This window comes from Lepisosteus oculatus, chromosome 13, assembly GCF_040954835.1.
Source record: "Lepisosteus oculatus isolate fLepOcu1 chromosome 13, fLepOcu1.hap2, whole genome shotgun sequence".
In the NCBI taxonomy this organism is placed as follows: Eukaryota; Metazoa; Chordata; class Actinopteri; order Semionotiformes; family Lepisosteidae; genus Lepisosteus; species Lepisosteus oculatus.
The window spans coordinates 17,407,228-17,551,406 of record NC_090708.1 but is presented as its reverse complement, the minus strand read 5'-3'; the positions used below and the strand labels follow the sequence as shown (position 1 = coordinate 17,551,406).

At 41.5% G+C, this 144,179-nt stretch overlaps 1 protein-coding gene and 1 long non-coding RNA gene across 4 annotated transcripts; one reads left to right on the top strand and one right to left on the bottom strand.

Annotated features, from left to right (window-relative positions):
- Nucleotides 1-30,026: 30,026 nt before the first annotated feature.
- LOC102686486 (ephrin type-B receptor 3) lies at nucleotides 30,027-93,559 on the bottom strand. Of its 2 annotated transcripts, XM_015361403.2 has the most exons (16): nucleotides 92,826-93,557; nucleotides 54,831-54,895; nucleotides 49,700-50,372; nucleotides 47,109-47,264; nucleotides 45,378-45,713; nucleotides 43,276-43,400; nucleotides 42,756-42,918; nucleotides 41,911-42,019; nucleotides 40,226-40,278; nucleotides 39,543-39,665; nucleotides 38,954-39,201; nucleotides 36,253-36,468; nucleotides 35,819-35,968; nucleotides 35,356-35,549; nucleotides 33,255-33,410; nucleotides 30,027-31,533 (listed from the first exon to the last, which is right to left on the bottom strand). In XM_015361403.2, exons 1-16 carry the CDS (start codon nucleotides 92,881-92,883, stop codon nucleotides 31,425-31,427), a joined length of 2,934 nt encoding a protein of 977 aa, XP_015216889.2. In that variant the 5' UTR covers nucleotides 92,884-93,557; the 3' UTR covers nucleotides 30,027-31,424. The 2 variants fall into 2 exon arrangements, with proteins under 2 accessions (XP_015216889.2, XP_015216890.2); XM_015361404.2 differs by lacking the exon at nucleotides 33,255-33,410 and having other exon boundaries at nucleotides 92,826-93,559.
- A 5,900-nt stretch (nucleotides 93,560-99,459) lies between these two features.
- Nucleotides 99,460-100,936, top strand: LOC107079170 (uncharacterized). Of its 2 annotated transcripts, none has more exons than XR_001480142.2 (3): nucleotides 99,460-99,584; nucleotides 99,976-100,046; nucleotides 100,616-100,936. It is a non-coding gene; the product is annotated as an uncharacterized lncRNA (long non-coding RNA). The 2 variants fall into 2 exon arrangements; XR_001480143.2 differs by having other exon boundaries at nucleotides 99,976-100,057.
- Nucleotides 100,937-144,179: the final 43,243 nt, after the last annotated feature.

The window sequence follows — 144,179 nt, the reverse complement described above, 5'->3', positions numbered from 1 at the left end:
CCTTTTTTTGTTATATTTGTTGTTGTCAAATGTTTAAAGAAACATGTTTAGACACAATTTATTCTCAACCACCAGAACTGAATAATAACGGACCACTATAGTGTGTATACTGTTATTACACACTATTATTATTCATGTAATGCATTTATTTCAAAAGGTTTTTTCTTGCAACACATTTGATTTTTTTTTCAGATTTACTTTTCCATGTTTTTTTAAGGCTGTTGTAAAAGAGGCTGCTGCTCTGTAGATGGTAGAGGATATAATTAGTGGTCGATTGCATAGACTTTGTCAGCAGACAACAGCTGTCAGACACGATTAATGTTTTTGAGATGCTAGGAAGAGTCTATCCAGTCCAGTCACCTGGGAATGAGGCTCCCATACATGTGCCTCATTCTGGATATAAAGAGCATGTTAATGTAAGAGCAAGACACTTACTATTACAATACCATTTTTGCTCTCGAATATTTCATTTGGCATTTTAATCATCATGCAAACAGGCACAGATCCAGGTGGCGGTGAACTACAGAATCTAAAGTGCTGCAGTTCTTTGGACAGTTTACTTAATCACATCTGCAGATGCAGTCAGTGCTGTGATTCTCACAGAACTGATGATTACATTAGGATAGAAAAAAGTTTACAACCAAGAGGGCACAATTCCAGCTAATTGGATCCTTAGGAACTCATCCAGCCTATATATGCTAAAAGCCTGGGTGTCAGGCTCTACAATATGGTTGAGTAGCACTCCAGCACCTCTAAGAGTGAAAGAAACTGCCTCCTAAAAGCAGTTTAAAATGTTCTTCCATGTGGTTTCCCTTTCTCTCTATTTCATGTTTCGCTGTTGATTCTAAGGAAATATATGGGTTCGCTTTTCTTAAAACCTTCGATGATTATGAATGTCTGATTTAGGTTCAATCGTAGCTTTCTCTGTTCACAAGTAAAAACTTTAAGATATTTTAGCCTAAGAAATGTCAGTGTAGGACTTAAGGTTTTACTAGTGCATTTTACAGTAACATTCCTTGATTTAACTTCTACACTGTTTAGCTGTATTTCCTAACATTTTGTGTTCCTTTTTATTGCTAGAAGATGCCTAGAAGATGACAATGATGAGTCAACTGACAGTTACTAAATGAAGTTGATACTGTCCTTTAAAAAAGTGTTCACCCTTTTTCACATTTTGAGACTTTTTGCAACTGAATGTTATCAGTCATCCAATATCCAATGTCAATTTGTGAAAAAGCTTCTTTAGCTCATTTTATGTTTTTCCCTTCTCCAACTCTGGAAAACTCTGTTCTTGTCTACCTTAAAATTAATCTACCATTTGTTTGCTCAGGCCTGCATTTTATCTAAAGCCTTTTGAAATGCCTTTATAGATTGCATGGAGTTTGCCAATCCTCCAACTGTATTTGATATCATTGGAGAAAATGCTTCACCAGTTTTAAGGGAGAATACTAGAGAGGCCAGATTGTACTAGCCTAGAGTGGATTTAAGCCAGGATACCAGTGTTAACAGTTAACACTTTTAAGAACAGTGTCAAAAGCATCTTTAATGACCAAGTAGTGATGACCTCAGAATATAATCTATACTGATTATAAGGGTGGAAAAGAGTGAATGCTTAGATTGGGTGATCTACCTGACTACATAATGGTTGACTACAACATTTAAAGCAGCAACCTAGATTTTCTTAGAGGTCTACCCTTACAGTACTGACAGGATACAGCCTTACGTAGCTTCTAAGATCTATGCCATAGGATCTCTAACATGCACTATATGTACTGGGTAAACCCCAAAACTGAACAATAATCAACAAGACATTAATGAAAAGTAGATCTGTATAGTCTAAAATGGGAGCTGATACTGTATGGTGCACTGTGGATTGCATACAGAAGACAGAAAATTAGTATTTCCTATATCCCGAATAGGAAAGTAGGCGTTCTTGTCCTCCAGTGATTCACAATTGTTAGTCTGTTCATTTTATAAACTGACACATTTGATGTGTTCACAAACATATGGTGAATTTTAATTAAATTGTCTCAAGATTTAAGTCCTGAATTTGTAAATATGGATCTGAGAAATTCATTATACTATATGTAGAGGAAATTAATAAATGAACTAAATCAATCTCTCCATGTCTCTCATTACCCTGGGTTTTCATCAGTGCCTCCTTTGCTCCTGTCCTACTTTGTACGCTTTCTGAGAGATATTACGAAGCTGTTTCAAGGAAACATAAAATACTTTCCTAACCCATCCACTACCTCAGTGCATTTAATATTCTGTGATCTTGTGAACATTTTCACGCTTTTGGAAGATTATAAATATGGAAATGTGCATTTCTCCACAGGACAGCTGTGAAACAGCTTGAATGTGCACTCAAGCCTCCTGACTGTTGTATTTTCATATTTATAAATCATTCAAAAATGGGCTTCAAAGAGAGTGAAGGGATACAGAATCTTAAATCTACTTTGGCAGGTGATTAGCCAGTAATGTCATCTTATGATCCTTGAAAACATGTCTTTTTGGCCTTTAAGTAGAAATTCAAGTCTTCTTTGTGTTCCTAAATCTTCTCAGTTTCTTAAACCAATGCCAAAGACAAGGTCATTGAGAAAGTCTCTATGGTGGTGTGAGCAATATGGGCAGAATGTCTTGCCATCATCATTACATTTTATATTTATGTTCTCAAATATAAAGAATCTTTGTCACATGGTTACTAGTGTATATAATATGGATTATCATGGCATATTGTGGTGGTAGAGACACTAACACCCTTCCACTATTTAACTCAAGTTTCAAAGATGTTACAGAATCACTTACTTTACATAGCAGAATTACCTGTTCTCATCACTATTTTTTTATATTCTACTACCATCAATATTTTACAGTTTTTACTCAATCATTTACACACTAAAACTCATTCTATGAGCAAAACATCCCAAACCATTACATCAGCTATCAAAAGAAAGACTCATTTCTCAAAACCATAAACACTATTCACCTGTTTTCACACAAGTTGCAGATTTGTTTAACCTTTTGTGCAACACTCTACACACAAATCTCTTCATAAAGCACAGGTTTCCCTATGTACTCATTTTGATGAAAGCACTGACATTCAATAATCATCACAATATCATCACAACCTGAACTCAATTAAAATATAAGTATAAAAAGGGTTACAGGTGAGTTCATATGCTTTGGAACAATGGATCAAAAGTGCTCAAGAAAGTGCTCAAGTAAGTGAGGAAAAGCACAACTGAGAGGAGGTGGAAGAGGAAGAGGAAGGGCATGGGCAAGGAAACATTTGTATTTGATGAGATCTGTGCTACTGTATTTGACCTTGTCCTTGTCCATGGCATGACAATGAGGGAAGCTGGGCAAAGAGTATAGCCAAATTTGAGCCGCTTCACAGTAGCATCTATAATCTGGACCTTATAGAACAAAGCAGGTAATTTACTGCTATCTACTGTAACATTGCTGGTCTGCACTCTGCTTTCTTACCTGTTGTTTGCTCTACTGTACTGTAATACTGTGTGGAGCTGAGTAAGGAAATACATTATATTACTGTACTGTATCACAGGACCTTGGGAATTGTATTCACATCTGCTGGCTTTCCTCGATGGCCTTCAGGATAACTTATTTCAACAAGAGCAGAGGGAGCCAGGGCAGCCAGAGCAGCCATGCTATGTTATTATTTGGGAGAACGTCAGTTTCCACCACACTGCTGTGGTGCGCAGCTGGTTCACTGACAATCCTTGATTCTCTAACCTGTTTCTTCCACCCTATCCCCCATTCCTCAACCCTATAGAGGTGTTTTTCTCAGCATGGCGCTGGAAGGTATATGACAGAAATCCATATGAGCAGGAAAACCTTCTCCAGGCAATGGAGGAGGCTCGTGGGGACATTACCTTGGAGTCTTGCCAGGGGTGAGTAAGGCATACCAGGGGGTACATCCCCACTGCCTGGCCAGGGCTAACATTGCCTGTGATGTAAATGAGATTCACTCAGAGACAGGATGCTGAGGCAGAATAAGTGTGATTTTACTTTCTTTATACCAACTGTTTTCTTTTCCTTATTTTACATAGTTGAATACTTGAGACATATTTTTACTGTACTTTGCTTTTAAATTGTAAGTTTTTAAGTTTACTTTTTCATCAAACTTCAGTTTACTGTACTATACATTTGATTTTATTTGCGTACTTAATTTATGTAGATTATAGTAGCATTATGTTGGATCGTTCAAAATATATAGAGGTTATTCTGAAAAAGCATATGGCTCCTGATTCATTGCAGTAACAGGTTTTTATAGTAGTTTTTTGAATAGAGTGTCTCACCAGTGTGTAATGGTATTCAGTGGTGTTTGTGTATTTGATGGCTTTTGTGTGCCATCTGAAGGCAATGTTTGAGTTAGATTGAAGATGTTTTTGAATAGAGTTTTTGATTTTGTCAAGTCTGAGGTTTGTACAGATCAGAGTGAGTTTTTGGTTTGTGTTTAGAGTTTTGGGAAGATTGAGCCTCATTTGAAGAAATGTGTCTTAGCTGTTGGGAAAAAATGTAATTTCTGTTTCTCCTTTATTTTTTCCCCTCTAACCCTGATTATCTTCCCAGTTTTCCCCTACTATATCCAGCCCAATACTCCCATGATCACACCTCCCTCTGTTGCTGGTCTGTTCTGTTCCTGATGGATGGAGGATTAATACAGTATGGGGCTGAATAGTTTTCATTGGGAGTCTGGGATATGGTTTCACAGAATCCTAAAGGACTTGTTGTTTTTCTCCCTGGCAACAGTGGGAGCTCTGTTTGTCTTTCCCCAGCTCCAAAAGGCGGGTTTTAAGAACAGAGTGTGGCTCCAATCCTTTTAGGCCTGGATGCCCAGGATGAGTCTGGCTGGGCAGGGCTACGGTAATCTGCTGCACTTTTAGCTGGAAGAATATTCTTCCCACCCATGAACCGTGGGCTGTAATCCTGCAGTCCGAGCAGCTGCACCCTAAGGTCTGAGAGCAGCGCAACAAAGCAGTGTTTGTCCAGGAAGAGGGAGACAGGGGTTTGTCGTGTGGGAAGCGGAGGGCTCCTGAAAGGATTTCTACGCCTTTGGGGGAGATGCTTAACAAAGTGAGCCCCTCCAGGCCTGTGTGCTTTCAGCGCTGGGATAATCCCCCTGTGGGACAGGGTGAGACAGGGTGAGGGATGTCAACGCACAGCCTGGTGAGACGCAGAAAACAGGGGCAGGCCTGGGGAGAAAGGGCTCTTTTGTTGAGGAACCTATTGCTGATTTTACATGGAATAGTTGTACAGTAGGAAGAGCAAGAGACTGGGCTGCCTGTGTGTGTAGAATGTCACTAAAAGTACAACAGAGTAAGTGTAACAACTATTCTTATGTTAACAAGATAGGGGAAAATGGCTTGGGTTCTGCATGTTTGCAAGGAGAAGATTGTGGGTTGAAATACGAGGTACTGCACTTAAACCCTTGAAGAAATTATTTCGCTCAGATTATTTAGAGTTTCACCAAAATGGCCAGCTGTCCCAATGTACCCAGTTGCTTTGAATTAAGGCATCAACCTTATCATAATTTATGAAATGGTTCTACTCTATTAGTTCAAGTAGCTAGCTGCATCAGCATGCGTAGGCTGTAAAGGAACAAGTTAAAGATTTATTCCGTGCTGAAAAGAGAAACGTTGTGCTTCCTTTCTTCTCTCTTCAGCATGGAATATAAATCTTTAACTTGTTCCTTTGTGGTTCTACTGTATGTCTGTCAAGTATGCTACAAACATAAGTAGACTATGCGGAAAGTGGTTCATATTAATATATTTTAAACAAATTTTAAGCCTTCTTTCTGGAGAAGGAAATGAAAGAATGTGAGTAACCTAGTGCAGCAGAAGAAAAGCATTTAATTAAAACAGTAATTAACAAGGTAAAGTACAGTAACACAATAATGGGAGCACATACTTTTCCCAGCTGATCACCTTTAATCTCAATTCACCGAATCATTTAATGTGGCACTACATGAGTGGCACTTCCAAGATTAAGATCACTGCAGTAAGGGTTAAGATGAACCAAGAGGGCTGTGCGATGGCACACAGATGACACTTGAACAGCTCTGATTGCTCAGGTAAAGATAACGAAATTGGTCACAGACGCTGAGAATGATGATAAGAAATCAATCTAAATTAGAGCTTCATCAGAAGGGTTTTTTCATGCTGGGCTTTGTAGGCTGTACAATTTCTATCATTTTTAGGTAGGATTACTAAACATCCTCTGTAAAAATGAATATTGAATATGATAACACTAGTTTCAAGGTCGTTTTTAAATTTTGCAGATATGTAACACTTTTAGTTTCCCTCTCTATATTTATATTTATAAAATTCACCTTATCTCCTGATCCTTATTAAGGTTATTTTTTAATAAAGTTCCAATGGGACTTAAGAGCTGATCAGCAACAAGAAGACATTAATAACCCACAGCCACCCTGGTTTTCAGCGCAGAGTAAGTTACTGTATCTGTTTTTTTGCTATTGGGGCAAGGATGTTGACCTGTAGACCCCAGTTTCTGAGCTTAAACTGGGAGTTGAAACCACATTGAGTTTCCTTCTGTACCACAAGCGATGTCCTTTTCCAGGTTGAATTTGATGCCTCATTTTCTCTTCATTAGTGTATATAGAGCAGTTCTTTCTGCAGACTGAAGAATGCATCCTGAATCACAGCATGGTGTCTCTTTGCATGTCTAAGACAGAAGCCCCTGCTCCAGCTGAGCTCAGACATCAGACAAAAGGAGCCGACAAACTGAATAAAAAAAAATAGATCAGGTACATAGATGATTATTTTTGTCCACATCCCAGGTCTGGTAACAGACCATTAATAGCCTAGAGAATATCAAAGGGAACAGAACCTTCAATAAGAATCCCATATTTTAAGCAGTTTTTCTGGAAGGGGTCAAAGGATAGATTAGGGGCAAACTGTGCCCTTTATATTGAAAAACCCATTGCACAAGAGAGTAAACATGTGAATGAACATGTGAATAGAATAGAAACAAAAGCAAGCCATTTGGATCATCTGGCATATTGGTTTGCTAGTAACTATTGCATCTGAGGATATCAATTATATGCTAGCTAATACCAGGGTATCTGCTTTAACTGCATGACTGAGTATTCAGTTCCAGACTCTCACAACCCTTTGAGTAAAATCACCACTCCTGTTCTCAGTTATAAATGCACCCCCCCTTCGTTTCCAATTGTGTCTTAAGGTTCATGTCTCACTCCTGGTTCTGAAGAAATCCACCGGGTTGACTTTCTCAATATGTATGAAGATTTTCATAGTTTTCTACATTCAAGACTGAAAGCTTGGTTCCTTTAGCCTGTTAAAGTCGGACATTCCTTTGAGACCAAGAATGATTTTGTAATGTGGTGAGGCAAAGCTGTACCTTATTTTCTTATGTTGTGCAGTAATAATAATTATTATTATTATTATTATTATTATTATTATTATTATTATTATTATTATTAAATGTCTTAAATTTAAAGTTTTACTATAATTCAGTTGTAAGAACTTTTTTAGATTTTAAGGTACAATACGAAAAGGCATAATTTAAATTGTCTAAGAAACCTTTTATCTGAGAAAAAGGCTTGAGTTTTTATTTCTTGGTCTTCATATAGAAAAATGTACACCCTTTGGACTTCATCAGATTACATTCCTAGGAAATATGTAATTCTAAACAATGTTAGGCCCAGTGAAATTTTATAATCGTGGATTCTGTTACCCAATGAGAGTTAGATACTGTTTCTAGATATGAATAAAAATGGCATTAAGAGTTTTCATGACACGTGGGATTAACTTGTCTTTTAAATGATAGAAACTAAAAGCATAGAAATACTTTATCGTATATACAGAAAATAGTATTACTGATATTACTTGTAGATGAAATCCATGTGTCTTCATAAATTGTTGTTTATCTGCATCGTAAAAGTTCTCCTGACTTTTAAGTTTGTGAAAAAGCTTTCCTTTCAATTGATAGAAGTGCTAAAGCAGACAAATGCGATTAGCAAATGGGCAGTTTGAATTCAAGACATTGAGCTGTTGTGCTCATGGATGAACCGTCATGCTATTTTCATTCTACATGACTTCAGCTGTTTGACTAACAAGTGTTGATGAAGTTACTTATTCACAGTACAGTAACTACAGTATTAGAAGTGCTGATTTTGGCATGCTGAGCAGTATGTTAGAATGAGGAGTACGATGACAGCACTAGTCGGATTACTGCCCCATTGCAGTATAGACAACATGATGCACATATGGAAAAAAAATAAGAATAATCTGTGGAGGCAAACATTCTGCTGCATGTTAATATCACATTTGAGTTCTGCCTGGTCATGCACTGATCCCGACCTGCCTGCCATTACTTTATAATAATTTGCAGTGTGGATGCACTAGCAGTTTTATTACTAAATCAGGTCTTTTTTTAAGATCTGTTTGCACAGTTGCACAAACTTTGATTACCTTCAAAACCTTCAACTTCACAATTCACTCTCAATGAGTTGTATCCTTATATATTTTAAATAGCACTAATAATGCACAGGTTTCTGACCTGACCAAAGGCTGCTGACCTGTTTGTTTAACCGCAGCACCTGAGTCAGTGTTGTGTTATAAAGGTATGCAAAACCCACCTAAATTATTAACATGGGTGGCAATTGACCAACCTGCTGTAAATAATGACTGACAAAACTCTCACCATTATAAGAGGAGTATCTCCTGGATTTAAACTGGGGTTTTTTTATACCACTTTTTTGGTAGTTTTTTTTTTCTTATACTGTGAGCACTTTGTTAAGTTTCATTGCAACAAAACCTACTTCAGCCTCTCCCCAGGCTATGTGAAACTTGAATTAGATAAATTTGACTGATGTAACAGCCTGCCATGGGTCCCATGATAATATTTGCAAGTTACAGAAAGTTTACATTAGATACGTAAAGAGCATGTAGTGTGACAAGCTCCTTGCGTGGATGAGTAGCGAATGGACCACCGGGGGCCTGTTTTACACTTCTGTCTTGCTTTGCTTTCTGGCAGTAGTGGAGCCTCTGTATATCATCTCATGCTTTTTCACTGGAAATTGTGAGTATCCTGTTTTGCAATCATGTCTGGAAAGTCCTCAAGTGATATTATTACTGATATTTATTATAAATATCATTTTTGTTTAATTATTTAACAGTACAGTGTAGGGTAGTTAAATTAACAGTGCAGTATATATATAAATTCATTAAAATGTAATTCCCTAATATTTACCTTATTTACAGTATTTTGTGAGTGTTTGCTTTATTTGTTGTTAAATTATTCTAAATAGAGGGGTTTTGATTTATTCCCTTCATTGTTATTTCATTTCTTTGCCCTTAAATAAACAGGGAATGTTTCTTTTCTCTCTCTCAACCTCATAGATGTCTAACTCTTGCAACATTCTCTGTACCCTCCTCCATGATCAGCACACACACCTCTTAACAAGTAAAGGACAATAAACTGTGCTGAGCTTACAATTTTGCTGATCTTGTCCCTTCATCCTGACTTGAGGACACAGTTTGGTAAAATAAGAGAATATTAATGCTGCATTATTTAGGATCATTCTCTATGTGTTCATGCAAAGGATAAGAAAGGGTCACTTATGACTGATGTAAAATTCAAGCTACATAAAGACTTGTGAAATGGATCTCTTATGTACCCAGGGGAGTAGGAGTATTCCATTCTGATTACCTATGATTACCTAGTGTGCTGACAATAATAGTGTCAGTGATAACCAATAGCTGGATCTATTACTACACCCCTACAGTATTAAATCCTCTCTCTTCACCCTGTTTAACACTGTGATAGGCTGATGTTTTATCTGCCAATGCACAAAACAGAATGTATAATTGATTGATTTCTTAGATTCTAATTTATTTAATTTAGCACATAAATCTTAAATAGAAACTAAATTACTCACACCGTCTATAACTAAACCAAAAATCACCACCGGTCTAGTGCTATTTTTACCCACTACAAACACAAAACCAGCCCATCTGGGCAGGACGCTGAAATCTGCTGGGTCTTCCAGTGGTCCGTATTGTCAGGGGTGTTTGATGTGCAAGTGTATGCACCACATTTTTTGTTGGATCAAAACCCTATATTGCTTTGATTATGAAAATAAATTCCCAAAATGGGCTGCAAAATTAGCATTTGTTGTAGAATTATCTGATTAACTAAACAAGATTAACAGCAGCACTATGCAGAAACCAGACACTAATATTGTATAAAGGATCAGTGTGACAAAATTAAAGGATTTTCACAAGTGCGGTGAAGTACCGTGAATTTGTGAGCATGGGATTGCAACATTATCATGGGTAACTGAAATTGTAAAACTGAACATTTTCAAAGTATACTTCAAAGCATGTTGTATAATGGGCACAGCTCTCCTATGGGGCTCTCACCTCTGTTTTATCTTGATTGTTTAAAAAAAATGAAATGTGAAAGCCCAGTGAAATGAATTGCAGCAGTTAACTACAGAACAGGTGTCAGGTGTGAATTATGGAAGAAGAAACTACAAGCATGTTACTTAAATGGTTGTAGCACCTTGTGGCAATGTGTCACACTACATTGCTATTTTTCTTTGAACTGTGCATACATTGTAGTCTTCACTTGAATTCCTTGCATATTTTGTTGAAAATGTAACTCAAATGAAAACCTACCCATCCACACAAACCCATAAATGTATCTATCTTAAACTTGTAAGAAATGACACAGGTGGAGTTTTACTTGTAGTTTTGAGTTTTGCTGGCTTGGTTATGAGATTCCAGGACTGGTGTTTCCTTGGAGCAAAATTAATTTAAAAAAGTCAAATGTGACCCTGGTCCACACTGGTGTTGAAAGTGGTGGCTCTTCACAGCACTGCCATAACATAATTCTTGTTTTTATGTTTACATGAAGCACAGTTTCCCCTTCTCCCCCCATGACAACTTAATGTCCTGCCCATTACTCAGTGACATACAGAGAAACAGGCTGTCCTGCTTGTTACTGGAGAGGGCTCTGTGTTGAGGCCCTAGTATTAGAACATACAGTGCTGGTAACTAATGCCTTAAAGTAACGTATAGGAATTGGTCACAAATAGAGTTGGCTCTGCTTTGTATCAATAGCATAATTAAGGATAAGAAGTGGTTGAAAAACAATGCATCAAAATCTGTATGCAGTAGCCATAATGGAAAGAAGACAACCACCACTGATCTCCTGAGACTGAGAATAAAAATAATTTTAAAATATACTAATATATTAAAATTTAAAAACAGAAGCATATGTGTGTTTAGCTCTGTTTACTCATTTCAGTTAGAACACATGGCATTCATTCTTGTGCTTAAATTGGGACTTGAAACCACATTGTAAGCGTTTCCTTCTGTGCCACAAGCGATGTCCTTTTCCAGGTTAAATCCGGTGCCTCATTTTCTATGCATTAGTATATGTAGAGCAGTGCTTTCTGCAGACTGAAGAATGCATACAAAATCACAGCATGATGTCTCTTTGCATGTTTGAAACAGACACCCCTGATCCAACTGAGCCGAGCCATCCGACAAATGAAGATTTCAGTGTTAACAAACACAAATATCCACATGTATGATGTAAAAAGTAGATCTTGCTTATAACTTGTCTTTGCCCACAGATTGAATAGTATGTTACTTATGAACAGCAGTGTTGTCATGGTTAAGACCACACTCTAAGCAATTGTTCTCAAAAACGTCATATTTGTACGTAATGTTAACCACTAAAATAAGCCACTAAAATGTCAGCATTTTTTTGTCTTCTGCAGATGGTTTTATCTATGTAATAGCAGCAGTGATGCTGCTATTTGTCTGTGTTGCAGGATTTACGCACTTGCTAGCCAATCACTGCTTGACAGAGCACAGACTGTTGTGTCCTTGCAGATGACAGCCACCTCACTGGTGGGGTGGGTGTGAAATCATGAAGTCTTTCAAAATATCGATGAGCCAGAGGGATCATTAAATGGTGATAACTGTTGAACTTATCATCACAAAAATATAAATGAGACACATGCTCTTTATAATAATAATAATAATAATTGCTTACACTTATATAGCGCTTTTCTGGACACTCCACTCAAAGCGCTTTACAGGTAATGGGGTCTCCCCTCCACCACCACCAATGTGCAGCATCCACCTGGATGATGCGACGGCAGCCATAGTGCGCCAGAACGCTCACCACACATCAGCTATTAGTGGGGAGGAGAGCAGAGAGTAATGAAGCCAATTCATAGATGGGGATTATTAGGAGGCCATGATTGGTTAAGGCCAATGGGAAATTTGGCCAGGACGCCGGGGTTACACCCCTACTCTTTTCGAGAAATGCCCTGGGATTTTTAACGACCACAGAGAGTCAGGACCTCGGTTTTACGTCTCATCCGAAGGACGGCACCTTTTTACAGTATAGTGTCCCCATCACTATACTGGGGCATTAGGACCCACGTGGACCACAGGGTGAGCGCCCCCTGCTGGCCCCACTAACACCTCTTCCAGCAGCAACCTTAGTTTTTCCCAGGAGGTCTCTCATCCAGGTACTGACCAGGCTCACACCTGCTTAGCTTCAGTGGGTTGCCAGTTGTGAGTTGCAGGGTGATATGGCTGCTGGCATATCTTTAGACACAGCAGTACCAATGAGAACAAAAAAAAAAGATAAAAATAAGCAAATTAACATAAACACAAAAGGTTACTAGGACCTGGTTTGTCTATGACTGCCCTTTGCTTAGAGAGTTGAAGCAGTACTGAACTTAAGCACTGATGCTCAGCCTTTTGTATCTTAAGCCTGCACCCTGATTGGCTGATTGACTGTCCAATGAGAAATAGGCTTGAGTCTGCATTCTCATGCTGCTCTATCTCATCCATTACAATGCAGCTGAAAGCATTGACACAAAGGTGAATTGTGTTTCATAAGGTAAAAGTCAAGGCCCACCAGTTCTAGTTTTGAGGTGGCCTTCTCTTCTTCCTTCTGCAGCTGCCTGAGCTAGTAAAAACATTAAAGCTATGTTACAGAGGTGTGGTTAAAAGTAAACTAAGTATTAGTTAGTTGCTGGATGTCTGATGTAGGGAGAATGTCAATGATTTTCCAAATGTGTTGGAGTTGAAAGCCTCCGTTACAGCCTTAATCTGTTGTCTGTTGATTCTAATCAGCTTAGTCTAGGGCCAAGTTTTGAGAAAGAAACTGAATGGTGTTCCTAAGTCTATTGGGTTCAAGGGTTGTACATTTTGTACATTTCCTACCATGCTAAGTAAACACCAGTTGTCATCCTAATTAAAGTACAGAAAAAATTGGCCTGTTGAGCTCTGTAAAAGGATGCAAAGAGCAATTAAAAGTAAAGAGACTAAAGTTATAGCAGCAAGATGGTTACTGCTGTAACTGCTCTACTGTTTCTTTGGGCGTCTGTTTGGATTTTTTTGTTCTTCTTGTGTTCACATGGTCTGCCTCCCATGTTCCAGAGACATGCAGCTGAGCCTGATGTTCTGTTTTCCACGGTGCTGGAATGAACTGGTGTCCCTTCCAGGGAGTGTGTGTGGGGGAGCAGTCATGTACTTTCAGTGTTGCCCTGCACCCATTTCCTCTGTGATAGGCTCTGGCTTTTCCGGGCCCTCTTTGGGATAATCAGCTTACTGTAAATGGAAGGATGGTGAGTAATATTAGCATAGTGGAAAGCACACTGTAAATCAAATCTGTTGCTAATAAGGAAGGTTGATAGTCATACAGCCATATGAACAAACTGTACGCTAGAGATTCAATTCATGTACCTGTCAGGTTTCATTTTCTCTATAAAATGAATTATAAGCACCGTACCATGTGCTGGGCTGATCGGTCATGTCAGATTACGGACCCGAGAAATCCGTTATATCTATAACTAGCTAAATAGGAGCTTTATCTGCAGATATCACATGGCTCCAATTATGGAACATACACCTGCTGGAATTAAAAGCAGCTGTTAAAATGAGACTGCAAGTGGCGTAGGCTTCCACCTATGTAAGAAGAACCACAGGCAATCTGACAATGCTTGAATCATTGGCTACACCAAGGTGAATCCTAGAAAGTGGGCCATCTGAACTTGCACAGGAACCACATGAGAGCTGAAGACAGTGTCAAAATTGTTCCTGTGTAGGCAGCTGAAAGGGTTAGATTCAGCTGGTGACTTGAGTATCTTTATTGACCAAGCTCGTATCCATAGATTGTCATGACTGACCTGGCTGAAAATGACGCATTGGACATGGAATGACGGTGACCTCTTTTCCTCCAGTTTATGATGAAAGACTCATCAGCTCGGCAGCTTACTGCTGCCAATATATCTTTGGAGAAAAACACTCATTGATTCTGAATGAACAGACAGTCAGTGTATTCCCCACTGCAGCATGTGTCTTAAATTGGCATAAACTATCACCTTGTCTTGCCATCCACAACGTAAGGGAATCAACTTGAGTTATTACACTAATTACACCCCCACACTTCCTAACGACAGTGTTAATGTGGGGTTAGCATTAAATGATCACTCTGTGATTCTCTTCCCATTTTCCCAGGGTAATGGCCTTCTGGGAAGACTCTGTAGCTGTGCAGCTGATTGATGGGATAGTAATGGTGCCTCTGGTCTGGGCAATGTCTGGCAAGCCATCCTGTCCAGCCACAAAGGGAGAAAACATCCTGGCAAATGAGGCACTGGAATTTGGGTGATTTAAAATTTGTGGTGTCTTCCTGTGTCCAGTATCTGTTTTAAGACGGTTTCTTGGCAACTGAACATAATGTAAATTAAGTACACGTTGTAGGTTACCCTGAACAAAGGGTGTCTGCTTAGAAAATAAATATTCTTTGACACTGTTTTTTAATAATCTGTTGAGGGTTTTGTTGGACTATGTTGCTTTATGAGTTTTATAAAATTATGTAAGATGAGGCCTGAATCCAGTTTAATTCTGTTAAAGATATTAAAATTTAAGAAACTAGAGGTTTAATGTTTCATCTGTTTACTGAGCAAGAACTCATCACTGTGTCTGAAACCATTGTTCTGAAAGGAACATTAGAACAGAGCGAGGTAAGACGTGTGTGTGAAATGGTGCATCATGGTTCCAGAGAATGGTTTGCTCATTTTCAACTCCCCTACTGTGGGTCAACTTGATAGCATCTAGTGCCTAGGGATCACTGGTGGCGTCACTGGGGAACCCACTGAAAGAAGTCCCCATGAACAATAACACAAAATGAATCATTTGAAATCTAATAATCAAAACTATCAGTCAAGGAAAATGAAGTTTAAGAAGTACCCCTAAGACCCCTGATGGTCTTGTTAGTTGTCCTGTTATTCTGCAGTTCATCTGGCAAAGAGACCCATCCAGTGAGGTTTCACCTGTGCTAGGCTTGCTGCAGCTGGTACTCATCCCCGCGCTCTCTTTATCTTTTGCCTCCTTTACTGAGACATTAGTTTTGACATCAAATGAGGTTCCCTAGCAGGGAACATCAGCCTGCAACTGCTGTACTGTTACAGACTCTCTTTCCATATTGCTCTCAGAGCTCTGCTAATAAGGATGCAACAGATGGGCGCATTCCTGACACGTTGGGTAAATAGTGCCGAACTGCTAACATATTGCAGAGGATTGTTAACAAACAAAACTCCAGCCCTTTAAACACACTAATATTCATACACACCAACAACATACCTTTACAGATTTACAGTATACAGATTTTGGGCCAGAAATATGTAAAAATGATATTCAAATAAAGTCTTTTGTGTCCTTTCACCACTTAAAAGCACAATCTAAGTCAAATCATTTAATAAAGACATTGCAAAACTAATAACAGTAATCTTTTCAACTTGGTGCCATGACATCAATTAATGCCATGATGACAACAGAGTCAACAGAGTCTGGCTTTATGAAACCATGGCAACTGCTGTCTAATTGATACTCCAGGACTAAGATCTGGTCACATGGCTCTTAACTTCAAAAATAAAAATGTGGGTAATGTAAACCTTGTCTAAGGAGGTCTATGAGAATTTATATAGTCCTGGCCTTATATTTATGGAATTAAATTTCCAAAACTGGTGAAAATTCAGCAGAATTTGAAATGCAGGTCTGGATATGCCAAACAGGTTTTTTTTGTCTGGTTATTAGGATGTGCTGTGTGTTTTTCTTGTAGAATCTATCCATGTACACTTGTCTTCCTCCATCACTGTGGAGACAAATTCAACCTTTTCATAGTTCTGTCAACACAGAAGGAGCTACATACACTTCAAATTAGTTATCAGTCTGCTGAAGCCATTATTGTATTTTAGTTCCAAGTCAAAGAGCTAAGTTAAGACAAAGGTATCTTACAAGGAACACGTTTCAGAATTATTGGTGTTTTTTTTAAGAGCAGCCAGTCGTTATGAATTATGGGAATGTGAATATTAAGTAGCTCTGGCTGTTTCACAGTGCTAAATAGATGGTTCTGCTTGAAAGACTTCTAATTTCACATCACATAGAGAAAGTCAAATTTAGGAGATTCATTCTTTTAAAGGAGAATGTATGAATAAAAATATACAAGGTTTTTGTTTTGCATTTTGAATTGATTAACACTATCAGTTTAAATGCATATTTTTATGTATTAATGTCTATCTGTATAGAGGCATTTTTAAATGCTTTCTCTGTCTCAAAGTGCTGCAGGGGATGACAGGACCATATGGTCACTCTGTCAGTCATTGAGGTCTCAGTGTGCGGTGTGTGTAGTGAATCAGGTGTATATGAGGTGTGGGACTTTGAGTGTGCGATATACAGTATTAGATGCAAAAGTTTTGTATGTGAAGAGTGTCTGTCTGGGACATAAAATAATATCTCGCTTAGTGCAGAGGATGTATTCCAGAGATAGGAGTGTTGTAAGGAAACAACACTAAGAGAAGCAGTTTTGCCTGGGTTCAAGGGGGATGTTTTCACAAGTGTGCAATTTCTTACATCTAAGTAAAGTATGAAGGCATCATTAGGGTATTGGTATTATTGATATGACAAAGGTAATACTAATGTCTTTACCACAGTATCTAATTTAAAAACCCATTTTTATTCAGAAATGAGTTTTAATTTTAAATTGCTGTACAGATACTGAAACACAATTGGCTGTGCACCAATACATTCGGTCAGAGTTAACCTGTACTATCCATCTACCATACTTTCCCTCGTCCAGCTTGGAGACTGATGGGAGGAGCTGTGTCTGCCAGGATGGCCCAGGTTGTGACTCACAAAAATATCAAAACAGATGAGATCACAGCAGAGAAACACACAGGGAAGAGGAAGAAAGATTATAAATGACAATTGCCGTACTGTACATTATACTGTACATGTATATCATGCCATGCTCTCATTGGCTTATGCACTGGTTTTCATGGATATTAGCCTATGTTGAGCATCCTCTTGTTGCTTCAACCTGGTTTTGTATGTGTGTCACAGACATTCTGCTCATATGCGGGACAAAGAGTGCTAACAGAAACATTGCCAAGCAAGGTGTTACCATATTCTCTACAGTGAACAAACATTTGGGCCATCCTGAGTAACAGGAGAGTGCACTGAAAGACCATCTGCTTCATATACCTCTGCTTACATCCTAAGGTCTCAATTTGTATGTACAAATTATTATGAGTTATCCTTACGCTTGTACACACAAACATAGGCCTAGACCTTAAAATCTCTCAAACTGTGAATAATTTGAGCTTTTGTGCATTTAAAACATTTTATATAAGAGGAGGTATTTTTACAGTTTATGGGAGTGTGGACCAAACTACCCAGCCATGTCTTTCAAAACAACATCCTGATGAGATCTTCAGATCAATTAGAAAGAAATGGATCTAGCTGGCCCTGCTCTCCTTTGTAAACTTTTTTCTATTAATTAGACAACACTGGAAATGACACCCTTGGCAATAACATGTAATAGTTTTGTGTTAACAATTACAAAAAAACAAGTAATATTTGGGGCATTCGGGGCTTTGACCCTTTTAACTGTGATCTCTCACGGAAACAGCAACAATCACCAAACTGAGAACTAGAAAAACAACACTCCTGACCCCGGCTTGAAAATCTAACAATGAATCAATTTCAAAATTAAATAAAAACAGTCATTAACATTTCAGTGTTCTTTTTCATGATGGATGTGGGTGTTTGCCCATTAATCCTTCCAGCATGTAGGGGTAGCAACATCTCATTGCTGTTTCCGTAACATTAGTTTTTTTCAGGACAGAGTTGTTAGCCTTGTGCCCAACCTCCAACATGGAGGACATGGCACTGACAGGGGTGGAGAGATGGCTCTGTGGCTAAGGATCTGTGCCTGTGGCTGGAAAGAGGAATCCTACATACCTGGTTCAAATCCTGTGGCTGGCTGAGGAATCCTACTCCATCCTACTCCACTGGGCCCCTAAGCAAGGCCCCTAACCCCAGCCCTAACCCCATTGTACAGCACCCCTGGAGCAGCTGCCCCTAACCCCAGCTGCTCCAGGGGTGCTGTACAATGGCTGACCCTGTGCTCTGATCTCAAGCTTCTCTCCCTCTCTGTGTGTCTCATGGAGAGCAATCTTGGGTATGTGAAAAAGACAAATTCCTTATGCAAGAAATTGTATATGGCTAATAAAGTGATCTTATCTTATGGCACCTCCGGTGTAAACTCAGGACACAAACCCACTATCCTGAGATTATGAGTCTTGTGCTCTACCAACAGAGCTAGTCAGGTCCCGCTTTTTCATGAGCTATTTTATTAAACAGATGAGAATTTGAAGTTTAATTAGGTGCTCAATAACAAGTATCTTTCAGTGTCTCTCTTTCTCTGTATATATCTGCTACACTAATGTGTAGTTTTCCTTACTGGCTTTGTGTTTATTCCCATGCCTTTTCATTCTTCCCCTCTCATATCTCAATATTTCCCTTTTTTTGCTTTTCATCTCTTCTTCTTCTACCATACCAACTCTTTCCTCATTAGGAACTACTGCCAATTAGAGAGCTGCAGAACGAAAGGCAGTGATTAATTCTCCTTGTCCGTGAGCTACCCTCACTAAATGAACAAAGTTTGTAGCAATGCTGTCGGAGGCTGTGAACAGTGAGCAGAGGCAGTGCCAATTAACCACACTAAGAGCCAGTGAGTATACAGTGTTGGTGACTGCAAAGTGGAAGAGTGGGTAGGAAGAGACAGAAGCAAAAGATATGGAAAGAATCATGGAGGAATTGTAACAGGGTATTCAAGAGGATCCATCCTAAATTCAGTCTCCAGGTTATCGCATTGTAGGCTGACATTCCCAAAACATTTGGCTCACATCACATATTTCCCTGGTGCAGACATACAGAGATAATCAAGGGTCATTAGGAATAGGTGTTGTCCTCCTGGTCTCTGAGAGTCAGTAACAGAATACAGTTCGAAATATGGTTCAGGTGATCAAAGTCTCAACTGCACCACTACAAGACTTTGTTAGTATAAGCTGATGGTGTATCCAAAAAACCTTGAAGGCTTACTGAAGTGTGCCTCTCAAGATCAGAATCAGCAGACAAACTTGCTGTTAGAGATGGCCAAAGCTGTGTTGGGGACACACATGGCACACAAATGGATAGTGGACATCAAATGACAATGGACAAGAGTAGGCACTGCCAACCAAGTTGTTTTACAGGTTCAAATTTCTACAGTAATTGCAGCACAGTGACATGTTTTGTGTCATATCTGCGGCCTGTTGTTTAGCTGCCTCATCAGTTTTACCGAGTAACACTTGGTCCAATCCTGCCCACCACTGGCACTCTTGATTCCGCTGCTTTAATCCTCTACTTGTAGAATCAAGTAGCACATCTCTGTCTCTATAGCACATCTCTGCTAAAGCAACCGTCAGGAGTGACTATCCTACATACCTGAGCAGTTATTCTGCTATCAGCACACTATCCAGGGAAACTGTGTAATGCCATTCCTGACTTTTTGCAGAGCATACCTGCCAAAACTGCACAAACACTAGAAAGTTTGTGTTAATGCCAAAGAAAACTGTCGGATTAGAAATTCATTTTAATTGGAGAGGGAGAGAGCACGACAGGGGAGAAATAAATAAATCATGCCTTTCTTTTTTCCTCTTTCTTATTTTTAATAAACTAGAATATGATATGTATGCTGATACACTAGAGAGAATTACACATCTATATTTATGAAGAGAATGGAAACCATACCATTTGGGAGATTCACTACATTGGTGTTGCATTAACTAAATGTATGGGAATGAGTCTTTTATTAAAAAAAACACAATTCTGGTTCATTTCTAAATGCTATTTACACTCTGTGAGTTTCTGTTTCCATCCACCTTATAAACCAAAAGTTTTGGCAAGAAGTATCCTTGGTAACTAGGATTTATGAGAAATGGCGGAGGTTCATGGAGTTTATCAGTGGATAAATCAGGAATTTGCTGCCCACATGGAAGAGGTTTCTAGAAGGAAGGCTGGATCACAGTTGACAGGTAGCGACTGATATTGTAACTGGGCGTGTGGAGCTCATTGAGTTTGTTCCCGTCATGGCATTTTGCTGAGCATTTATAACATAAGAGTGTAAGAAGTACAAATCTGAAGAGAAGCCATTTGAAGTATTGTGCTAATTTTGTTTGCAGTAGCTTATTGATTCAAGGAACACATCCATCCATTTCCTGAGAGATCCTAGTAAAACAATTTCCACATCATGGTGAGTAGTTTTGTTTCTGGTCTCCTCAACCCTATGTGTCAAGACATGCTTCCTCTTTTCAGTCCTAAACACACTCCATCTTAGTTTGCATATGAGATCATAGAACCTGGGTTTATTGTCAGTCCAGTAGTAATCTTTTGGGTTAGCTTTGACATTACATTTAATAATTTTGTACATCAGGCAATTTGCTACCAGAAGAAATGCTATCATTTTAATGGTTAAACATGCACAATTGCTGTAATATAATTACACTTATGATGTTATTCATTTGACTGACTAATTTATCCAGAGTAATTTAGAGAGATTAGATTTACATGTATTGTTTTATTTTCACCTAGGTATCCTGGGGTCATTTGGGAGAAAGTAACTTACCATGATTTCACTGTCTGTTTACTCTGCATTTACCATAACATGCCACAGTAAGTTTTCGGGAAGGATAGCTGCTGATGTACCCTCTTGTGCAGATTGAGGACTCATTCAGATTCCATAAGAGGAGGACCATTAAATGTGTAGATCGATACCCCAACCCTTCCTTCCTATGCCTCCTCCTCCCCCTGATAGTAGGCCAGTTAAGTGCCTACAGCTATAAAAATGAAACACACCACTCTGTATTAAACTGTAAAACGTTTTATAGACTGCAGAAGGTCTTAAATTTCCTTAGGCAGGGGAAGAATAAACTACCTCCTCCACAGCACTGCATAAAACAGTAAGAAAGGGAGAGAAGGTAGTAAGGCTTTCATTACAACCTTGCACAAGGCTCCCACTCAGCACCGGTGCTCTGTGGGATGTGTTCCTATTAGTTCTTATAATAGATCAATCTTTATGAAACCCCTGTAATAACAGCAGGTACCCAACTTTGAGGCACACTGGTAGGGTGCTTGCAGTCAAAAAACAATAGAATCTAAACTGATTCCACCCATATTTCCTGCAGTATACTGGCCCAGTCAGCTTCCATGAGACACCATAGGGTGGAGTTACACGCTTAGAGAGTAATACACGGAACTAGCAACATATTTCTGTCCTCTGTCCTCTGCTCATTAGGGTGGTGTAAATAGACAGATATTTCTTCACTTGGTCTTTAAGCGATTGAAACATTAACAAGGACAATGTCTTTTATTGATGGTAAGCAGTATAGACTCTCTGACTCTCTGTAACGTAGAAAGCTCTGGAAACAAAGCTAGAAAGTTAGAAAACCTTAAAGGCTACCTTCTGTTCCCAGTGTAAAACAAATCTTGAACTACTCTGAAATTGCAAGCAATAATTTGGCAGTTTAGATTGCAGAAACACTTTATTATGGGGAGAAATGTTCAATTCTAAGCAATGTGAGGGGTGATTTAGAGTAGTCACTGAAACTGAACTCAAGCCACCAAAGCAGAAAACCCAGGAAAAACCCATAAAAATACAGAGACAGAACATGCCAAATCCATACAGTTACCTCAGGCCAGATTCCAGCCTAGTCAGTCAGTCCAGTCGGTCAGTCAATCCAGGACCGAGGCTGTGAGACAGCAGTGCTAACGACTTTGCCATCATGTTGCTCAAACTATGTGTTAGACCTTTGTGTCAATATTATTTATTAATTAAGTCATATTTTGCACCATATACAATGTGTTTTTTATTAGATGGAAGAAAAAAATGACTACAGCTTTTGCCATTCACTGCAGAGGCAATACAGACACAATACAAAAGTTAGAAAAGCACTGGGTCTTTGAGACTCTCCTTTCTTATGGAGTGAAACAACAGCCCAGAGGTAAATGATATCAATTTAACATCAGATGTCATAGTAAGATAGTGTATATTGTTTTACTATTCTGAAAAGACAGATGAAGTGAAACCAGGACCTTTAAGCAATGAATGTTATTCCTTAAAATTGAAAGAACAAAAACTAAACAGGCCAAGTGTGACTAAAGCATTTTTTTTATTTAACAGAAGAACAGTCTGCAGCAGCAAACAATTCCCTTTTCTTCACTATAGATAGATTTTTATATCTTATTTTAGAGGGAACAGAAAAAATATTAATCTTTCAAAAAAGAAGCTCTGCATGTTCTTCAGCCACTGAAACTAAGGTTTCACACTCTTAAAAGGTATGACCAGTGACTTTGAAATGAGCACCCACAGGCATAAAGGCTCTCAGTTCTTTGCTTTTATATTGTTGGTCGCTGAAGCTATTATCTGATTGACAGAACCCAATTCCAATTTTTCTTATGTCAACCCAGCGTTGAATAAGCGTCGCTCCAACATTGCCTGTGGTGCTAATCCTGCGTGGAAGGTACTGATCAAAAGTACCAGTTCTATTTATTTTATCATACTGCTACACATATTTGCTCTTTCCATGGTGTCTGGTATGAAGAGAGCTTGATTCTCAAGATTAAGCTTTTGATTCAGGCCGATTTGTTCATGCACACATCCTGACTTCACGTAGACATGTCTGCAAAAGATAAATGTGTTTGGCTTTGTGATGCCTTTAGGAGCTTTAGAGAAAAACATATTGAATTAATATTGTGCATTATTCAAGAAGAGTCTGGTTCCCCACTGGTGTTAAACTATAACACTGCTAGTCAAGACTAGTACCTAGTACTGTATATAGTGTGTATCGATGGTGTTCACCCACATTTTGTGTGTGTGATTGTGTTTTTACATTGTTGTAAATGTTAAGACTCAGCTGTCCACTACTGGATCCATTAGTACTTTATACACTCAGATTGTAATGGAACGCACAAGCCATCAACCGTTCCAATATGCTCACCAGTTTGAAAATCCACCACTAATCTGGAAGATTAAAAAAAAACGTTTCTTTAATATCTTTTGCCTTTACATTGAAAGGCTTGAGTATAACACCTAGAGGTGGCTTGTGAAGTGAGAGAGGATACTAAAGAAATTTTCCAGTACCACCCTTTTTCTCAAAACTTAACCATGCTTTAACTTGTCAGATATCATGAGAAAAGGGAAGGAAGTTGTTGTGTATCACTGGATTGAGAACCCCTTCCTTTTCTTTCAATCACAGTTTACGTTCTGTTGTCAGTACTAGTCATTCATAACCGGAAAAGTCTTCAGACAATTGTAATCATACTGGCACATTGAACTTAATGTATTTCTTTATCGTATAATCAATAGTGGACTCCATGATGGCTTGTGTTAAATAAATTGCCTCATGCACCCAATCAACAAAGAAATTACCCATAGAAGAGTGCTGTCAAGTTCTTGGCCCCGGATTGTCAGAGGAAACAACGAATAGATTGAAAATGAAACAAAGGGCAGGCAGGGAATGTCATCTTGCAATTAATAAGATTTTAAATGGTTCAGTTTAAAATGTTTTAATTGACATCTGACATGTTAAAATGTGTTTAATACGGACAATAATGGGAAATCTTCTTATAGCAGCAAGCCGCCCCAATTCTGAACATTTTATTTTTCTTTGTTCTTCCTTCTTTCTTTCATCCTCTGCCTTTCATCTGTCTCTGCTAGACCAAAAGCTGCTCGAAAGCTGATTTATTCCAGGCTGCAGTGAATCTGTCAACTTCTCTCCAGCCAGAGCTTGTGCTGCTTCTTAACTGCCTCTGCAATTGTTTAAAGAAGCCCCACCGTGTGCTGGGGTGGCCCTTGATTCAACAGCAGGAGGGACATATTATGTGGACAAGTAGAGGGTTACAGAACTGGTACAAGCTGTCTTGTTGGGCAAAGAGGTCTGTTTTTTTACAATGATGATGAAATAATGCCCTGGCTCCTGTTCGGTTTCCCTGCTCCCTCTGAGCAGCAGATTAATCACCTTCTCCATCATGCTGCCCTGCAGTGACACCCGGTTCCTCAATTATTTACCTGGCTGTGGCTCGTTAGCACGTATTAGCAAAGGAGCTGCTGGATGAAAATTGCTCTAATTGAGTGGGTGGAGAGACAGATGCCAAATGCATCTATGGTAGAAACCAGATAATATATAAGTGTGTCTTAAATTTGGCACAGTTGCATGGCAGTTCACACTGTTGCCTCATGGCTCCCAGGGTGCGAGTTTGATCAAGCGCCTTCTGAGTGGACTTTGCATGTTGTCTCCTGTGGCGGTGGGGGCTTTCAGCAGGTGCTTTGGTTTCCGAAGTGTTACAAAGACATGCTGGCTAGGATAATTCCTTACTTCAAATTGTCCATGTGTTTATACTGCATGTTTTTCTCGCGATAGATGATGTGTCTGTTCCAGGGTGTATCTTGCCTTGCACCCACTGTTTGTCAGGATAGGCTCTGGCTCACCATGTATTGGTCTAAGTGGTCATTAAAAATAGCTTTGTTTCAACCCAGAAAAAAACCCTTTTGGAAGTATGGCGTGGTCATCTAGTTTTCCTTCTGACTTTGAATTAACTTTACTGCTGTGCTACACTGTTTTCTTTCTGTGTGCTTTGAAAAACAATAATTTAAAGGAATCACTTTTGACCTGGCTAGAAGTGTTTAAATGTTTCCAGTTAAAAAGGCATTTGAGTGGGAAAGTGAGAGCATGGGATGTAACAAATGTCAGAGGTCCCTGAAAGAATTAAAGCTGTCTAGCTCTGAAAGTATGGGAGTCAAGAGAGATAATCTCCTGGCACAGTGACAACACACCAATGGCCCAAACAACCAAGTGCCGCAATATCCAAAGCTTTTATTTCATGACGCCTTTTCAAAAAGTTGACACAAGCCTATGGAAAAGCCTAAAGAAAACTTATGGGTTATGTGGGTGTTGGAAATTTTGATTTATTTCAGGCAAAGATCACAACAAGCCAACAGCTATGTCATCCTGCAACTTAAAACTGGTTACTCAGGAGGTGTGAGCCTGGTCAGTACCTGGATGGAAGACCTCCTGGGAAAGCTAAGGTTGCTACTGGAATAGGTGTTAGTGAGACCCCACTCCGTGGTCTGTGTGGGTAATAATGTCCTGGCCTAATCCTAATAATCCCCATCTTTGAATTGGCTTCATTACTCTGTTCTCCTCCCTACTGATAGCTGATGCATGGTAAGCATACTGGCGCATACTGACTACTGTCTGATCGTCAGGTGGTGATGGTCGAGGCGCTTTGAGTGGAGTGTCCAGAAAAACGGTATATAAGTGTAAGAAATTATTATTAACTTTCTCCACAGTTAAGGCATCCAGTATGACTTATTAGTCCCAAAAGGACCCTGTGTAAATGTAACTTTGTATAACTTGGAATGTTCTGAAATTGGACATGCGTTTTAAATTTGTCCACAAACTGAAAGAAATCATTCAAGCAAACGGGTACGTTCATGAGCTTAAAGGAATGTCCTGAACTGACAGGCAAGAAGAATTTAGCCAGTTAGTCTTGAACAGAGAGGAGTAAGAAGGAGCCTGATTCAAGTATTTAAAATCCTCAAGACACTGACAGTTACCCCAGTGGACAGCTTCAGAATCCACAGTGTAATACAAACCAGAAAACACAAGAGGAAACTAAGGAAAGTGCATTTAAAACTCGGTACAGGAGGCACAAGCTACTCAGCCCTGATTTTGAAACAGATAACCTTGCTTTAAGAAGTGGTTGATTGACATCCTTGGAACAAATGGCTTTTAGCAACCGAATGAGTCATATTGATCAAGTGTGTTCCTTTGTTTGTAACATTTCCTATATTCTTACACAAATTGAGAGGAGTAACCTTTACAAAATTAACATTCCTGCCCAGTTACCACCCAGCAGCACTGCAGTAAAGCAGTGTTGTTTTCTATCTTTTGATAAACGTCTCGCTCTGAATATCCCAAATTACTTTGTAAAGCCCTATGACATGGTCTGTTGTGCATCAAGAAGATAACTGGTTAACTTCTGTCAATTTTGAGGCAATTTTTCAAATATCATTCAGTTGAAGAATTTGTTTCAGCTTCAGAATAGAAAAGTGTGCTCTTCCGACCCTTTATTTCCTGAAAAGCAGAAACCAAACAAGCAAAGAAACTTTCATCCAGTACCTACAGACCTTGTGGTACCAGCAGCAATCTGACTTCCGTGGGGATCACTCTTGTGCAAGATTGCAGAGAGGATAACAAGACACAGACACGCCAGCAAAGTATCATAAACTTCTTAAATAATTTAATTGCAAAAGGGTTTTGTTTTTTTAAAAATATTTCTACAAGAATGCATCGTTTTTTTCTTCTTTTCACCATTAAATACATCTCAATGTTTTCAAAAAGAAAAAAAAGCCTGCAGTTTTTTTTATCATACAGGTACAGTACATTTTTTTTCTTTTTTTGTATCCTTTTTAAGTAATTTCAAAAAGTGACTAGAAGACAGGCGTTTCTGAGTGAGTTTGTTAAAATAACTTTTCAAAATGTTAAAGGAGAGCCAGTGAAGAGGAGAGAGGAGAGGAGCTCTGTCCTTGGCAGGAGCAGACAGGAAGAAGAAACTGGGAAGGGAAGGGGGAGAAACGTGGAAGTACAAAATTCTACAGCACTAAGGGACAGAAATTGGCACAGAAGGGTGAGTACAAACTCTGATCCCTTCAGAGAATTGGCTTAGGATCGAGTCCTGTTAATAGCACCTTAGGACATCTCAACCTGCACTCAGGCAGCTGCATATGGGCAGAGTCTCTATAAAGGCAGTTGAAAATCGGTGTGTGTTTATATTTATTTTAAACACAGACGTGCAGAAGGCGCTGCGCAGGTGGAAATGGTTCTGTGTAGCTTGTCATTTGTACATCTGTCACAACAGGACTGAGGCCCAGGTTCAAACAAAATTTCCCATCCACCACCACCTCTACTACCTGCAAATTAACTATAAATTTCACAAACAAGTATTTAACGGCAGCTTTCTGTCTCCAAGTACACTACTGCCTCTACACTAATCTGGACCAATTAGGCCAATTATCCGTCTTAATTAAATGACCCAGTGCTCAGAGAAAATCTCTTCCGGATCCCACTTAGATGCCACTGGGGTCGATGCCAGGGGCCTGCTGGAAATGGACAGCTGCCATCCAGTGATGCCTCTGAAATCTGCCATTGGTTAGCAGGTCGAAACTTTGATTTGAGCCAGGGCCTGAAGCTCACTGCCAGGGCTACATCATCATCACTTATTCATCCGGTGCTGTGCACTGTCCATACAAGGACAGCCCACCTCAGCACACAGGCCAAGTGAGACACAAAGACATAGACTAAAGCAAGGAAACCAGCAGAAAATCTGCACAATAAGATTGAATTCTGTTCTGTCCAGGGATTCCCAAATTAAAACTTTCTAAACCTAATAATGAATGGCCCCTAGACTGTAATTAAGAAAGAAATGGCATTCTCTCTGCAGGTGTTTCTCCTGTGCACCTCTGCTGTTTCATTATTTGCTATCCCATTATTACTATTTCTACTCTTTCTATTTACAATTATTATTCTGGGTTAAAGAAGCCCTTATCTATCTGATATTTTTTTGAGGTTGGGGGAGTTTTGTCAAAATTATTAAAAAGGGAAAGAGAAAGTAAGAAAATAGAACTTCGCAACTTTCCTTCATGGCTGTGAGTTAAGGTGAGGGCTGGGGTCTAGTAGCATTGCTTAACAGCTGCTAGTGTGCATAATAAAAAAAGTATTATTGACTCCAGAAATTAAAATAAATGCCAGGGCACATTTACTAACTATGTCTTATGGTTAAATCATACAGTCATGGAAGCTAGATGGGACAAAATGGCCTCTACTTTGTCTTCATTCATTGTTTAAGTTCTGCTATTCATAATTTCCCTGAACTTTCTCCACCCTGTAGTTCACAGGGTTACTAGGCTATACAGCCTTATAGTTTTTCTTGGACTCCCATGCTAAAAGTTTGGGGACAGCTGTCATTTTTTAATGTGTCTACTGGGTTGCTAACAAGTGCCCCGATTAGAGTGAGAGACTGGATGCAGTTGGTGATAAGAGGAAAGAGAGATGATCACTGGGAGCTATCTGTCCCTGGCAGTAAACGTATTCATGAGAAACAGCAGATTGTAACTGGCCTTAATCACTCTGACAGGCTCAGGACCAGAGGGCCGTGTCTTCCATTTGTCCAACAAAAGTGTGTAGTTAGACAAATAGATTGGCTTTTAAATACATACACATAGAAGGATAGATCTCAGCCCCGGGTTTCCGTGAGGGCATGCTGCATTTCAGCTCTCTGAAAGAGCTCTGTGGCAAGACTCAGTGGTAGAGGTGCACTGGGGACTCCACTGAAATCTGTGATTTGGGACTGTGATGTAACTGTGCATCTGGACTAAGGTACAGAGCCAGCCAGCTTCAGCTGCACTGTACGGACATGACAAGATTGAAAGGACTTTTACAGTACGGCCGACTCAGACCTCTTCCTTGAAACTCCTTCAGTTCACCCTGACCTGTGCACCTCACAGCCAGCCTCCCACTGCTGGCAGATTGAGATCTGCATATGATTTGTGTGTGATGTAATTTATACATTCACAACATATACATATTTACATAGCAGAGTGCTGAAGTGCAAGAGCTCCGGTGTGTCCTCTATGTTCACACATGGCCCAGTGACCACGAGTCTGAGGTCTGTAGAGCATGGCTGCGGTCCTGCAGTGGGCAGCTCTAAAATGTGAGTTTTCTCAAAAAAATTGGGAGTCTTAATGCATTTAGACAGTATCAGTTTTAGTGTACAATATTGATGAAATCTTGTTCAGAAAAGATTTATAGTATGTATTTTTAAGGTAAATGAGGTCCAATTATTTATACTTAATGAATTTGTGTTATTAAAATGTGATTCAATAGAGTCTATCACATGCTTATAACAATAAGCTATAGAGAAGTCTTTTAACACAGGTATGAATAATGCAGCATGGGCCTCTGCCATCACATCCCATGTCATTTCTAGCTATGAAAAAGCACAGAGGGGGCTTAAGTGTGGTCTGGGGGGCTACAGCCTGTCTCCCTTTCTGAACTGGCACAGGTTTCAGAGACAGATACATGTGAAGAGAGGAGCTGCAAGGCTCTGTTGATATGAACTGTGCAATAATAGATCCACATGAGAATAAAAAACCTTTTTTTGCCAAGGCTCGTTTCTTTAGACCTCAGCGACAATCAACAGAAGATAAATTCATGGAGAATAAAAGAAAATGGTAGCCATAGAGCTAGGCTGGCAATTGGCTGTGCTTGGAGAGATATTGATTGCAGGAGACAACTTCCACCTCCTACAGATCACCGTGTCATTGTCCCATAATATCATAGCTCAGAACAAAACAGGTGTAATGCTCTATACCATGGCCGGGGGCAACCCTGAGGAGATGGGATTGAAGCCCCCCTCCCTAGCCTGCCTTTAGTCCTCTCACTCTAGGACAGGAGTTGTCCCACCCTCTCCCCTCCCAGTCTTCGGGTCTTGCCAGGCTGTTGGAGTACGCACCATGAAGGCACCTCAGAACAACCCTTCTACACATTTTTGTTGCATCATTTTAGTTGGGTTTATGGGGGAGGGGGCAGTTAGGAAATATACAGGCTGTTTAGAACAACAACAAGAGAAAACAAAAACAAATCAGTATTCAACAGTCTCGCACTGAGTCTGTAATGATTATCGCTCCGTGTACGCATCTCGTGCCCACAGCGATTGATTTATTTATTCCACAGTTCAGATGGCCTCTAGTCTGGGGATTGGAAGAAATAAATAGATCCATGAAAAAGAAAATAAAGGAAAACAACGTTCTCTTCAAAGTTGTGTAGAAAAGAAAAGGCAGAAATCCACTTTTGCACTTTTCTTTCTTTTCAGATGATGCATATTTTTTGTTTGGATCCCATAAAAAATACATAACAGTTTTCCATAGCCTAAAACTGTTCCTTATATTGATATATTGCACACCTGCTTTTCCTCTGTGTTGCACGAGAGACAGCTGTCTGTGAAATCCCGCTCTCTCAGATACGCGCGCAGATCCTAGGCCATGTCCTGTCTTGACCAGACCTGCCACCTAGCAACAGTTTCAGAGGCCCAGACAGTCCTGCTGATGTCCTTCAGCCACGAGAAGATGGCAGCCTCTGAACATACAATATGAAGAGAAAATCGTCTGAGAAAAATAGAACCAGAGTTGAGACGTGGCAAAGGAGCTTTTGGTCCTTTCCAAATTTGCCTGTCCTCTTTTTCCTTGTTTTTCAAAAATAACGTTCTCGTCTGGACAACTGAAAAATCCAAGCCTTTGCTGTTTGTCCCAATGTCCGGTGAGGAAGTCGGTCTTTAGGGATCAACGGGATTAACATCGCCATCTCTGCACGGGCGGTCGCCAACCACTCTGCACGGAGCCCTCCCTCCTCTTTCTGTAAATTAACCATCTTCAATATGAAGATGGGGAAAGATCACGCAAAAAAAACCCATCAAAGGACAGGAGATCAACATTTTCTAGCCTCTTCCTGGCTTGTAGTTGTTTTTTTCCTTTCCCTTGATTAGCTCCAGTTCATTTCAGACTCCTTCTGAAGTTCAGCTGGTCTCCCTGTCCGTATTCAATCCATCCCCGTGGTCCGTGCTTTTGCTGTGCTGGACAGAGGCGGGTGCTCAGGAGAGGAAGCCCCAGCTTGTTAATTCAGTTCATAAAAATGTGCAAAGTCCCAGTCTGCCGCCACACAAACACACGCACGCATGCATGCAAAACACACGTGGGCAAACGCGCTTTTATCAGAAAAAGAAAAAAACCTTAAAAAAGTAATAGTAATAATCATATTAATAAAGTGGAAACACAGTAATAACATGGAAAGGGGAGGGTGTCTGAGGCACTGCAAGCCAGTTTCTGATTGGCAGAGAATGTCAGGCAGCTGGGGTTTGATTGGCTCTGTCTGGCACAGTCCCTCCTTCTCAGACCTGGACAGGCAGCGTTTGGTTCATCTGTAGACGCATATCCTGAATGCTCCCCAAAATCTTCTTCTGGTGTCCTGCTAGCGTCACCCCTATCCGTAGCAGGTCCCTGCAGACATAGGAAAGAAGAAGAAGGAGGTCAAATACATGGAAGGCCAGCTAGCTGTCTGGGCTAAGACATTTTGGAGTAGATGCACATCACTCTTCAGCAGCTAGGGCTGACAGACACACATAATGTCTATACACAGTACTGGGGAGTAACAAGTTCATATTAAAGTGCGATTATAATCTCAATTAATCATTGTGATTAGCAACATAAAATAGCTACAATATTCTTTGAGCAAACTGTAAATATAATGGATTTTAATGTAATCTTACCAAGCATTTCTAATAATGGTTATTAAAAAAACATGTAAGAAACACTCAATTGGAATGACATGCTATGCTACCCAGGTAGACAGCGACAGTTTAGAGACCATACAGGAGGCTCATCAGACAACAGGCCTATTTTCTGCATCCATCTGCATTCATATGATGGCAGGTCTCACTGGGACTAGCAGATGCCAGTTATTACAAAAAATGGCTGACAGCAGACAGAGTCCCTGGTGCTGTGCAGAGATCACTTCCACCCCTTCTGTGACTGGAGGACAGGCTATTGACATGGGATGTGTACACACACAGTCTTTAAAGCATACAGTTTATAGCTCTCCTCTGTTCCCAGGGAAAGGTCAAGTGCACAAACTGCTCTGTTCCTACTTATTGTTACAGCAAAAGATGAAACAACTTTTCCAAATGCCACAGACTTGCTTGGATGAAAGTGCCAGAGATGTACAGACAAGTGTGGAGAGGAGAAATCACCAGCGATTAACCCCTAGTCTTCAATTACCAGGTGTAAATCTAGGCTGGTGCCATGGTTCAACCACTGAACACCAGGAAGCAAACGGCAACTGTTCAGACTGTAACGTGATTATTCCCCAAGCCAGTGTGCCAGCAATCAGTGCCTCATTTCCCCATGTTCCTCCCTCATCAGAGCCACTCTGCACAAATTAATTGTATTTTTTCCCTATCACTGAGCTCACGATAATGGTGGCAATGGAGGATAAAATGAGAATAAATGAAAACCATTAAGTGAATTACTGTGCATTAAGAACAAAAAAAAATCACTGTTTTGTGCAACTGCCAAGGAGCCAAACTGAAATAGATTACCCCTTCCCTGCCCCCTGCCTCCAAAAACCTCCAATCCCCAGCCTCCCTCCCCCTTCCCTGGCTAGCCTGGTCAATTTCATTCTCATTATTATCCTTATTAATTTATTTTATCATAATTGCACAATTCATCTTCTCAGGTATTGTTTCCTGTTATAAACACAGGGGAAGTGTATACAGGAAGGCTGGCTTCCTCTGGCTGTTCTAATTTGTGAAGACTCACTGAACCATGAGTCCATTAACAATCTGTTGGCCTCTGATCCCTGGTATTAGGGTTAACCCAACACACCCGGCTTGCCCATGCAGCCTTCCACAGACACTCCCTGCCTCCTTCTCCCTCTCCTTATCTGCGTTCCACTACCTCTCTCTGCCTCTTATTCTCTTTCTCAGCTCGTTTTCATTGTCTCGCCTTCATTTTGCTGCTACATCTCTTTCCTTATTCCCCCTTATCTCTCTCCCTGCACCTCTTCTCACCTCTTTCCCACCTCTCTCCATCCCCATGTCCCATACCCTTTATCTCTCCCTCTCCTTTCTCTCCATCTTCCCCTCTACCTCTCCCTGTCTCTCTATTTTTTTCTTAATTTTCTCTCCCTCTCTTCTTCTTCCCCTCCTCCTTCTCTCACTCACTCTGCAGTCATCTGTGCAACCAGGTCAAAGGAAGAGAAGCCTGCGTTGACGAAGTTATCTCTGTAGCGGTTCATCTTGATGGCATCCAGCCAGTCCCCCACAGTGGTGAAAGTGGTGTAGTCAGGGACGCAGCGGTCCAGGAGGGGCTGGGATGCCCTGCAGGACAGAGAGAGAGACACCTGCATCAGTCTGCGCCTCACCTCCCCTGACACACTCACCCTCCCGCCCTGCAGGGGTCCCCACACTGCCCAGCCAGCAGCACATCCCTGATCCCTCCTAGGCTACTGTCACCCAAACAACACCACACCTACTCACTGCAGGAACATGCAGAGTGAATAGACAAAGAGGGGGACATGGCCTGGCAACCCCTGCCTCCCCAAACCTAATTGGTATGTATCTGTGTACTTGGTACCAAACAGAGATCTCTGGGATCCCTTTCTGCTAGCTCCCTTTTCTATACAATGCCACATGTGTTTCAATTATTTTAATTTTCTGATAAACCATGGTAATTTATCCTGTATTTTCACAGCCAAATATAAAATGTCATTAAAATGATCATCTTAAAAAAAATGTGCAAAGCTGTGACATAAATTCAGCAGAGTAAATTATGGAAAGAAGAACAGAAATGCAATGCAAAGGTACTAAGTTTGATGCTTCTGATCATCTACATCAGTCCCTGCATACTACACCAGGCTTAACCGTCACTGTCAAAGGATGTGCTTGACATTGCTCCTCACAGACTCCAAGTCTTGGGTTCTTCTTTGATTTGCAACCAATTAAGCAACAGCAGAGAAACATGAAGCCATTCTGCAGTCAATATGGTGTGTGAAAGAGACAGTTTCAAAACTACACAGAAGAGCAGCCCTCTTTGGAGTCACAAAGCACAAAGTGTGCTAAACGACATGGCATGAAAGACATGGAAACAGTGAGAGGGAAGGAAAGAGAAAGGGCACTACTGTCTACTGCTCTTGGGAGACATATCATCTTTTGATGGCTTTAAATTAATTAACAATTTAAAAAAAGAGAAGCTAATAATGCTGTATAGAGGCTCTATTGAGGAGCAGGGTGCAGACAGCTGGGAGGGCAGCAATGTTAATAAGCTTGTGCTGGGACTGAGGAGAGTTGCCTCTCTCCACTCCTTAATGGCCCTTTGTTGCAGTTTAATTTAAAGGAGTCAATTACTTTGCCAGTGACCGTTGTTGTGCCAACAGGCTCCCCAGACCCAACATCCGGAGTTGCCCCCCACCCTTTGACTTCAGTGGGAAAGGTCAGAAATATTATCATTTTCTGTCACTCATCAGCTGACTCTGAAGAGGTGAAAGGGTGCATAGACCAGTTCCAGGTGCCAACAAAGACATCCTCAGATGCTCTGCATCACGCATACATGCACACACACGCCAGGACTCCTGACCACAAATGCTCAGGATCTCTCTTACACGTATTGTCAGATGCATGCAGGGAGCCAGCCTTGGTTTGTTTGCGTTAGAGGTGGACAGACAGATGGGCAGTCTTTGCCACTGTATTCACACTCATGTTTCAGTTACAGTGCCTCTCTCATCATAAGGAGTCATTTAGCAAGATACTGAGGCAAGATCGTCATTGGGAACATTTTGAATATCAGTGCTCTTATTCGCCAGTGTTCCTGTCAGTCTTCAATTTCTCCTGACAATCCACTGCTCTCTCTAGTCCTGCAATACGTGCAGGGGTCCACCAGCACTCTGCTCTCATTAAGGCCCTGAGGGGACCGCCTCTCCACTGGTCTGTTTAAAATCTCATTAGTAAACTAATTAAAACCATTCCCTTTACTAGCCCCTTAATCTCTCTAATTACTCCCATTCAATCTTTCCAACAATCACTTTAGCAGCAGCTCTGCCTGCCCTCTGTGTCCTCACCCTATCCCTTATCTTTTAATCTCTCCATTCTGTCACTCTAACTCCCTTTCTCTCTGTATTTCTCTCTTTATCCTTTCTTTCCCACTATGCTCTATGCTGGTATTCCCCCTGCTCTGTCTCTTTACCCTCTCTCTGACTTGTCTGTCTCTTCCAGCAAGCACACCAACACCCACACACCATCTCCGTCTCTCAGTCTGTGGGCTGCTTACCCTGAGTGCGTGCTAGACACAACTTTCAGGCTGGCAGCGTTGCGGATGAGTTTGTCGAGTGTATTGACAATCTGGGCAAACTTGGGCCGCAGGTTGCGTTCCTTCACCCAACAGTCCAACATCAGTTGGTGCAGAGCAGTGGGGCAGTCCATGGGCGGAGGGAGTCTGTAATCCTGTTCCACTGCATTGATCACCTGCACAGAGACAAAATGTTTTATTGTTTATGATTTTGATTCATCCTGTTCTGTGAGCCTTAATTCTTCATTTATTTCTGCCAATGATACCTATTGCATAATTTCTGTAATAGCTCTTAATTGCTTGTCATACTAGCAAGTGTGTGTTTCTTGTTAATTGTCATGTGTTACTGTAAGTGTTTAGAATGAGAGAAAAATACAATGAGAGAAACACAAACAGCAAGTGCAATTGAGAAAGAGTAACATGAGTTCTCACGCTCCACACTCACATCCTGGTTGCTCATGTCCCAGTATGGCCGCTCTCCGTATGACATCACCTCCCACATCACAATCCCATAGCTCCACACATCACTGGCAGAAGTGAACTTCCTGTATGCAATGGCCTCTGGAGCTGTCCAGCGGATAGGGATCTTTCCTCCCTGTGGAGAGACACAAGGACAAACTATCAGGTACACATACTCTATCGGACATACTGCTGGGCACAGACACCACTCTTCTGTTCACTACACTACAACTATTCATTAGTGATTCTATATCACTAGTACGTTAGGATATGCTGTCAGGCATATAGACTGACAGTCATATGGACATCGGATCAAGGACAGTTACACAGCACATACAGTAGACACATAAATGTTATGCCATACACTATAAAACAATAACAGAGCCACTTGTAGTAAGACAGTAATATACAAAGACTTACCAGTGAACTGGTATAGGTGGGGTCTGTGGGATCATCCTCCAGGAAGCGGGACAGCCCAAAGTCTGACACTTTGCAGACCAGGTTGCTGTTGACCAGGATGTTGCGGGCAGCGAGGTCACGATGAACATAGTTCATGTCTGAGAGGTACTTCATCCCCGCTGCAATTCCTCGGAGCATCCCAACCAGCTGGATCACTGTGAACTGACCATCATTGAGCTGTAGCATTGAGAAAGGGAGAAAGACAGAGCAGGTCAGTACTAAGGAAACAATGTGGGAGAGCAGAGGTTTTCCTGGGCCTGAGACATACATTTGGTGAGCCCCACATGATAACTACTTTTTATAGCAATTCTGCCCTTTTGTTGCATAATCTTACGCATCCTTGGCAAGATCCTCTTGTTCAACTTGTTATGCCAACGAAGTATTTGAACTTGGAATCAAAGGAAAAAAAGAAGGAAGGAGAGAGCGAGGCCGAAGTTGTACTTCTCCCTCTCTTTGGCTTTCTCCAGCTCTCCTGCTCCGTCTCAGCACAGCAGTAGCGCAAAGGGAACAGGGCTGCAGCTGCACTTTGAAATGTATGAGGCATCTTTGCCGAACTGCCAAGGAGTGGGGGAGGGGTAAGGGGGGCGAGGGGTTGCTGAGCATGAGGGAAGCAAGTGGAAACGTGGAGAGGGGTGAGGGAGAGAGATCTGTCTGATCTTTATCTTTCCCGTCATCAAAGCAGCAGCATTCTCCATTACAAGCAGATTACAGACTGCAGCGCCGGGCCGAATTAGGGTTAATGAAGATCATTATGGTGTTTTTCAGATTTCAACAGCACTGTCAAAACTCAAGGGGTAGTGTAGTGATGCTGCTGCAAACGGAGAGCGGGCTAGAACTGCAGCTGCGGTGGTCAGTTCGTTACACCATCTCATAACATGCTTTTTCCCCGGGGCAGTGGAACATCACCAGGATCATACTCCATTCATGTCAAATATCAAATCCCAGACACCACGCATCTGCCTTAAGGACACCTGGTTAGTTTGGTTCTTTGGAGCTTGGTACTGGTAACCACTTTGGTTTGGGTGTCCCTTCTTTACCAAAGAAAATTGAGTCCTTAATCTCTTGAATCTCTTAAAGTTTTCACTGCCATGGATGTTGCTGTGGCATGAAGTTTCACTTTGCATTGATTGGGCTAGAAAAATGTTAAGCTCTCATGGGCTTGGTACAGGTTCTGCCTAAGTCTCCTTCTGCAACTCTCAGACTGTGCTTTCTCCTTGAGCAGAATGTTATAAGTTTCTCATGGATTACAATTGTGTCTTGCTGTGAATTACAGATCTGCAATGAATGTTAAGCTTTTATGTTTGACAAACTCTCCTTTGATGATCAAGGATGTCTCAGGCATCAGGAAGTCTTGAGCACCAATTAATATGTATTGGATGACTGTCTATAATCTTTTGGATTGGATTGACTCCCTGCTCATGTTTTGGCATTTATCTTTGTTCTCAAGTGACTCCCATCTGTCCCCTGCCAGTGTTTAACTAGGAAAAAATAAATAGCATTACATTTCTTTTTTCCTTAAATGAGGTTGTATCTTATTGTTTGCAATGGAATCAGATTAGAAGGACCACTATGCAATATTTTTTTCATTTGGTAACATTTGGAGCTTATTTTTCCTTCAAAGAAGTGCACTGAACTTTGCACAGCTGCCATGCTTTAAGAAAATCATCACAGGAACAGCAAGACCTGCCTTCTACTTCCTTTATTTTAGACAACCATAGGATTAACAACAAAATAAGGACATAGTAATACAGAAGGGTATTAAGAAAAGAAGGCATCTTTTTGTAATGGTAGGTGTCTGTCAAGCCCATCATCCTTGTTTTTCAAAATGGAATTTACCGATTGTTTGAAGTAATAGATGGATTTGCACTGTTTGACTACAAGTAATCAAGTATGCAAGATGTGTCGAGTGGCCCCATCTCATTTATAACCTTTCTTATATTCTTACATTCTACATCTTCTGACGAATGAAAGGCAAGGTTCATAAAGATTAATTTTGCATGCTATTGCTTTTTTCCTTCCTCATTCTCACTCCCCCTTGTCCCTGTCTCGCCCTGTCCCTTTCTCCCTCTGTGTCTCTAGGTGTTTAATATTCCTTCACTGTAGTGATTCATTGCTGGCTGCGTTCTGTCCAAATGTCAGCAAAAAGGGGGGCCACAGAGGGGTGTCGGTACATTATTTGTCACAGAATCTACAGCAATGAGGTTAAGACCTTTCTTTATGAAAAAGAAAGGAAGCCAAAAAGATTATAACAGACAGATTAGGTGTGTTATGATAGGGAGCTGCCAGTGTTGCAATGCATGTCTGGACTGAGCCCAGGATCTGCAACAGAATTAAGGTTTACCCCAGTATTTTTGTGACTTTCGTGTATGTTTCTTTTGCTTTGTCTTTAAATTTTCAGCAATTTATCTCATTCACTTAATTTTTAATGGGGAATGCCATTGTAAACCTTTATAATGTAAGAGGCAATTCTGTTTTTTGTCATAAGGCTGGTTCTGAATATGAATAAGCTAGACTGACTGTCACACTTAAATTGAGCAAATGGTTTAATTAAATCTTTCTGAGCTTATTTCAGTACTTAAAAGCATTGGGCAAAGAGGTATTTGCTCTGTGTGCAGAGCTGCCAGAGTCTGCATGACAGTGTAAAGTTGTACTGCTCTCTTACCCTCAGGAAGGAGTCCAGTGCTCCATTCTCCATGAACTCTGTGACGATCATAACTGGTCGGCTCTTAGTTACTACACCCTCCAAGCGGATAATGTTGGGGTGGTCAAACTGGCCCATGATGCTTGCTTCACTCAGGAAATCCCGCCTCTGCCTTTCTGTGTACCCCGCCTTCAAAGTCTTGATGGCCACGATGATCTCCCGCCTGCCAGGCAGTTTTAGGCGCCCACGACACACCTCCCCAAACTCGCCTGAGAGAAAAAAAAGGTAGGGGGTGAAGGAGAGGGAAAGAGGGAGAGGGACAGTTAATGGTGAGAACTGAGGATCCAGGAGAGAAGGCAATGCAGGGAAGAAGTCAACTGAGGTAGAGGGAATGAGGGAGGGAGAGAGGGCTAATGCTTGGAGAGAACGGAGGGTGGGAGAGGGGAAAGAGAGAACGATGGAGGAAGAGTAGAGGGTTTGCGTCGTGGGCCTGATAAAGAGGGGAGGACAGTGGGGGATTTGTCAGTAGAGGTGAGGTTGGGAAGCAATGGGACCTAACAAATGTAATAAATTTTCTTTAAAAAATTTAAATCGACTGCCTCTGCTATACCTGCCCCGATGACCTCCTCAATCTTCACACAGGAGATGTCAATTTCTTTGGCAAATTCACGGACAGCCTCATTGGGGTCCTCATAGGTGAAAGGGTCAATATAGACCTTCATCCCTGGGGTGACTGTGGAGTACAGTCAGAAATTAGAGAAAGTAAGGCGCAATCAGATAACACTTCCTCAAACAGGATCGTGGCACAGCAGCTCTGTAAGTGATTAGTTGATAATATGTTTATATAAATGTTCTGTCCTAAAAGAGATTCAGAATAAGCAGAGATCTCAGTCGAGTTCATACACTTGAACTGAAAAGACTTTTTTTCCTTAAAAATCAAGGGTGATCCACATAATTACATACCAGAGAAAACAATTGCACAAGCATCCAAAAACATTATGTTGAATACACGTGTGAAGAAAATATTTTTCTATTGAATTCTGAAGGTCTTTTTTGAATCTGTGCAACTATGGGCTGTATTCATCCCCCTATGCTGAGATTACTGCACCATTGGAAAAAAAGAAACTGCCAGTGCCACACTATGGAATAGCAGCTGCCTACGGAGACTCCTACACCAGCTTTCTGAAAGAGGTTGTGACATTTAACAACTTCTGCTGTTTGCAGAATTTAATTGTGATGGTCTAAAGGATGTGGTCCCTCTCTCTGTCTTGCAGCCTAGGACATAGTACTCACTGTACTGCTGCAGCTTCTCTGTGTATTCTGATTCTGATCCATTCCGCTGTTTCCTGTGAATTAAACACAAGGCAGTGTCACCCCTCATGGACACAGCTGACAATTTCATCTAACGTGGATTGGGGAAAAAAAGTTTATTCTAATTTTGTTTTATTTTATTTTACAGCACCACCTCAAACTAGCAACTCCGGAACTTGTGTTGTGAAGATTAATTGCACCCTAGCAATTTTGTATTGGTATGGGAGGTGGCGTCACTATTGCATAGCCAGATAACTTGGCACGAATCACTGCTTAGAACTCAGGGTGCTATTAGCACTGATTTATACATCCCCAAAAATAATTACAACAGTAATCAAGCATTGATTATAGTCCCCAGACACATAAGCAGAAACAAACAAAAGATAACTGAAAAGGAAACAATAAAAAGCTTTTGATGCTCCGCAACCCTTTGTGTTTCTTTTAATTAAAGCTTTCAAAACACAAGCTCTGACCTTACTGACCTGGCAGCTTTTTGAATTACTTTAGTAGCTTTGTTTAAACATTTTGCTAGAAATAAGTGTAAGTGTTAAGACAGTGCAGAAAACTGCTCGGTTGTGAATGTTGTCTTCTTCACATTCAATCCTTTCCTTTCATGTAACATTTTTTAGCGTCAGTTTCAGTCCATTATTGTGGGAGAATGGGGGGGAGGACTTCAAAATTAGATGTTAATTTGTTTCTTTGTTGCCTAACCAGTAACCAGGGCAATGATACCCTCTGGTGATTTACATCTCATTTCCAATTCGAATGAGGGATGCAGAGATCTGTTGCAGAGACCCTGCGTGAGACACTCAAGATAAGGGGACACTGCACAGCAATGAACAGTGCCATAAAAGGGGAGGAAAATAATTTTCAATATTCTGTCACGCAGGAAAAGGAAAGTAGATTTCACTTCAATGTGGCACACACTGGGACACCAGGACAATGTAATTTTCAAAGCCTGAGTACTCACAAACTACCTATCTACAGGTGGACCACAATTAACCAAGGTACCCAATGAATTACTTGGACAATTAGCAGACACATGTGTACAAGCCCTGTGATTCACAATCATTACCATGGGAAGAGTGTTGCAATGGGACAAAGGGACAAGCTCAGCTCACCTTTCCAATTAACAAACAATATCTGCTATGATGGGAGTACCGGGTCTCCTGTACACCAGCCCCTCCCTTCAACATCACATATCAGGCTAACAGTCTTTGCAAAGCAAGATATCTAACAGGATGGAGAATGAAAGCAGAAAAATTTGCAAACATTGTATTTTAGTGTTCTTATTTGGCCTAAACATCATTTAGGCCAAATCATTTTAAGCTATGTTGAAGCATGAAGCAAGGACAGAAAAGCAACCTTAAAATCCATTTTTTTTCTGCACAGAGGATTATTAATCTGAAGATCAGTCTAACCTGGGATCTAATAGAAGTGTGCACAGAAGAGTTGTGAAAAGGAAAACTGGCATTTTGTGTTCAAGATGGCATTGGTGGATAAGGGTACTTGAGTAAGTGTCAAAGTGTATCAGGATATCTGCAGGATAGTGTATCAGTATAACAGAGTATTGGGTTGTTAGTGTATCAGAGTCTTTTGGTATCACATTGTCAATGAAATACTGTGTCAGTGTGTCAGTTACTGATGGGGTAAAGGGAAAGACTCACCTCAGGCAGACTATAGCAATGACCACTACAGCGATGATGAAGACGAGGCCGGCTGTGGCTGAGCCCACAATCAAAGGCAGCTGCTCCTGCAGGGACTTCTCAGGGTCGTCTGTTGTGGGGCGGAGGGGGGGGGGGGACAGGGACAGTGTCACAAATGTAACCAGGGCGTGCCCTCAGAGGCTGCTTCATTCCCAAACACACTGTTCCTTCTTTTATAAATGAATTAGTAAAGCAGTTAACACAAGACTCGTGAACACAATAAATGCAGACTGCAGTTATGCAAGTTATATAAAGCATGCAGATTCACACTCTGCCCATAAGGCAGGCTGCCAATCTGTCCACTTAAAAAGCGTCTCTAGGGGTATTCATTTCTTTATTGATTTAATTTCTTGGCTTGTCTTTTCCTGCCCTAAGGGTAACGGCAGACCTCTCAGTGGATTACTGTGACTTGGGTGTTAGGGTGAGTGACAGAGTAAATTGTGGCAGACTCTCCAGCAAACAGGTTAAGTAGCAGAATGAAGAGAGTGCACCTATAAGTCCTGACCACAGTTCATTCTGAAAGAGTAAACTGGAGTGTAAAGTAAAATGAAGGCTAGTTGTAGTGGTTAAGATACAGGTCCTGTGAGAAGAAACTTCCAGGTCAAGTCCAGGCTCTGCCCCTGATTCACTGTGTCACTGCATTGCACTGAGGTCCCTGTTGAGCCATCCAGTCTCTGCAAGTCACTTCAGATAAAACCATCTGCTAAATTAGTTACCATATAACGAGTAAGTCTCCTAGTGCATTAGATGGAGACATGCAGGCAGCAAGCTAACTGGGAAAGTCTGAGCAGGTGGCATGGACGTACTCTGCAGGTTGGTGCTGAAATCCGCCGGGCTGCTGTAGCGGCCGTACCCCGCCACGGTCCGTGCTCGCACCTGCACCACATAGGGGGTCCCCGGCTTCAGCCCCTCGACCCGCGCGCTGCTGCGCTGAGCCGTCATTGTGTGAGCGATCGCCCCGCCCTGGCCCTGAGAGTGTTGAGGGGGAGATGATAAAGAAAAGGGCAAAAAAGAGTAATATGTTCACTTGTATGTTTTTCATATTTTTGGTTATGAATTCATATATAACAACAAAAAACAATGTATGCCAGTATAAACCCATATATAACTAGTAAGATGTAAAAAAAATTGCGAGGGTGGCAGGGGATTTCTGAGCTTCAGAGTTTTGGCATCTGAATGCAGCAAGACTTTTTATAGCATCCCCAAAATGTGACAACACACGCTGACATCTTCACTGTTGAAATTTACTTTTATGTGGCAAGGATGCTTTCTTCTGTGTGTTTGGATCTGCTGGGGTACACAGGCTCACTGGCAAACACCCCTCACCTTCTCATGGTATTTGATCTCGTAGTCCAGGATGATGCCGTTGGGTCTCTCAGGGGGCAGCCAGGACAGGCTCATGGTGCTCGCCGTCGCCCCCATCAGGTGAACCGTAGGCACAGCAGATGGGGCTGTAGTGGGGGAAGCAGGAAATTTGTGATATATTGTGAAAACCATGAAGTAGTCCCCCAGCTCGCTTGTTTTTATACTGTCTCAACCATCCATCCCAGTTCTGTTTTTGGACTCAACTTATATAGTTATAGTTTGATTTCTTGGTACCCTGTTAAACTCAGACTAGTCTCTTCCAGGTTAATTCATAAGCTTACATTTTTTAGTATTTCAATTAGTAGTATAGAGTATATGTAGTGTACTTTAAAAGTATATTTTATGTTGTCGTAGTAAGTCTCTATAAATATGGACACCTGCTTCAAAAATACCCGTGGAATGTGTTTTTATGGAGCTGCAGAAATACTATACACATCTACAAGCTGAGAGTTCAATATGTTCCTTCGCTAGAAATCTTAATTAGCACTTCCTTGGACAAATTGCTGAACCATGAAGAAATCTCACAGCACAAGATGAGTGTAATTTTCAAACAACATGTATTACACTTAATAAGAATAAGACAACACTATGCAAAGTATAAATATCATTTAGAGTTGTGTAGTTTTCCAGTTTGGTTGCCTGTTATGTAAGACTTATTTCTTTTATACTGTTATACTGTTGAATCATACATTTGAAATTGAAATATATTTTATTCAATGTTTAAGCTATGATATAAAATTAAAAGTTTGAGTAGGGAAAGGTACCTGACTATACTTATGTCACACTGCGGCCTGTCCAGCTGTCTCAGCAGCTGTGTGCCATGATGCCTCCTCAGACAATAGGTCCTAATTGTGCTGTGACAGGAGTTTCAGCTGTCTGATCACACACTGCACCCTGCACCATACGCACTGCCTCAGGCTCTTCTGCTCTCTCTCCTTCTCCTTCACTCTGGAGCAGTTTCACAGGCTGCCTCCCATTGGTAGCCATCTCTACCATCTCTTCACCTGTCTGTTGCTCCATTTCTTCATTTCCCATCTTGTCTTTGTCACCCCCTCTCTCCCATTCTGTCACTCTCTCCATCTCCCTGTCACCTATTAGTACAAGTTTGTCTATCTCTCTCCCACTCATGGTTGCCCCTTTTCTGTTCTCATCTCATATCAGCTTCCATCATCCTTCCACGTCTGTGACTATTTAGTCTTCCAAACTGCTCTTCTCCTCTAGCTTTCCTCTTTTCATTTCATTTTCTTACTTTTCAATCTGTTTGTCATCTCCCCTTCTCTGTCCTCCCCCTCTCCTTTTCCTGCTCCTCCTGCATTCTCCCTCCCCTGTTTTGTTAAGGGATTTTCAAGCCATAAGTCCGGTTCTTTGATCCTTCTTCTTGTCTTTCTTGATCTCCATCTTCTCCCCATCCCCCGTTTTTTACTCCCGAGGCCTCCCCACCTCTGGTTTTATAATAGCCACCCCCTACCTCAAGGACAATGCTCCCTGGGCAGATTCCCCAGTAACTTGAGCCCCAGGATTAGGGGGCCTCCCCATGCTGAGACACTGGGTAACCATGACTACCTGAGGCTTATACCCTTATTTATTTTTTTTCTTAAAAGGTAAATGAATATGCAGGACACCCTGGGAGAAAGAGCCAGATAATCTGATGATGGAACAGCCGTGGTCCCCATGTCTTAGCATGTGTATGTGGGGGGCTTTCTCACCCCCGCAGTGACCCAAACACAAGGATCGCAGATACTGGGTCCATTGCCCCAAGAGCAAACAGGGGCTCGAAATCCCTTTGTGTTGAAACAGAAAGCCTAGGAAACAGAGAGATGGAGTGGGATAATCTCCCTACTGTCAGTACCATTGGATGGGAGAGGGTCCTCCACGCACACATAAACACACACGCATACTCGCACAGAAACACACTCAGATATACAAAAAAGCCCTTTGCCACTTGGGGAACCTGGGAGGACAGTATTTTCTACAATGCGTGAAGGAATAAAATGATGCCACATTTAACGACAGAAGCAGTTTCAGTCTGAACCTCAAGAAAAAAGATGAGGGTGCTGCCTTACCAGCCTGGTTGGTGGTGATGTTGACGATGGCATACTGCGGGGAGTAGGGACTTTTGCTGGAGACGCCATTGACAGCCTGGATCTCGAAGCTGTACTGTGTGTGGGCCTGCAGGTTGCGCACGGCGACCCGGCGCTCCATCAGCCCTAGGTGGCGCGGCGAGATGTCCACGTTGTCGTCGCAGCGGGAGCACATGCCCCGGTCCGCCTGGCACTTCTTGCAGATGACGTTGTAGAAGAGGTCGTCGCGGCCACCAGAGTCCCGCGGCTCGCTCCACTCCAGGACTAGAGAAGTCTCATTCACGTTGGAGATCACATTGCGAGGGGCAGAAGGCACGGCTGGGGTGGGTGAGGAGGAGAGGGAGAGGGTTAATCATTATCATTTGCCAAAGCACATCTTGAGAATCAGATCCATGCTCTTGCCAAACGATATCTTTGAGAGAGACGGTGGAGAAACAGAGACTGCAAGAGAAAGGGAGGGAAAGTTAATACACATGCCAAACAACAGCCCTGAGAGAGGGAGTGAGGCCGGGAAATGGAGATGGAGTTAAGACACTTGCCAAAACTCATCCCAGAAAAACAGATCATCTGTTCTCCAAACTGTACGGCCGGGGGACAGAGAGATGGGGTTAATACCCCGGATTTACCTCTCCCACTGTGGAACACATTCACCAAGTGCAGATGGGCTTTAGAATAAGACGTCCAAGATTTATTTAAAATGGGCACTGGGTTTGCAATATAAATTATGCATATTTCATGATTACATAGTTGTTATAGACGGGACAGGATTTATTAGTTTCTCAAGCAGGGAGGACAGCAGGATTAAGAGTCTAAGTTGCGTTGTTTCCTGCAGGACTGCGAAGAGATTACTTTGGGCAGTGCAAGCAGCAGCCCAGTGGCTGTCTTTATCCAATTACTAAAGCCTTATCTCTCTGTGCTGTGGGAGAGTCAAACAAACCCAGACAAACCATCACCAGCAGGCTGGAATTCAGGTTTCTCTGTTTCGTCCATCCAGTAGATAAACGTCTTGGCTTCAACAGCGAGGTTCTGCCTTGTGGTATTTTCTTCAGCTGCATCTCATACAGAGAAGCCGACTGATAAAGTTTAACTGTGGTGCTAATTGTGGAGCTAAGTGAGAACTGATGGTGCCAAACACACAAGCGCAGTGTGCCTTTCCAGACAGGGAGATGGAAAACTCTGAAAAGAGCCAGGAAGCTGATGTGTCGTCGTCGTCCTTGAGGTTGAGTTTTTTTCAATCTGCTTTCAGACAACTCCCCCCACCTCTCTCCCCCACCCACACTCTGTTAAAAAGAGGCCTGTGCTGCCAGGGGTCTGTACAGCCAACACTCGTGTCTACAGCACAGGGAATTTGTGAGACAGGGAGTGTCTGTATGAGAGATGGAGGGGCGTATTTTGGAGAGTGTGTGTCCGAGGGTGGGAACGTTCCCATTGAATTTCATGTGTGTATAGATCTTAATGCATGTGTGAGTTAGTGCATATATCTGTGTATATGTTAGTGTTTAATTATCTGTATATGTCAATGTGTTGGCTGTGGCTGTGTACTCCTCGGTTTGTCAAGCAATCTTTGTGTGCTTTTACTTGTCGGTACATTGGCCTGTGTCTGTGCTTGTCTGTTAATCAGTCTATGTCTTTGTGCGCGTCAGTGTTCCCGTCCCTGTGGGTGTCTGTGTGTTGGTTGCCAGCATGGTCCCGGCCTCAGTGGTCGGTACTCACTGCTGCAGGCTGCATCAGGCGTGTCGCTGTCTGCACGGTAGTAGCCATTGCGGCAGGAGCACACGGTGGAGGCGCCGGAGCTGGTACGGCTGTTGGGGGGACAGGGAGAACAGAGTCCCTCTCCCTGGCGGGACTTAAAGGTTCCAGGACCACAGGCTGGGGAGAAAGACAGAACTGGTTAGAGCTGGGTGATCTGAAGAATATACTGCATGTCTAAAGATCCTCGATCAAGAACACAGCTACTGGGGAGTTTGATATGCAGGTCTTTCAGCAGGCAGTCAGGCTGTATCTGCACCTAAGGAGATGTCCACCACAGTCCTGTGTCCCCCTTTACTGTGCAGAGTTTGCATTGTGTTGTCTGTAGTTTGGTGACTGTAACTGTAACACAGGAGTGATCTATATCCAGAAGAACAGGTCAGATAAAGCCGGGAAGAGAGCACAGGTGCAATGCAGCCCTGTTGTGGGTAGAGCAAGGACATCGTGGTCTTTCACACCGGCTAGCCACAAGGAAGAGGAAGAGGAAGGCATGGGGGGGGGGTATTCCCATTTAGAAAGAGAGAGCACTTCTGAAGGAGGGAAAGTGCTGATCACTGGTTTCCAGGCATTTATAGTCAGCCTTTTTGAATCTATTCCCCTTTCAACTGATTGAGAGGGAGGTAAAATAAAAAGGGAAAAATGCAAATCCTGCAGGCGTTTGACAAGCGCAGTCCAGCTCTCTCTCTCTCTCTCTTTACTCCATCCTCTCATGCAGCGAAGGCAACAGCAGCTTAAAAAACTGATTAAAATTTTAGCTGGAACTGAAAGTTTGAAAAAATGGGAATGGAAGGGGGGGGTGGGCCCTGTACTGATTAATATTCATGCGGGTGTCCTCTTTGCTCTGACTGGGTATTAATGAGCGAAACGGCCTTCGGATTAGCGCAGTTTGAGGCGCAGGAGAGCCACGGTAGGAAGATTTATCCCTCGCCGCTTCCGGCCCCTTGATTAGAGGGCTGTTTTTTATCAGGCACAGTCACCAGGGTTTTAACCTTGAGCTGTTGAGAGCAAACAAATGAGTTTTTAAACGCAAAGGGATGGGATTTACAACCCAATGCGACACCGCCCCTCTCCTTTGCACATCACACTCGTGTCTCCATGAAAGAAGGGCGAGGGGAAGGATTCTGATCCTCATCAGTTGCATACACGATGGGCAGGGACAAGTTCAGGATCACAGAGAGGAGAGGGGGTTTCAGGCAGGAAGAGTTTGGAAACAAGAGCCTTAGAAAAAGAGTGAGACCATGAAAGAGCCCCTCAGATTATTTCTGATCACCTACAGTTACTGAGCCTGCCTTCACCTGATCCTACACTTTACTGAGCTTTGACCTCACCAAGCTCTGACAGGACTTCCACCATGGAAAAACAAAACAAAAAAGAAAGACTAATGTATGCCAGATTTTCCAACAAGCCCCACATCCAGCACAATGACAGAATAATGTCAGAATAAGAATACCGGTCATTAAGTTTTCCTTTAATAAAGACTTTCCAAGAGATGCTAATATATTACATTTGGGTGATTTTGACAGATTAATACTCTGAATTAGTAATACATGCAGTTTCTCTTATTAAAAATGCTGAGCTAAATCTTGCGCTTTTGATTTTTTATGTTTCTTTTTCCTTCGCTATGCAAAACACAATTCCATTGCAATTGTCCACTGAAATTTGAACCATTTTATTTAAAGATGACAATAAATCTTTAAATAAATCTCTCTACCTTTTCTGTGGTCCAAAAGTGACCCTTTCGCTTTCTGGATGTAGGGAGTGGAACAAATAATGTTAATGACAAGGAATAGCTGACAATGAGTCAATTGGATGTGATTGGTAGATTGGTAAATGTGATGGATTAACTACTATAATACTTCATACTGGCTTCTCCTGGTATACTTCACCTTGAGCTGTTGTGTGCAAGAACTGAACGGTGTGAATTAGACGTTGCTGAACAATTAAATCGATATCCTCTCACTCAGAGTTTTTATAAAACCAGAAAATACTCGTTGAGGCTTTGAATGAATTGCTCATGCTTATAAAATATATATCATAACTCCTGTTAAGCTTTGCATATGTTACACCATCAAGCAGACACAACCTGTATAGATGTATATACAGGTGAGAGGGGAAGAGAATTCTAAATGACACTTCTTTGCTTTCCTTGATAATTAATAAAAAATGTATATTTCTTGCTGCCATATATGTGAATGCAATAGCAAACATATTGGGAATAATAATACTTTCTTGTCAAATGCCCTTTTCCTCCACAACCAGGCTCCTCCAAGTCCAAATATTGAGGAAATAACCTTAGAGACATGCACCCAGAAGCTCCCATGTTTTTCATCACTTCAGTTAAGATATTTGCAAGAAAATAATTGCCAGGACCAAATATCCATAGTCTTAGATTTAACCTTCAAAGTTGGGTTTTGGAAAAACAGTTCAGGTTTGACCATGGTGAACCACAAATGCTAGCTAAATGGTGGCCTAGCTTGCCGGATGCTAGCTAGACACCGACCCTGCCACCTCAGTAAGGCAACCCCTGTCAAGAGTAGCATCTAGCAGGCACTCACCCTGGCACTGTGTGTCCTTCATGGCAGGCTCAAAACCAGCTGCACAGGTGCAGGATCCCACTGGAACCATCCATTCCCCATCACCATTGCAGTACAACTTCAGGGGGACGGACACCTCCAGCGCATTGGGCACGCAGGTCCCTGGAGCAATGACCAGTGAGGTGGCCTCAGCGCCCGTGGCCGTTTCAGGAAACACGGCGAAGTTGGCAATAGTCATGGAGCACTTCTTGTAGAAGACGCGCACAGAGATTAGTGACATGCAGGCGCCCAGGTCTTGGAAGGCTAGGTAAAATCCATTCCGGGACAGGGGCCCGAAACTGCGCACCTTGGTGTTGACACGCCCCGACTCCAGCTTGGAAAAACTCTCGTCCGGTGCGATGGTGTCCACTTTGATGTAGGGATTCTCCATCCAAAAGGGACTGTTGGCAGTGGCAGAGTCCGTGTCAGACTCGTAGTAGAAGAGGTTGAAGGTCTCCTTGCAGGAGCCCGGAATGTTGGGGATGCTGTTACAGTCACGGACGGTGAACTTCATCTCTACGTAGACGCGCAGCACGTCCTTGCGCAGAATGTAGTCACTGCGCAGCCAGTTGTTCTGGTTCAGCTCGCGCACGTTGCACACCTGGTAGGTCCGTATTGGGTTCATGGCCTCATCATAGCCGCTCACCTCTTCCCACTGTGCACAGACACAATCAGGCAAAAGAGACAGACAAAAATGAGTCCTTTGTAATTCTGTCTGAGCAGGTCATACACTGAAATCAAGTGGGTTATGTTGCAGTCTGACGTGATAGGGCCTTTTTACTCTTTTTTACAGGACCTGTGGCACCTGTGACCAATTTAGGAACCAAATGGAATCAAATATGAAGTGATCTCTTAACATAATACACTTTTACACCTGACCTAAATTACACTGATCAACAGCAATCCATTTGGAAGGACTTCAAGGTACATTTATTAGACAGACTTTTTGTGATTGCCACAAGTGCCAGTGCCATTTGAGAAAGTGAGACTTTTTACATGTGCAACTTTGTTTCCCAGTACAGCAGTCTAGGGCTGGTACAGATGAAACCAGTGATCTCTTGCCCTTGGTTTTGGAAGGTGTTCTAGATTTCACTTCACCTGGAATGAATTATTGACTTAAATAAACTCAATTAGCAGTCCTTGGCCCTTCAGAGGATTTTCAATTTAAAGGCTCTTTAAAGCCTATAGCTGTCACGAGACAGGTGTCAATAGCACTGGACCAAAGACTATTTTGACCTTTTGCTATGCCTTTCATGCTTCACCTGCTCTACCTGTGCCCAGGGTTGAAACAGAGAGAGGAAGTGGTCTGACTGTATTCTGTACTGAACAGGAAACCAAAACACATGTGTAGGTTCACATTCACACAGACTTACATGCAAAAGCACATAAACAGAGACATGAAAGCACATGCACACATAGACAGACTCACATGCACTCACACTATAAACAGAGTGATGCAATAGGCAGAGAGAAAGAACAGAAATACACTAAAGCTAAAAATAAATTAATAAATTAGACCCCATTTACTCCTGTATAATCAATAACGCTCCATTCAGTGTCATTAAGTCAAGTGTTATTCCATGTAATCCAGCCTATCATTTCTGTTTAAAATGATGATGAATCAAACTAAAATAGCCAATTTATCACAATTATCATAAAGTGTCAGCAGTATCAGTCACTGTGAATTATGAGTGGATGTTTACCCCATTCTGCTTCAACAAGAGATGCATCGCTTCACAAGCAATTACATTTCAATTACTGACATTATTACACTGTGACTGTATCGTTCTCTCCAGCAAGCAGAACAATAATCTCGATGCATGTTTAGCCTGTTATTGGCGACAATTAATACAATGCATTAAACTGCTTAAAAAATTATTACTGAAGCAAAATAAAATAAAAATGTGCACAGCATTGGTACTTTGTCAAGAAGCACATTCCATTATGATTATTCTTTGTCTTCCACCATTTTCCTACAGTAAGAAGATTGCCTGTCAGACAGTGCCATGAGAATAGTGATCATTCCTTTGTCTAGGACTGCTTGTCTCTCTTTGTAGATATCAATCTCTCTCCTGATCTCAGCTGAGCATTATTTGTCATTTTACATCACTACTGGAAACCCCAAGTACTTTGCAGACATAAGAAAACCTCTTTTAGCATTTTGTCTCTTCCTGGGTTCTCTGCTGCTTCATCCTGGCTGTCCATCGATTTGTGCATCCAGTTCAAGAATTCCTGCTTAACCAGCCTTTCTCCATAACTACAGCCCCCACATCTCCCTATATCCCATCTCATCCTCTCCCCTCTTGTTGCCATGCTCTAATTTCAACTCACAATGGACATCATCACTGGACCCCACAGACCAGCATCCTTCTTCTCCTCTCACCTGTCGAGATTGCACCGCCTGCTATATCAGACCATAGCATGTTTTCCTGAGCTTGTTCCCATACTGCAGGCTCACCGTTCAATAATTCTCTCCACTAACCCTGCATCTTGTTGACATGCTACTCACCTTATAACTTGCACAGCTATTTCTCTTTGCTGTACTAGATTTATCACCCAATTTTTTTCTGCCTCTTTACTTAACACTACATTATACAACTGTGCTATAGCTATTTATGAGCTTGTAATAACCCAATATATATATATAAATGACAAGTTTTATTAACTGAACCCTGCCTTGGCTAAAGACATCAACCAAAATAACTGAAGAAATGTCACCCAGGTTCAGGTGACTGGTAGCTTATTGATCCCAGTAACTCAGCAGGCTGTTCCTACTAGATCACTTTCCATAATGTGGATCGTCAGTTTGATTGTTCTAAAGACTCCAGCTGATCTAACAGCTGTAAGTTGCTGTTTCAGGTTCGATACACTATGTAACTACCAGGGCTTGTTAAAGTAGGCCATTGGTTTCAATTGCCAGGGGTTTCAATTAACAAAGAAATGCAGGCACGAATGAGCCAGGCTTATTTATGCCACCATCCCTCTGTGGAGAGCACATGCCAATTCTTAATTTGAGCCTTTGCTATGAAGCCATTTTAATATTGGAACCAATAAGGGATAGGGAATGCAGATCAATAGTCTCAGAGCAGGTAGGTAAGCATGAGGGAAGCAGCAGCTAAGAGCTGTCAATAACCAGCTATGCTTAGTCTTTGCATCCACTTCAAATGCTCAGTTATCTGTCTTAAAGCCTTCAGGACAGCTAATTTTGCACTCTGAGTTTCCACTCAGACTTGATATTCATAACTGGTGAAAGGTGAAAGGGTTCCAGAGTGCCCAGAGGCAGGGCTGAGGTCAACCCTATTTTTCATCTTGAAATCAGACCTTGATTTTCATTTTAATTTCCTGCTTTAAATATCTTTTTCTTCAGTGATTCCATACTTGGGTTATATTCCACACTCGCCCCCTCTTAACACACGAGCTGACCCAAGCTACATCAGCTGTGGATGTGTTTGTGACTGCTCTGTTTGGTGTTTGGTGTTGTATCGCAGCTGTATTTTCTTTATGTCAAAGCAGCTTATGTTAACAGCAGCAGTGCCCTGTGAATCCCATCCAGCAGAACAAAAGGAATGGTGGTTTCTGAGGCTCAATAATCTCAGAACATTTTATCACAAAAAAGAGATGAATGAGGGAAAGGGCAAGAATATCTGGGAACGACAGATTCCGGGACAAGTTCCCATTTTTAATTATTATTATTTCAAGCGTGTTGATCCTTTTTACTTCCCTCACAAATTGTCATTCTCTCAAAATACTGCCTAAACCAGTGAGCTGGAGTGTACAGCAGCCAAAAAACCCAGAAAAACAGAAACAGGAGGAGGCGTGCCAATTAGGACAACGAGACAGGGAGAGGCGGGGGGGGGGCTGCTGATATTTTCAACAGAACAGCAAACAAAGCAAAAATCAAAACCAAAAAATTTGAAGAGATTCCCAGATTCCACTTCAAGCCAATAAATAACCTTAGCTGCACGGTGTTTTCTCCCCCCCATTCATAAATCCAGCCCTGCATGCTTCTGTTGAAAAGGACAAAGCCCCCTGCATCTACAGTAATGAAGGATTAACACAGAGGGACAGGGACCTGAATGAGAGCATCTGCTGAGGAATCAGGGTTTTTTAATGTCATGGCCTGAACTGGTGGCTCGCTTGGTGTTTAACGATGGGAGGAACAACAGAGGGAGGGAGAATAAGGAGAGAGAGGGAGAAGTGTGGCTGCACAAATGCCCTGGTGGGCTGGGACTGGGGTCAGACCTGTCAACTTCAGGACTGGCGCTAAATTGCTCAGAAGTAAAGAGGGCTTGTGAACAGCTGGGGGAGGCTATGGAGGATGGGTGGGGAAGTGGGGGGGCAGGGGGGGTAGGGTTTGAGGATAATCTTGCTGTGGGGGACAGCACCCACAGTCAGGCTGAGGAGGAGGCACGTCCCAAGGGTGAGACACAAGCCCAGGACTGGAGGGGGTACTTGGATGTGGGGCTTCTGAGGAGGACACACTATGTGTGTGTGTGGGGGGTGAAGTGTGATTGATGCAGAGAACTGCTCTTTATCTGACACCCTGAATGTCTTTGAATAGAGTTGACTTATCAAGGGAGAATGTCGTAGGCCGAGTGCTCTCGTGATTTCTGAACAGAGGGCAGTAGGAGAATGTGTGTACACGTGGCTGTTCATGCACATAGTTGTTTTGTCTTTATGTTCAGAATTTAGATTTATGTTCAGAAAATGTTTAAAATGTGGGAATGTGGTGTCAGTTTTTGGATTGATATCGAGCAAACTTGTACATTGTTGCACAAAGAAGGGCTGGGCTCTCAACCATTTGTTTTTTTTGCCTAGCATTTGTAAAAATCGCATAAAGACTACAAATGCAACCCTGTTTACAAATTGCTCATTTCATCGGAAGAGCTAGACACGAGCTGAATGACAATTTTTTTTTCATTTCAGTTTATTATTCTTTAATGTATTTGTCCTTCACCAGCTATAACAGAATAAGGAAGAGGAGAGTCATGCTGGTCTCTTGGGCCATTTCTCTTCTCACTCTCACACTCTCAATCAACCCAATCTCACTCTACCTCATTCATTCTAGTCTCCAGCTCACATTCACCTCAGTCTCCCTTTCACACTCACTTACTCCAGTCTCTGGATGTGCAGTCCAGGCCAGCTCTGATGTCGCCCACTTGGTGTCCATTAGTGTTTCTGAAAAAGAACCAGAGAGACACAACACTCAGTGGAAGGAGCACAGAAAGAGGATGAGATGTAGATGAGAGTACATAGTGGCACAAACAGAATTTCCGAGCAATGCACAGCGTCCACACCCCTCAGTTTTACTCAGCATCGAGTGATTCGATCTCAGCGTCAAGCTAAAATGTGCAAAAACCCCAGCATATCAGCTCCCACACCATAGCTGTGCAATTTATTCCATGCATTTGTAACACTCAGTGTTAAAAATAAAATAAAAATGGTTTCCAATATCTGTGCTGAAGCTGCTCTTAGCAAGTCAAAATTGATGCCCTTGAGTTCTGAGCTTATTCTGAGAGGAGACCATTCAGCCCGTCACACTCATCAGGGCTGTCAATCGCTTAATGAAACCAGAGTCACATTAAGATTCTGCTTCAACAACTCTCCCACCCCACCCCACCCCCATGTTTCCCAGTATGGCCATTCAGCACATAAACAGGGTTTCCTCTATTTGACTCACTGGAAAAGCCATAATCACTGCAGAATGCTGGATTATTAAATTGTGCTGAGTCTAAGGGCATTTCAACACTCAGAGGATACAAGCAAGCGAGTTGCCTTTTCTGGGAAGCATCGGGAAAACACCAAAAACCTCTGAGAACAGAACAGGACGTTAGGTGATTCAAATGAGAGGTGGCCATTTGGCCTATTTCACAAGTATGGTTTCCAGTTATTTAATGATCTAAGAATTTATTAACTCCTTTCTTTAAAGGCTTACTTGGCATCTACTTCAGGCACATGACATGAGAGCTCATTCCAGACTTTCAAAACCTTTTATATGAGACATGTCTCCTATTGTCCATCTGCTGTTTTGTTTCTCACCAGAATTTCCATTTGGGTCCCCAGGTCCTTGTATTGCTGCAGAATGTGTCCTGAGCTGTCTAGGACAATGCCTCTCAGTAAGTTCTATACCTGAATTAGTTCGCACATCTTTTTTTCTCTGTTCTAGGCTAACAAGATTCATTTCCTTCTATCTTTTTCCTTCTAATTTCCATTTCTAGTCTATCTTGAGTGAGACACTCCCTACAGACCAGAAACTAGAGCTGCCTCCAGAGCTGCAGCATTTCCTATAGCTGTATACTACACATAATATTCTAAATGAGATTTAACTGGAGAATTGACTTCCCTTTATTTAAATTATGCATGCTTGCCGATATATCCAAGCATTTTGTTGTTGTTTTTTATTGCTTCCGCGCACTGTGTAGTTGCAGAAAGTGATGAGTCAACGTAAATCTCCTAGGTCTTTCTCGTATATTGCTTCTTCTATTTCAATACCACTCTTTTCGATATTTGAACATTTAAAAATTCTTGCTTTCCACATGTAATACCTTATACTTATCCATGTCAAATTGCATTTGCTTGGTGTCTACCTTGTCTTGTCCTGAGTTCTTGTATTATCTACAGAGTAGTTGCTTCCTCCTTATGTTATTCTTCAGTAACCTTTTAAACCACTTTTTCTAGACTGCGATTTGCTAACCTTTAATATAAATTTGGCCTTAGGCTCCAGTGCCATGTTTTGGGAGTGGAGCCATGCCATCCTTACTGCCTGGGCTAATTTGTCCCACTCCTTTGACATAATGCAAAGCGCAGTGTCAAGGCATGGAATTGAGAAGCTTCTTTGAAAGGAAGCAGCACCCTGAGGAGCAATCTGGGGTGTATCACATGATGTGTTGTGCACTTAAAAACACCCATGGGCCACTATAGGCTGGGTGATGGTGAAATGGTTATGGCAACTGTTAGGGTTAAATTTGTGTTCAGATTTTACTGTGAATAATGAAGAAAATCATGCTCATTCTGTATGTTTCCTAGAATCACAGGAACTAGTAGCATAGTAATGAGATTATTTAGAACTTTTTTAAATTATTATTGTTCTCGGGAGGCCAGCTTGCACAGTTGTGGTTACAGTTTGGATAATAACAGCTTTTTGAAATGTTGCGAAAGAGCTTCAGTTGTAAAGCTTTTCTTTAAGGCAAAGGTGGAAATGAACTCCTACATTAAAGCTAAATGTAAAGCATAAATCTGTATTAACATCAATGATAATGCTTTTCTCAAGACTGTAATGATACAGTAAAAGCAATCCATCGTGTGCTACAGGAAAGCTCCCCAGCTCTCACTGCCACCATCTTGCCAAGTTCAGTTTGATAACTTATTTTCCATCTACAAGAACAACATTCGTGTCCTGTAGTATAAACATCAGCCTTCTGAGTGACAGTCTGCATCAGGCCCTACATAAAGCACAAGCCCATGCTATTACGAATACCGCTGTGTCCAAGAGTGCTCTGTTTTGTGCAAACTGCCTTTGTTTTCTCTTTTGTCCCTTTGGCTCCCTATGAAAATAAAAACTACTTGAGCAGGTGCTCATTTTCTAGGGTCGGTGCAGATTACAGGCCTCACTCTGCCCCTGGTCATGCTGCTGACTGGAAACTGAAGAGGACAGATAAGGAAAAGGTCTGAAAAGAAAAGGGCAGACAGACGCTGTGGGTGATCTCTGAGGGGACAACCCTCATGCTCTAAAAGACTTATTAAATTGCCCGTTAAGAGATTTAATTAGAAGCGTTATTACTGTCTGGGGCACGGCTGCAAGTGTGTGTGCCACTGAGCATACCTCCACACCCCAACCACCCAAATAGGATCGCGGTGACAATAGAGCAGCTAAGCCAGTGGTGCAGACCTGTATAGATTCAATCTGTGTGCTCTTCTTTTCTGCCCCTTGTCTCCATCCCTCTCTTTCTTTTCCCTTCCCACTCTCTCAATTTGTATTAATACTAGTGTGAGGTTGTGCTGGGTACAGTTCAGTTCAGACAGTAATACAGTGCTGTGTCAGCAATACAGTCAGCTATATCAGCAATACATAGTGAACTGTTAGTAATGCAGTAGGCAGTGTAATGCAGTGTTAATAATGGAGCGGCCAATGTCAGTAATACAGTGAGCCGCTAAACACTGCAAGCAATGCAACACAGCGAGCAGTGGCAGCAACACAGTGAGTGAGGAGAATCTCTAATGGTCAGGATGCTCTCTCCCTGTCTGGCTGCTCCTGTGCTCAGCTGCTCTGTTAATTAAACTCCACTTCAAAGCTCTGCTGAAACTGCCTCTCCGCTCCACTTCCCTCACTGTGATTCAGGTCTTTGTTCTGAGATTTTTTTTTACTTTTTTTTTTAAGTGGTTCAGGTGAAATGACTACAGATAGGAATGTGGAAATAAAAGGAATCCTGTTCTTGCAGGAATCAGCCAGAACAAGGGACTTACAACTGCTGGACTCTCCACAGCTGAGGACCAATACTTCACACACCCACCTGCTAAATCAAGCACACACAAACATACACTTGTTGACCAAACACAGCTCAGACAGAAAGCTCTGACTCAGTGGATCGGGGAGAAGGTTCAGGAGTGAAAACCAGCCTGTGGTGGCTGTGCATTATCTGCAGTGGCATTAAAAAGCCCAAAGCCACTCTTTGTATACACTGCCCATGTTTTAGATGAGAAAGCAGTCCTGCCTGAATGAGAGAGGGGCAGAGAAGGGTAACACTGTCCCCTCCCCATACCCAGGACCCCTCAATCTCCCCGCCCATAATAGGCCCAGTGAAGAGGTGGTGGCAGAAATGAAAGGTTAGTTAGTACAATAGCTTGCAAAGTGGGAGCTGTATTCTCTTTTTCTGGTGCATTTGAGAGCTAAATTAAAGCATTTGGGAGCAAAACAAAAATAACAGCATTGTTTCTCAATGTGGCGAAACCTGAATGACGGGTATGAAATAGTGATAAGAAAAGAAAACAGTTCTTTCTAGCAGCACTCCTACAGAGGCTGGGAGCTCAAACACAATACCCGACTTACCCTCTGCACACTTTTAGCACCGCAATTACAACAGTTTACATTCAGAGGCTGTCACAAATAAGCTTTTTGCTTGTGGCTACAGCTTTGGCTAATCATCCTATGATTTTCCCTCCCTCACTCTCCCTCTTAATTTCTGCCTCTCTCTCTCTATATCCCTCCCTCTAATTTCCCTTGTCTCAGTGCACCTCGTTCTCTTTCAGCATCTCCCTTTTCTGTTTCTTTCTGACCCTTTCTCACTCTCCCTTCCCTTCCTTCTCTCTCTCAGTGTCACACACACATGGTGGCACACACAGGCAGAGACACACCCAGACACGCACACACTCACTGCCACAGTCCGTCCCATCATGCCTGTGCTCCTAATCCCATAATGACAGAGTTGGGGTAATAACAGAGCGGGCATGGAGACGAACAACCCCAGCCTGTCCGAAACACGCTTCGATTACACAACGCAGCCCGCAGCCTGGGGGGGGGCTGCTCAGCCCCCACCCCCACATAATCCATTTACAAGCTTAAAATACATTTTTCTGTCCAAGCGAAGCTTAATCGTGAAGAGACATGCATGTCAAAGGGAAGAAAGGAGCTTCACTGGACAGTATGGCTGTCCAGGAATGTCTGTGTTTAAAATCCTGCAAGAGAGGACTGGGAAGGGGGAAGACTGTCAATTACATTATGACTGTCTTGATTTTGGAAATGACTCAGAGGCTGCTCTTCTCTTTGAGCCTCCATTCCACACGTTCAGCAAGATGAATGCAAGAGACTCCAGAGAAAATAGACCCTTCTCGTTGGAACAGCAGAAAACAAGCTGCTACATCACTACAGCACTGAGAGTCCCTCAGCAGACGGGAGCATGGCAAGCTCCGACGGGCTGAATGGTCCATTCTTCTGGGGGAGCTCCGAGACCCTCAGGTCCTCGACTCAAACACAAGCACGCTCTTAGCAAAAGAGGCTTCTGTGCCTTCCCACACAGCACCGCTGCTTTGTTTCGGAAAAGACAAAAAAAAAAAGACGTGTCTGTGGCAGAGCAACACTGTCTTTCCAAGAGTCTTATTAGGGCTATTAGGGCAATTGCTGGGCTTTTGTTGTTCAGTCTATTAGCCCTGGGAGAAAAGGACAGAAAGGGAGAGAGAAAGTGAAAAAAAATCCCATTTAAATTCAAATTGTGCAGGCAGCCTCCTTTTGTGCAGCCTATAAGCCCAGTAATTAGAATCTGGTGGCTGTGGAGCAGGAGTGAGCAATAGGAAATCAGGACTAGCTGTGGTGTCCTCCTTCTGTGAGCAGTCTCGATTCACTGTCTCTGTTCAGCGCGCTGCATGCATTAACATCCCAATGACCAGGGCCGGGCAGCACTCAGCTCTCCTTGCTGTTGTATTGTTGCAGAAGGTCACTCTACAAAGTCTACTGTAAAACCAAGCTCTCCAGTTCAGTTCCATGAGGCCTATCACTGAAACACTGAAACAGATGATGGACCACAAAGGAAATCAGGACTTTTAATCATCAACAGTAAGAGAACATGAGGTTTTATGTACAGAACTCCACCCATCAGTCCAGCGATTAGAAAAAATCACTTAGTCCCAATAAGAGTCATGGCACTAAGAACACCCTAATGATCAGGATCAAGATCAGGTGAGAAATTATTTCACCGGTTAAATAAAGATTGAAATGTTCATTGCATATCCAGGGGATGTATCTCGGACTACACCTTAAATACAAAACAATTCCTTTTTTTGACAGGGAGTGGAAATAATTTGATGGCTGTCTGGGCATTTTCTATCCTTTGCTTTTTCAAAAAAAATTAACTAAGGATAAAGAGTGCAGGAGACAAAGTAGTTGTAGAAAAGGTAAATCAAAAGAATCCATATGCCCTCTCTTGCTTTGGAAAATTAGCTAGAATTGATGTAATATAACAAGCATTTTGCCCTGAAGGAGAGAACAAAAAAAGAGAACAGTTTCTGGAAATATTAGAGAGGTTACAAATGAGAAAGGCCATTCAACTCATCTTGTAAATTGCACAGGTGCCTAAAGGTGTTGTGACTTACTGCACTGCATGGCAGGGGGTCTAGTGTTGTGCAACAGGAAACTTCCTGACTGGGAATGATCATATCAAGGTGCAGAAACTTGAACTCCGCCTGCTACAGACAGAACTGCGGTTGTACAAGGACTTGGTTTCCTCTCTCAGATTGAAATATAGATTTAATAAGAGAGTGCAGTCGATTTGCCTACAGTCCCCAGCCTGGGAGTGTACTGTGCCGAGCCCTGGCAGCCTGAGGAATGCCTGTGAACTCCAGTTCTCATGGCTGTTTTGTCGGTGTGGAGCCTGTAATTACACAGGCCGGCACATCAGACAGGCAAGTGTGCCTTGGGGGGTGAGCTCTGCACAGCCAGGTGGGGAAGAGAGGGGGGACAGGTAATGCAATAAATGACCCCCCCCTCCCCATTTCTTTTGATATTTGCACTTGCAGCCTACAGTGTTGACATAGGGTAGTTCCACATGGACAAAATCAGGGGTATCACAAAATTCTACTGTCCGGAGTTTTGTAGAGCTCTATTAGAGTGATCCAAGAACAGGAACCCCAATAAAAATATCAGCAAGTGAAAACATTTTGGTGCTCTTTCAAGCCTAATTTAACATTTTTCAAATGGGGGCTGGCTGGGAGGCTATTTAATACATCTATTGATACCCCTCAATGCACTTATGATACATTTGTGTAGCACTGTATTGGACTATGTCATACAACTCTGCACCGTAACATGATTGTAATACAGTGCTGTTTTACACATTATTTAATTTTACCGAGCTAGTTGTTTTCCACTTAAGAAAACACACTGATACTCTTCTAAGTGTAGTATTGTAATGGTAAAATGCTGACTTTCCCTAAAGCAAACCAATAAAGTAAAATACAGAGGTAATTTTTTCTTCTTTTTTTACATTGTAGAGATGGAGACTCTCTAGGGAACAGGCTTTTACTTTAAAACTTTACCAATTAAGAAGGAAAGGGCATTATTTTCGGGCAGAGCAGTGGGAGAATAACACTTGTTTCCCTTAGGAAAGTGAATACAGCCAACCAGCAACAAGAGTTCGACTGACAGACTCACAGCACAGCAGGGACTGGCAGACACTGCACTAAAGAGCCAGCAATCCACCACCTGGTCCACACACTGCAACACAACACACAACATTAACAGAACCACACTGCTCAGCATCACAATATAACAACAGACTCCCCTGCCTGCTCCACACACTGCAACACAACACATTACAAACAAAAACACCAACAATAAGGCACTGCTCAGAAACATAATACAACAAGACACAACTGCACTCTCACTGTACACAACCCCAAAACAACAACACACTGTTCATCAACACAACGCAAGACACATTCACCCTCTTTGTACACAACAACATGACATACAAAACCAACATAATCTTCTTCTCTTCCATCCTCCATCTTTCAAGTAAGGTTTCAACTAATGTCTTAAGTGTATTGTTTTGTGACAAACCCATGCTAAATAACTGTATGCTTGTATCATAAATCAGACATTTACAGATGTATTTAAAGTGTTTGTTCTTTATGGTCTTCTGTGGAGAGACGTCAGTGTGCTGTGTGTGGGATGTGGATTTAAGTACCTTGCTGATGCATCTGCAGTTCTGATACAGGACTGCAGTCAGCAAAGCTTCTCCTCTCTCAGAGGACACTATAGTGACCCTGGGGTGTCAATGAGGCCGAGTGTCAGCCCTGCTGTGCTCTGCAGTCTGCCTTTGCAGCTCTTCCAACACACACAACTGCCATATTAAAGCAAGCACCATGAACACAATGAAAGCACAACTGCAGCACACCATCAAGCACAAAACAAAACAGGTAAAATCACATCCCTGTCACTGCTACACATTGGATCTTATATTATTAGACTGCTGTTAAATCCATTCTCCTGAGTACAAAGCTCCTGTGTGGGATCAGCTTTGAGACAAGAGAGTGCACTGGGATCTTTGAATTTAAAGCAACTTGAATAATTTCACTAATTCCCCTTCTAGATCTGACTGTTTAGAGTTGAGTAATGTTGGCGGTGTAATTGATAATGTCATTACGTTATCTACTACTGTAAGATTAGGTTATTGGCATTGCTAAATAAATGCTGTGGTAAACACCAGTCATGTCCTGAAGCTTTACACCAGTACTGTTGTAAACTTTTATACCCACAGAGCCTTGCCAGTAAACACGCCTCTTCCATCTGTGCGGCTGCAGTCTCTTTACGACCTCAGCTGTGGTAAGCAAAAGGAAGAGCCTTTGAAATATTGTGCTTTGTTCAGTTTAATCCTGGAAACCACAGTTTCAATGCAATGTGCCAGCCACATGACTCCACACTGGAACAACAAACTGGTGTCAAACAAGCCCACTGTTGTCCATACTGACTGCTCCACCTGGGGTGTTCACTGCACTTCACCCTGGTACAGCAGTGTAGTATCTCTCTGATGACCTGGCATTGACTGTGAAAGAGTATGGACAACTGTAATGAGTACAAACACTCTCCCATTCAGTCCACATCAGGTGTGACCAGCTATTGTCTCTCATACACATTGCACTGAAGAGACCAAAAAGCAGCGTATTTAATATAACATTAAGTTCACCATTCTGGGTCTGAACATGTGTTCACAATGAGGCAACAGGCTTGAAAGGCCTGCCACTTGGAGCTGGTGGCTTATAATCAGGTCTGCAAGTTTCCAAAAACCATGGGAGGATCAAACTGCTGTTCAATGTGAACCTAGTCTGTTTTCAAGACTGATCATTATAAATGTTTAAAAGGCCTGTTAAATATCACTTTATCAGCACATACTATGATAAACCACATTATTTGCAAAGTCTTCTATACAAAGGCACAGCAAAAGAATAGTGAAACCATAGGAAGGCACAGTGAAAACGATGTCTGTTCTTGTAAAATGTGTACGGTCATCTGATTTAAAGGCCAATCCTTGACAGAGGACAGAGCAGACATTTGTGGGATCATTTACAGCCATTGCAGACACCAGCCCTCCCAGTGCCCGCTGAGCACTAGCTATTCCTGCAGCCACATGCTGGAGATAACATCACTCCCTGAATGATGCTCTTGATCCCTATCACTGTGATTCATGCACATCAATCTGCAGTCGTCATGAACGCTAAAATGATTTTCTTATCACTCAGAAATGAACTCAAGTGACTTGGGGAAGTAAATCTCAGCAGCAATTTCATCTCTGGGATCAGGAAATGTGGGCACAGCTGTCAAGAGTTTGTTGCTAATCACTGGCACACAGTACTTCATTCCACTAGCCCCCATTAACTCACAAGACCCTCGGTTTGAAATGCTACTGTAAAATACAGTCACTTCATCTCTCCACTGGACAGAGGGGCCTTCCTACTGTTCTCTTTTATCATATCTAACCCCTAGCCCATACCGCCTCCCTGTCTCCTAACCCCTGGGCTCTAACCTTCATCTGACATTCTTTCTCTTCCAAACTGTCAGCTCTTAGCAAAGCTTCTGAACAATGTTCCATTAGTCAACTTTACTGTTTATATTTTAAAATACTAATAACTGCAGTAATGGGCAGGTTATCCAGGGCCAGGACTGGTTCATCTGAAAATGGCAGTGTGTTTGCATTCCACCAGCGCACAGCTCTGTGGGCGAGTTTGTCAGTGTCAGTGTGTACGATACAGGTGGGTCTCCATCAGCACCCTGAATCCAGGCTACAGCTGCTCTGTACTCACAGCTGAGAAGAGCTCCCAAGATCCCTCTGAGCTGATGAGTAACTTGGCAATGAAAGACATACAACCACACACAGAGGTGCACACACACACACACAGTTTACCAACACACGGACTTTCCAGACGGATGAATTCTTTTGTTAACTAAATGCTCTCTCAGAAACACAGCAATTAAATCTCCCAGATCTGGCTGCCCTGGATGAACTAGACATGAGTCACAAAACCACACACACTCACACTTATTAGCGAAGCTGAAACACAAAGATAAAGAAAAACCAGGTTACACTTTTCTTCACACAGTGCCTATGTCCATTTACAAAACAATCAGGAAGCACACAACATGAGTTGACACATATATTTCTCTTCCTCTTAATTGTCTGTTAACAGATAATGAACTACATATTATGAGGTTTGCGCATAGCTTTTGAATGTTTACAATTATTATTATGCACAGACAAATACAACTATATTACATACTTCTATATGTGTCATTTGGCATATTTTTGTCATATTTAATACAGAGCATATATGTGTTGGTTCCCAGACAAATTAACGTAAAAAATAACATGTACTACGTATATCAACATATTCAGTGCCATATGCCCTTACAATAAACTTAAAAAACGTCCAAGAAAACTAATAAATCTCCTCAATACCTTTTGTAAATTATTGACGGACTGAGCAGCAGTTTCTCCACATCAAGATCACAATGTAACTAATGTAGGAGGACAGTGCAGAAAAGTGGAGGGGGCTCTGGACCTGTTAGCAGAGGGCTGTGAGTTTGTGTACTCCACTCATACACTGCTGCTACATATACAAGAAGCGCACTTTACTTCAGTTGCCCCAGTCAGCTCCCCTCTATGTAAAGGGGTAAGAGCAATGAAGCAAAGGCATCCTATGATGGACTAAAGCACTAGCCAGGGGGAATTCCAGTGCTCAGTCTGCTCAGCTCTACCAATTCAGGAGAAGTGCTGGGCCTACCAGACACTAAGGCTTATGAACGACTTTAGGAAGATTTCACGCAAAGATCATTATATCCGCTGGAATTTGCAAAAGGTCATGTTACTTATTGTTTTTTTTCAACTCATTCAACTCATTCCCATAAGGTAAAGAAGAAAAAATTAACCTTGTCTGTATATTTGCTTTGCCGTATAACGTTGGCTATTAAAGGATCTGTGGGTTTGACACACAAGGAGGCCTAATGTGCTAATGTGGCTGACCTGCAAATAAGAACAACACATATGTTTCAACATATTTTCAATTAAAAGCCCAAAGGAAAACATAGTTGGGAACAATAAAGCCAGGGGAGAATGTTCTCACAAGCTTACAACAGCTTCCTTGGAGGTTTGGACATGTAATCTCTCACTGAAAGAACTAGGGCTTATCTAGGAAACACTACACAGTGCAGCCAGAGGTTCCAGGTTCCATCATTTCCACACCTATTGAAGCAGTAACACGAATGCCTGGGATATTGTCAGGAGCAGACGCTGGCTTCAGATTAATTCAGTGTCAAGATGAATAGAAAAGCTCGCTCTTCAGAAACAATGCATCCCACACACACAGACATGCACTCTCGCACAAATGCAAAACAGTACATTAAATATTTAAAACACACAGCCAGCTGAGCAAACGGACAAACACAGATTCGCTCACCTCGGCATAAGGTAGAGTCTCAGACATATTCATGCAAACTTTCAATAACCTTGCAGCCTTCCTAGGAAGGAAGACAGAAAAGTGAGATGGCCAGTCATGCATGTTTTACAAATGTCTGTCATTTTTTCGTTATCATCCAGCGTTTTTAAAATCTGATCTGAGACAGCATGGATATGCAACCCCTTGCACAACACTTGCACAAGAATGCTGATGCCAACCAAGCTACATGATAACAAATGGCTTAATGGCCAGTTACACACCAGCCTCAGGTCAAGCAGGTAAAATCCCATTTACCTCATACCAAGTTCTCATACCACAGCCTCATTAGCATAGAGCTCTTTAATGCATAGCTGCCCCCTCATTGGGATTCAGGTCAGGAATTGAAACACAGGGAATAGTTAGAGAGTAACAAGCAGGAATGTGGCCCTGCACTGTACTTACTGCCTCACTGAAAGTGCATCATTATCCTGTTAACTTAGTATCCCAATTCTTTGCTTTCTCTCTCTCTCTGGCTCACTGCCTTGCTGACCAGCTAAATCAATACCTTTCTAGCTCAAACTGTAAGAACGATATTTCACAAATTCTAAAGACATTGCATGCATTTTCCTTGACACAGGTCAGACCACCTCATGACCCCCCCCACCCCACCTAATGGCAACTAGAAAGGTTTTGATCCTAAAACTTGATGTCACTGAAGCGTACATCAACAAGGTCATAGGGCTTGTGTTCCATCATTTCTGACTTAACATTTTCTCAGAAAACAGAACTTAAATGGTCCCTCACAAGTGTCAGAATTGCACCACTTGATAAGTAGGTTAATATGAAAAGTTGGTCTTGTTATTGAATTGGACCTTAAACAGACAAAGGAAGGGAATTGCATTTTGTGCTCTTCCTTATACAGGAAACTCAGCAGTTCTACCACAACACACTTCTATTGAGGCAAGCAAAAAAAAAATAAAAGCACTTTAAAACCTTCAGCACTGTCAGAGCTTGTCTCTGTAACAATGTATGCTTGAGTGACAACAATGTTTAGGATCAAAAGCACACCTATTTTAATCTCAGCTAGAGTTCTCCAAAGTTATATGGAAGTGGTGGAATAGTACTTTTCCTGGTCTTTTGCTGTATGTTCCTTGTTCAAAATACGGAGAAGAGCTGCAATGACCTCTAATGATCTCTGATGACAAACAGCTGTAAGGCTGCACTTTTTTTATGGATTGGTCTAATTAATTTGTAAGCAGACAGTTACTGTGCTTGCTATCTGGCTTCATTAACCTGTAAGTGATAGTAAGTAAGTAACTTAAGTAAGTAACCTGTAACCTGTTTTTAGACTAACAGAGAGTTCACCAATCCCTGTGATACCAATCTTCAACATGTTCAGCATTCCCACACAAACTATTATGTTTCTGTTTTTAAAACCCCATGATGTTCTGTTGTTGAGCAATACAAAGCCATTTGCATTGTTTGTATTACTGCTTGTCAACATGCTTTAATATAAATACTATGTGACAGCAGTTTTTATCACCTTCTATTCTGATTTTGTCAAATTGCCTGGGTCTGGTCAATACTGAAATGGAAGACCTCTAAAAAAAAGTAGATTACTGCTGTAAGTGGTTTTGATGTACTAGTATGTAACTCCCTCTTTGTACTAAAGCTTCCAAACAATGCTCTGGTATGGTGAGAGGGGACTCATGTGCGGCATGAAAGTGCTGTTATTAAACAACGTTCCATGTTATTAAAAATCCCATGAAATACTGTTTGTAAGATAAGATCACTTTATTGGCCATATACAATTTCTTGTATGAGGAATTTGTCTTTTCACATACCCCAACTTAGTCTCCATGAGACACACAGACAGGGAATGAAGCTTGGGGTCAGAGCACAGGGTCAGCCATTTATACAGTGTCCCTAGAGCAGTTTGGGTTAAGGGCCTTGCTCAGGGGCCCAACAGAGTAGGATTCCCCTGCCGGCCATGGGATATGAACCAGCAACCTTCCAGCCACAGGTAGAGATCCTTAGCCACAGAGCCACCACACTGTGTAAAGAGTGTCAGGTATTACAAAGAAATTCCTCTTTGGGCTTTCACAATCCTAAATTTCTTTCTAATTTCATCTGGCAAAGCAATTTCTTACTTCTCCACTTGATCTGCCGAGTACTGTCTCTGCTGGCGGATAATGGCTGTTTATGAGCCCCTGATCAGTTTAGTACTTCGGTGATAGAAGAGTGGGTTCCATCTGATATGTAAAGCACTACATAAAGATAATTACAGACTAGTAATGCTATTAATGATTTGAAATGTGGATCCTTAATGCAGTAATGATATTAAAACTACAGTTGATACCAGAAAAAAGCATGGAAAATATGTGCTGGGAATACAAGGCAAATTACAGTATGTGAAAACAAACAGGAAGAGTGCCATTACTTTAAGAGTGGAGACGATAATAAAAGTACAATGGGTTGGATACATCAAAAGAGAGTGGACCTTCCCAGAGATAAAGGAAATACCAAGAAATAAAACTGATCAATGTGATCCCTTGCAAGATAATAATATGAAATCAGGTCATTTGCAAGAACCAGGAAGATGAGAAGCTCAGAAGGCAGCATCTGGAGGAAGAATCTTTGGGAAGCCTTCATTGAGGTTATGTTCTAATTTTCTTAAAGCATAATAAATACTGTGTTAAGCTACACCTACTTACCATTGATTCCTCTTTTAGGGTCATGGAATACTTATACCTCCCAGTGAGCAGGAGTTAGGAAATTCCATTGAATTATGTCATTGAAAACACATGCCAATATTGATGTTTACACAACTTTCTTCTCTTACAATGTGGCCCAGTACAAAATAGACTGAGACAGACTGCTGTGCCATGAAAAGACATCTCTGAATGCTTAATATCAATTCAGTGGTTGAGCCTTCACAGTAAATGGTCCCATCTGGACAATGGGTTGGGCTGTTCCTGACCTCACAGATACAGGTCTTTCAACATGCTCTGAGGCACAGCAGAGTCCTGGGCCAGGGGCGAAGACTCAGGGGGTGATGTCACTAGGCTTACACATTCCCAGGCAGCGCTTTCCTGCCAGCAGAGCATGTGCTAATGTATTCTTCACCCTTTATTCATGTGTAACTAAAGCCTCTCAATAAACTGCCATTTACGCTACTGAGAGAGTCCTCTAGCACTCTGGACTGAATTTATCTTCTGAAAGAGGAGACAGATTTCATCCAGTAGCACCTCAGGGTAAGAGCAGAGTAAGGAGCGATATAGTAGCATTAAGGCGAAACGTGTCAGAGCACAGAACAGCAGAAGGATATGTGATGGGGTGAAGCAAACTGTCTGAAAGCACATCGAGAAAAACCAAGGAGAACTCGGGAAGGGCTGGAGGCAGAATCTCTTTGCGTGTATGAGACTACGAACCAGTTGTGAAACAGAGAGAGAGGGAAAGAGAGGGAGATCAGACAGGAGAGGAGAAACAAGGCAAGAGAGAAAAGGAATAAAAGGGAGAGAACGCAGAAAGGCAAAAGACAGAGGGAGAAGCTGAGGGGTGAAAGTGATGTAGAGAGGGAGACACCAAAAGCAGAAAGGAGAACAGAAGGCTGTGGAATGGGTTGAGACAGGAAGTGTGGAATGGAGAACTTTTCTCCTTCACCAAGAGACTCGACTTCTATCATCTATTTCATGGGCAGGGCAAGACATTCCAGTCACTACTTTTATTTTTTTCTCTTTCATTGCTAGCATAAATTTAAACTGGACATTGCATATTAATTTCAAGCTGGTTAATGCAGCTCAAGTCCACTTGAAACAGTTCAGACGGACACAAAACGAAAGGTCTTCCAGTCATTCTCCTTTGCTTAGTCAGGATCTATTACACTTTACCAACAGACATCCCTCCATCCTGCCTGTGGTTTTACTGAAGCTCAGCAGAGCTTTCACAGGAACTGCCTGAATTGTCTGTGAGCTTATAGAGCAAAGAGCTTCAACATCTGCACAAGCTGTTCTTGTAATATTTCTTTCTGTAGTTAACTCTCTGATATGCTTCTTTTTTACAGCAAAAGGTTGAAGTCAATCTCATTGTCTCTAAAAGACGCCTCCTCTCCACTCATAGTCCTGACATCTGTCAAATGGCTATGACCTTTGGCCTTCTTCGAAAGACCTTTTTAAAAAAAGCACTACAGTGAAGGCTAAGGCAGGTGATTACTGCTGACTTGCCTGAACTGGTAACACAGCGAAAATGAGCCTATGGTGTCACAGAGAACATAAAAGCCAAAGAACCTCTTATGGGATATTTAAAAGGTTTATTTCTGGAAGGGGTCAGAGGGCACACCAAAGCTGCTTGCCACACCCTTTATGGCAAAACACCCCCAAACACACAGAAGACAGGCTTTGAACTATTACAATTAAAATTATAGGTCTGTCTTAAAACAGCTTTGGAAACATGTGGAGAAGTATAACACTATTTTTCAGAGCTACTCTTTAACAAGTGTTGAGCCATTTCCCTCTGCCCTATCTTGACCCTAGGCTCCCTAAGGGTGTCAACAGGAAGGGGAACAGAGAGTAGCTCTTGAGCGCAGTGTAATTATTACCTCCTGCAGCGATTAGAGTTGCATTTCTGCACGCAGGTGTCAGGTAAGAATGTGACAGGACACCCCAGTGATCCCCCTCTGTGTGTGAGGAGCTTTTGTGAGAAATTCTCACACCACAGTGTGTGGCCTGAGTTTGAATGGGCCATGATGACACTGTATACCTCCAGCCTGGACTACCACTTCCTTCAGGAAGATCAGGAAAGTAATATATCTCACCCTCTGTATAGTTCTGCATGAATAAGATACAGTTTAGATCCAATACAGTGTCACAAGTGAAGTATCTACAGATCAGGGTGTGTTTAGTACTGGGTATCTATAGTATAGTGTGCGCAGAGTGTTGTGTATGTACTTTGCAGTGCAAGCAGTGTGATGTGTGTTCAGGACAATGTTTCTATATTATAGAGCATATTATAGTGCAGTGTCTACAGTGAAACATGTATATACTTCAACATATTAAGTACAATGTGCTGGAATGTCTATATTGCAGTGAACACAGTGTGCCAGTGTGTCTACACTGCAGTGAGTACAGTGCGCCGGGGTATCTAAACTATAGTGAACACAGTGTGCCAGTGTGTCTATACTGTAGTGAATACAGTGAGCCAAGAGTGTCTACAGTGCAGCCAGAACCCTAAATTCCAATTGACAGCTTCATCTAGAGTTTTTGAATCTTTGCCTGCTCTGTACGTGGGAAAAGGTTAAACAGATTCAGGTTGGTGAATGACTAACTCATGATTACATCACAAGCTTAGAGAGGTAGATGTGAAGATATGTACAAAATAACCTTCATTGGATAAAATGTACATGGTGTGTCAGTGCACAGTACCTACAGTGCGGTCTGCCAATGAAGTGTATGGAGTATATTACACCCTAATTGGTGAATTAATAGCATCACTCTCTATCACCTGTATTGTTAGTTTGTATGCTTTGGAAGGTTCTGCATGTTTAAAGCCTAGGTGCTTTGGTGGAAGACAAATTTCTGAAAAATGAGACAACAAAGTATTATTGTATCGTTACATAAATGAATCAATTGGTTTACTGTGATGAGATAAAATGTTTGTGGATGTTAACATATTTGGTATTTGTTATGTTTATATCCTCCCACAGACTGTTGTAAGAGGCCCACACGGAGCCCACTGCTGGTGTCCAGTGCCTGGAACCCCCTGACCTCTTGTACACCTGAGGGTGGGAAGGAGATAGGGTGTGAAGTGACTGCCTTTGAAAAAACTGTCTCCTCTGACTTGGTAAAAGATGGATTAAGTGGATTTTGTGATAATTAATGGTTTAGCGATGAAGAACACATGGTGACAAACGAACCCAGGGCACGCACACACATGTGCACTTACACTTGCACAGCAATACCTGTACATAGAGAGACGAACACTCACACAAAGACACACTTGTCTACACTGTCAAAAACACACAAAGATGCATACATACACAAAATGGGCTGGTCACAGCTCACTGCCTCACAGAGCAAATTACTGACCCCCCCCCCAACTGCTCCTGGCCTGGTCACGCCCACTACTGGCCTGTTCCCAGGGAGACAACTTATCCTAAATTAACCCTTTAGTACTCAACATAACACAGTCCAATGGCATGCCTTAAGACAGATCTAAAGCTGTAGCGCCTAGCAACACAAGGGTCACCACAAGCAGCACCACAAGCACCACAAGCAGTACAGTCAAGTCCAGTGCCCTTCCTTCTGCACCAAGATCTGCTAGATGGCTGATGCATGTAGCAGAAAAGGCTCATACTGTATACAAAACGCAGTAAAGGCTCGCTACTGGAAATCAGGAACAATGCTGATTCCTCCCCTTTGTCTCTGATAGTGTACCGAAAAGCCCTTTGTGTTGGTGTACTCAGGCGTACATGTTGTATTCAAAGCCAACAACTCGGCATCAATCCGACATTTGAGAGTCAAATGTCAAGGTGGGGGATGCACTAACTGGCAAGGTGAACTGCCCTTTACAGACACTACCCAGCATTCACTGCATGCTTGCTGCTGATTCTCATTTTACTGAACCCCAATACTGTATGCTGTATACAATGCATAGGAAACACACCTGATTCCTGTTGCACAGCCAGTTAGATCCATTAGGTTGTAGTAGGTTAACCTAATGCTGAAGGCTCTTTCCTAAGTCCACATAAAGTGGAGGATATTCTAAACCTATTACCTCAGTTTAAGTAAACTGGCACAGACAAATGGGCGAGGTCAATCAAATATTATTTTTTTACATCTCATCAGTACCTGTGCAGCTGTTAAAACATGAAATGGATCAGATGCCTGTGCAACAGGAGTCTGACGTCATTCCAATTTACCTTGAAATGCTTGTTTGCTTCATTTTTAAAAAATTACTACACATCACTAATCCTGCACTTTAGACAACTCCGCTGAACACAACACTGCACACCTTTGTTGTGGATATCTGTGAATTTATAACATGTAATTATATAGAATACAATGGTATTATTTATGTCACCTTGAACAAATGTGTCATCTAAATAAATGAAGTTAATAATAAGCATTCTCTTTCTAGTGCTGCTTTCCAAAGATACATTGGTACCACACATAAACTTCCATTTTAAGCATTCAAAAGCAGACACGTTTGTTTTGAAAAAATGTGTTTGCAGTTTTGTTTCAAATGCAGTCAGATTTTGAATCCTTAAGAAACTCATTAAACTATTTGTGATCGTACTTGGACCACGGGTTGTGACAGTGGGACCCTGGTGAATCTAGCCTCCCCCAACAGAAAAATTAGTGGTCAGCTTTCTTGACAATGTGACCTGGGCTCCAGGTTCATCCTCACTAGTCTACTGGGAGCCTGTTCAGCAGTATCCTCACACAGCACAGTCTGCTCATAGGTTGCATTTGTTTTCACTACGTCATGCACATTGCTACTTTCAGCCTTCCAAACCCGAGATCCGTTCTGCTGAATCACAAGCCCTGTTCCCCACAGCAATGACAGGGGGGCAATCAAAAACTGTTTACCTAAACAATGTAAATAGCTCTACTCAGCTTGCTGAGAGAGAAGGGCAAAACTACACTTGCAAATTTTAAAAAGTACGGAAAAAAATTAAATCCGCTTACGAACCTCTTAATGCAAATGCATGTCATTTTTTTCCATATGCAAGCCCTGCATTATGTGGGTGTTTTCCACTCACCTAAAAATCAGATTTCTTTACTTTGGGCCCTTCCTCTGTACACCTCACTGAAGAGGCGTGTGTTCTAAATATCTATCGAACAGGTGCAAGTGTTAATTTCCTCACTGTGAGCTCTTTATATCCTGTGTAAAGGTATGATTTGATCAATTTTGTGTCATATAGTAAAGAACCATACAGCTTGAGTTTCTCCCCCTGAAGTCATATATTTCTTAAATCTCAGTGCTAAACAAATATTTTTATAACTGCAAAAAGATCAGCTTCGAGCAATAGAATCAAAGGGCTGCTTCTTGGTGCTCAGTGTTAGGTTAGTTTAAAACACAGGACATAATTTCAAGCACTACTCATACTACATTGCTGTGTTAACATAATAGTCAGCCTTATTGATATGAATTGCCAAGTATAAACTAACATAAAACGGTCCCAATGGTGCATAATTAAGATGAACTGGAGTACAGCTATGATGAAGTACCATACCTTTGTTTAAATGTATTTTAAATCAAGCTGAATCTTGCAGATAAGGTTAGTGCTACCGCTGGACAAATAGAAAGGTACTTTAAAACAGGCGGTCAGCTGAATTTTTATAATGACATGAGTGGTAAAGACAGCCTGGTGCCATAATAGAGTTTAAACAGCAAGGATCATCTTACATAGTGGCAGTGAGATCTACACACTGTGATGGCCCAGCAAGCCACGGGGGCCGGCTTTAGCTGTGATAAATATCCCCACAATCAATAGCGGGCTTGGGGACAGTGCCACTTCTAGGATAGAAGGAGGGCATGCTTTGTTGATTTATTAATGATACCATCCCCACCCCTGAGACCCCCCCGACACTCAGCCGGTCTCAGGGGACTTTCTCCTCTCTTGTTCAGCTGCCTTCTCTTTCTCTCCATCAGATTGATTGATCGAAAGGTAAATTGAATCTGTGTTTGACGCAATCCTTTTAGCCACAGGCACCCAGGCAGGGGATGGGTGGGAGTGAATGGGCAGGAGAGAGGTCACATGCCACAGAAGGTCAAGAGGCCACAACATCTCTACACTCAGCTGTATAAATATCAGCCTTAAGCATCTGTGTCAGGCCCTGCGTAATACTAGTGGGCATGTGTCTGCAGCTTAGCACAAGGTTTAACAATACCACTCTCTGTGTGGTTCAAGGAGTTGTGGGGAAGGGTGCCAGCTTTGATCAGGTAGAAAGGTGACACTTCTCACCTCAGGAAAGTAAGGTCTGTGATTGTGTCTTGCATCAGACAAACAGTGGCCTTCACAAATAGTAAATAGCTGTGTCATGCAATGGGCATAGCAGGTATTTATGAAGGCAAGGAGATAGCTCAGGAATATAATACAGTAATTAGGGTGCAGCTCTGGTAACAGCTGCTGGAGCAGTGTGAACTCAGATAGCAAGTTACCTGATACAAAGGCAAAGGGGGGAAGCAAGAAAGGAAAAGAGATAGAAATAACAGTTGAAGAGAAAGAATAGGTGACAAAGCCACCACACTTGCAACAAAGGCCAAGCAGACCTGTTCTTATCTCCAAACATTTATGTGATTCAGTTATAGTTATGTGGAGAGAAGACTCCACATGAGCATCGTGGAGCAAGATCCATAGAGTGATACATACAGTGCAGCTGGTTCCCCAGTCTCCACCAGGACACAGTGCCATCTCCTGCCATCCAGCAGACAGATGTCTTTAAACTGGAGGTGTTTAATTAAGAAGCTCTGAGTGCAGGGGCTGGCCTTGGCACTGGACATTGGCACAGAGAATGCCCAATAACGTGGGCTCCTTACTCCCTTTATCTTCTTCTCCCTCTCCCTCTTTTTCCCCTTTCCTGATACTCAGCCAAAGGTCCCGTCTTGAAGCTTTAGTACAATGTTGCCATTGATATCTCCAGGACTGGTAGTCAGTTTCATTAAGAAACGGCAGATTCCTTCCAGGTTGCGTCATAGTTGCAGTTTTTTGTCGGGAGAAGGAGACAAGAGAGAGAAAGAGGGGTGGTTTGTCTGAGCGGCGATGTGTAGAGAGATACCTGACTGGGAGAGGTTCCAGGATGGGATATTAAATCGCACTCCTTGTCATCTACCCCCCTCTCTTCCCCTGCCTGTCTCCCACCCCCATGGCTCAGAAACGACCCCAGGAAGAGCTGTCTAGCAGGCCAGGGAAAAGTGAGCGACAGAGACTCGTCCCGGATCACTGCATTCATGCCATCGGCTCTCTCAACCCCTTTCAAATAAACCACCGATATTAAAATGCAGCTAATGTGATGTGCCTTTTTAATAGTAAGCCTCCCTCTGTCTCGTTCACTTTGGAAATACTTTATCAGCTTGACAGGCTGAGCCAGGTTTGCCAAAGTTGCAGTATGTTAATCTCTCTCAGTCCCAGATACGGCAGGTTGCTGCACAATCCTTCCCACACAAAACGTCTTTGGGCTTTAATTAATCTCAAAGCTAAATTAAAGTTCCTCTGACCCGTCTCCAGGTGTAAACCAGAAAGTGTGACTCACTGACCCTGTCACTGAAATATGCCATTACTACTGATGTCCAAGGATGGGGACAACATCACGGGCAGTTTCCTGAGGCTCTGTTCTCAATGTCAGCAGTGACATATGGGGAAAGAGAGAGAAAGGTCAATCGGCTCTGATTTCCAGCAATGAAAGGGTCAGTCACTGTGCATGGTCATCCAGGTCACTTTCCGGGACTGAGCACCACAACATGATGAGTGACAGGCAGGAGAGTGGACAGGACAAAACAAGGGAAACAAAAGAAAGAAGCATAACGGATACAAACGAGAGCAAAAGAGAGCGATCAAGAGGGAAGTGAAGGCGGGGTGAAAGCAGTGGAGCTCCCCAAGAAGGTGCCTGCTGTCTAGGCTGAACCCTCTGCTTGTTGCCTTTCTGCTCAACTCGAGCGCAGTTGCTGTGATGCTGGAGGGAGGGCTGCCCTGACTCTCACTCTCACCAAGCTCCCTTTGAATTGCCTTTTTTTAATTGAAAGACAAAAAATGGAGCCAATTCTGCTCTAGAGCAAAAGGCCTTGGCATTCAGTCAGTGAGCGTATCTCTCTAGGGGTAACACACAGACACATGGAGAGTTGCTCTGGAATTTCCTAACACCTCGCCCAGCACAGCTGACTTTTTTCCCATCTCTCTGACTTTTTTCTTCCTAATTTTAACACCCTTATGTCTCTTCTTTTCTCAGAGTCCCTGCTCTTCCTGGAGCTGTGCCCTCACAGTCACACTCAAAGCAACACAGCCTCAGCTAAGCAGCTACAGATCACTCACTCGGACTGCTTCATTCATTTTTTAACATCACCAGCAAGAATTCTCTAAGCTGTGGTTTGATTTGAGTAAGAGCGGTGTGTGTTCAGTTTGACGCCTGTGACCCTGACATGCTGAGACAGAGTGTGTGTGTGCAGCTGGGCTCACACACAAAAATAACAAACTACATAATTCCTGCACATAAGTCCGCCTTATGAATATTGACAAGTAGAGCTTCCCGGAATCTCCTTTTTTTTCCCATAGAGAGTACTGTGCAGTGTAGGCTCTTTCCTCAGTATTCCTCTAGAGGTCCAGCAGGATATGTACAGGAATCCATTTGGCTTTTAACTGCAATGCCCTGTGTATGTGTTTTGTTTTTCCAATAATGTGGACATGTGTGTGCTGGTGGAGACAGAGTGCGAAAGATGAAACAACCCTAGCTCACTCAAAGAAATTCCACTTTGCCGACAGAACTGATTGATGAGGTCAACTGAGGACTGTCCTCAGTGCTGGGGGAGCCAGAGTTCAGGCCATATTGAAGAGGAGCCGTGACACAGAGGTGACAGGTAGACGGAGCAATATCCAGTGCATTACAGAGTAGACACAAACCAGCTGTGTCTAGGCACAGAGAGACGAGGAATGTCACACCTAAGCCTTTCTATTTCCTGTGTCCCCCCACCCTTTTGCAAATGTCCAAATATAAGCGATCGTAAAGAAACAGGGAGCCAAAAGGCAGCACATTTGGGGCACAATTGTATAATAATGAACATTGTAGGGTAACCCCCTCCCCTCAGTGGGCATCGTTTCAGTTGTTTTGGTTGGTTCTCTCTCTGGAAGAGGTGTTAAGAGAACCGATTGCCTTGGGTTTTTGGTCACTTTGTAAAAAAAAAAGGCAACAAAAAATACAGAGGTGAGATAGAATGTCTTACAAATAAAGTACCTGGAACTATGAAGGTTTCAGGACATTTGAAGAAATTGAACAGGTGGTTTTTGACTTAATGGAAACTACCGCTACAGCTACTTCTCATAGTAAAAATAATTTGGATGGAATTTTGTTCTGGGCAATTTGTCTGGAGTAAACTAGGGTTTTCATGCTGTATTTTTAGACATGGGAGAACACATTTAGTTAAGAAAAAATGGTTTTAATGATTGGAGAGAGCGTGCCATGGAGGGGAGAGTGGAGCTGAATCACCCTTGATTAAACAGGTCGCGATGCCCCGCCGTGCCCCTGTGTTTGAAGTGTGTGGATTAGAAGCAGGTGTTCCTGTTTCACTGCTGTTCAGAGAGAAGAGGGCAGCGCCTGCAGGACACACTGGCCCAGCACATGGCCAGATAGTCAGGCCTTTAACCAGTTCCATCTCAACCCTTCTAAAAAATATCTATGGAATTTCAGTTAACGTTTTCAAGGAAGCAGCCCTGTGGAGCCAGTCTGAGGACGATTCTTGGTGCAAAAATTTAAAACATTTTTTTTAGAAAGGACACCTTGTTCACGCTCACCTGAGTAAAAACTGTGTGATAATGTTGCACTGTTTCTTTTCTACAGTATATCCTTACACCCTTCTCCCTCCTCTCTTTTCCTGAAAGGAGTCTTTTAACTGAAACTGATCCTCACTGTGTACTACACTGGCACAATGAAATGCCACTGCTCCACCACAGAAAACTAGGTTCTGCTGGGATTTTCCATAGGAAACATTTCCAACGGCCACGACAACAGGCCCGCGCACACTCCCAGCCTTTGAAGAGCGCATATAATCCAGCAATTACTGGGCTACGGTTGATAAGGAAAGAGAGGGCTGCTGTTAAACTGTATTAAGTGCTGTTAAACTGTCCAACTGCTGTCTAACCACTGAGATATTCCTATAACCCTGTTAGTCATCTCTCCAGCACATGCCTGTCTTGTGTGAACAGGCACTGGCCTTGAGTCGTTCTTACACATTTTGCCCATGACTGTTTGTGCTGGCACTGCCGGATTTTATCAATCCTGCCTCACACAGCACATTCTCGCATTTCCTTTTGTTCTCATTTTTTAAATTCATATTATTCCTTTTGTTTCCGTTCTCATTCCACAGACAGAACACTGCCCAAGGGGTTTCTCTATATCCACGAATTGTTAATCACTAACAGACAAGCCCAGAAATAGCCAGTGTAAATAAAATCAGGGCTCTCATACTTCACCAGCCCTGGGAAAGGAAAGCCAGATACCCCTTGCATAGCAGTATGATCCACTTCAGGTTTTACCAGTTGTAGGCTTTTGTACTGCTTAACAACAAAGTCATATATTTGCTTTCATTCCATGTGCTTGTGAGTGCAGATACTTTGCCATATGTTTGTCTGTGTTAATTTACACAGAATAAGTTACTGAGTTTCAAAAATCCTGCATCTGGCATTGGTTTATATATTTCTTTGCAAGACCCTTAGCGCCAGTAAAATCCGAAATGGATTAAACTGCTGAGCACTGTGATTCCAATCTGTTTTCCAGCAGGTTCCTAGGACTGGGGCAGAAAAGCAGCAGGGCTGACTGTAGGCAGACTTGCTGCGCCACACTGGCAGTGAAACGCAATCCCTTTTCCACTCCAGTGGGCAAAACACGAGTAGGATCGTCTTCTTCCAGCTACTAAAATCGAATCCATGCTTAACACTGGACACTCCTTAACACCGCGAAGTTCCCAAAAAGACTTTAAAAAGGGTCTTTCCTGACTGTTTTTCTGAATTTCTGACCTTGCTCTCTGACCCAGGCTCTTAAACGACACTGAAAGTTCAGTGAGCTCACGAACAGTTTCAGTGAGCCCCCGAAAACGTGTTTAGTTGTATTCGTTTTACAGGTAAAACGTTATAAATAAGTGCGAGTAAAGTCTCCTGAATATAAACGTTACACTTGAAAATTTGCCTCGAGTTAAGAAGTGATCGTTACATATTTTAAGATAGAATGGAAGATTTTCCTAATTATTCAGAAGCTATGAAAAGTGTGAATTACTGGTTTCAGAACTGTTACAATAATTAGTTAACTGTTACTGATTAGTTACTATTATAACATACGTAAGCTTACATCATATTACACATAGGACTAATACAATACCACGTTATTTAAGTGCTATATTGAACGGTTCCATGTGTAACTGTAAATGACCGACTGAGAAACAGCTGAAACGGGATTTTAAGAACAGAAAATTAAGACTTTTCTATATGACATAACCAATAATAATAATAATAATAATAATAATAATAATAATAATAATAATAATAATAATAATAATTATTATTATTATTATTATTATTATTATTTGGACTTATATTTGTTTTTCCAAAATATCTCGCATTGTTCTTTTCTAGCCCGATCTGAATACCTCCCTGTGATTTTCTTCCATTGCTGGTTTAATCACTCATAGGTTTAGTTCTGCAAACGGCGCACAGCCCCGCGCGGAGAAGCTGGGCGGCTCCACCTCTCTGGTTTCTGCCGACTTTTTCGGCTTTTTCTGCGAACGCGTAGATAATCCTGGCGTAGGGCTCCACTCCTCTCTCTCACACCGGCTTCCCTCTAAACCACCTGCCTCCGCTCAAAGACTACTGTGACACAAAAAAATCCGTATATAGCCCAAGATATTTTTTTATCGAATCCGATAAATGGTGAAGAATAACCTGGTTCAAAAACAACACGAAAAAAGAAAATTAACCCATCAACCACGATACTAGTAATGGTAAAAAAATGCGGTTTCCTGCGATCCTTTCATATAATACAAAAAATAATAAGTACTATTAGAAGTAGTATTGTTGTTATTATATAATTATTATCCCATGTTGTGCCTACATTAAATACAACTTTCACGTTTATTAATAAAATGAAGAATCAAAAGTGTGTTTTCAAGAATGGGTTATACTCCTCGGTTAAAATCAACTACATTAAATGTAAATGTTTTTTTTTAGACTAACCCGAATGGCCTCTCGTCTGTGCGCAGTGCTTGGCGTTACAATATACACATGATAAAAACTTTTTTTTAAAAAAAGTAATGTGTTGTTAGTCGTGTCTTAACGGCCACTTCGTGTTGCCAGTTATTATTATTAATACAAACGGTGCTGTTTTTTATTGAACACCAGATTGTTTTACTCAGTGTGTTTTATATATTATAGACCCAAAGTTAATTAATGTGACGTGAATGCCTTTGGCATTACTGTATGCTCGCGTGTTTTGCTCCCGACTGGGATTTTCTGTTCAATAAAAATGTGTTCCGGCATCTGTGCACTATTGCACAAGGTGAGATTAAATTATCCTAAATCTTACTCTTTGGAAAGTGGTGGAATATTTCTAACGACTTTCTTTCCGTTGGCCAAAGAAATGTGAATATAGGCTGGGGAAAATGTATAGCCTACATAGTTAACATTTTCCGTTGCTTTGTATATTTAGTATACTTGCTTTGTATGAGCCCTGTCGCAGTGTACTAAAAACATTTGGTCGTCTTGTCTTTAACAGCTCCAGCCAACGCACAGTTCTCCCTGCTCTTTTATGATGAACAGAAAAGCCCCACTCTTTGGTGAAGCCTGCGCCGCGCGTCAGCCAGCAAGCCTGCAGGACAAGGCCGCATTTACAGTAACGACATTAAACTGCTACAGGCGCTTCAAAGAGATCCTGTTAGTCCTTACAGCCAGGCAAACAGCGGAGATCAGACGCCACCGATTTCATCGCCCTCCCGACGGCCAGCGCCACGGATGAAGTGCTGCCTGCCACAGTAGTGAGGAAGGGAGGGAGAGAGCTGTCAAGGGAGAACAGATCGATGTTTCCCTCACGGCTACCAGAAGAAACGTAAGGAATCTCTGAATAATTATTGAACAAATAGTTCAAAATGTTCTGTAGAATTTTCTAGTTGTTTCACTTCATTTTAAAAAAGGAAATTAACCAGCATGTACAGTCTTGGCACATTAATAAGAATAATGTCTTGAGCTTTTTGAAGTGAATGTTTTCATTTACAAAAATTAAAGAGTTGCATGAACAACTAAACCACGAAAAGCTACTCACTGGCACACTGGTTTCTAAACTGTTTTGTCTGAGCCTTACTTTATCTTTTCGCTGTTTGCGCCCAGTCCCGAGGAAGTGTGCCAATCAACATGCCGCTAAGCCAGGCGCACTGAATGATCCCAGACAACCCTCTTTCCCGTGTGTTCGGTGCGCTGACCCCTGCTGTTACAATATTTCAAGCTTTCAAACCCCAATCCTCTACATTACGAGCCTGGCTGTATTTAAATCAAACCCTGGAAGAAAGATTGTTCCTCATTGCCGCGTATTTCTCTTAACTTCAAGCTTGAACTTTCTTAACTTCTTCTACTGAAGTAGAACAAAAGTTTTTCAAGCTCTGGGCAACCCAGACCCGTTATGTCAGACTGTTAAAACTGCGTTTTTCCCGTCGGCTGTGTAGTAGAGGCCACTGGTTTGGTGTATACATACACGCTCTTTCTGGAGTTCATGAATTGGGACTCCTTTCTTTTAAAACGTCAAGTGTTCTTTTGATTGAATTTGTCTTTTGGGGATAAACGCATACAATTAATGATTATTATTATAAATTGTTGTTGTTGTTGTTGTTGTTGTTGTTGTTGTTGTAGTAAATAATATAAAGTAAAATGTAATATAATAATAACAACAAGAATACCATCTTCCCTCATTGTTCCTTGGAACAATACCCGCCACAGTTTAGAGCAACAATAGGCCTCCTCATTTCATAAGAAAATCAGCTGAGATTGCGTTCGTTTCTCTATTCTCTTAAATGGTTTGGGAAATTAAAACTATAAGCAAGAGCATAAATACCGCAAACAAAAGTGCTTACGAAAAACGAAGCGCTGTTTTTTTTTTCTCACGACACAAACCGCATTTGTTTCCTGTGGTTGTGCCAATTAAATGCCAATTAAATATAATACTTGCCTAGAGCTAAAATGTTTTTTTTTTATTCTGTCTCTAATTTATCTCAACCACTAACACACATACATACACAAAAATAAGTGAACCAACCGAGATCTGTCTTATTTCCTTATGGTAAACCAGGCTACTGCTAAACGTGTCGTGGGTTATGTATTTATGATACCTAGGTAGTTAGCATAGATCTTTTATGTTGCTGAGCAAAACAAACCGGTTTAAAGAAACACCGGCCAACCCACGCACAGCAGGATTTGGGCGCAGTTACACATGATCATTATTTTCAGAGCAGTTTGTACCAAAGATCTGCTCCTGGGTAAGCATTAAGGTTCAACTATTCCCTGCGCGCTGTCTGAATCCCGGGAAAGCAATCTCTCCTGATTGCCGCATTGATCTCTCTGAGGCCACAAAAGCACAGTCGGATATCTCCGATCGATTCGACCTAATCGATTGGGCCATCCAAGCTGCATCACGGGAGTTTACAGAATTAACACTTTCACTAATGCGCGAAACCTGCAGCTCCGGCTAACTGCAGACAGCCTGAACTATAGGAAGAAAGGCGGCCGATAGGTGAGGTTTGTTGAAATTCATTCCGCTGGTCCCTCGGGCATTCCGATAACTGGGAAAAGCAATACGGGGTCTTTTCAAGAGGCCGTGGCAGTCATACATTTCTTGTATCTTAATTGTGCATAGCGCTGTTGTTCTTGTACTTTCTTATGCACTACTTAAATACCTACCCTGCAAGCAGAAAGTGACATTTGTGAACTGATTGCAAAGAAAGTGTATCCAACACCAATAGCAATATTCATAATGACGATGGAAGAAGAATGCTGTCACGTTCTGCGCAAAGCCACGTAAAGCAATGTAATTCGAGCACTACTTTCTATACTGAATACCCTTCCACCGCGTAATTCCCACAGGACTGAGACAGCCCTGAAGTGGAGAGCTTCTTCTCCCCAGCGGCAGCAGCTAGACGGGCGGTACAGAGACCTCAGACCCCAGATAATAACTTAATGATATGCCAATTATGTAATTAATATCAAAGATGGAAATAACACAAAAAACTATATCTAAAGATATATGCGACACGTTCGATGCCCTAATTCGTTTAAGACGTACATCAGGTATCTGTGACACAATTCCTGTGAACAAACAATGTACTTTTTAGTACTTTATAGTGACATTAGTATTTATTAGGGTGTTATTATATTTTGGAGAGCTTTCCTATATGGAAATGTATAATTCACTTACGAAGCGTCCTGTAAATATACATTTTTAGTTCGGCACCTTTACAATGCACGAACTGGTCATGGTTTCAGTGGCCTTTAGTGGTCAAAAATTACGAAGATAATGTTACCTGCAATTGTAATTTTTAACGCGATTTTAAAAGAAAAGGTTTGATTTATTTAATTCCTTTTGAGATGCTGAAGCAACAGATAGAATCGACTGGTGATTCTGATATATGGTAATACTATCAGTCGTAGCAGGACAACGCTAAAAATAAAGAAAAATACGATGGACACTATACTTGTAAAATCAATCATAGATTTTTAAGACAGAATGTCATTTACCTTGTTTGCTTTTAGAGCTTACGCATGTATTAAACTGCTTTGTATTCTCTTGGGTCCCTGTGTAATGGTTACACGATTTGTCTGGTTCCTGTGCAAAGTAGGTTCTGTATTTCTAAAAGGGATAATTTAAAGAATCTTTTGTTTTTCCAAATTATTGTATTCCCCATCTTACATTATCAACACGATAGTCAGGTGGTACAAATCGAATAAAGGTGTTACAATGCTTAACATTTTTGATTATTTTTAATATGTGAGAGTTTCAGCTGAAAAGCAGAATGAAAAAGTTTATGTGTTACTCAAGGTCAGTGTTCTCAGAACGGTTTGGATTCCCTATTTCCCAGCGCAAGCCGCCCGAACAGTGCACCTCTGTCCAGTTGATCAAAGTCCTGCATTCTGATTCCGAAAGCCAACAGCCGGCCTTCCCCGCTCCACTGACCCACAGAAGGGCTCTCAGTCCCGGGCTGAGCCCCGCGCTGCTCCTCTACAAGATCTCATCTACATGAGAATACTGGTGAAGGGGGAGGCACAGTCGTTTTCCCCAAGTCTCCACAGTCCTTAACTGCGCCGCTGGGCCACCCATCAGTGCATTCTTCACTGCTGCGCAGTTCATTTGTAATCAAAGGTCATTATTGCCCTTTTGGGGTCACGAATGGACATTCTCGTACTTTGTGCCTTGTTCTTTATTGCCATCCTAAATAACAGCGTCCTCAATATTCATACTGCAGCAATGGTGAGCGGGTTCAGTCACTCCGGGCCCTAATTAGTCGCTTTATTGCGGTTCTTTCCCCCAGTCGGAGCTGACCTATTTGTGCCTGATACAGATTAACTCAAGATGCAGGGCAAGGAGCATCTCCAGGCGCAGTACCGTCAGATGTCCCAGGCTCTAGGCCAGCCACACCGCTGATGAACTGACACACCAGAGAACAATCAAAATGAGCTATAGCACACTTGGCTCCGGTAGAAGCGTTACTTTTTATAGGAAAATGCACACCATGTAGGTAATGCAAGGGTACTATATATATATACTCGTTACAGATGTAAGTATGGGAAAAAAAGTTTTTTTTTTTACTTTATAGATTAGTTAGTTCTCTTCAGTATGGTGAGTGAAATATCCTTGTTGCTTCTTTATTGATCTGCTCTGGAAACACAAAATAAATGCAATGGTAAAAATGTTAATCCCTAATTCTTGCAAGGATTCTCTTGGTCTGGCTTAAAAGACAGTATTTCTTACACCTTCGAAAATAAATACTTTCTTTCAGATCCAGTTTTTCAATTCAGAGCTGCAGATGTTGTTCACACTTACTTGTGGTGGTGGTGTTTAAAACAGAATTCAGTTTCTAACTATAATGTTTTATTTTTTCTCAAAAGCATGCTTATTGTACTTCCATTTAAACAGGTACAGGAACTAAGGAAGGCAAGCCTTCTGCGTCTATGAATAATTCTGGGGTAAAAGATAGTTGAGTCTCTATATCCCGTACAGCCTCCTTCATTTCATAGCCAATGGCAGTCTAATGAGGCTGAGCTTAGAGTCTGCCAGAACACCATCAATGTGTGCAGGACAAAATGGCTCCTGCTGCTTTTCAATGGGTTAAGTAATAACAATAATAATGATTCCTCATCCAGTGGAGAGGGGGATTAAAACCAGGCCAGACACACAGCACACTACACATTATAAAACACACAGGAAGAGGCCTGCTGAGGTGTGATTCCATTCACTAGAGAAAGAACTAAAATCTCAGAGATGGTTACAGTTCAATCTCAGCTTCCTAAGGGGAAGGCTGAGAAGAGTGTGTTTGCTTCAGTCAGAGGAGATTAGATCTCTCTATGGGGAGATTGCTCTGGGACCTGGGATCCTTTAGAATGCAAGTACAACACGTACTAAAGAACAATTAAACAGAGCCAAATATAAACGGAAATGTAGATCTCCTCCAATGGGCCAGGGGACAGGAACTTGTTTTTAATTTTTACTTTTAAGAATGACGTTAATTGGCAGATGTTTTTGTGCAGTTTTATATTTCTATAAAAACTGAGATGTCAGTTCAGAAGTAACGCAGAGCATGAAAGATGAGGGGCTGTCTGAGGGCTGAGGAGGAGATTACACTGCCGAGCCATGACCTCTGCCCTCTCACTCTGTCATGGTTTCTACTGTGTGCAATTTTTTCTAAATCCAACTTGAATACCAGGGTAAATCCACACTCATATGGGTTTATAGTAGAGCCCTCGACTACCACACCTAAATTCCAACCTTCAGTGAGAAACTCGGATCATAAGCCAGCCTTGTGGAGCAGTAGGGGGAGTAGGATCTCTGATATCAAGGTGTTAGGGGTCCTCAGAAACACTGCAGGACCCCCAGAAAAGATTTTCACTGTAAAATCTAGCCAGAGCTGCTAGGACCTTTATTCTCCTTTTATTTTTTGGGAGGAGATAAAGAGAGCAGCAGCTCTATGAGAGTTTATCTACCAATTTGCCTGTGTTATGCTTTTGAGATTATTCCACTTATGCTATCAAAAGGCAATTACTATTTGAATTTTACATTTGTTTAACATTTACCAGGACCAGCAAGTGAAAACTGAAAACCTGGTCACATGTGAAGAATATCTTTTGTCTCTTGAGAGACAAATCCGATTCTCTCATTTATTTCCAGTGTGCTGACTAATCCAGACAATCCTGGCAGCCCTTCCTTGATTTTAATCATTTATCAGTGTCACTCGAACCCCTTCCCAGAAAACAGATTTCGGGGAGCCAAATTTTGGCTTTGTGCAGCTGGTCCAGTATTGTAAACAGAAATGTAAACAGCCAAGTCCGAAACATTTTAGCTGTTGTCCTGTGAATTTTTGCACCTGGAACAAATATGGATCCTAGTTTTCTTAGGATCACTGGAAATGTACAAAAACTAAAATATGGTAAAGGACAATACAGAAAAAAAAACACATACACGTGCGTTTTTTTTTTAATTTAATCACATTCGAGAAATTAACTATTCAGGAGATTACACAGATCAGATTTTTCACTTCAGCAAAAAGCAGAAGTTTTCCTTGGAGAAGTTTTAATTTATACCTGAAGAGCTCTCCTAGAAAGTAGGGGATAGGGGGAGCTCAGATTATCTGGACAGATTACATACATGACCACATTTCCTCTACATTGAGGTATACAGCACTAAAGTGTCAAAATCTGCAGGGCGCCGAGATGTGTTTATGTTTTACTGGGCTTGGAATACATGACTGTGGTCGATTTTGGTTTCAGTAGCTCCGAAGGACAGTAAAATGAGCTGGAGTTAATGTTGCCAAAAGCATGCAGAACAGAAGGGTGAAAGACTTCAAGTAAAATAAAAACAGGTATCTTTGTGGTAAATGCAATTTCAGTTTGGCCACAAACAATGATCGATAGCACTGTGTGGTATGTACAGTTCATCTTCCCTCTGTCATACATATAACTCACAATGGGAATAGATTAGCTAATCCGTTTGTGCATTGTAATGTCATTAGTATCATTTATTAAAAAATAGCCACATGCTTTCAGCCTCTGGATAATCCATATCACTCGAATGACAAGGTTGTGTTTATTTCAATGACTGTAAATTGGAAACACATTTTCCTCTTGTATGCACACTGGAGTAAATCACTCTGAGAAACAGAACATGCAGTATCTCACCAACCTGTTCTGTGGATAGAGCTTACACTCTGTTTCACTGTAAAATATCTTGAGCTACAGTGCTACCGACATCAGGGACTCAGCAAATGGATTTGCAAGCTGTATACTAATCTACACTAAGCACGCCAGGGAACAGAGGTTTGTGTTGACTGCTCTGAAACTTTGAGAGATAACTTTTTGGGGGTAAATTGGATTTGTATATTTTTTAAATAATCCCTCCTCTGCAAAGGTTATATTTTGATCTGTCAGAGCGCAGCAATTCCTAGATCTGTAAAGTTGACTCAGATTTTTTTAATGAAAAGCGTCTCGAATTCTCTCTATGTTCCCTTATAATATGATAATTCATTTTGATACTAAAATCAGAAGGCACATTTTTACAGAAAGGGCTGTGGTTGTCTGGAACTACCCCCGCCATGTTGTCGAAACGGATGCCCTGGTCTTTTAAGACGTAGCTTAGCTACTTGCAAATGAGCAAGTGAGATGGTTTGAGGAGAGATGGCTCCTTTCATTTGAAACTTTTCATATGTTTTTATAAGAAGACTCACTGAAGCATTGAGTCCTAGAGATCTGTATAGAATACCATACTTTATACAAAATATGAGATATTATCTATTATAAAGTATAGAACACACAATATAAGGATATTATTGGACGTCTGATTTTCAATTCATGACAGTGGAAAAAAAGGGCTTTTTTCCTCCTCTGGTGTCTTACCGGAAATCTGCCTTTATCGATACTTTCCTTGTGATATATTTTTATGCATCGAGTAACGTGTTAAGAGACCACTATCGTTGCATTTAATCACTTACACAGGGCACACCAGTGCACAGAACTGACTGGGAGCAAATGAACCGCATTCCATCTAAAACACAGAAACGCAAACATGTGAAACTCTCCTGTTCTGCCGTTCTTAGTGCTGCGTTTTAGCGCAGACAGCAAACATTTGCACAGGGACTCTATCCCTAGTAACAAACAATGAGCCATTAAACCTTCGCATTGAGCAAGTTATATAAAAATCTTGAACAAACAACTTTGCACAGCGAACCATTTGTCATTACTAAATTATTTTATGCCTAGCTTCTCTAATTGATATTTTATGGTATGTTTTATTAGTTCAAAGTGGGTTTCAGTACATTTCTTCGAGAAAAAAAGTGAATGGTAGGACTCGACCGTGATTTTGACTCACCTCTCGTAAGTTTTAAATATTTATTTAATCACGTCAAACGAGTTTTCGTGGTGTAGTTTGTATCATTCACGTGTGAGCACATACACGCTTTATCAACGTATTTTTAGGCATCTTGAAAAAAAATATTTAAAGATGTGTAAACTTCGTATTTCCCGTGCTCCTACGCGACGACTGAAACAGCCCCTGTCTCTGGGGACAGACTGGACCTGTAGTTGGTATAATTTCATACAAAATCGTTGGCTTTCATCTTCCAGGTCAGACGACGCGGTGTTTGTAAAGGAGGTAGAATTTAGTCAAGTAAATCATTTTCAATACTTTAGGGCGCGACCAGCATATATATGTGTATTATATATATGCAAAATATGTATGAATAATTAACCTTTCGAAATAGATCACCATCATTCGGCACAACACAACAGGACCGGTACATTTTTTGTATGCTCAACTTAAACACAAAGTGTTTAATAGATAAGAATTTGATCAATAGCAACAATAAAATGTTTCGTGTTGCTAGACCAGAATGGTATATATTTTACACGCTCACACACGTTAGCACGGATTGCATATAGGAAGGGCCTTTCAAAACACAAAATCCGTAATACAGCACCCACCATAAACACAACAGTAAGTGAAATGTACAGTATTTGTAGAGCACCATTTGCCCTCGCAGTGGAGGGACATTCTTCACAGTTCAGCAACAGGGGCTATTGGCGTGTCTGTCTGCCTATGCTTTAGCGCTCCAGCCGCGGGCCGAGCATTAGTCCTGGTCGCTCCTCGAAAGCCGGAGCGGAGGCCATAAATCACACAGCCATATTAAAAGCTTAGCTAAATCCTGAACCAGGTCAGCGCTGAAATTTATGGCATCACTTAAGGTGGAAATAGATTGCTTTAACAAAATATATCAACTTCAGTACAGCCTGCCTGCCTCCCCGTGAAAGTGCTTTAACTGGCTCTTTAGACCCCCAGGAGCCTGTGGTCTTTCATGCTGATCTGCGGTACATTCTACCATTTGAACATTGCCCTCTCCGCAGATAAAATACACATTCGTTTGTAAATGTGCTTTTTAAAATGCGTGATTTGTGGCCCAGGGCCCAGTCATCTATAATACATTTGCAAGAAAGGAAACACGAATTTCCCATTATGTTGTTTTGTAATTAAACAAACCCCGCATTTAAGTAAAACGTAAAAGCAACATCAATTAAGCAGTCTTGCACTCGACAACCAAAAAAATGCTAGCCATTAGAATTTTGGTCCATACACCTTTAACTTTTCTCAATGATGAGGGTACCAAAAAGGGAATTAAAAGTTGGGTTTATTTTCCTAAGAGCAAGAGCAGATAGGACTGCGTCACTCTTTTGTCGAAGCTTCCGAGATCGCGGTTTAAGCGGTGCAAGTTACCTTTAGCCGTTTTATCAACATTTGGCTCAGAGCCTCGGTGCTTTCAATCTAACAAGCAGACCAGCGACTCATAGAACTGTGAAATGAGAGAAGAAAAGACACGTTTCGTGGAAATGCCGCGCGGTGCCAACACGCGCTTATCTCGGTGGTCATCGTGAAGTGGTTGAAGCTCAAACGGACAAACAGCCTATTTCCACAAAGGGTACGGTATGTACTGTTGTGTCTATAAAATCACAAAGTAACTGCTGCCTTACTGTAAAGGACCAACATAGGGAAAACACCACATCAACCAGAACTTTCGATTATTATTGTATTATTATACACAAAGACCAACGCCTTGTCGTAACCTCCGCTTTATAATCATAATTATTGCACGCGACATTAAATGGGTTTTGATTTTCAATCGGATACGTCTGAGAAATGTTTAAGGACAACGCACTGCGATTAAATAAATGGTCTTCAAAGAATATTATAATGTGACTTGCATCATTGAAATGTGTGCCACTTTTATTTAAATTAAATGTTTATCATAGTGCAAACGCGTTTCTCGATTTAATTCAAATGGGTGAAAAATTATTTTCCAGGAAACAACGATTTAAGGAGAACCTTTACGTATATGAATAAAATGATACGTCTTGACGGCGTTGCAATTCCTTCACCGAAGGTTTAGGTTTACACAGAGAGTAGCCGAGGTGCCCAAAGGTCCCCTATTGACCGCCGCTGAGCAGAGCGCCGGTGCGCGTAAGCGAGCCGAACTCCGCCGCTGGAGAGATCAGAGGGTAACGCGGCTTTCCTTGCAAATATTTTCTTTGGAGCAACACAAAACCTCATTCTACAAACAATTCTCCTTTTTAAAGAGGGGTCGCATTTGTTTCTTAACGTCTTTCCTTACAATTCTGACCAATTCGGGTTTATTTGACCAAAATGTTTACATTTGGTTTATAGCCGTGACAAAGTAATTTGTTACACTTTCTTAGGGCTTTTCTTCCCATTTTGAACAGCGCAGAAAGCCGATTCCCGGGACTGGCGAAGAATTACCACCACAACTATATATATATACATCCATAACACAAAAAAGATGAGGGAAAAAACTATCAAATATATCAATAAAGGCATCAATAAATGGTTTATAAATCGTTAAGCAAGGGTTTCCAGTAATTAAGCAAAACTTAAGATTTGAAAAGGTTTTATTGACAGCCCACATCCCTTCAAGACGCCGATCAGTAGAGGTGATAAGAACTGTTTGCCCGGCATTGGAAACATTTAAAACACGGACTTGTTACTTTGACACAGTCTATGCACGGATGAAACCCCCCCTGGTAGGATATGCATCGCACTTAGCCAGACTTGGTAACAGCGAGAGGTGGCCCGGGCACCTTTGCTGTCTCAGCGCGGGGCGTGCGGAGAGTCCGCAGGGCCGGGGGCAGGTTACGGGGGGGCTCCCCGGTGTGAGACCGTGTTGCGCTAATTTCCTCGGAGGCTCGAGTACAAAGACAAGGTTGCGTGGACAGTAAGAGGTCCTTTTAACAGGAATACACAAGGAGCAATGGACGCTTATTCTCAGCCTCACAAACGCGTATTAAACGGAGTGATTGCATACCGGGCTGTGTACTATCGCCCCCCTCCACCCCTTCAAAAAATATAGAGACCTTGATACTTTAAAGCTACATGAAAACTTCAAAGAATCTACCCATTTCCAGCAACTACGGCATTTAAAAAGACTGAAAAAAGTCTGTAATATACGTGCATGTGCGAAAATCGTTAAAACAGAACGGACAATCAAATGAGCACAGATACAGAGCGCAAACAGAATTTGATCAACTTTTCGCTGCATTCTAGTAATAGCCACGCAGATTAAAGCCTGGAAAGACCTCGTCGGTTAACCTTAAATCGTTATACAAATAGTAATTCCTGATTTTTGTTTTACAAGAAAGGGTAACATTTTCCACAATTTAAAACTAAAATGTGGAAAATGTTTAACTTACCTTCAACAGCTGAAGCCACGGGCAGCAGAAGGCTGCACAGAAAGACCCAATAATCCATTGTCACAGACCCAAGAACTCGGACATGTAAAGTCACAGGGAAACGGAACAAAATTCCAACGTGGTGATCGGTCCAGTATACTCCGATCCCCCGCTCTCAAGAACGAGTACTGCCTCCAATCCAAGAGCCCAACTCCCCACACAGTGCTCCCGTGGTGCTGTTTCCGACACCGGGACAGTCTTCGTTTCTCCAGGCGATCAGAACCTGACAACAGCCTCGCTCCTCGTACCTCGCATTGAGGTGTTTATCCCTGAAGTTGAGTGGGTAGAATCACCCCGTGTTTATAATCGCGAGCGATGAATGAAAACGGTGTTATATTTACTAGATTCAAGCCGTGCTAGTTCCACAGGGAGAGTCAAGACTGTCGGGCAGGTTCCGGTGTCGGATGAAGGTTCGGAAAAGAACAGATAGCCCCACTCGCTGGCTACGCTCTCTCCATGCCACAGTAGTCCAACCATGTACGACTTTTACAAGCATGTACATATATACACGTCTGCGTGTAGAGAACTCCAGTAAAAGCGCCGCGGTAACACTATAATTCCCTGAGCTACTCTCGGCCCGGCTGCTCGCTGTTGCTACCTCTCAGTTCGCTCTCCGTGTGCGTGTTGGAATGAGCGAGTCTATGGCAAGAGCGTGGAAAGAGAGACGGGGAGGGGAGGAGTTACAGCGGCTGTCTGTCTTCTCCTAATGGGCACACCCCCGCAACTCATTCTCAAAGCTTTGCGGGGCTGCGCTTTACTACTATACGCCGATCGCTTCTCTCTGTGATACCCTGGGACTGTGGGGCTTCAGATCAAACGGGGACATTTAACCAGGAGGCTTACAGCGGTGACGCAGCGCCCCCTGCGGGACAAATATTAATTGTAGTAATGTTGCATGACAGTACAGACTTAAAAATTGCAAGAATTGCAACATAATCTATTTATGGTCATCGTTATCCATTATTATATAAGGATAAACTACGTTTTTGATTGTTTGAGGGTGAGTATAGAACTGCGAAAAACTGAGGCCGTTTGCGTGTATCTAGTTCTGATTTCGTAAATTTTGCAATTACATTTGTAATAAGGGCAATTACGAACATTGCCATGCAGCAGATTGTCAAGCATTCCAGAGGATACGTTTTTTTTACATAATTACTATTTGCCCTCTCAAAAGTCCCTCTCTTGAGCTCAGAGAGGAAAGAATCGAGCCGATTAAACCTGGACGAAAACTTAAACAATCTACCCATTAGCGCGCCGTATTTCCCCGTGGATACAGAAGGAACAGAGTCTTGCTTTTGACTGTTAAGGAAAATCTCCACGTCTGCGTTGCACTCGCAGTATTATTCACCAGTCCTTGCGCACAACAAACGTTTACGAAGACATAGTCATTGGCTTTGCTAATGACAGCACTTACCGCGCATTACTAATAAACAAAACTGGTCCCGAACAGAACTGAATCTCAATAAGTACATTTTTGCCAGCTGAAAATAGTTACTTTATTATTTCATAGGCAAGGACAGTGTCTGTAAAAATATGAATAAAAAGGCGAGCTCACTGGAAAGCACGTTAAAAATGCGAAAAGTCAAAGGAATTTTAAGAAATGTATATCCATGTAATTTACGTATTTTTATTAAAACATATGGAAATGCTCAGGAGGAAAACTTTATGCGCAAAATAATTATCAATAATACGAAAATGTACTAATTAAATATCACTGCGTGATTGTTTATAATTTGGTTATGTGGTTATTTCAAAGCATTTGTTCAACACATTATGCATCTGTATTTTTTTTCTTTTTAGAAGTCACCTTAAACTGCCCTTTACAAAGCTGGAACTCACACGAAACCCGACTGATAGAGGAAATGAAGCTGAATACAGAAACGACTCTCCACGGCTGCAGTTAAGATATGCCTGGATTGCGGCGAGTTAGTCTTTTTAAATAAATCCCTTGTATATCTATATAACGAAGAGTGTTCTAAATTAGCATAACCGTTGGAAATAATAGGCAACAACAACAATAGGTCATGGAGTGCCTACGATCGCCAGGCGGATGTGCGGTGCGGACTGACACCGGGACAATCCCATCGCTCTCTCTGCGCTCCAGCTGCCGTGTCACCGAGACAACCAGCTTAACCAGATCTAAGGCCGCGCGAATTACTGCTGAAACTTGTTTTTTTATCTTTAAATATAAGAAAGTGTTGATTACCAAATAATTGCCTGTAATTTCCAGTTTGCATTGTTTATTAGAAGTAGTAGTATTGTACACAGTATGTAATTACTATTAATTATTGTTAAAAGTGAAATATAATTGAAATCAGGAATAAAAGAGTCTCACAAAAAGCTACAACACACAATATTTAAATAAGATAAACAAGAGAATGCTAAACTGGCCTAAATATAGCAATTCTTCTGAAATTGAGAAAGGTTTATAATGATTACTAAAAGTTACAATCGATAGGAGACTAGTTTGGTCATCTAGGCCGTTATAAGTAGCCTGTTAAGCAGAGAATGTAATCTCAAGGCATAATTAGCTATTTTTGCAGTAGAAGTATTTTTTTTAATAATTTAAATCAATATTTAATTATATAATATTTAAACTAATTCTGACAATTTAATTATTTCAAACCCTTAGAATTGTTGACATGCTACGCGTCATTTAATAAATATAGCAACGTCTCTTCTAAATAGAAGTCATCCACTCAGAAGTCATCGCTAGTGTGACACAACGGGGAGAAACAACAAAGAGTAAAGAGGATTTTTTTATAGGAGGAAATATTTTCGATATTCACCCCGAAAAAAAAGTGAAAGCTTATGCTAGTTGATAAATATTAAGTTCTTAAAATACAAATGTTGCTTTGACGTTATTTTCTACACATACCTCCATTAGAAAATTTTCTGAGTTTTGGGAAAGTATCCTTTGCAATTATTTAACTGGATCTTGATTAAATTTGCTGCTGCTGGGATTTTCTGACATGATAGGGAAATTATGGCAGGGTGAATTACGCTGTTCTTGACCTTACAAACGACTTTACAAACTCTAGAATAGTGTACTTTTATCAATATCATTATCGATTATAATAATGCGATGATGATGATGATGGTATACTTAGGGCATTTGATGGTCATGATTTCATTAATAGGACGTTAATATGTTTTAACTGCGATATAAATGCGTCACCATTCTACCGCTCCCGGCGACTGAGCACAACCCCGTCTTTGGTACAGGTTGATAAATATTTTAAACTGCGAAACCCTCTCACAGTTTCACAGTTCAAGACCCACCGGGGCTCTGCCGTTTTAAATGCGGCCCCGTGTAATTTCTTCTTCTGGTTAAAGCCTGTTTTATTATTACATACAGAATTTAAAATGTGGACTGAAAAGGGGTCCAAAATAAACAGTTCCCTGACAGTGTAGATTACTTCTATTAATAAAAATGGTTTAGTAATAGAAATGCAGTTCTCCGAAGAGTATGAGAGATGACCTATAGCACGAGACTGATGTACATCGGCTCTGCAGGTCAACGCCCAGTCGGACATATCTATGGACACGCAGGAGCCGTGTGAGATACCAGACAGGTGAATCAGACACAGGTGAGAAAAGGGATATGCGCTCACACTGCCCGTGAACTGAACGTACTTGAAGAGGGGGGAAAAAGCGCTTTACTTTCGAACCGTGAGGTGACTCACTCAGCATGTGAAGAGAACGCTGACTTCACAGTGATTATAATCATAATGATCTGGTAACACTGAACTGAAAGCGTCTACACGGCTCTGCGAACCGGCGCTGACTCGCCCGCTTTCTTCGTTAAACCAGAGCTCTGTAAAAAAACAAAGCAATGGCCTTTAGTTTAACAAGAGGCAAACCCATAAAGTTTAAAATTACACGAAGTGTCGACATAACAGCCGTAGGCAGTTTTGGTCGAAGTGTTTCATATCCCACTCTGCGTATAAAGATTCCTAATCTTGTTCAGCTGTGCACGAAAAAGTAAAAAGCATAACTTTGTTTTGTACTAACATGACATATAATAATAATAATAATAATAATAATAATAATAATAATAATAATAATAATAATAATAATAATAATAATTGTTGTTTTTGATGGACATCGTGGTATTTCTTATGTTAGTAGCACTCCGTTGGCTATTAAGAATTAAATTAAGCTATAGCTCCACATAAGCTTTCATCATTGTTATCAAATATAACAGATTTTACATCTGGGAACTGTAAACGCAGAATAAATAATACCCCCTTTACTCCCTAATCCATCTAGAGTATTGATTGATTGATCCGTGCTGTCGTTGACGTGGTTCTTCAGTAAGACCTCTGGCAGTTGCAGTGTTTATGAACCCGAGTGAAGACTGGGATTGTGCTCTGAACCTTTTCGCCCGGGTGAGTAAAGGCCGACCGTCGGTTTAATTTCCGTTCTCTGAGGGAAACAAGCCTTCAACCCGGATTGCCGGAAAGAACCCGGCTGGGCACCGACCCACACGCTCTGATAGTGAGGAAAAGCTTTTTCATTCTTAAACCCAAGGTGTGAACTCGGACAACGGCTACCCTAAGGCAGTTAATTAATGAATAACTCGACAGGGTAGTAGCGCGTACAAACTCATTCTTTGACCGGAATGTCAGTTTAGTCAAATATTGTGAATGTACAGTGCTTTCTGTATTGGTAACTTATGAATACAGAAAATACGAATTAATATATTTTTTATTAACACATCATGTATGATTTATACATAATCATTAATATTTTTACATATGTAAAAAGGAAGTAGTCATTTTGCTTCATGAGTAGTTACTGTTCCCTAAACTGGTCAAAGACTTGTTGCAAAGTTATACAGCCAATTCTTCACTCACTGTTGAAGTATTTTATATTCAACGAACAGCAACAATAATCTTGTGTATTCAAAATATTACTGAAACTGCCAAACGATAATGGAGAACCTGCAACAAAAAAATATTAATCGTTTAATTGTCATTGCTAACCATAGTGATGACGACGCTATACAGTTAACAGGCAAGTTATTAACGTTTTATATGTGATTTATACTCTGTAACTTTGTTGTAAAATAACACTTGCAAAAAAACATATTCATCCATACCATGAACCAAGACGGCACACATTAATTTACAGGTTCTTAAAAACCTACTCAGTGTCTGAATATTAGATTTCAAGATGAAAGAATTTAGTAATTGCTCACTGCTCTACTTTTTCGCGTTTTGCGAAACTTTGTAACTTTGTGCATAGGTTTTTAGTTTCGACAAAATAACACGGAGAACAAAATAAAATAGTTGCACGAAGAGACTGAAAAGCCTTTTCAAGCCTTTTAATGTTTTTATTTTCAAAACCCAGCGCACGAAATATGAAACAAAGGGGCTGTATCTTTCTGCACTTGTAGAAACAGAGGCGCATATGATATAATGTAGACGCTGATTAAATCATATACTACAGCTTAGATGTTTCTCGGCGTGAAAAAGAAATCCATGCAACGTGGTTCTCGGGGTGGGCAGGGTCCGTTCGTCACTCTTATGTTCTCAGGGAGAGACGCCATAAATCCTTTAATGAGCGTGTCTCCTGTAGCTGGGCTGGCTCTGGTGCGGGTTTCTGCTGCTCCGGGAGGTGTGAGTGGGATGAAAGGCCGGCCGGCGTGTACTGTGCCTTTGCCGGCTCTGCGCTTATGTCGTGTCAGTGTGTTTACGCCGACACGCCGAGGTTAAGCAAGGGTAATCCCTGGGTTCACCCCCCAGCACAGGGCTCTGCGAGTACCGAGCAGTCCGCCCGAGAATACCTATCGAACGGTTCCACGACACCAAACCTCTCTAGTTCAACAGGTTCGGCTGCAATTCACAATGTGTAACTGTTGGGATTTTTTTTTAGCAGAAGCCAGATGTATCTTAAATCACCGTGATGTTTACAACGAAGAAACGATTTCCTAGTCATCTGTAACCGCGTTACATAGCTCGGGAAGCAAAGTAATAAAGTAATATTAAAAAATAACGTGAACGGAAGAAATGTAAAGAAGATTTGATTTGTTTCGTTTCAAAGAGGTGTTTTTTTTTCTCAGCATCTGCTTTCGAAGTGTCTGATTATTCGTAGAATATGTTAACATTATTTGTGACACACTACTCACCTGAAGCCAGTCTCTTTGCGGTGAAGTTACAGAATGATTTTACAAGCTGAAAGGTCACACATTGCCGCGATCAGTAAAGTCGCTTGGTTTTGCCTCCCGCACGATGAATTTGAGTCCCGAACTTCCCTTCGCGTACGGAAGAGAAAAATGGGCCGAGTGGCTGTGGGCTTACGTTTGCAACCGGGCCAAGGTGTAAGCATTAATGAATGTGTATTTTACTCTTTTGGTGCTTTAATTTTGATCTGATTATCGTACATACAATCATTATAATAATCATTCATAGGGCATACACTGTCTCATTCCCACAGGAAAAAAAACAACAATAAATACATGCATTAGTCATATCAGTTCCTTTAACAGTAATTTCTAAACATTCTTTCTGTAATGTTTGGGCATCGTCAGGATTGTGTTTGTTTCCAATTGCTGTGCTGAAAGACAATGAACTAACTAGTTGGTATTGTACACTGGCAACTGCAGAAGACCCACTCCAGATAAGTGTCAACTACACTGAAGACAAACACCCAGGGACTTGCCCTGAGGAGCAGTGTAAATTAAGACCATCAAACCCAACCCTACAGTTATCGAAGGTAAGTGCTTTGCTCAGCCCTGTGCTTACTGTTTGTTAGTCTGCTGTTATGGGAAGGGCCGAGCAAATCCCAAGCAAAAAATGAGCCTTTAAAAGAAAAGCAGTTTAATGAAACACCTACATCTGTGTTAGTGGTAAACAAGTCCAGGCTGGATGTTCCAAACTAGAACATCTTTGAAGCTGTAATGAGGGGGGAAAGAAAGTGCATTAAAGTACAAATCAGGGAGTTGACCAGTCAGGGCAAATAAGTTTTTATATTTAATAAAATCTTTTAAGTTGTGGATCTTACACATTCCGCATACTTTTTCCAGCCTTTTGAGAGCGTGACTTTCCCTGTGACATCCCCTAAATATCATTCTGTTACCTGGCATGAGTTTCTTTTTTTATCTTAGAGATAAAAGAAACATTGAGAGAAGGAGAGTGTGAGGTGGCGGGGACAGACAGTGCACTCTTCTCCGGCTTGGTGAGTTTGAGGTTAGTTTAAAAGACATTTTTTCAGCTTGGTGGAAGCTGGTCTGAGCAGTGGTGAAGGCAGGGCTGGGGGTTTCAGTTCCACACCTGGTGCACATTAGAAATTCAATAAGTAAAGTGGCAGACATTTTATTGCCATCTGGAAGTTTCTCTTGACCCCCCCCTCCCCTCAACTCGAGCATCCCTGGCTACCTAATAGCGCTAATGCAGTGTGGACATGGCTGTATCACCTTCCTTGTGTGTGTTGGGGGGGGCACTGTGAACTGGGGTCTGGAGAAGCTCAAAGGGCTTTGAAGCGAATTCCAGGCCGGGACAGACAAGTGAAGTTTTCACAGCCTCTAATCCCCAGCACTCCCAGGGCGCTGCAGCACTTAGACAAGATCACAGACAGGCCGCTGCTCCCAGCCTGCCGCCTCACGTGCTCCAATAAATCAACCCCCACAATGCCACTCGTCAGTGCTGCTTCTGCCCGATTTCCTCTCACTGTGTCTCTCGTCTGTCCCTCCCTCCTCCCTCTCTGTCTCTCTTTCTGCACGCCCTCCCTCCCTCTCTCCCCTACAGTATGTCTGTCTTCAGATGGTACGTGCTGGAGACACATGTCACCCCCAGTTGCTTCTGGGCAGGACTACGTTGCAGTCTGCTGTTCTGGGAGTGTAATGCTGAAACATCGCCCAGGCAAAAGCACAAATCTTAAATGTGAATGTTTGGCCCCGTGCTTCTGTGAAAAACAGCAGGTATGTTGTGACGTTGTATTGATCTGCAGGAATATATCAGAAAGCATTAGCATCAGTTCTACACTGGGATTAAGCCAGTCATCAGTGTCTGGTGTCTTTCACTGCTCTGAGAGCCTCTGAGAACTATTGTCCGGCTTTGGGCTGACCAGTGCAGACCACCCATGCAGCTGGAGATAATGGACTTCATACTTGAGTGTTTCAGCTATCACTGCTACCATATGGACATGGTCTGTTTCTGAATTCATTTTCTCTCCATTCAGAATGCAGTGTTTTAGTGTCAGCGTAGAGTATCAGAGTTATGAGCAGGAGCTGAGAGAGGTTAGCAGGTTAGTTTAATTTCTTTGGGTCTGCCACTGTCAAACTTCGCTGCAGAACTGATTGCGGTAGAACACGCAGATGTCATGGTAAATAATAATGAGGCAAGATGTACATTGTGAAGAGCTGTGGTAATACAAAATTATCTTATGGATAAGCATGGTAAATCAGTGCTAGAATGAATGGAAATACACTGCAGAATTTTTAGAATGCCGATATCCCTTGTCTCTGTCAATCCCTGCCCATTCACTTGGTCAAGAGTGGGGAAGAGCAGGTTGAGAATCAAATACATTTAGAATGAGTGTAAAAACACAGACACTGCAATGAGCAAGGAGAGTGAAGCTCTTCACCTGAGTGGTGGTGTAGTGCATACAACTTGTGGGTTCCACAGGGTAAGTACAGACACACAACCACACTGAGAGCTGGAGGATTCGAAATGGAGCCAAGATCCTACCGACACAAACACAACTCCTGGCCAAGACTTTGCAGAGCCCAGAGAAGAATAGTGCTCTCTGTTTACCCAGCTTAGGTGCTGAGGCATGAATTGACAGGTAATGCCTGATCAAGACAGAAAGATTTATTGCAAACAAATTGATAGGAAACATAATGAGACAATAAAGCTGTCTACAGGCCCACTCTGGCAGTGTGCCTGGGTATCTGTCAGTCAGTCTGTCTTTCATGTTATACGCCATCCTCTTTTTTTCCCTTGAAAACTCTTGTTTTCATTTTTTTCCGTCTTTGCCTAACACGTAAAACACAAAACATGTTCAAAAGCAGTCCAAACTTTTTGGCAAGTTTTCTTGCTCTTCCGTGCGGTTTGGATGGGAGTAACTGAGTGCGGTCAATTTCGTGATGCTGTAGCAGAGAAACAAATTAGACTCCTATCACAATTTAATCCACGTCAGAGTTGCAGGGTCTTCTATAGCACTAGTTGCTGGATATTTCTAGCCTCTTTCCTTGATTTTCACTAAATATGTCTAGACAAGTAGGTCAAGTTAAAATAGTATTAAACCTACAGCCTTTCTGTGTTATCAGCACACCTCACACTAGGTCCTGCAGCTCATAAAAGCTGAATAGTTCTAGCTATTTATCAGTGTTAAATGTCACCTCAGATGTGTAGGTCTTTTCCCTGTGTCTTTCTGTCCAGCAGGGTAGGGTATAGAGTTTTGGGTCAGGAATTCGGCCTAATCTGGCTGCAGGGATCCCTTTCTAAACAGAAAATAAGTGAAATCCACACAGATGCCTCTGGCCAGAGTTTGTCCTGGATTCAACAGCATTAAGTATACTAAAAGTACAATGGTAGCCTGGTGCCAGAGTGTTGGTTTTACACAGTGGCAGATTTGGGGTATAAAGCTTTAATGTTTTGCTGCTGGGCTTCTCCTGAAAGGCTCTTCTAACTCCCCTAGTTAAGAAGCATTGCCTCTAGTTAAGTGTACCTGGAGATGTTCCAGTTAATTTAGTGGAATGCAAAGTTGTGCATTTTTTGTATTTGGATTCAAAATCATAGTGGTTTTCAGTTTAAGTTTATTGAGAGATGCACGGATACATTCTTCTCTTCCCTTTTCCTCTCCCCCTCTCCCCCCCCCCCCTCCTTCTCTTACCTGGCAGGCTTGTTTTGTCTGTGTCCACGGTAATCGTATCCAGCAGGATTAATGAGGGCTCCATTGTTTAAATTTCAGTTTGAAGGACCTCTCTTGCTGTGTCTAAAATGCTTCTTAGCTGCAGGCTTGTTCAGAATATATTCAGCCACATGTCATAAGGTTGGGTACTACATTGCCACCTAGAGCCACCATTAGCCACATTATGTCAGAGTTTAAATTGAACTTAACCTAGAGTTCATTCTCGGGTGAAGCAAATGTTATAGAGAAAACAGAAAAACGACCATTACAAGAAAAATGAATCGGGTTTATAATCCAATACAATACACAAACAAAGTGAGGAATGACACTGAGACAGACAAAGGCTACCGTACAATAAAGGTATCCAAAACAAGGTCTTCTGTGAACATAAGGTCAATATAGTGTTTGGTTGTTTGTTTTTTTGTTTGTAGAGTTAAAACCTGCCACAATCTATACCTCACCCCCATCTGCCACCACACCTCCACTTATATCTCCCATCACCCATCGCTAACATTGGCACCAAGTGGTTGAGACACTTGCAGAACGATGCTGAAGACATTTAGCTCTTGTTTCTGTGTGCATTCCACAACATTGATGCTGCCAAGTAAACACTGTTCATCTCTCAGTGGCTATTAACTGCTTCCTGCTCCCATCCAGTGCTAATGAGCCCTGCCCCAATGTGTTCTCAGCACAGTTACGCCAATGTGTCAAAGACTCATCTCCTAGTGTCGCCGCTGCCAGCACATTCCAGGAAAACCGGTTCATTGGCAACCCTGGAGAGTGTGTGGGGTCCCATTAGTGATGGACACATGTCTGCAGGAGAAGCATAGCTCAGACCAGGCTGATGAACAGACTCCTTCCTCTGAGTCATTCAACTGTGTCTTTTTCTCCTGGCTGGGAGCTGGAAAACCGCTCAGTTTGTATCTGGAGAAATATGACTGAGAATGTGTTCCAACATAAATTACTGGGGTTAAAACATGCCTTGCAGAATGCAGCCCAAAACTAACATAGAGCTAGCTGATGATCTCAGTATAGACCAGGACTCTAGCATTGTACTGCTGAGCAATGCAGTCCAACACCCTATTAAACTGACACTGCAAATTGTGTTCACTAATACTAAAATACTGAAAACATGGACTCATTCAACAATGAGCTACCAAACAAGTAAAGGGACCCTTAAACTAAGCTGCTAAAAACAGATGCAGCATAGCATCATAACACAGGGCTACTAGACACAGCAATAATGTGGATGTACTGAACAGAATGCATCCTAGCATTCTAAAATTGAGCTCCTGAAAACTGTGGCCCTGACTCAGACACTGTACTGTTGTAATACTAAGCTACTGTATGGAAATACCATCCTGGACATCTCTCTGTCTGTTGTCCTACTAAGTGCAGGTTTGTAGCACTCAGAGTCTGTAGTTAAAGACAGTGATGGTCCGTGAATCCCATGAGGAACAACAGCAAAAAGTGGCAGCCCGCACTGTCCTCAGTACAAAGGTCACAACACATCAGCCTCTCCTTTTATTTTATTAAACTCTTGTGCAAAGGTCAGTTTTGTAGAACGGAACCTCATCTGCAGTACAGAGTAAAGCTCAGAAAATATAGACCGCAGAATCCAAAACCATTATTTAAAGCAAATCAATGCTCATCTGCCTCTTCTTTTTCCATTATAATAATTATTATTATTAATATTAATTTGCCTAGCGAATGCTCTTATCTAGGACAACTTATGTTACTAGAACAAATACGAGATACACAAGAGCAATAATTGAACAGATTCCTTTAAAATCCTCACGGGCACTGACACAGTCAAGACTATGGACATCAGAATCAACAGTGAAGTGCAACCCAGAGAATACATGGAAACCCTAAAATCATTAAGCACTTTTTTGCATATAAGTTTGTGGGAGTCTGGAACAAGAGCTACCCAACCATTTTGGTGAAACTGATACTATTATTTCAAGAAATGGCTGGATCAGATTCATGGATTAATTAGCATGTGAAAGCCAACAAATGAGATGAAAGCTACAAAGAAAAATCAGGTGTTTGAAGTTAACAAATAATTTCCCTCTTCTAGATAATGTGAAGAGGTAATATAAAAGGCAAACAAAATGTTTAACTACACAGGACTTAAATTTCAAGGATTTTAATCAAGGAATTTTATGTTAAATGCACTAAGACATATTGTAAGACTTTATTTAGAATATTGTGTATAATGTTGGCCCCACGTTTAAAAAAGATAATGCTGCTCTGGAATTCTTACACAAACAAGTACATCAGCAGTATAGTATAATGACAGTATAATACAGAGTGTAGTCTCAACCTGCACCCTGTGTTTCCTGGATTGGCTCTAGTTTGCTGTAATCCTTACCATAATATAATACATAGAGCATCTTTCTGATAATACCTGGATATAAAAATTAGATTTGGCATTTCTATTTAATTTTTATACCCCACCCAACTTTCCGTCATTAAATCATTGTTCATTGCTTGGCTCAGCTCTACAGCCCTTGTGTTAAAGAGGTTTTTAACTACACCTATACATCCTTTAAATACATTGCAGGGAAGCCACCTCCTTTCAACCCGAAGGTTTGAAACCCTCTTTATGTGACCGTTGCTCAGCTAGCCACCCTCCTTATACAGCACAAAGCCCAAAACATTTTGGGAATCTGATTCACACATCCTCAGCCCTCACTGGAACCTGTGCCTTGTGACCAAAAAAGACATCGGAATAGCCCTTGATAATATCTTCTGCACAGATTTGTACCGTGGTAAACGTGTGTCATAAATTGACAATTGAGCCCAGATTAGGGCATGCATGTACTATAGAACTTACGATAGTATTTGTGTATAATATACCACGCTTTCTTATAGCACTTATAGCTGTGTTGACTGTGTTAAGCTGCTGTTGCGGGATCAATAAAGTATCTATCTATCTAAATGTGTTTGCCATGCCTCCCTATACATTATACTGCTTTTACTGTAATTCTTCTGTCTATTCCAAAGTGTCTTTATCTTCTAACACCAGTCTGGCCTGCAGGATCTCACACTTGCCTGTGAGCTCTCTTCCTGACTTCTACCTCTTTTATATGCTCACTTGGGTTGTCCTGTTTCTCGGCTGTTTTTCTTTTGTGTCACTCTTCCACTGTAGGGCCGACAGTAAAAAATCACAGGTGTGGGCGCTGGGTGAAGGTGTCCTCCACCAGAATGTGGTATTCAGATTGGCACATCCACAGTAACCCATCTTCTCAGACTCAGCATGTGCTGAATTGTGTGAGGTCAGGCCCTAGACTCAAGGCACAGTTTCTCATGTAGCTCTGAGGACTTGACCCTCTCCATCCAGACAAACACAAGTGATGTGTCCACTTGTCTACATCATTTACATTGCCAAAGGCCAGCCTCTTGGGACCGGAGGTTTGAGCACTTTTTAGGTTCTTGGGCAGCTATGTCACTGGTACGATACCTGTTGAGCTCTTGAGAAGCTATGTCTTACATTACAAGACCTGTTGAGCTCGTCAACCTCAGGGTAATATTCCCATTAAATCAAAGCATGATCCCTTTCATACCCTTAGGCAACATTCCCTTAAGTGGGCTTTGCTTTCAAGAATGCTAAAAGCAACAGACACAAAAATGGCTATTCACTTACAGTATTTATGAAGTGTAATAAATACCAGAAGTGGAACTGTGTTTACTGTTGATACCTGTTCTTAGTGTATTGAATACACATTCACAATACACATAGCAAGTAAAAGTTAAGAGGTTCCAGTGCAGTGGTTTTAAAATTATGGGTCATGACCCCAAAGAGGCAGTGGATTCATTTTAGTGCAGTTACCTGGACATGTTTAATTTAACTTAGTAAATCAAAAGTCTTCAGATAAGCGTCATAATAATAGTAATAAAAGCATTAAATTACAGCTGTTTTATTTTATAATACTTCACTTGCCTTACACAGACACACCTTTGTCGAGAATTGTCTGAAGTGGTTACTTAGCAACTGTCTCAGCATGTTGTGGTTTAAGACAGCAAAGTTCCTGTAAAAAGGATTTTAGGAACAGACCATTTTTGGGAGGAAAAGTGGTGAAAATGGGAGTGATGAAGGAGAATTGATTGTTACCTGCAGCAAAAGAAGATTGGACACAAAATATTTGAAGAGTGAGAAAAAAATAAACTGTAAGGGCAAATAAAAATAAAATACCTGGAATTTGGGTTTACATAGACTGGTTCAAGGTCTTCATGTGTGTTGCAGTTTTGGCAAAGGAGAGTTCAGAATGTTACCTCACAGTTCTCCACTCACAGGGTCCCATTTCACAGGTGAACTTTGTTTTCTAGTGTCGGATATCAAGATTTATTATTAAACCTAACAAATAAAGTGACTACATTTTGAGGATATTGCAATTGCATTGTGTTGTAAAATATAGTATTGCATTGTAAAATCACATAGTGATTTTTATTTAAAATATGAGGTTTTCTGGAGTAATGCAGGGAACTGGGTGTTAGTAAGGTAGAAACAGGATCAGCACATCTCTTGATTTCAGATTAGAGTAATTCTGGCTTTAACATAAGCACATGAGGAAGGTTATGACTGAGATGTGACTTTTGCATATCTTGTTCATTTGGCAATTCATTAATTATCAATTTTCAAACTTTTTCTTGAAGAATCCCAGAATGTGTAAACAGCATGTTTTAAGTAATTAATTGTCTCCTTTACATACCACCAACCCCCACAAACAGAGGTAGCTAGTGGTAAACTCTTCTTCATAGAAGTATTACTCTTCTTAGACAGGTTCTAAGAGAGCTTGAAATTGTTTGCAATTGTAAGAATGAATAATTGACAATCCATTTATCCATCCCTCTTCAGAAAACCACTTCTTCTTGGTAAGTGCCACAGGAATCCAGAACACAGACATATCCCAGATGCACAGAGCACAAGGTCTGCATACAGGGTGGGACATGATTTCAACACAGGGGTACACAAACATACAAACATATCTTTGGATGGTGAGAGGAAACTGAAGCATCATCAAAAACCCACACAGACATACGGAGACTATGAAGACACACACAAGGCACACACCAGTCCAGAATCAAACCCAGGACCAAAGAGGCACCAGCACTTATTTCCACTCAATCGTGTGGCTCTCTTGTACAATACAGTCATAATGCAGACCACAATACAGGGTAGATTTACACAGCCTGTTAAGCCACATGTGCATCTCATAGGACTCACAAATGTACCAACCTATTAAGACTCCTGTTTGGAGGGTCTTTTGAATAGCCCACAGATTGATGATTATACTTTTCAGCTATGGTGATATCTATTACTGTGATGATATATGTGTTATGATTGTTTCTATATCAACTATGGTTGTTTTTGACTGTATGATTATGAGCAGGATTCCCAAGTAATTTGTTGAGTGGTGAGAGTCATAATTGCTGGGGTAAGGGATTAAGGATAAGGAATAGTAATTAGTGACTTTGTTTCTTTATTTTAGTAACAAGTTGGCATAAAAGAAGAAATGCACCTCAGTCACACATCCTGAGGGATTTTCTTTCCTTATCGGTGTGGGCACTTTGATGTGCTTCTGGTGATGGATCCATAACAGGGAACCTTTGTCAGTGTTCTCTGTCTTAGTTTGCTGTCAGTGCGTCCTGCATGCAGCTGGGTCTGTCTGTCCTGCAAAGCCAGCACTCTCTCCCTTGCTGCATCTGTCCTAGCCCTCCTCACTCCCCCTCCGGCATCACGCTCATTAAGGACAGAATAACAGATTAATGAGCTCTCCTCTTGTCGCTCGTTCACGGGGCCGATTCCGTTCAGGTGGCGAGGCAGCCCTCTCGATGAAACCTGATTAGAGCAAGACGGGGGAGTAGAAACAAATTAAGTGAAACGAAATGGGCTTATTGGCAGCTCTGGCAACAGAAAGCTGAGTTCATTAGCTTAACGAGATTGGGGAGAGGAGAGAGATGCACCAAGGCAGAGGGGAGTGGAGGGGGGGGGGGGGAGAGGCACTTCACTTTCTTAACCCGCTGGGATGCTCTCAGCGTTTATCTTCCACATTGGAAAGGCTGGCTCTAAAGAGTTAAAGTTGCACTCTATTTAGGCTCATGAAATGAAAGTGAAACTGAATTTTCATTTCCCTCTTCCCAAGAGCCCCCTTCACCTCCTTTACAGCCTTCAACCCGAGACTCCTCTCCTGATCTAATTTGTGCTGGTGTCACAATGCAGTTGAGAGGAGCATGTGTCTCTTACCAAGGAAGAGGTGAACAGGGAGCCCTGCTTTCTATTCAATCACTGAGATTTTCTTTCCACCTTTAGAGCTAGACCTCTGCATGGCATGTCTAGTGACTTAGAAGCATTTTGTATCAATTACAAGCCCATCACCAGGAGCCTGAGTTGATGCAAAGCTTTGGTGAGGACAGACAGGGCAGTGCTGCAGGCCATAGGAAGCCATCTTGGAGATGGAGAGGGTAAACAGGATGGGCTCTGTCACAGCTAGAGACTGGGAAATAAGCATCACTGATGAAAGAGCTGAGCAGACAGAAAAGTATAATAAGAGTGATTAGAATAATTAGTCATTTACTACTGTTTTTAGCCAAAGGAATATACAGAGAGTGCAAATAAGAAAGTTTAAAAATAAAAGAGAAAACTTATAATTGAAGGGAAGCCACTCAAAAGATAAGATCACTTTATTAGCCACATACAATTTCTTGCATTAGAAATTTGTCTTTTCGCATACCCCAACTTGCTCTCAATGAGACACACACACACACAGACAAGGAGAAAAGCTTGGGGTCATAGCGCAGGGTCAGCCATTGTACAGCGCCCCTGGAGCAGTTGGGGTTAAGGGCCTTGCTCAGGGCCCAACGGAGTAGGATTCCTCTACCGGCCGCTGGATTTTAAACCGTCAACTTTCCAGCAACAGGCGCCGATCCTTAGCCACAGAGCTACCGCTCCGCCCCTCAACTAGATCATTTGGCTTTGAGTAGCTCATTCATCCAAGGAACCCATCCTGCCAATCTATTTGCTGCTGCAGATTAATGGAGAATAGGACCTCAGGTGTCCTTGTCTGAGGGACTGAAGCACAAAGAGGTTTAGTAACTGGTTTAGGGAGACACAATATGTACCAGGGCTCCAGCTGGGAACACCTTGGTAATGAATCCTGTACCTTTCCAAGTGTACAACACAGCTTCTTGTAACAAACAGCCATATAGGGTAGCAGGAATGCAGCCATTCTGAATTGCATTAATAAAATCTGCCTTGTTTTATTTTAGTCATGGCTGTGGTTGAATTGATGGGAAGTGTAGTGTCATGTTTTTGTAGGGGCTAATTCACCATTTTGACCACCAAATCAACCAAGCGAAACGGGTACACATTTTTTTGCTCACTAAAATGCAGAAATATTTTTTTGAGCAACCACAACAGTGACTTCACATCCAGACTGAAACTATTGACCTTTTCAGATGATTAGGATACAAGAATGACTTCATTAGAAACACAGACTGAGATTAGTCCAAAATCCCACAACACTTTCATCAACCTGACTGTAGACTATGACTAAAATACAGAAAATGTATAGGAATATAGCCCACCTTGAGCAGGAAAGAGAAGGACACTCGGAGCCCAGGCTGACTACAGTAGGATGGAGCTCAAGATGTGTCATCACAGCACAGTCATTCCTGACAGACATCTCTTTACACAAGGTGTAGGCAACAGTTACAGGAAACAGTGGGAGGCATTGATGTGACAGGAAGAAGAGACAGCTTCATGCACCTTCCTTGGCCAGAGTGACCTACAGAACTCAGTCCTACTGAAAACCGGGGAATGTGCTTATAGTCCTATTTTTCCTACAGATCTTATTTTCATGTGGCTACCTGATTTCCTGTGCACCTCACTGCCCAGTCCAGGTATACTAGTTGGCTGTTACATTTGAATTGATGACTGGTTCTTTAGTCATCTTTTGCTGTCTGCACTGAAAACACTTTCTGTAGTGTTTCATGTAAGCATGGTTTGAAGAGCAAGTAAAACTGATTGTAAGACATCAGTATATAAGTGTGCAAAGAGAAATGAATTCTAAAAAGCGCAGCAAGAAATAGTTATTATAGTTTGGTGAGTCAGTTATGACAAGTATCATTGGTGTGATCAAATCTGAGCTCCCTTTTCTAGGTTTGACTGATCAATAGAAGCTCAGGAGTGTACCAAATATTTAATCAAAATTATAATTTAGTGTTTGGTTGTTTGTTATTGCTTTACGTTTTGAAGAGGCTATGATAAAATTTAAGGTTTCTAAGATCAAAACTATCTTTGCACCTAAACAATAGACCATTTGCATGCATGTGAAGTTATTTACAGTTTGTCTTATACAATACATTTCTGGATGTTTAGATAATGTACATCTTAGTTCACAATTTTTCATAATCAGACTCCCCATGTTAACTAGATCAGTGTTTGCTGCTTATTAAAGATAGAGGCATGGTTCTTGGTTGTGAAAATCCAAACATTAATATTCAGATAAGTGGGTTTCTGCAAATGACAAAAGTTACAAAGGCTATAGTGCTACAGGCATGGCAGTCTTATAGAGATTTGTACAGGACATACGGGGCTGCTGACAACATTCAGAACTACAGTACAGGTAAACTGACTCTCTAATTGTCTGTTCTGCTCATAGAAGGGTGATGGAGAGACTCAGGCTGACACCTAGAGTCTGTCTAGGGAAGTACATTCTTCACCTGTCCTGCTCAGCACACCTGTGCTGTCCTCTGTTTAGTATGGGAGCTGACTGGGTCTGTCAGACTGAAAAAATAAGACTCACACAGACAACATACAATAGAGCTTTTTAAGAGCAGCCTCTGCCTTATAATAGGAAATAATTTATTTTATATAGATAATTATTATTGCATGCAATACACAACATCATAAAGCCACATTGTGCTGGCTGCTTTGCTGGGATCTTTCAAGATTCAGATGGATATTTAATTTAGTGTGTTTGGGCTGCAGAGGGTCTCAGCTAGTAAATACATCTGTTTGGAGCAGAGATTGGAGCAGTCCAGAGATCACTGGTTCCAATTTGGAGACTCTCTTATTAGCTGTCTATGACAGTGATTTCCTGGAGTATAGCATACAACTAGTGGAGTGTTACATAAGCTGGGAAGGTTTGATGCTGGCCAGGGGTTTCCTTGGTTGCCACACCACAGCAATCTCTATGGTCTGCCAGGAGCCTGAGAGCTAGCAGATTCATTGTTTAGAGCTCCCTTAGTCCTCCATGCAATGCCTTGTCTCTATGGGCAGCAAGGGCCTTTCAGGGTGAAGAAGAAGCCAATGACCTGTCAGCACACACTCGGTAGGACATGTGCATTCTCTTTTCATCTCTTGCATGCCTTTACACAACTGATCATCAATTACCAAACCTAGATGAAGTATTTTTTCTCAAAAACAGGAGACTACAGACCTCTGGCAGGTCATACTTGCTGATCTTGTTGTAAAATCTTAGAATATAAGAAAACAGCGTCCGATCAAGGTGTTAAGATCAGGGGTTCTGTAATGCTAATTCCGAATATATCTTACCTTACAGACTCATGTCAGTTATCACTGCAAATGGGGAGGAACCTGTTGCTTTTGTTGTTAACCTTGTTCATGTTCAGTCTGCATGTTGTTTTCAGGGACAGACACTGATAGCAGAAGACAGGCTCCTTCTGACCATCAGAAACATGCACACATCACGAGAAAGGCTTCATTTTGTGTTTGTGATAAATACTCTTGGCACTTCTACTTCTACACAGCCCATGGGGGAATTAGATCGCAGTCTGATCTGAAATATGTTGATGTCATGTCAGGCCCATGAACTCAGGAACTTTGCACACCATCTTGGTACATTGTTTGGCCATTGTTCTTGGCAGATTTGCTCAAGTTCTCCTAATTTGTTGGGGCATTACTTATACGCCGGCTGTTTTTAAATATTTCCACAAATTATCGAGAGGATTAAAGTCAGAACCTTTTCTGGGCCACTCAAAGATATTCACTTTCTTACACTTAAGCCACTCCAGTGTAGTCTCAGCCTTGTGCTTTGGATCATCGTCTTGCTGAAAGGTGACATTTTTGCCAGTTTGAGGTCTGAAGCAAGTTTTGCTTTAAGATTTGCCAGTACTTTTGCTCCATCTATATTCACATCAGTACTGACAAGTCCGGTCCCTGCTGATAAGAAGCTGGGCACTCATATAATGCGGCCACCACCGTGCTTTGTAATAGAAATGGTGTTGACTGATGCACTATGTTGGGTTAACGTCAGATGTAACATTTTGCATCTAGACCAAAAGACCACAATACCCTTTTCCAAGTTTGTAATATCATTGGGTACTTTATTGCAAACCCCATCTGGAATTGAATATGCTTTTTCAGTTTTATATAAGCCCCTTTTGTAGATTGACTGGGATTTTGTCACCCCATGGACATTTTCTCTCACCTCAGTTAATGAACTCTGTAAATCTTTCAAAGTCAACACTGGTCTCACAGTGACATATAACCAGTTTCCTCCATGTCTGGCTGCTCAGTTTGTGGGGACTGATCTAGTGATCTAGACAGTGTCTGGGCACCTTCCACTTCTTTATGATTGACTCTGTAATGCTCATATCAAAAAGATATTATTGTTTTTTTATAGACTTCTCCTGATCTGTCAGCTGCTTTTGACACTGTTTACCATGATATCTTGCTTTCTCATCTTGAGACTAGGTTTGGAGTTTCTGAGATTGCTCTAAAATGGTCCAAATCTTACCTTACCGATCGCCATCACTTTGTCTCTCCTGGCGGTTTTAGATGTGAAAATTGAATCATTAAGTCTGATGTTCCTCAGGGATAGATACTGAGTCCTCTACTTGTTCCCACTTGGTCAACGTTTAAGATCAAATGATCTAAATGATCATTTCTATGCTGATCATACTTAAATGTATGTCCATTCTAAACCTGACACTGATGTGGCTGTCTCTGCTTTCTCTAACTGCATGTCTGACATAAAAACTTCCTTCATCTCAATTGTGACAAGATTGAAATTATGCACCCCAGTTGGCACATCCGACCAACTATGTAAAGCCCATGCTGTAGTCTGTGGATGGTACTGTACATGAGCTTCAGTCACAATTTAAGAACCTAGGGGTGATATTTGATCCAGGCTTGACATTTGACCCACATGTGTAACATATTGTCTAAACATTCTTCCACTTCAGTAATATTGTCAAACTACGGCCAATGTTGTTGTTAACTGTTGCTGAAAAGTTGGTCAACACTGCATCTTTTCCCAAATTTGCTACTGTAATGCTCATTGGGGAATCAAAATCCACATTGAACAAACTACAGGATGTCCAGAATTCAGCAGGCAGAATCCTGAGCAGGTCCAGCAGAAGTGAACACATTACTCGTATCCTGGAGTCACTAGTTCTGTATTTTTCTTTGCTCCTCCTCCTAATAATAATAATTGCTGTTTTTGTTAGTATTAATAGTATTATTATTGCTGTTTTTATTATTATTGTTATTATTACCTGTTCTTTTATAAAGTTTTAACATTGAGTTGTTTTCAAAGCTTCTTGGTCTTCATGGTGAATGTTTATTTGAAATTCACTGTCTGATGGAGAGACCTCACAGAAACATATGTATTTATTCTGAAATCATGTGAACCTCTTTTACTGCACACCGACTAACTGTGTGGCTTGCTAAGGTAATTCTGTGAATTTAGATTTGCTACAGCAAAGGGTTTGAATAATTATGCAATCATGACTTTTCTGTATTGCTTTCATATTAATGATCTGTTACCTTTTTTTTGCTTTGAACGTGTGGTGTGGAGTAGGTTGTGCATCTAAAAAATATAATTGCTGCTTCAAAGTGTCATGACTGCAAGCTTTAGAGCAACAAAAATGTGAAAACTGTGCAAGGTTCTGAATACCTTTGCAAGGCTACAAATTCAGCGGAGATATTAAGCTTACAAAAATGTGCTGTCAAGTTGCATCATTCAGGCTGTCAGAAGATGCTTTCTCCCTTGCCCACCACTCGTGGTGAAACAAGTGGACTGAAAATGATGGAGAAGACAGGAGATATAATCAATCGATTCTTCTCCTTTTGATTTATGTCAGCCGAATCACGAACTGCACCATATAAAATAAAATTATTTTTAAAAATGGGTCTGATGGGGGACATTACACAGAAACCAAATATGCATGTTTCTCAATTTTTAAATCACCACTGATCACTGTTACAAATGAGGGCAGGTCTTTTGCTTGTCTTTGCCAATAGTCGCTCACTGCTAATGGATCCCCAGCCCATTCTCTGTTCATCTGGCTCGCCCACCACGCAGCTCAGAAGGTCCAGAACCCCAGGCTGCAGATTATAACAACCCTCCATGACACGAGCTAGCACGCAGCTGCAGGCCCCTCCCTCCCCTTGGCTCTGAAGGGAGCTGAGTACATTTCTTTCCCATTTTATATGTGAATGCTCTGACCTTTAGAAAGCAGCAGTCAATAATATAAACTGCTTTACGATTTCCTGGTTTGAAATGAAAAGGGCCAAGCGACTCACGGTATAAAAACTCGTAAACTCTCCTCCCATAAAAATTAAAGTGAAACAGATTTGGGGTTCTGGGATTCAAAAGACTCTATGTTGAGGACTGCGTTTGGTATGTTTGCTTTACTAAAACTAGCAAACTCCGGCCTTAAAGTTGCAGCCATGGCTGTGGTTTCAGCCAACAATCAGTTACTGTCGGCGTATCTCCCAGCGCTGCTCCTCACCCAGCAGTTTACAAAGCCTCTACAACATCTGACAAAATGGCCTTCAACAACATCCTCAGTGGCAGCACAATCTAGGAATGTGTGGAAACAACTCCTATTTTCTGGCATCTTCTCAGAAAATTGTTTTGAGTAGTATTGAATTTTCTGGATGTTGCGTGCTGTTAAATCAATTTAGTTTCAAACCCCATGATAGACATTATTAAAATAGGATTTTGGCCTTCCAACAGGGAGCATGTCAGTCACTACTCTCTATCCACTTTGCTCTTCCATGTGAAAACATTTTTTAAGAAATATGTACACTCAACTGATGAGTGCCTGTTTTAAAATGTGCAGTTGTTTGCTTACAAAGAATTTGTAGCCATATGCTTTAAAGCCTGCTTCCAGACCTGCAGTTAGTTTATCGCACCGTTTGGCGTCAGGAGCTGGGTAACGGGCTGCAGATGAGAGCATTTTGTGTGAAAATGATTCTGTAGCACGCCACACAACTCTGGCAGAGAACCAGACAACTGGAAGAATTGATTCACGATTGCAGGACAAGTCGGCTGTTTGTCTGGGGTCTGTCCAGCTGTGACCATGCCAGAGAAATATAGCAGGGTCAGTTCAGCTGCGTGTGTGGTCCCATCTTCTACTCCTGGCCCATCATCGGACACAGTGATGGTACAGCTGATGGACACCATGGCGCCTAGGCACCAGGAGTTCATTTGCTATTGCACTGACTTTGTCACTGTTTCTAGTTATGGATCATTACAGACTGGACTATCCAAGCAATTCACTTCCCATTTCTTTGCAATTTAATTTTAATACAAGCTCGACTGGGTGGAACCTTTCAAAACTGTTAGATGAAAGAGACAGTGTGCTGTTATTAAGCATCATTTGGAAACTCTTATCGAGCATTTGCAAATTAAGTACTTAAGAATGGCTTCTCAATGATCATAAGGAACCCTCAGAGTTAAAAGTACATTTTCTTGGAAAAAAGCAACATTTATTTCACAGATTCCAGGCCTGACTCTTGACCTCCATCCCCTTTTCCTCTGGATCCTTTATTGGTGTGTTGTTGAGAACAGGTCAATTGCCTTTCCCAAAGAGAGCACTGGGGGCTTTTACATTAAAGCCCAATTCTCTCTTGACAGCCCTCACCTCCAGCTTGTAGACAAATAGCTCCTGTGAGTTTCTGCTCCTATAAATCCAAAGGTGCTTGTGATTAAATTCACAGACTTCCAGAACTCCCTGGCCTAATCTGTCTCTCTCTCTGCAGTGTGCAGGCATGCACTGCTAATCCTCACACACAGCAGTGTGGGCTATACAGACAATTCAGCCCCCCTGCCCTCTGACAAATTGATCCTTGTCACTCCCACGCACACCCCCAGAGCCTACCCACCTCCCCAAGGCCTATTGTCCCTCTAGAGTTTGACCTGTCATTCCCACCCGGGATGCTGCCTGCCCCTGCTCCCACATTCATGCACCACTTATCCCACTATTGCACCCCACCAAGCCCCAGTGCTGAGCTTGTGCCAGTGCAAGTGGAGTCCCAGCAGGGATCCATCAGGAAAGACAATCAGTCAGTGATGGAGTGCTCTGTCCCCTGTCCCACTGCTAGCAGACTGCACTCACAGCAACTCTGATATAGCACAGTGTAGGAGGACAGCGGGACTCCCTACTGGATGGCCATTTGTATCTACTTAAATGCAATGTGCAATTGCTACAAAAATAAAGGTTTAAAGTCATGGTTACACATCATTAACAGCATGTTTTACAAGAAGCACAAAGCTAACATCAACTTATTTAAGGCAAAGGGTTAAATTCCTTTAACTTAATTGTCAGCATCTCCAAATGGTATAATTTAGATTTGCTCATTTCCAAAAAAGTGGATTTTGGAGGACAATTTTAAAAGATTTTGGAAACATAAACACATTCCTGTAAATACAGAGATCAAAACTCCGCTTGCTCTTCCTGAACGGACCAAACATAACCTTGATATGAAAGTCTGTTCAGCGGTCAAGCAAACAGTAGAGCAATAAAGGGAAAACCATTGTGTTAAAGCCCTTGTGTACAGAGCGGTGCTTTGCTGTTGTTCCTTGTTTTCTGCATTAGAACGCATTTTTTATCTATTGCGTTTTGACAGGAGCTCAGTTTCAGATTTACTATTTGTCCTGTCAATTAATGACTCTTTAATTCCACACACCAACAGTGATAGGAATAAATAATATTGTTATGGTTTTGGTAGTTTAAAGAACATTAAGTATTGCTTACCTGTGGGGAAAACTCTTTTTCATTGTATTTTGGACTATTATTATTATGTCTCCTGGTAGTATAAGAAAAACAGCCAAGATTGGATATTCAACTTGTGTGCGAATTTCTATGAGTTTAGAAGTGAGTTAAAATAAGCCTTTCTGACGAATGACAGATTGCTGGAATGAGTTTCTCAGTTCTTGAGTGCTGGGAAGACGAGCAGAAGTTACAGGGGGGTGGCAGTTTTGGGGGAAGGGTCACAGGTAGAGGCAGGAAGGGGGGAGCAGGTGCGTTGAGACAGTTCCTGTGGGCTCCCTTTGAACTCCTTCACACAGGATACAGGAGCAGCCAACTGGCTCACTGTGTGTTAATTGCAACACCCCCCCCCCAGCTTCTCTCTCCTCAGTTTAAAACTGAAAGATAAAGTAGCTGTTGTCCCCATTGTAAACTATACTGCCAGTCATCTGAGAAGTCTTGTTAACAACCACAGGATAGACATGTAAAGGTTTCTGTCTTTTCTTGTATTTAATGTTACACTTAAAAGCAACACCAGACCTCTAAAAGTACTGATAATGTACAATGCCAGGCTGAAAGACCCCACACTTTTTCATTGCACTCTCCCAGATCATAGATGATGTTTTTGTGTTTAATTCATTATTTTTATATTAAAAGATGGGTCAGTTTTGATCTGCAATGACAACCTGGAGATGCATTTATACAAAAATTGTTGCATTGTATAAATGAACATTTATACAATTATTATTATTATTATTATTTTTAAAGGGGGCTTTCCAGAAGTACATTGCTCAAGAGTAAAGCAACATAGTCCAAGGGATTCACATAACCATTAAGAGTCCTAACCACTACTCCACCTCGTACATGCCTTACACTGCCTGAATGGACTTGCCCCATTCACATCAAGCAGCTCAAAGGTTCTTTTGCCTTTGCTTTTCCATCTAATTTTCTTTTTACACCTCCTTTCTTGTCAGCTTTATACTTCCTTCAGGAGTATAGACATACTGCCCCCTGAGAAAACAGACTTTGATTAGCATTGTCCTAGTTGTATTCACAGTAGTTCCTGGACAGGAAAAATATATATATCCTTCTGAGAAGTCATTGCATCAAAAATGTATAGTATGTGGTGCTACATACTTTTTCAATATCTGTAAAAAAGACTGAATTATCTATTAGGAAAATATACCAATGAATTCGAGAATTGGGCAGAATCAAGTAAAACTTTGTTTTTGTTAAGGGGGTTTCACTATATATGAGCACAAACTACAGCACTATATATGTTTTATGTGCAATTCTTGCACCTCTTTTTATTTTATCACACTTTCTTATGTGGGGTGTACCATTTCAAATAGCTTTACAGGGTCAGAATTCAGTAGGGCATGAAGAAAAGTGCAATACAGATGACCAAAAGTAAGCTAACAGAAACAAAACTAACAGCCAAAGATAAAGGGCTCAGGTCAGTGTATTTTAAATATCAATGCATCATCAAAGGGTTTCTAAAGCACCCTCTTCTGAGTTCACCATGGTGAAATTGGATGGTACATTCACACTAATACCATGTAATATTTTTATAGGTAATAAATTGTGTTCCCACACTTTAAATCAATTGTTCCCATTTAACTGTTTTCACTGTTAATTGACTATATTCTCCATACGTCACTCTCTTTTTTAATGTTTAATGAGTGCTATTATGTACTTTTTATGCAGGACACAGAAAGCTTTGGAAATTAAACAGCTTTTGAAAAATTAGGCTGGCTCATGAGAATGGAAAGGGTGGTGACCTGGAATAAACACGAGCTAAACCGTGAGCTGAGTGTTGTGGAGTTTAATGTAGTTTTGTGGAGCAGTCAGCAGGTAAATGTGGCTGGGCAGGAGTCTCCATAGAGGCAGCTGTCACAATCACTGTCGGGGGGAGGGGAAAGGGGAAGGGTGTGGGGTGTGTTAGCATAGGGCAGGGACTCCTAAGAACTGCCACCCCCCACCAGCATCACCTCCCCCAACAAGCACGCACACACCTCAAGAGGTGTGGGAGAGCCAGAGGAGTGAGAATGGCAGCAGGATGAAAAGGTGTCACTTCCAAGAAACGCCGCATTATTTCAGAGAAGTGCAAACGGTCCATTTCAGAAGGGAGATCAGTGCTTTGAGAAGATCACTGCATTGCACACTCAGATCAGGGAGAAAAAGAGAACCATAAACCCCAAGTAGGCTGAGTTTACTCCGACTCTTAGCCACCCTCACCTCTATCTGCTTTTAAAGAAACTAGGCTTTACAGTCAATTCGGCTCTGTGCTCTGTGTTTTTGCTAGGGCACTTGTGCTCAGTGCTGGCAGAGACCAGTTATTGGAGCTAGTGATACAGGAAAAGATTAATCGCGAATGAAAGGGAGCAGACAGGGCAGCCCGATACTAAGTCACACCTGCGCACCCATGAGTCTGCCACATGCACACCAGCCAGCACCAGCAGGAACCATGAGCGTGCCAGCAGCGCTAATAATACTCAGCCCAGTGTGCAGGCCCACAGTCTCCTGCATGGCCCTGCCGCAGCAGGGATGAATTACAGTTTCTGGTATTTTAAGCTACAATTGTACATTTCATTTTTTTCTTCATTGAAGCTACTTCTTAAAGTAGTTATAGCTGGAGGGGTCAAATGATTCTGTATAATTATTTGACCTCTTTCTGGGGATGGTTATGATGTTGTATTTTTGTGAGGGAGTGCTGCAAATTAAATCTCCCCATAAGTGGAAAATAATGAATAACTGCTGTAATAAATAATTAAAATAATGGCCAAGCTTGGGTGTAAAACAAACACCTCCAGGCCACTCCCTCTGCCTCAGTAGATCACATTCATGGGGAGGACTGAGTGCTTGTCAGTTTCACAGGGACTGTAGCTCCCAGATCTCCAGGACATCACACACTCTGTGGGAAACTCCAACAGGAACCCACAGGTGAGAATTCACACCACTATTTACTGAAAAGTGTTAACATCGCAGGCTTTATTTATTATTTGACTTGAAAATGTTAGTTTTTTTACAAGAAAACCACAGACCAATCTCCAGGGAAATGGGCTGTATTTGTCATTTGAAAACAAACCCGAAACCCATAGCAAAAGGGAATACGACTGTTGGGTGTTTTTTTGTGTTTTTTTTTTTTGGGGGGGGGTAAATCTCTCCAGTTGAAATAAAATACAAAATAAAACAAATACAACTGGAAACAACAGAATGGGCTTTTGAGCTGAAAGAGAGAGGAGAATAATCAAAAGAGGAGTCTGGCCTCAGGTTGTTTCTCACCTCTCAAATTCTTTATTTGGTTTTCTTACACGAAACCTTTTTTTTAATTCTCCATACACACACAGACATATAGCAGTGCTTGTGACAAGATTGATGTGAATGTTCTCTCTGTAGTTAGAAACAGACTCTGAGGGGCCTCTTGCACAGGGTATCCTTTATTCAAGCATGGAAAGTGGACATTAGAGAGGGTAGGGATCATGTTATCAACAACTGGCCATTGGTGACAAACTGTCCAGATGAAGAAATGGGCAATAAGCAAGTCTGCTGTTATTATTAGAGGAATGAGAGATGACTGCTCTTATACAAGCCTTGTCACAGTGCAGGCTTCACTTACACAGTTCTGGTATGCTAGAACTACAGTATTTTGTACTTAAATGTCATCATGTGACTACTATTAGTTCACAGTTACATGGTTCTGGATGTCACACTAGAATAACTCAAAACTCTGCTTTGATCGCAGTTGGACAGTAGCATGTGTATTAATATACAAAAAGGCATAATGTCTACCTGTGCCACAAATTTCGCAACCCCACTGTGGTGAACATGCTGTTTGCTTAAGGCTTGAAAGCAAAAAAGAAATTGAAATTGAATCAGTCAAACTAAAAAGAAGTTCAATTAAGCTAGTAGGTCCTGGAGCGTGCCCTGGGCTGCAGTAATGTAACAGCCAAGTCTAAGCAACGGAAGGTGTCTGTTGTGAATCCACAGGCCCCCACACCTGTCTGTGAGACCTGTTTCTGTAAAGTGTCCGGCAGGAGACAGGTGGGGGTATGAGGGTTACAGGGTTAGAACAGAGGTGCTCCTTTGGGGTTTGAAGCCCCTGTGTGCTGTCTTTGAATTGTGCAGCGTCTTCCCTAATTTAAAGTGAGAGCTATTAGTTTTATAGCCTGCAACAGGAATTTAGCCCCTTAACATCCTTCTTCCTGCAGAAAGAGAAAAGGATGTAGAATGCAGAATCTTTTCTTTCTGATGTTTATTATTGAGCTGTGAGGTTAACATTGGTTTTAGAAAAAAAAAGACTGATCTATAAACCCTCCCATTAGATTAACTTATTTCACAAGCAAGGTGTAAACTGAAATGGGAAAGTGCCTTGTTTTTTACTATTATAATCTTGCTTAACCATCATTCAGCAGTCTTACATGTGAAATAACCAAAGATTTGGCTGTTTGTTCATTAATACTGTGCACCTGGATAGACCTTGCAATGGCAAGCCTGACCCCTGTGGAAATGGACTTGACCTCTCTGAGCTCTGTCTGACTCTCCCCTAGTCACTAGCTGGAATGGCAATGACCCACAGTGACCCAGGAGTTCCAGTGTGTAGCAGCTGTTTCAGACAGACCAGGCCAGAACTGAACTGTCTGTCAAATCCAACTAACTCTGAACACTAAGTCCAGGGGTGACCAGGGGAGTATCAGGGGTCATTATGAGTCATGGGGCTTGGAGGCAAGAAACTAGGTAAATTATAAAACTAAAGGAAATAAAACAGGAATGCAAACTGGGGTATTTTATAAGGCTCAAATGTTGTAACATGAACACTGGTGCAAGCTTTCTAAATCACCTCACTCCGGTCGTAAAGGAGAGAAATGCACAGAAAGCAAGCAAGGGAAAGATAAAGCTCTTCAGAAGAAAAGGGAAGGGAAAGGGGGAGAGAACAATATTTGTTATCTTAATGAATAATTGGATTATTTTCGCTGTGACTGACTGATACTGGGCTCTTTGCTGCTGCTGTCAGTAACTTGATTACTCCTTCTATGGGCTCAGACACCACAGCTGCTGCCAAACATGCTTGTTTCCATAAAATCCTTGTTCTCTTTGGTCATCAGGTCCTTGCTAACTTGTATATGATCGCCTCAGCTCTCAGCTCTCTGGGAGTTGAGAATATTGTGCATGTTAGAAAATCCAAACACAGCTCTGCCAAGCCTGAGCCAAGCTCCAAACCCACCAGCCCCGGCAGCTGGCTGAGCAATATACTGTATCCTGTGTCTTTCCAGAAGCAAATCTGACATTTATTATCTCAAATTGAAATAAAAATACTGCTCTAAGCCTTTCCTGATTTGCTCGGGCCTCTGGCTGAGCTTGAAGTCATTAAGGTACTTGCTGCCTTCCTCTAATCTCCTGCCATTTCTGCCCCCAGCAGATCCACTTCTCAGAGCACTTCAGACAGATTTCCTTCCCATGCCATTCTCTGCAAATTGTTACATATTGCTTAAGCCATGTGATGCACCACAGAAGGAATTAATGTATTACTCAGATAAATACCATTCTATATACTGCAGGCTGGTTCGTAATCTCTTTCAGTCTTGGGACAACTTGAGGAGGGAGCAGCTGCAGAGTGGCGGTTCACCCATGGTAGTTCCACAACAGCAGTAACGATGCAGTGCTACTCACAGGCACTCAAATCAAGGAGGTTGGCAGGTCTACCCCAGCCCTAGCTTTGGTCATGCAAAGTCCCTGACACTTCACCATGCCCTGTCTTTAGTATCCCAAGAGACTCTCCTGCCTCGTCTCTAACATTCAACTATGGACTGTCTCTAGTACTTCAAGAATCTCTCCTGCCCAATGTCTAATAATCAATGGGATTCCCACCCAAGTCTAGCTGTTTTCTCCTGCCTGGATACCCATTCTCAAATACCACCTACTCTGTTCTCTCCAGTTCCCACCAGTTTCTCCTGTCCCATCCCTAATGCTGAAGCAATCTGTTATGTTCATTTTCTAATGCCCTACTAAAAACCTACAATAATCAAACATTCAGCCCATCCAAATCAGTAAATAAATCAGGCCTGTGTGGTGCATACTCAGAAACTGTGGTATCACAGTTTCGCAGCAGCTGCCAATGGCATTTGACACAAGAAAAACGTCACACTGTTGAATCTGGAAGGGACACTCACTTCTCCATCTACACTGAGCCTTGCCCTCAGACCTACCCTAGATGGGTCTCCAGTCTACATCTTCACCCACACTGGGATATCTTTTCTGCTTCTTCTTGTGTTGTCTCACCATGGGCCGAGCTTATTGTTTTATTTCACTTTCACAAGGCCTGGCTAAACTTGCCTGAGCAGTTGTCCATTTCATTCTGGTCACCTGGTCCCCGAAATCAGAGAGTGAGAGTTATTCCAGTGGCTCAGTTGGTCATCACATCTCGAGCCAGGGTACAAGAATCATCTTAACACTGTAACAGAATTCCATGCTAAAGTAAATGAAACATTTGGAAATTAATATTATTGTATTTGAAAAATGAGTACTTTCCCATCTTTTCTGCAGCTGTGCGGGAGAAACGTGGACATGAAACAACAAAGAATCCTTCACCTCTCTGCTTCTCCCAGACTTAAAAGAAGCAGAAAAAAAACTCAAACCTCCACACATAACACGGAACTATTTTTGTAATTCTCTTCTCATTTTTTTTAAGCCGGCACATGTTAAGGTGAATCTCACTACACTTTCTTTCAATTTCTTTTTTTTTCAAGCACTGCCTTAATTTAGGAAAATTTGCCATGTTTTCATTTCAATAACAGCTGATCAACCAAATCCCTGGGACACTGGAAAATCAATAACAGAGATTGTGAGAGACACTGATCTAACTGATCTAAGAGATGTCTTGTTTCTATTGAGTTATGCAAGTTTTTGAAGTCTTGGATGAAGATATATATATATAAAGATGTCTTTCTCTATATATACATATATAGACTTGCACATACAAAGGAAAGCATGAAAAAGACTTGTGTCTGTGTGGAACAGAAAGTGGGTGAGCTACAGTGAGACTGAGCGAAAGGAAGAAAATCAAGAGCTTATTCCCCAGTAGGGACTTCACTCACGCATTAATCTTCAGCATTTGACAGCTCAGAAAGTTTTTCGAGAAGCACCGTTTCCTTGAGCCATTATAAAGCTTCACTCAAGCAAAACCCCTGAAAGAAGGGGGGGTCTCCCCTGGGAGGGCTCCCGTCTGATTCAGCATGCAGAGCCATGGCTGGAGGGGAGAAGGAGGAAGTCGGGGGTGTGGGGGGGTAGGGCAGAGCAGCATGTTGATGGAGGGCAAGTCTATGGGCATGCTGGGCATGCTGGTTCCGCCAGTCCACAGCCTGCACTGTGTAACTTGTGTCTGAGTTTTCAGCCTGGACTGTATCTGTACTCTACTAGACCTGGTTATAGCTGTACCCAAGGGTGTAGTGCCCGTCTGTGAGTATAATTGTAGAAGTTTTTTCATATCCGTGTACAGATGGTTCTTGCATACTATAATGTCTGTCCCCAGCCTATGCCAGAAGTGGGCAGTGTCATTTTCCTGTCCTCTGTTGCAATTGATCCACATTGCCAAACATGTCCTAGCTGCCCTCACACAAAGAAACGATTCACAGGTTAGCCTCTGACTCACCCACAGCCCACTAAGCATTAAGTGGCTTTAGAGAAGATGGATGGAAGGATTGTAAGGTGCTAGGGGACCAGGTGGCTCAGGTGATTTAAGAATGGCAAACTTACTGCATTCAATGCATTTTTCCCTTTGAAGAAAAAAACTGTGCACCTGACCTAGAAGAGTGTCGCTAATGCAGGACTCTCGTTGACTTTACAATACGTTTTTGCAGTCCTAATGTAATTCTTTATAACATCATTCTGTATATGTTTAAAGCCAGCAGGGATTAATGGCACAGTCCTCCTTTACGCATTCAACAGTAATAAATCACAAACAGCCACCTATTCTGCAATAGGCAGCACTTGTTCAAATGTTCATATGAAAATACAGTCTCTAATTTAAAACACATTAATCATCATTATGTTCTAATGATATCACAGATCTAAACATTTATTGCAATAGGGTGTTAGGTCCTTTAACACATTTGCCAGAGTTTCATCAGATTTACCAAATTTATATGGAATACCCTTATTTTAATTTGAAAAACTGCATCCTGACACCAGCCAGTGCCTTGCAGGATAACGTGATTTCTCTCAGACTTGTAGTTTGAGCGCTCTGTGAATAGATCTGAGATAATGGAACAGGAATCTCTCTGGATGAGTACGGTGAATACCTTGCACACCGACCGCACTCTGACAGCCTGGGTTTGTGAGTCGGGGCTCCAGCTGTCCTTCAATGAGAGATGACACTGAGATCTTGCTCGCCAGGCCATTAAAATTCAGCAGAGCCAGTGAGAGAGGGGCCAGGGCACTGACTGCTGAGCCCTTGCGAAAATCATACAACAAATTACTTTCTCAACCCCAGTTCAAGGACAAGTGCCCTCTGGAACAGAGCCTGGAAGAAATCATTAAGACATTAAGACAGCGAGGCCTGCTTAGTGGAAGTCAGCTCACTTTCCCCCAGATATCAGTGGACCAAACAAAGGAACAACTAATGGAGTGCAGAAGATGCAGCATTGTACTTCCCCACGTGTTGCTACAGCTGTTAAAGCACATTCCTGAAGGGTTTCCTCCATGGTTTAGATCTTTTTACGATACAAGTTTGAAGTCTGCCTCGATCTGCGCTCACAAGATCTTCCCTTATTCTTAGTGTGTACAAGAAGGAGGGGGAAGAAAAACTACAAGATGCTCTTTGTCTTTACCATTTCCCATGAAATTATGGCCTATAATCTGTAGGTCAGGAATGTGAGCAACATTAATCAAATAATGCATTTAAAGCATTTTTAAAGCGTTCTAAGTTGTTATAGCTGGTCAAAGTTCACCAGCATTATCCAATAATTCAGATTCAGCAACAGGGATTCCAGTTTAGTAAACAATATACACTGCAAATGATGCTGGACAATATTGTGACACAGCTAGATAAGACACAGATATTGGGAACAATACTGGAAGAACACAGAGACAGAGATATGGAATAAGCACACTAAAATAATGCAAGAAATAGTGCTAGCACTGAGAAACACAGAGATATAGCTGGAATACTGAAACAGATTAAATAGCCATACTTGGATCAATACTGTAGGATCACAGGGACACAGATGGAATAGCCACAGTAGGAATACAACTGAAGGCATAGGGCGACACAGATGGAATAGCCACACTGGGAATAGTGCTGTAGGAACTGAGAGTGCCTGTTAATAATAATAACAACAACTGGTTACACTTACACAGCACTTTTCTGGACACTCCACTCAAAGCAGTTTACAGGTAATGGGGACTCCCCTCCACCACCAATGTGCAGCATTCACCTGTGTCCCCATCACTATACTGGGGCATTAGGACCCACATTGACTGCAGGGTGAGCGCCACCTGCTGGCCACACTAACACCTCTTCCAGCAGCAGCCTTAGTTTTTCCCAGGATGTCTCCTAATCAGGTACTGGCCAGGCTCACACCTGCTTAGCTTCAGTGTATTGGCAGTTGTGAGTTGCAGAGTGATATGGCTGCTAACAAGAACATCAGACTAGCATTACAGTTTCTCAGTTCTAAACAATAGTGCACAATATTACCACATCCTAATGTCTCTGCTTTAACTGTTAGTCTACATAACCTCGCTCTCTCTATCCCTCCATCTCTCCCTGTCTTTCAGCTCTTATCACTAGACCTCTCTGTTTCTCTTCCTCACAGTTCCTGAACCCTGACCACTAACCCACACTGCCTCACTCACTCTCTTTCTGCTCTGACTAGTAACCCACACTATCTCACACTCCTTAACTCCTCAACTTCAAACAAGCAATTCCAGATTTTCTTCATGGTTATCTAAAGCACAAACATTTACTGTATTTTTTTTGTGTTGTGCATTTGTATGTTGTGCATGTGAAAGCATCCAGAGAGAATATGATTTAGAAGAGAAACAGTTGTTAATTCTAATTAATTAATTGCAATTTGAACATGGGTCTGGGGAGAGCTGTGTGCAGAATTGTGCGTGATGCTTACCATACTGTGTCCATGGTGTTTCATGATAAGGCCAGCCAGCTCGCTGCCAGTGACTGTAGAGTTTTAGGGATAGATAAAGGGAGAAGGTTCCAGTGGTGAGAAAAGCATTGCCACAGAGATGATACAGATATGATGGACAGGTGTTTCATTGTCAGACTGTGATGTCAAAGTTTGTTAACACATAAAATTAAATTAGTCTCTGCAAACCCCCTCATGGATACCAAAAACATAATTTTGTGTGCCAATGTGCTATATGGATCCAGTGTTCTGCAGTGCTTCAGAAATAATAGTTTTTATTTCATATACGTTTGTGGTAGGCAGGGATCTGTTTCCTTCGCGCATCTGTGAGCAGGTCATTAATTTGTTGGTTAAAGAGTATTATGAACAAATGAGGGGAAGCCAATTAATCCATCTTTTTTCGATGTATTTGACAGGAGCTTGGTGATCCCAGAGCCTCACGAAGGTTGATGTTATCCCTAGTGCAGCTCTGTAATGTCAGTGTGAGTTACAGTAAGGGTTTTCACACTCTTCATTTCATTACATTTTGAAAAAAATGCCGATTGCCAAAAATCAAGCTTTAGCAAATTAAGCCAACCTCATTTATTTTGTTCTGAGCTTTTTCAGCTGTCTACTTTGCTCCGTTCCCTCAGTGAGCAGCACAGACTGCAATATAGTCAGAACTTCAGGTCTGCTAAGGAAACTAAGTGAATATACAGTACATAGTTTATCATACATAGTACAAATTATAATATAGTTTATAATTAAATGGGATATATAATGAATACATATGATATAAGAAGAAGTTAAAGATGTACACATATAGTATTCTTTGGCAGGCAAGTAGTGTATAATACATTTTGTTAAAATCAAAAATTAAGAAATTGAGAATTTTGAGAAATTGAGCTGGGTGTTAATGTCACCTGATATGGAAGATCGCCTGATTCAGCTATACAGATATAGTCAATAAACAGTCCTTGTATCTGTCAGAAATTATTGAACTACATTAAAAAGGCTTTCCCCAGTAAATCACACGTGTGAAGAAATGCTCACTGGCCAGTTTTGGAAAGGCTTCATCTGTCCATTCTGCCCCCCATTCATTTTCTGCACGTAGTTGTGGTTAAGCTTTAGATTTGACATGGTATATCCACAGGAGAATCCTGAAAACCTCTTCCAAGTCAGATCAGTTCATGTCTTTCTAACTATTTCTGAGTTCTTTTCTCTTTCAATATCATGAAAACATAAGTTTCTGAGACACTTTGCAATAAGTTTTGAAGAGACATTTTGCAATATGTTCTGGCACAAGCGTGTTCAGACTGGAGAAGTAGCAGAGAAGGGAAACACACATCACCCTAACAAAGGCAAATATCAGTCAGCCAATCATTCTGTTATTTCTCTCTATAAGCAGATAGTGTGAAGAGATCACACATGTAATCTCTATAGAAATCATAATTCTGTAGACATGTATGGAACAGCAAACTCCTCTTTTCACATCTATTAAATGGATTTTATAATGAAAGTTCAGGGGGATGACAACAGCCAAGTTCAATCAGCCTCAGCTGTCAGTAATTCAAAATCAATCCTGCTATCATTTCCTCAGATAAAACATTATAAATACTGCACATAATTCCTTTCTCTCCCTCGCACACATATTTTTGCATCTCACCTCCAACCCATCTCTTCCTTTGCAGCTACCCCTTGGCCACTCTTCACCCTGCATGGGGATCCTAGTCTTCTCATCATATGGCCAGGAGGGCAGCCCCTAACAAAGTGGGTCAAGCCATATTATATGCTAAAACACTCCAAATTATATATCTGAAACACTCCATAAACTTTTCGATACTCATAATTCTTGGGTGTTGTTATTCCTGGTGAACTGCAATAAAAGTGGGCTCTACCTCTTCCTTTGACCAGGAAGACAGTGAGGTAACCTCTTGTCTGCTAAGTGACAACTCAGCAAGCATCTGTGGTCAACAGCACATCAAACAAACTAATAAAAGACAGAAACAAACAAATTCCTGTCCTGCAATAGACTGGAGGTTGGCGAGGCTGGTGAGCTTTGTGGTTGATTGGCAGTGTTGTGCTGCAGGGGAGCCATTAAGAGCAGATATAAGACCAGCACAGCGTGACCCCCTGGTCTCCAGACCCTAGCCTGAAGCAGAACAAGTGCACAGAGACAGCAGCAAAGCCCCCTGATTTGATGATTAATTTCTCTGTCTAAACAAGGTCAAACACCCACAGCAACTGCAGTTCAGAAACTATTACAGAGAGAGATGATACCGAAGCAAGGTAATTATCAGTGATAGCTCAATTCAACTAGGCTTGTTTCTGCTTTTTCTTCTTTTCTCAAGCAAGATGGCTTTAAGACTCATGTCAGCTCCCTTTTTTTAAAGAAATACGTGAAAAGGGCATCTAGAGACTTTTCGGTGTCTATCATTATACAACTTTACCTTGGTCAATTTACAATTGGATTTTCATGCATTTACAGTGAGTTTAGTATATTTCTGTTGTGGTTTCATATGGTTTCTGCTTCACACACCCTCTCTGTGCTTTACTACACTGGACCATGGAAATACTGTGGCATGTCTGTGATTGTCAGCCACTGGATATGCAGTTGGCTGAGTGCTATTGAGGCACGATCGGTTAGGAGGGTGTTCAGGAAAATAATTTTCTGTGAATCCAGCCTCATTGGATTCCTGGGTGTCTGTATTGTATCTCAGAGAATCAGAGAGTGTGCAGCGGGCAATGAAAGGCTGTAGCAGTAAAGGAATAAAAGGAACGTGTCACCTTGACTAAGTGGCACAGTGGCCCACAGATCTTGAGCCTTGGATCAACCCTGGGGTGGGCTGTTGTTTGTATGTTCTACTTGTGTTCATGTGAGTTTTCTCTGGGTACCATGTACACACACACTCTGCTGGAAGAGCATCCCTCCAAGGTGTCGTTGCACCTTGCACCCTGTTTCTGGGAGAGGTTCTGGGTTGGTTGTGACCCAGGGCTTCTTTGTCCCCAACTATACCATCACTTAACAGTGAAATACAGCTGGTGCAAATCCCTTGCAGGAATGACGGTCACAGAAAGAAGGCCTCCACAATGGCAGCAGTATCTTTTGCTGATTGGGCACCTCACGTGAATAGTGACACAAAGCAGAGTCCTCCAGGCGCCACTTGGCTAATCAATAACTCACAATGGTTAACAACCTCCCTACTGCCTTCACATTCTCCCACCTAATCTGTTACAGGCACGCACATCCTCGCCATCCCTCTGTCAGGGCATCCCACAGAACCAATCAATTCACAACAACAGGGGCTATTTGACTGTACAAGCTGCTGGCACAAAATGTAATAAAAATTTCTGTGGAAGGCAACAGAAAAACAGTCCTCCTGAATAAAAATGTAAAATTGTACATATTTTTTTTTCTTCAAAAATGCGCACGCTGTCTTTTGAATGACTCCTTTGTTGTCCCTGCTGTTCATTAACTTGTGATAGAACACTTTCAAGAGCTGTTGGGCCTTTTGCCACTGTGCCATTAACATGAGTTTCTTCTTCCTGTGGGATATGAATTATTTTAAAAAATACAACTTTGAGCCATGTTTGTTATTAAAATAACGTTTTTATTCTTAAGCTCAAGGACCGATTTGATTCAGCTTTAAGAAGAATTCATTTTTAGTCTGCTGTATTTGGCTGATTGCTTTTTACATCATCTTGTAAAAGCTTCAAAGAGCTCCTTGGTCACAACGCTGGTTCTGTCACAAAGACAGAAATGCTGGACCAGAAGGCCGCAGTGAAAATGATAAATACTCCAGCCTGAGCAGAATTCAAACTTCATTCGATCTCTTATTTATCCACCGAGACAACACAGTCGTTTTGTCTCCTTTTCTAACTGAGGAAGGAATACCACAAAACATGACCTGCTCTCCTGCACTCACACGCTTCAAGGGGGTGATCTTATTGATTTGGTTAAATCTGTTCTTGTAAAGATCCTAACTGTATAAGACCCCAACTGCAAAATCAAAATGGAAAAAAAAGTCACTCTGATTATTTATGACACCTATGTTGTGGGTCTGACAGGCTGTAGTGTGGAATGGTCAGGGCTCTTCATTTGCACCAGATAGGTTTGGGCCCAAATTCCAAGCAGGGAGACTGCTTGAGCAGGGTGAATTAATAGCATGTGTGGGTGTGTAAGCATGTACCATGATCAGATTCTTTTGATGCATGTGTTTTCCAAAAAACAATGTTAATAATCCAATAAAAGACCATTTTGTGAAATAACCTCAAACAGCCTGGAGAGAGGGGTGGCAACGACCACATTCACTCCTTTTCTGGAATTGCTTTTGGAATTGTTGTCATAAAAACACATGCAAGGGCAAGCAATAATAATAATACTAATAATAACAATAAAAATAATAATAATACTAATAATAAATATATTTTTAGAAGGCTTTAGAAGGAGCAAACACAGAACTAGTTAAATTAAAGCCCTTCCAATAAAGAAGGTTTAAATATTTATTAAATATAGTGCATTTTATGCCAATGTCACTTAATCAGCACATTGCATAACAATAAAAACAACGGAGACAGGCAAACACAAATTCATACATTACAGTAGACAATATTAAAATCTAGCATATAAAAGTGAGTTTTAAGACAGGATTGAAAAGTGCTGACTGGCTTGCATAATCCTATATGGTTTGTTATGAACATGTTTGGGGTCACCAGCAAACAGGGCTTTTTAAGAATCAAGCTTGGAAAAGACAAAGTTTGCATTAGCTTTCCTGCATCGGATTGAAACAATGCAGCTGCATTTAAATATGCATGTGTTAAGGGGGTTTCCACATGCACACTGGAGTTCACACAAGTGTGTGCATGTGCAGTGGGGGGATGGGGTTCGTGCACAGCAGTGGCAGAAAAGGGACTGCCTCGCTGCCTCCGCACCCCTCTCCCAGTGGGATCAAGTTCCATTCCAGATGTGATCCTAGCGCCAGGATCAGGCTGCAGTCTGCGCCTGTTTCCACAAGGCATGCTCAGCGCTCTGGTGCCACGGCACGCTCAGGAATGTCACCCTCGTACACACTGACGCCTCGGTCGTGTCAATAAGACAAACGACCTGATCGCCCTGCAGGTTCATCAGCTACCACATGGGCCCGTGGAGCCACGAGTGTGCAGCAACCGGCAGACAGACCCATAAGGAATGAATTGTACACGCTGGCACTGGAACTGAACATTGACTTACATTCCACCTCGCTGGAACGACAGGCCCCATTCCTGGTGGAGCCACATGAAATTTGGAGTTCCCTGCAGCCCCACACCTTCTTTCGCAAAACGGGGAAAGCCTTGACCAACTGGAAAAATTTGGCTCTTCAACCTAGGCCTGATTGTTTTGGACACCTAGAATCATGCGCATATTTAAATCATCTGGTTTAAATGGCCTTGAAAAAATAATGAAATATGTCCAGCTGAGACAATTATCAGATCAAATACCTTAGTGCACAGCTTAAGCATGGGAGAGCACGAGGGAACTGACTGAGAGTGTGAGACTCCAGCTTGGTAGGACCACAGCACAGAACCAACAACTCTGCTGCTTTCCCAGCAGTGCATAATTCCAACCAATTTAATGATTTTTCCTGTTTCTCTCCGAAAAATGAACTCCACAGTACTTGTCAAAGTAATTATTCTGAGAACTGCAGTGAGATTTTAATGGCGAAGGTCTGAATTAATTTAATGAGGTTTAATAAAGGACTAAAATTGTAACCTGAGGCAGGCTTCCTCTCTTATTTTCTAAGGTGTAATGCCTTTAAAAAAAAGTCTAACTGCATTTCTGTGGCTACCAGCCTTGGACTGGGATTGTTTTTGCTTGGTGCTACAAGATGCCAGTGCCACGCAACTTACTACCTATCCACTCACACATACTTAAGGACACATTTACACACACATGCACCTCCCAGGGTTCAAAGCATGACCTTTAAAAATGTTCCTCTGAATGCTTCTTCTGCCTCTTTTGAACAAATATATATTAAAAACTAGCTCATTTTGTTTTCAAATGAGACTTGTATGTTCTGCAGCACTATAAAGGGATTGCCATTTATTAATCTCTTTAAATATGATACTTTTACATGAACAAATTCTTATTTAACATGACAGTAAATTTATACTGGAGTTCAAGTTAACAACAGTACCATCCCAAATGGGATTTTAACCTTCAGCCTTCCAAGTCTAGGGTCCAGAACTCAGACTTCTCCTCCACACAGCTGCTGTTTTCAAGCTACCAGCGTCACACATGAGCACCTCTGCTTTCACACTTGGTACAAAGCAAAGTTAGAAATCAGCAACAAAGACTTTTAGAAGAATATGACATGGATATGATGGTATCAGCTTTTGATTTTAAAACTTGAGTCTCACAATCCCCCAGCACTACCACCCATATATGATTATTGCCATACAAACTGACACACACAAATGACACTACAAAGAGTCACAAGCACACATACTGTAAAAGATTTCTATCGCACTGGATAGGGATGTGTAATAGCTTTTGCACTGCTGTGGCTGCTGTGCCTGTTCAGGTATAAGAAGCTTCTTTGCGAGACAGCCTTTCCCATGAAACACAACCGACACACTGTGCTGGTCAGGTGGGAGACACAGCTACATTCCCACAGCTTGAATCCATGTAAGCCATCTTACTGTAACCCTGCACACACTGGCACGAGCACCATATAGTACAGCTTTGTGTTTGTTGTTTCTGTAAGAATTATCAGCTTTCGCTCCATCCAGTCTCTCATAAGTATAAAATAACTAACAGTAAACAATCTGCATTTTTAGGTCTTAGGACAAACTAATCCAGATGGAAAAAATCACCTATGGTCTCAATCATGATGTTTTTCCATGCAATTGCAAGATGTCAGACTAACACATGCAAGGCTGTCAGGTTTTCTTGGGGAGCTGCTGACCAGCTGAAGTAGAGTTTCTGTTTTTCTGTAACTGTGTGGATCTTGAGCGCCATGTCCCTGCCAACTACCAATAATCAAACACCACTGATTATTAAAATGAAAGAAATTCTGGGTTTCTCATGGCTGGATGGCACTCTGGTGGTCTGTGAAGATCTCCAGGTCTTCTGATTTATGTTCCAAGGGATTTGGAATCTTAATTGAAATAATTTAGACTAGTAGACCATTTTATTTATTTTTCAGTCCTTTACTACCTAAAGTTTTAAAAACAAACCGATATCTGTCTTTTTCTGAAGATATTAAAAATATTACAACGGAACAGGTAAATGTTTTTTCCATGTTAAAAGGAAAATGAAAAAAAAAGAGATACAATTGCTGTGGAGCCTACTTCAGTTGTGATGTAAAATAAAATATTACATAAAAATATTAAAATATGTTTGATGTAATAAAATCATTACATTAATTAAACAAATGAGAGCTTAAAGAAATAGAGGTTCAGTGAGGCCCAGGATTGATCTGATTAAGTTATCTGTTAAATAATTCAAGAGCTAGTTGTAGCAAAATTCCACAATAGAAGGGTTAGGAAAGGCTCCAGGTTGAGGAGCCTCGAAGAATCCAGCACAACTTGTAATTTTCCCCTTTCAATGTGGCACTGAGCCACACATGACGCTGTCAATCTACAGAAGGAACTGCAAGAGCTGCCTAATGTAATAACAGGACAGAAAGGAGTCTGTCTGTGAGATACATATCGACAGACTGATGAACACGAGAATTCCAGGAATGTGCATTCCTATTGGCCAATCAATCATTCAATAAGTCATCTAAGCAGATCTTACGGCCAACTTTGACCAGCCATCTAATAGACAAGTGACATTTGTAAAAGATACTGAACTTGTTTTATTAAGTTGAGTGATCCTCTGTTTGAAGGGGTGAACACACGAGTTTTGTTCACACTGAAGAGGAAAATAAGTGAGAGGGAGATGGGTCTCCAAATGTCTCCCTTCAACTGATGACAATTATCAGCACCTAATAGCTCTTTATTTTTATTATTGGTGTTACACAAAACCAATTCAATTGTAATCAATTCCCTAATTCATGGAGAAAGGACTTTGCTTAACATATAGAATGCTTTGTGTAGCCACCTTCTGCTCAACCTTTTGGATTTGTGAATTGTTAGAAATAAGTGTCACTTTAAGAAAGTTTGTAGGCCTTGTATGTGGCTCAGCCTATTGTTTTGTCTCATGTGAGGAGAGGTGCACAGTATGAGTGTTATGAGTTAAAAGAAAGTAAGAGTCATCAACTATTGAAAGTGAACAAGCTTCCTTCTTGACCTGAAGAGCTGTTATTTGTTCTGGGTTTCATCAGATCTTGAATTCTTTATGGTTTGATTTAAATTATTTTTATACTTAAATGATCTATAGTTTATTACCAGTATTTCAAGGTCTTTGCTCCATGAGAATTTTAGGTTACTTTTAAAATATGGTGGACTGTGGCCCTCTAGGACTAGAAATGAATCTCACTGCTCTCGATGCTTGAAAATGTGAGATATACTGTAGCCATGTGAAAACTAATGTCTGTATTGTTAACACAGCCCTAGAATTGTAGTTCAATATCAGCTTTCTGGGGATATCTACACAGCAAAGTGATTCTATAAAAGAGAAGATTGAGGAAACACAAAAGTATTAAAAGCAAGTTTAAACGAAAAACATTGCAGATCTACGTCAACGTTGTGCAGGCATATGGCTGACTGCTTGTAGTCATGGATAATAATAATAATAATAATAATAATAATAATAATAATAATAATAATAATAATAATAATAATAATTGCTTACACTTATATATCGCTTTTCTGGACACTCCACTCAAAGCGCTTTACAGGTAATGGGGACTCCTCTCCACCACCACCAATGTGCAGCATCCACCTGGATGATGCGACGGCAGCCATAGTGCGCCAGAACGCTCACCACACATCAACTATCAGTGTGGAGGAGAGCAGAGTAATGTAGCCAATTCATAGATGGGGATTCTTAGGAAGCCATGATTGGTAAAGGCCAATGGGAAATTTGGCCAGGACGCCGGGGTTACACCCCTACTCTTTTCGAGAAACGCCCTGGGATTTTTAATGACCACAGAGAGTCAGGACCTCGCTTTTACGTCTTATCCGAAGGACGGCGCCTGTTTACAGTATAGTGTCCCCGTCACTATACTGGGGCATTAGGACCCACATGGACCGCAGGGTGAGCGCCCGCTGCTGGCCCCACTAACACCGATAGACATGCTCCACCAAAGACGATTTTCCTTTAATGCCCAGGCTAAATTGTATACCTGAGGAACATGCAAACCTCAATCAGAGACAGTTAGAGGAGACTCTAGGAGGTGTCTGTGTTGCAGCAATTAAATACTATCATGTCTTTCTCTGTAAGGCAGTGGTGGACAGTTTCAGATATGGAGGACATTTGTTTTTGACAGTTTTCATTTAAATTTCACTCTTAACAAGCTTAGTCAACTCATTATTTGCTTACTAGGACCAGCTTTACAGCATCTTTCAACTCTTTGTGTGCCAGTGCTTTGAAGAGACCTAGGAAACCATAACACTATATTGTGAGTCTGCTGTTCGAGCTGTTGGCACACCTTCTTTTCAATCCAGTCATTTAAGATGCTGTCTGTTATCAAGCTACTGTAGTTTCAATGCAGACCCATACATGGGAAGCAAAAGGGAAATATCCACACACCATTACAAAGGCCATCTCTCTCTCTCTGTGAGGTTCAGCAGAGGGACAGAGCCGTGACATGGGAGGTGAGCACCAGCTTCAACAGGCCTTATCTGACAGGGGGTAGCCCTACTGAGCTCTGGTAGGGCTGCGGTTTTAATTGTTGGCGCCTGCAGATTTAGCTGGGAAGCAGAGCTGATAGAGGCTTTTTAGGGCTCATCTCTATTCCTCACACCATTTCCTTTCAACAAAGTGTCTATTATTTTCCCTCATTATACAGATCCCACACACAAACTCACTCATACTTTCTTTAGCTGCTTACTGGAGCCTGTGCTCATCCTCCTGAGTGGATGGGATACAATCCTGTATAAAGGAGGTCCCACAGTGCTTTAGCATAGAGATGCAGTCAGACACAGCCCAGCCCGGATATATCCACTCTGTGCATCTGCATACAAGTGACAGGTGACACTCCTCCTGAAAGTACATTCTAGACAGGGAATAGGAAGCACTTCCTTATGTAAAGGGAGGTGTGCATTTTAAACAAGCTGCCCAGACATGATGTTGATGTTGATTCCATTGGATATGTGGAGAAACATATCATTCTAATAATTTCATCATCAATTAGCTTCTATCAGCCAATGAAATGGCCTCTTCTGTTTTGTACCTGTTCTTATTTTCTTACATAGGCATTTCTTTACAATTTAAATATTTTAATTGCAGACATTTGTTGTTCAGATCTCCTGTCTGGACCATAGTGATATGACCATAAAGTTATTTAAACATCCTAAGAAACCTCAAATTCTTCTGGAGAATTACATAAAGTTCCCATTGAATTGTACCATACCATTCAACCACTAGCTGCTGGGACTAAATAACATAGACCGTACATGTGCATCTTTAGACATGGATGGCAAGAATTCAGCAGTTTTTTTTAACTCTTTAAATCATCCACAGCTAAATACCTTTGAAAAATGATTAATTTGTCCAAGTTTACTAATGGTTAGTAACTCCATTATGAAAACCAATGGGTTTGGGCTCCTAAGGTGCAGAAACATTTCTTTTTCTGAATTCACACATGGCACAGGGGTTGGGACTTACTTAAAAAACTAGATAAAAATAAAACAATCTATAGATTTCATGTAGACAGCAAGGAGAGAAATGGGAGTAACAAAATGAAAAGGAGGACTGGAAAAATAATGCAGATGGTTTAAGTTTAAGTTTTTCTGTCGACAGGATTACCACCCTGCCACTTCCGCAGTAAGCCCGACTCTGATGAGAGGAGAAAGGCTGAGAACACTTTCACACAGTCAGAGAAATATAAGGATAAAAACTGATGTGGTTTCAAGCCACTTCACTGCTATTTTTCACTCTTCCGGTCCAGCCCTACAGATAGAGAAAACACATTCTTGAAGGCAAGGCAGCAGCCCAATACAAACACCGGTATCAGCTCATCTTGAAAACATCCCATCAGGCCATCCAGCACCATGCCTTTGCCCTGCAGCAGTGGTGAGGAGCCATTACTCTGACAGCGTGAATCTCTCATTGGGCTGCAGGTCAAATTAAAATTTTGGACACAACCTCACAAACAGAAGACCGGCAAAGGCCTGTGGCGTATGTATATGTGTACAATGATCTGATTCATAACAAAATGGTATTGGGATTCAGGATCCGGACCAGGAGAAACCCTAAATGAGCTCAATGTTCATGTATAGAAATTCCTCTGTGCAACAGAAATGCAAGAGTCTGTTCTTATAAAACTATGCGGGAAACTCTCCAACAACAAAACAAAAGAAACTCAGCACAGCACCTTCAGCAAGAGACTCAAGCTCAGTTCCTGCAGTGCAAAGTATCTTCAGGTTAAGAATCAATCGATTAATAAATGGTCAATAGACTACTAACCTAATTACTTTTTAGACATTTATAGGATTTTCTTAAGGGTTTCTGCTGATTATTAATAATCTTCAGGTTAATAGTATATAAGAACATGAGAATTACAGATGAGAGGATGCCAATCAGTCCATATAGCCTGTTGGTGGTTAGTAGTTATACCTTTAATAAATTGCTTTTATGATGTTAATCAAATAAATAGTCATTATGATGCTTATTATGAGTCCAATATATATCTATTAAAGAGACATTTATAAAGAAAGGTGTCTATAGAAAACCGCAGAATAAATAGAGGGCAGTGCGAGAGTGTAGGTGGAGATAAAAGGTTATAGACAGGAAGAGTATAGCTGGTCCCATGATAGATGAGAATGCTTAGTTAAATTCTATGTATGTAATAACAGGGAGACAGTGGGTGAATTAAAGCAGTGGATTAATAGTTAGGAAGAGAAAAGATGACAATTAGCAAAATTCTAAATGTGCTAGAGTGGGCTGATAGTGTTGAATTTGGCCAAGAAGTAATTCCTGCAGCCTAGGTGGGAGAATACCATGATCTAGACTAGACGCTGTTCAGAACAGTTTGTAAGGTAGGGGCAGATTCTGCCTGTGTAACTCAGGAATATACATTCTGAAGATATTTACTGGAAATATGTCTGACAACACTGTTACTGAGGAGTGGGAGAGGAAGTCAAGAGGGATAAAGATAGAGTTTACAGAGGGGGGAATAGTCAAAAAGTCGGACCTTTTTGAAAGTGTGAGTGGTAGCTATCAGACAGCTGAAAAAAGAAAAAGATATGAGTGACATGAGCATCAGAGTGGAGAAAAAAATTAGTCAACAGAATAAAAATGATAAATGATAAAATGATATGAGAAGCCATAGCAAGACATGAGATGACCTAGGCACAGAGTGTAGACGGAGAGCAGTAGAAGGACCCAGTACAGAGTCTTGTGGGAAACCAGAGTAGAAATAGTAAGAAGCAGAGAGTGAGCTTCACCAGATGAATGTTTGATTAAAAAGGTAGAAGAGAACCAGTGCCATTGATCCCTATATGGGGTAGTGTTAACAGGAGGTCAGAGTGAAATAAGTGTGATCCATAGTTTCAAAAGCAGTGAAGAGATCAACAAGGGTTAAGACAGAGCAGGGGGAAGTAACACAGGCCGAATGAAGACTGTCAGTAATAGAGAGTACAGTACAGTTCAGGGTGCGGAACAAACGTCAGACTGAAATGAGTTCTGCAAGAGGAAAGCGAGTATGTGTTTTAATGGCACAACCAGCCTTCTGGTGCCATCATCAAAAATAAGTCTTGCTTCAGTCTAGGAAAGTGGCTTGAAAGCAGGCCTCTATGAAACCATTCAAGCCATTGGTATTTAAAAAGTGATATCATGTCTCCGGGACTTAAAATGTGCATCTGGGGCTGATGAGCTGATTCCTTATAAAAAGCACTTAAAACATTGCAACAGAAATGCAGACTAAAAGTTACAAACTTAGTATGTTCATGGCCATAATTGTCCATTGGGGTGTTTTCTGATGAGACAGGTTAATGGATTTTTTACATTATTATTGCTTGGAATTGACAAATCCTTATATGGAATTGAGAGCTTATATGGATCTCTGGAGTATATTGCAGTGTTAAAAAGAAAGCTGGAAAAAAAGTACAAAACGGCCACAATCATTTACATTTTAAAATTAGTCAACTAAAAACTAGGATGATTTTAAAAACACACACTAAAATGAAGTAGCCGCCCATTTTACTGAAACATGTTGAGTGAAGCACATTGCTTATGAATATAATTATAGTGCTCTATTAAGGATTTGAACCCTTAAACTTTCAACAATTAAATCAGCACCCTAACTACTACATCAACCCACCCTATCCCACACAAAACATCTAAACACAGGAAAGAAATGTGTCCCGCCCATTATTTTGAATGTTTTGCTATGTCCAGAGAAACAGTGTGAGATGTAAGAAGTTGAGTATTGTCTCAATGGTGAGTGCAGATGCGGTTTCTCAGTTTCTAAGAACATAACTAAATAAAGAGAAACAAGAAGTTCAAACCCCACAATAATCATATGACCTTGAGCATTCCTGCATTTTTAAATATATATTCTTTTTTTGTTTTTAATTAGGAAAATTCTTGGCTCTACTTTGAAAATGAATAAAGTGCTCAAATACCATATTAGGTGATGATCTTATAGCATGGGTTTGATTTAAAGCAAGGTCCAAAATTTAAAAAACATAACAAAATAGTGGTTTGCACAGGGGACCTGGATTCAATTCCTGGGGAGCTATCTGTGCAGTTGGTATGTTCTCCCTATGTTCGCGTGGGTTTAGTCCTGTTACTCTAGCTTCCTCCCACAGTCCAAAGACATACTGGTTGGTTAACCTGTATTTCCATCCATTAACTTTTTAATTGCTTTATCCAGTACAGGGTTGTGAGTTAGCCAGAGCCTGTCCAGAAACCAAATAGCCCGATCTTCCCAGAAGTCTGTTATGTATAGCCCTGTAGAGTATACTGTGAAAACCTGTTTGGTAAAGACCTTTTTAATGCCTGCTTTTCTTGATTGATTTTGTTTTAAAAAAATGGTTTTAAAACCATTGACAGTTTTCTTATACAGTACATCTTTATAGCACCTTTGTCCTAAAAAAATAGCATGGATAAAAATGGAAATTACCCTGTGTTTGTCCATTTTCCTGCTCAGTACCTTACCATCAAGCACACTCTTAAGACTCAGGAGACTTCAGTATAGTATTTTATTATGTACTGGTTTTACTGTATATAATATAATTACTTGGTACATTCTGGTTATTCCCCCATTCAATCTGGCCTTCCATTTTATGGCATCATGAGAATAATATTTGTCCACAGTACATCTAGAGAAATGAATTATTTCCAGTGGTGTGTCAACCCCTTGTTTTCACTACAAATACACATTATTAATACCCACCTCTTAGCTTTTTACATGCATGTCTTGCTGACATAGACAGTCTGTCTGCAGGGGAGATCAAGTGCCTTGATCATACAGTAATCACTGGAAACTTGATCGAGTGCCACCTAAAAGCTTGGCCTAAGTAGGCTATTAGGCCAGATAATTTGTCCTGGGGTAAGAGTTTAATATCTGTTTTATGAGTGTCTGACTCATGTTAATTAAAGTGTGGGGAGAGCTTACAATCCTTCAGCAGCCTGAGCTACACTTGTTTATTTTGGCCTGTGTGTTGGCCTCCCTCCTGCGTTGAGGGCAGCTTACAGACCGACAACCCTGGTCTCCTTCGGTCATCCCCAAGCCACATAAAAATCACACTCCCTCCCTCTCCCTAGGGGGCCTCCTCCTTTAAATCACTGTCCTGCTGCCCCTAAAACTCCCAGTACATGTGGTTATCTCTGAATGTGGGGAGAGAAAACTGAACAAGAAAGCCAGGGCCAAACACCTCCTTCCAGGACTCAATACTGGAACCACTCTGGATCTTGTGTATTGAATTCTAATGAATTGTAATGGTAAGCATTTCTGAAAAAAAAGTGATTATTAAAACATGCAAGCTGAGTTGTGATGGAAAAATCTAACATTGTACTTCCCCAGTTATAGACAATACGTTTTACATAAGATATTTGTATGTTTTCTCTTGATCATTGATGTAAAAACTGCCTTGTTTCAGCTGTGTCTTTATATTTTCTTTTGTGTATTGTATCCTGTAAGTGGGATGCCATGTGATCCTTTCCAGGAGAAAGATTTTGAAAAAGAAAAAATAAGTGTTTTGGGTGACTCTTATTGCCCAGGGTCATTAAGAAATAGCTACATATACCCATGATGTCACAGGGCACAGGAAAAGCCAAAGGGTTTCTTTTGTTTAGTGTTTTTAAAGAGGGGTCAAAGAGCACCACCCAGGAGCATGTCTTACTCCTTGTAGTGCAACCGCAGAGCATCTTCAAATTGAAGACTAAATAATGCAAACTTTTACCATTTGAAAAAGCTGTCAGATTTTTCTCAATTTCTGAGAAAAAAAAACATTTGTGATGCTTAAACAGCTGTAGCAACACGTTGGAAAATATCCAAGCCCTGCAGCTGGTTCTGTAGTGCATAGTATGTGAAAACTGTTCCATTTAATTCACAAACACGAGTGACAAAAGGTGACAACGTACTGTATTGTAATGTGATTTAAAAAAATGCAAATTTTTTTAACACAGGTTGCCATCTTCTGTCTTAACAGTGAGAGTGTGTCATCATCCCACTCTCTCTTCAGACCCCCTGTGGCCAGTAAACATCAGTGTCTCCCTGCCTCTGACTCATGACAATCTGAGGCATATCACAGGCTCCTGTCCCTTAGTGCTGTAAAAGGTGCCATAACTGGCACTTCATCTCTCCATGGTGGAGTAAGCGTAAGAGCAGTTTTATGAAACATCATTAACTTTGATTGCAGGGATGTCTATTACTCGCCAGCACTGATATTTGTACCATTTTAGTTTTATTGCTCACATTATCCACTCAGTAGCTCTGAGCCTCGTGCTGTCTGTCAGCAATCTGGACCTCTGTGCACTCCCTCCTCCAATCAGGATCAGGATTTGGTAGCTATTTATGCCTTCCCACAGCACACAATGCACTTACAATGAACACACATACGCATAGTTGCAATTTGACATTCTGAACAGTTTTGGGATTTTAAAATCTACAAAACTATTTAATTTCCTAAAACCTTTCCAAACCATATTGTGGGCTTTCTCTCCCATTGTACATTTCTGTGATCACACCAACACTTGATCATTTGTTTTATGGTCTGAGCTGCTGAACATTACATATGA

What these genes read in the sequence shown, in the direction of transcription:
- LOC102686486 (XM_015361403.2), bottom strand. Translation starts at nt 92,883, where the DNA reads ATGGATTATTGGGTCTTTCTGTGCAGCCTTCTGCTGCCCGTGGCTTCA. An exon ending in CATCACCACCAACCAGGCTG is followed by an intron (nt 43,401 to 45,377) that starts GTAAGGCAGCAC and finishes CCCCCACTACAG; the next exon opens with CCCCATCTGCTGTGCCTACG. An exon ending in AGAGAAGCTGCAGCAGTACA is followed by an intron (nt 39,666 to 40,225) that starts GTGAGTACTATG and finishes TGTACTCCACAG; the next exon opens with TCACCCCAGGGATGAAGGTC.